This window comes from Hemicordylus capensis, chromosome 5 (genome assembly GCF_027244095.1).
Source record: "Hemicordylus capensis ecotype Gifberg chromosome 5, rHemCap1.1.pri, whole genome shotgun sequence".
Classification (NCBI taxonomy): Eukaryota; Metazoa; Chordata; class Lepidosauria; order Squamata; family Cordylidae; genus Hemicordylus; species Hemicordylus capensis.
Genome location: NC_069661.1, coordinates 259,104,677 through 259,240,580, shown reverse-complemented (window position 1 = coordinate 259,240,580; position 135,904 = coordinate 259,104,677). Strand labels below are relative to the sequence as shown.

The 135,904-nt window shown below is 59.6% G+C and overlaps 4 protein-coding genes across 16 annotated transcripts; 2 read left to right on the top strand and 2 right to left on the bottom strand.

The window, feature by feature from the left end:
- Positions 1–16,759: 16,759 nt before the first annotated feature.
- On the bottom strand, positions 16,760–38,398 carry RBM28 (RNA binding motif protein 28). Its single transcript, XM_053258097.1, has 19 exons — positions 38,154–38,398; positions 36,345–36,497; positions 35,379–35,473; positions 34,871–34,946; positions 27,659–27,751; positions 27,248–27,322; positions 26,632–26,722; positions 26,220–26,413; positions 25,547–25,643; positions 25,119–25,228; positions 22,269–22,342; positions 22,020–22,155; positions 21,598–21,662; positions 20,768–20,926; positions 19,483–19,632; positions 19,136–19,210; positions 18,332–18,690; positions 17,573–17,687; positions 16,760–17,453 (listed from the first exon to the last, which is right to left on the bottom strand). The coding sequence occupies exons 1-19, from the start codon at positions 38,281–38,283 to the stop codon at positions 17,307–17,309; spliced, it is 2,394 nt and encodes a 797-aa protein (XP_053114072.1). The 5' UTR covers positions 38,284–38,398; the 3' UTR covers positions 16,760–17,306.
- An 8,277-nt stretch (positions 38,399–46,675) lies between these two features.
- On the top strand, positions 46,676–74,678 carry PRRT4 (proline rich transmembrane protein 4). 5 transcript variants are annotated; one of them, XM_053258068.1, is made up of 4 exons: positions 46,676–46,872; positions 56,208–56,971; positions 57,679–57,798; positions 72,309–74,678. In XM_053258068.1, the coding sequence occupies exons 2-4, from the start codon at positions 56,251–56,253 to the stop codon at positions 74,150–74,152; spliced, it is 2,685 nt and encodes an 894-aa protein (XP_053114043.1). In that variant the 5' UTR covers positions 46,676–46,872; positions 56,208–56,250; the 3' UTR covers positions 74,153–74,678. The 5 variants fall into 5 exon arrangements, with proteins under 5 accessions (XP_053114043.1, XP_053114042.1, XP_053114045.1 ...); XM_053258067.1 differs by lacking the exon at positions 46,676–46,872 and adding an exon at positions 46,879–47,163; XM_053258070.1 differs by lacking the exons at positions 46,676–46,872; positions 72,309–74,678 and adding exons at positions 46,879–47,163; positions 59,523–61,116.
- An 11,511-nt stretch (positions 74,679–86,189) lies between these two features.
- LOC128325812 (transmembrane protein 53-A-like) lies at positions 86,190–92,874 on the top strand. 3 transcript variants are annotated; one of them, XM_053251633.1, is made up of 3 exons: positions 86,190–86,466; positions 89,359–89,910; positions 91,774–92,874. In XM_053251633.1, the coding sequence occupies exons 1-3, from the start codon at positions 86,400–86,402 to the stop codon at positions 92,145–92,147; spliced, it is 993 nt and encodes a 330-aa protein (XP_053107608.1). In that variant the 5' UTR covers positions 86,190–86,399; the 3' UTR covers positions 92,148–92,874. The 3 variants fall into 3 exon arrangements, with proteins under 3 accessions (XP_053107608.1, XP_053107609.1, XP_053107610.1); XM_053251634.1 differs by lacking the exon at positions 86,190–86,466 and adding an exon at positions 86,476–87,068; XM_053251635.1 differs by lacking the exon at positions 86,190–86,466 and adding an exon at positions 87,138–87,191.
- Positions 92,875–94,085: 1,211 nt separating this feature from the next.
- IMPDH1 (inosine monophosphate dehydrogenase 1) lies at positions 94,086–131,298 on the bottom strand. Of its 7 annotated transcripts, none has more exons than XM_053256699.1 (16): positions 131,158–131,298; positions 130,347–130,445; positions 122,083–122,131; positions 117,845–117,946; positions 117,289–117,363; positions 115,987–116,193; positions 115,530–115,617; positions 114,505–114,704; positions 113,788–113,876; positions 111,589–111,695; positions 108,513–108,656; positions 108,017–108,161; positions 104,853–104,996; positions 102,199–102,282; positions 97,268–97,284; positions 94,086–95,172 (listed from the first exon to the last, which is right to left on the bottom strand). In XM_053256699.1, exons 2-16 carry the CDS (start codon positions 130,442–130,444, stop codon positions 95,045–95,047), a joined length of 1,677 nt encoding a protein of 558 aa, XP_053112674.1. In that variant the 5' UTR covers position 130,445; positions 131,158–131,298; the 3' UTR covers positions 94,086–95,044. The 7 variants fall into 7 exon arrangements, with proteins under 7 accessions (XP_053112674.1, XP_053112673.1, XP_053112672.1 ...); XM_053256698.1 differs by lacking the exon at positions 131,158–131,298 and adding an exon at positions 130,799–130,991 and having other exon boundaries at positions 111,589–111,684; positions 113,786–113,876; XM_053256697.1 differs by lacking the exon at positions 131,158–131,298 and adding an exon at positions 130,799–130,991.
- Between the last annotated feature and the right edge of the window lie 4,606 nt (positions 131,299–135,904).

The window sequence follows — 135,904 nt, the reverse complement described above, 5'->3', positions numbered from 1 at the left end:
TTGGCTCAGCACCCTGCTCCTGCTCCTTCTGGGGCTCTCATTGCTGTGAGCCACATCCTGCAAACTGCCACTGAAGAGCAGCGTCCTGGAGAGACCAAGGGGTGTTGCTCCCTCAAACCCAGGACTGGCAGCAGCTCTCCAGGGTTTCAGGCCGGGCTCAGCCCCACTGCCAGAGATGCTGAGAAGGCAAAGCAGTGGGCGCTCCCCAAAGGAGGAGGTGGGCCACCCACCCGCCACCCAGACGTGCAGAAGGGGGTCAGCTCAGTCCGGCAAGTGGTGGGCTGTGTGGGATGCAACGGGACAGCGGGTCCATCACACAAGCATGGCTCGTGGGGTGGACGAGTGCGTCGTGCTTGGTTCCTGTTTTGTTCATGGGTCCCTGGGGGGGCCAGAGCTGCCTTTTGCAGAGCGTTAGATGACCTCAGAACGTGGAAGCTGCAGAAGGAGGGGGTGGGGAGAAAAGCACGGCAGAAGACAGAAAAGCCGCCGCCTCCACGTCCCGAAGGCAGCATCGGCCCTCCCGCCTGCACCGCCCATTCCTTGCTAGCCAGAGTTCCTGTCTGGGAGCTGCCTGCCAGTCCTTGGTGCTCCCCTTGCCCGAGCGGAACCCATCCTGTGGGCTTCCATCGCAAAGCCCGCCAGCGCCAGGATCCTGTACCCCTGTGGTGGGAATCACATGGCAATAGGACAAGCCAGCCGTGTACCACAGCAAGGAGAACCTCAACTCTTCTAGTAGTTTGCTGTGCCAGGGTCCTGGAGTGGTGGTATCCTGGGCGTCCGTTGTTCCTGCCACTGCAGATGCTGGAACAAATGTTTCAGTCATGCTAGCGTGGGTCTGGTCAGCACAGGTATACCTTCCGGGTCCCTCCCCAGCACCGTATGAGCACTCGCCCACCATCTTAGGCTCCCTCTAAAATGCTGGATGAGTGCCAGCCTCCTAATGGCACAGCGGGAAATGACCTGACTAGCAAGCCAGAGGTTGCCGGTTCAAATCCCCACTGCTACTATATCGGGCAGCAGCGATATAGGAAGGTGCTGAAAGGCATCATCTCATACTGTGCGGGAGGAGGCAATGGTAAACCCCTCCTGTATTCTAGCCAAGACAACCACAGGGCTCTCCGTGGTCGCCAGGAGTCGACACCGCCTCGATGGCAGGCTTGACCTTTATTGAACCTGGCTGGGAAGAAGGTCCTGGGGTCTCCATCAGCAAGCAAGCAAGAGTATTTCCTTTCCAGGACTCAGATGTGCTCTTCTAGAGCAATGGGCTCATTTGTAAGGTCTCGTGAGTCTCCTGGGCTTCCCTCGGCCTTCCTCTGCTTGGTCAAAGCGCAGCGGCCTCTCCGGGTCTGGTCTCTCCTGCTGCTCCCATCTTGCACGGCTCATATGAGCCTGAGTCGGGGCTCACTCACTCCAAAGGGGCTCTCAGAATCGGGGTTCGCTGCGGAGGCTCACCATCCCACACCACAGCTGGGAGAGTGTGCAGGAGGCTCTCCCCACAACCAGCCTCAGACATCTCTGGGATTAGGGGACGGGGAGAGTTTTACAACCAGCCAGCCAGAGACATGGAGCGATCAGGGCAGATCCTTCATTGGACCAATGTTCTGAACAACTGAAGCCCATGGAGTCAGGCAGAACTCTTCTTCGTACAGCAAGATTCAAACGACAGACAAAGCAAGAGACCCACGACTGACTACTGCCTGCCATCATATGCCCTCTTGCCCCACCCAGGTCTTGGCCCTCTTGCCCCCTCTCCCCTCTCCCCTCTGGCCCTCAAGCCTCGCCTCTTTGGCCCGCTGCCTTTTCATTCCCTTGGGACGGCCAGTGGCCTTCCTTCCCTCACACGGGCCCTTGACTTGCCCTGTCCCGCCCCTTTCGAGGATCTAGGCAGCTCCAACCATTGCCTGCCTGCCTGCCTGCCTGCCTGCCAGCCAGCCAGCACCCTGGAGACCCTCTCCCTCTGTGACATCAGAACAGCTCAGCCAATCACTGCCGGAGGCCTCACCCCAGCCACTACCTGACGCAGGTACACGTTGCCCTGGCAAGGCAGCATATTCTTTTCAAACAAAGGTCAGGAAGAGTTGAACAGACAAGCCGGGGCCCTGGCCCCTCCCTCTGGACGCATTAAGCTGCAGGAGGGCCCAGAAAAGGCCTGTGGCCACCCAGATGCCTTCCAGGCCAGACAGCTGCAGCAGACCTCAGCCAGAAACCCGCCCGAAGCCCAGTTTTGAAGGAGGGCAGCACTAGTCTCTCTCGGAGCTGGTCCCGTCCCCCCCCCCGCCCATGAGAGGAACTGCAGTACAGACTCGCCTAGAAGGGAGTCAGCTGCGAAACAGAAACGGAGGCCCAGCCCCAGATCAAGCTCAGCCTTAGCCCAGCAGCAGGCAGCTGGCTTGCCTCTCAGGCCACTTCAAGTTCTGGAAACTAGAACTTGAAACTAGACTGCAAGTTTCGAGAAGGGATACCTTCAGGCAGGACAGAAGCAAGCCTGACCTTTACACTCGGGGAGCTGGGGGTCAGTCTGCCCCAGCCTCCCTCCCCTCGCCACAACCGGACACCTTCTCATTAGCACCTGCTGCGGTCTGCTGCCTCTCCTGCTTCTAGGAGCAGTCTGCAGCCTCTCCTGCTTCTGGCCGGCCCTGAAATGGCGCCCCCACGCCGCCCCCTCGGCCCCCACATACCTGGCGGTGGCGCGGCGCCCCCAGGTGGCAGCGATCCGGCGGCGTGCGTGTGGCGGCATTGGCAAACGATGTCCTGTAGCGGGCCGAGCAGCGGCGCGGCGGGTCGCCCGCGGCGTTGGCATGGGCTGGCCAGCCTGTAGCGGGCTGAGCGGCGGCACGGCGGGCGGGCCAAGTGGCGGCGCGGCGGATCACCCGCTGAGGACTACTGCAGAGCAGCACCGAGCCTGCCTGCTGGCCCGGTGCCGCTTCCCAACTCAACTGTGCAGGCATTGAGTTGGGAAGCGGCACCGGGCCAGCAGGCAGGCTCGGCGCCGCTCTGCAGTAGTCCTTGGCGGGCGATCTGCTGCGCCGCCGCTCGGCCTGCTACAGGCTGGACAGCCCATGCCAATGCCGCCGGCGACCCGCCGCACCGCCGCCTGGCCCGCCACCGCCAAATCGCCGCCGTACGCCCGCTGCCACACTCGGCGGGCGATCCAGGGGGGTGCCGGGTGGGAAGCCACTTTTTGGCGCCCCCCACGTGACCCGCCGGGGTGGCGCCCAGGCCACGTGCCCCCCTGCCCCCCTATAGTTACACCACTGTCTAGGAGGCCCCCCTGTTCCAATTGGCCACAGGAGGAAATAGGGGAGGGAAGGTGGGAGAGCTGGCCATGGGTATACATGGAGGAGAGCTGGGTTGGGAGGGGTCCTTACAATGGAACGAGGGGAGGAGAGGTAGGGTTGCCATATTCAAGCTTCCCAAATCTGGGTGGCCTAATATGCATATTATGCAAATTATGTGGCAACTAATTTGCGTCCATTTATTTGGCAGATTTGTATACTTTCCCCTCCTTCTCTGCCCCCCCCCATGTGATCGGATCCAGAGTAATTTGGGCATCACATCTGAAATCCATGTAAATCCGGGTGGAATTTAGCAGCCGGGTGGAGGAGCCAAAATCCGGGGCTACCCTAAATTCCGGGGGACATGGCAACCCTAAGGAGAGGAGACCTGTCCCTGGCCCCTGGGTGGCAAGCGGGGGCAGACAGCAGAGCCCCATCTTCACTCTTCCATCTCGGGGCCCACGCCATCCTTGCTGCACCCCTAGAGCCAGTTTTGCCAGCACAAGGGAACTCCATGACCAGTAGCCAGGCATGCCAATGGCAGGTGTGAGCCGAGCAGGGCCTGAAGCCCCACCCCCTTGAAAGTAGCTCCCTCCCCGAATGAAGCTGAGCGGCCTCCAGCTAGTAAACAAGCCCTAAAAAGAGGGGAAGAAACCCAAGCCAGGCAGCTGGCAGGGCAGGGTGAGGGTGAGAAGCTGTGCTGTGGGGAAACACTGCTTAACACTGACCAACTGAGATGGGTTTCGAGGAGGGAAACCACCAGGATGGTGACGGAGGGGTCTTGCCTGGAAACCAAGTCCTGGGAGGAGAGCAGATGGAAGGAGCTGACTGTGCTTTGCCTGGCTTGATGACCTTCTTCAAATCCCTGAAGGGCAAAGACGGGTTCGCTGCTGCCACAGAGAGCAGGAAGGTGATGCTTAAGTTACAGGTCGGAGTCAGGCTGAATCTTAGGAGAATCTTCCTAAGGGCTCAGCTCAACACAACAAACCAATAAAACAATCCTTAAACTTCTTTTAAAATACCCTTTTATATCGTCGTTTTGGATAAGTTAATAAGAATCCAAAGTTTATCTTTCAGTTGATCTATGTAATTGATAATTGGAATTTAGCTGGATTTTCTTTGTTTGTTTTTTTAATTAACAAAAACAAAATACCCCCAAAATCAACAAACACAGCTACAACCAACTAAAAGGAAACTGGAGAACAGCTTCTCACTGGACCATGACCTGGAAAAAAGGGCAGTCTTCAATCTCCTCTGGAAGAGAGGACACCATGCAGATGTCATCTGAGGATGAGTTCCACAGCCCGCCTGGGGGCCATCCCCAAGAAGGCCCTGTCTTGGGAGCTTGACAAACAAGTTTTAGCAGTGGGTGGGGCAGAGCCTTTTTGGCTGACCTAGGTGGGTAGCTTCAGTCGGGAGCAGGGTGTCCTTAAGATGGTTTAAGGCTTTTAAAGATAATAGCCAGCACCTTGAATGAAACAAATGACTGGGTGCGGGGCATGGACTCTCCTTTGCTGGAGGTCTTAAGGTAGAGGCTAGTCAGCCATCTTTTGGGGATGTTCTTGCACAGACAACCTCCCCTGCATGAATCAGGGGGTTGAACTAGATGGCCTCCCCAATTATTGTATTTATTTATTTTATTTAACATATTTTTATACTGTCCTGTCTCTGGGAGGTTTACAACAAAGCAAAAACAGAAACAGTGAGACATTAGTTAAAACAACAGAACAACAAAGAAGTTAAAATGTTACAACAATTAAAAAAAATAAAATATTTTAAAACAGCATTAAAACTATTAAAATAGTATCTAATTCAAAGCCTGGGTGAATAGATGCATCCTTAGAGACTTTTTAAAAGCTGTCAGAGATGGAGGCTCTTATTTCAGCACTAGACACACCCGAGACACACACCCCAACTCTCTGTGTTGCCGACATCATGTATGGCCACCTGCCTGTTGGGCATAAGTCAGGGGTGCGCACTTGACGCAAGGAATCATGTCGGGAACAAGTTTGTTCCTTTAGAGCCGCAAGACGCAGCAGCGAGAGGCGGGGTGGAAGGACGAGACCTCCAGAGACACGGGAGGGGAGCCTGCTGGGGGCGGGGGAGGAGGGTCTCTGGGCTTCCCCACAGCAGAGGCAGCTGCAGCAAGGAGGAGGAGTGCTCAGCAAAGGGCGGAGCGCAGTGGGCCTAGCAAAGCTACGAGCGAGCACCCGCGTGGGGGCCTGGACTGTGCGCCCTTTGGGGACGAGGGCGCATCGTCTCAGAGCTGCGGCAGTCTCTGCTTATAGCTTTGAAAGCTGCTCGGAGCGGAGGGTCTCTCAGTATCTGGGGTGGGAGCAGGGCCCTTGGCCAGCTGCCCTCGGTGCGGCCTGGACGGGTCTCTCTGCCACCCTCCGCTGGTGCTCCCGCCGAGGCCCTCCGCAGCTGCTCGGGGAGGCAGGGCGCGCGGGAGGTTTGGTCCCCTTTGCCCGCCCCGTGCACGGAAGCCCCCTCCGAGTCCCAGCTCCTGCGCTGCAAGCTTCTCCCCGTCCAGGCTCCTCACTGAGGGGCGCCTTGGCGGCCGGCCAGCCAGAGGGACGAAGAGGCGGGGGAGGGTGCCCCAGCCGCCTCCGCCCTCCGCCGACTTGGAAGCGTGCAGGGGGCTTGGCCCGCCCGAGGAGGCCTCTGGCCCCCGCAGCCGGAGAGGGCTTCTCTCGCTCGCTCTCCCCAGCAGGGCCTCGGGCTTGACTTGCCGCCGCTCCCACCCGCGCGTCCTCCCGTGACCTTCCCACACGGCAGGAGCCAGGGAGGCATTGCGTGCGGCCGCCGCAAGGGGCCGGGCTGGGCTCTCCTCTTGCCCCTGCCAGGCCGAGCCTGCCTTCCCCAGCCAGAGCGTCCTGCGGCTCGCCAGCTCTACCGCCCGCCGCTCCGCTGGGGAGAAAGGGAGGAGGCGGAGGTGCCTCTAGGGAATTGGGGAGCCTGGACCCAAGGGCCTTTGGCGCCCCGCCCCCCCCCATTCCCGCAAGTTAGGCATCATCCCCCTGCACACACACGCGTATTTTTCTACACATGTCTTTTGAATACGTGGGTTCTCGAGGGCGTGAACTCACAAGAATTTAAGAATATCCAACAGGTCTATTTTTATGCAAATCTGCATTAGCAGAAACATTTCAACAGCAACTTAACATATTCTCATCCCACATAATTCTTCCCCCCCACCCTGTCTCTAAAGCACCCGGCCCAGGTCACAGTCACACTTGGCCACCTGGCACAGTGCAGGCCAGCAACAACCACACCACCCAGGACAGACTGAAGAGGATTGGGGGGGGGGGCAGGGGGGGGCCTGGACTTCTGCCCCCAAAGGCCTCAAAGCCACCCCATCACTGGCTGCCAAAGGCTCCAAGGGCATGACTAGGATGGGGGCCCAGCTGCATCCCCCTGCCCCGGCCTCTTAGGGGGCACGTGGCTGCCCTGTCCCACCCCAACACACGGGACTGCCAGGTGGGTTATTTATTATTATTATTATTATTATTATTATATTTTAATATTTATATCCTGCTCTTCCTCCAAGGAGCCCAGAGCGGTGTACTACATACTTGAGTTTCTCTTTCACAACAACCCTGTGAAGTAGGTTAGGCTGAGAGAGAAGTGACTGGCCCAGAGTCACCCAGCTAGTCTCCTGGCTGAATGGGGATTTGAACTCGGGTCTCCCAGGTTCTAGTCCAGCACTCTAACCACTACACCACGCTGGCTGGGTTGCTCATGCAGGCAGCTGGCCCAGCTCAAGGCTCTGTCTTCACTCCCGCTCCCTGCTCTCTCTGCCAGGGCCATCACCCTAGAGATGCTGCCCTGCTCTTGTAGTAGCAAACAGGACTTGTCCCCTTAGCTAAGCAGGGTCCACCCTGGTTGCATGTGAATGGGAGACTAGAAGTGTGAGCAGCACTGGAAGAGATTCCCCTCAGCGGGTGGAGCCTCTCTGAGAAGAGCATCAGAAGGTTCCCAGTTCCCTCCCTGGCAGCATCTCCAACATGGGTGTGAGAGAGACTTCTGCCTGCCACCTTGGAGAAACCGCTGCCAGTCTGTGTAGACAATACTGAGCTCGATAGACCAATGGTCTGACTCCGTATATGGCAGCTTCCTCTGTTCCTATGCCCCAGCCCGCAGCCAGAGGCCTCTGCAAAGGCACATGCCTCTCCCCACCATGATGACCCCTCAGCAAACCTGCGGTGCCTGTGCCCAAGGGTGGTTATCTGGCAGTCAAGTGCCAACCACATGCAGGGTGGGGGCCACCAAGATCTTGGCAGAGGGGCCCAAGATGGCTCACCTGCTGCTTTCCAAGGACAGCAGCCGCCCCCGCCTTGCTTCTGCGAAGCACCTCCCTTGCCAGGAGTTTTATTGGCAGCAAAGGGAGTGTTCCCTGTTGGGGTCTGTGTGGGGAGGGAGAGGCAGGCAGGCAGGCAGGCAGGCAGCCATGACTCCCACGCTTCCCAGCCCCTTGGCACAGGGGAGAGACCTCCTGGCCGCCACCGGAGCAGAAGATGTAGATGCTGATCCACGGAAAGCCAAGGCCAGGAGACAGAAATGCTGGGCGGGGGTGGGGTGGGGTGGCAGACTGAACTCCTGCCTCTGCTCTGCCTCCCTTACCCAGGTGGAGCTCCTGGTCCCTGGGAAAGGGGCCCTCAGGCACATCCTAACTTCCAACCTGGCCAGTCTAGGTGTGCTGAGGGGTCCTTGGGACGGAGGCCATGCAGGTGGGCAGCATATGGCCAGCTGCTTTGGCTCTGAGTCAAGCACCAGGGAGAACAATCTCTCTCTCTCTGTGTAGTAATCTTTAGAAACCAGGGCTGTCCTTAGAGAGCCCAGGCAGGGTGTGGGCCCAGGGCAAATCCACCAGTGCAGGCCCCCTTTTCTAATGGGGGTTCAGAGAGTGGGGCCCAGGGCAGTCGCCCTGCTAGAAACGCTCCTTTGTCCTGAGACCTCAGGACACTCAGTGGGGGATGGACCAGGCGGGATGGCATTAGGGGCCAGGCCAGGCATCCCTTTTGCATGCAGAAGGTTCCAGAAGGTTCAATCCCTGGCTGGCAGCATCTCCAGGTCAAGACAAGAAAATCCCTGCCTGAGGTCTGTAGGGGACACTGCCAGGCCAATGGTCTGGCCCTGTAGATGGCCGCTTCCTACGTCCCTAGGCTCAGAGCCCCACCAAGACCTCACCGACCTGCTGGTCCCCGGAAGAGGCTCCCCTCTGAATTCCTGACGGAACCACCTCCTGGCAGACAGTGGAGCCCCACCACGACCACCAGCCCATCCCCCCGGCAAGCAGGAGGACTCCTCCATGGTAGCCGCCAGGCACAATGCAAGGCACAAGGCTTGGTCCTGCTGCTGTAGGGAAGAGACCACCTCCCTCTAGAGGCTGCTCTGGCCTGGCCTCTCCCTTTTCCAATTGGGATTGTCAGCCATGGAAAGATCTGGAGCTGATTAAACACTTCCCTCGGAACCAACTCGTGGCATGCCAATAAATGTGAACCTGCCCCACGCCTTGCTCAGGAGTCTTGTGGAGACAGAGCAAGCAGTGCCAGTGTGGAGCTGGAGAAGATGGCCGTCTCCTCTCTGCATCCTGCCAGGAACCAGACACCATGGCTGCAATCCCAGGCAGGCAGCAAAAGGAGGCCGCTTGTGACGCTGCTGGTCAGCTGCGTTTCGCTTGGCAAGTCAGGGTTGTGGAGACCTGCTCTGGTGTCTAGCAGGACTGCAGTCCCTGCTATAGCTGAACGGTCTGAGAGCTCCTTGGGGCAGAGACCATGGCAGGCAGATGCTGCTGCCAGCCGCACGGCCTCTCCTCCCAAGGAAACGTCCCCACAGCTCGTCCTGAGGCTGCTGCCTGACTGCAGGGCATCTGGCCGCCCCAGGCCCGCTTCTGGGCTCCTTCCCAGCATGACATCAGGATTTTGCAGGCTTCGTGGCCCTGGGGAGCTTCTCTGGCAGACAGTGAAGGGCGATTTTAATGAGGCAAAGCACGAGGAATGAAATGGCCAACAGGCTTGACGTCAGCTGTGACGTAGGGCAGGAAATTGCCCCGCAAGGGAGCACTGGGGGAGTGGCCCCCACTTAACCCTAACTGGGCCATGTGTCAAGACAGAAGGCCTTTCCCCAAGGCCTGTGAGAAGCTTGGGCTGAAGCCAAGTACTCCACACAGGTCCCTGCTGCTGCTGCTACTGTGGCAGGAGGGGTGTCGCTATAATGGAGCAGATCATGGGCTGAAAGAACTCGGAGCCCCCCCCCCCCCGCTGAACCACCCCTCTCTCTTTTCTTCATTACCTCCCTCACTCCCAGGGGCCTCTGGGGAGAGGGGCAAACATGGGCCCCCTCTGCCCTGCCTACACCCCTGGATGACGGATAGATTATATGCTGCTTTTCAACAAAAGTTCCCAAAGTGGTTTACATAGATATCAATCAATCAATCAATCAATCAATCAATCAATCAATCTAGCTGAACCCGCACAAAGCATTAGTGCACTAGGGCTTTGCTGCTCTCCTTGCCCCCCAGCACAGCCCCTGCTTTATTGCTCAGTGTCGGCCACTCAGCTGCCTCCTCCTGTCCTGCTCACTCTCTCGCTCCCCGCCTCCCCGCTGCTCACTCTCTCGCTCACCGCCTCCCCGCTGCTCGCTCTCTCGCTCACCCCCTCCCCGCTGCTCGCTCTCTCGCTCACCGCCTCCCCGCTGCTCGCTCTCTCGCTCACCCCCTCCCCGCTGCTCGCTCACCCCCTCCCCGCTGCTCGCTCTCTCGCTCACCCCCTCCCCGCTGCTCGCTCACCCCCTCCCCGCTGCTCGCTCTCTCGCTCACCCCCACCCCGCTGCTCACTCTCTCGCTCACCCCTCCCCGCTGCTCACTCTCTCGCTCACCCCCTCCCCGCTGCTCGCTCTCTCGCTCACCCCCTCCCCGCGGCTCGCTCATTTGCTCACACCTTCACCGCTGCTCACTTGCTTGTTTGCCCCCTTCCCACTGCTCACCCATTCACTTGCCCCCTCCCTGCCTCTCGCTCACTCACCCCCACCCCACTGCTCACTCATTCACTCGCCCCCTCCCCACAGCTCACTCACTCGTCCCCCCACCCACTCTTCTTCCCTATCTGCATAAGGAATCCCCACTGCCCAATCACCACAGCGCTTCTGTTCTGTTACATCCAATTGGTAAAGAACTGTGTGGGCGGGGCTTGCCACGTAGGACCTTAGGGTATTATATAGATAGATGGCTCCCCACCCCCAAAGGGCTCACAATCTTAAAAAGAAATATAAGCTAGACACCAGCAACAGCCACAGGAGGGGGACTGTGCTGGGGCTAGATAGGGCCAGTTGCTCCTCTCCCCCTGCTCAATAAAGAGAATCACCACTTCAAAAAGGTGCCTCTGCTTTGTTCGCAGGGATGACTGTTCCCACCATGCAGTGCTGCCTGCCACACACAAAGCACCAGGCAGTGTCCTGACCAGCACTTTCCCCACAGAAGGACTAGGAAGGAGGACTCCCAGGGTGCTTGGCGCACCTTCCAAGATGGCGCTGGAGCTGAATGTGACTCAATTTATCTTAAGAGCCCCCCCACAGGCACTGGGCAAAGAAAGGGTAGCACTGTGCAGGGGCCAGCCTGGTGGGAAATCCCACCCCCACCCCGCTGAAAAGTAGTAAAAATCACTGCTGCTCCAGCATAAGGCAGGACAATCAAAATGAACCGATCCCCTCCCTCCCCGGTCGCAAGAATCCCGTTAAAACACTCTTTTGCCCATTTTGATGACTAATCTTCTCTGGCTGCGAGAATATTTGGAGAACAGGAACATAGGAAGCTGCCATGTACTGAGCCAGACCACTGGTCTAGCTAGCTCAGTACTGTCTTCACAGACTGGCAGCAGGGGCTTCTCCCAGGTGGCAGGCAGGAGTCTCTCAGCCCGATCTTGGAGATGCTGCCAGGGAGGGAACTGGGACCCTTCTGCTCTTCCCAGAGCAGCTCCATCCCCTAAGGGGGGGAATACCTTACAGTGCTCAAACTTCTAGTCTCCCTTTCTTATGCAACCAGGGTGGACCCTACTTAGCTAAGGGGACAAGTCATGCTTGCTAGCACCAGACCAGCTCTCCTCTGTACTGGGACTGGTGCTTTTTAATTTCTTCATAAATGATCTAGAAGCAGGGGTAAGCAGCGAGGTGTCCAAATTTGCAGATGATACCAAACTCTTCCGGGTAGTGAAATCCAAAACGGATTGTGAGAAGCTCCAAAAGGATCTCTCAGACTGGGGGTGGGCGACAAAGTGGCAAATGCGACTCAATGTTGGCAAGTGTCAAGTGAGGCACACTGGGACGAAAAACCCCAACTTCAAGTATATGCTGTTGGGATCTGAGCTGTCAGTGAATGACCAGGAGAGGGATCTTGGGGTTGTGGTGGACAGCTCGTTGAAAGTGTTGACTCAATGTGCGGCAGCTGTGAAAAAGGACAATTCCATGCTAGGAATCATTAGGAAAGGGACTGAAAATAAAACAGCTAATATTATAATGCCCTTATACAAAACTATGGTGCAACCACATTTGGAGTACTGCGCACAATTCTGGTCACCACATCTTAAAAAGGACATTGTTGAACTGGAGAAGGTGCAGAAGAGGGCAACCAAGATGATCAGGGGCCTGGAGCACCTTCCTTATGAGGCAAGGCTACAACACCTGGGGCTATTTAGTTTAGAAAAAAATACAACTGCGGGGAGACATGATAGAAGTCTATAAAATCATGCATGGTGTAGAGAAAGTGGAGAGAGAGAAATTCTTTTCCCCCTCACACAACACTAGAACCAGGGATCATCCCATGAAATTGATTGCCAGGAGGTCTAGGACCAACAAACGGAAGTACTTTTTCACACAACGCATGATCCACTTGTGGAACTCACTGCCACAGGATGTGGTGACAGCCAACAATCTGGATGGCTTAAAAAGGGGTTTGGATGACTTCATGGTCTATCAATGGCTACCAGTCAGAGGGCTGTGGGCCACCTCCAGCCTCAGGGGTGGGGTGCCTCTGGGTACCAGTCGTGGGGGAGTAACAGCAGGTGAGAGGGCATGCCCTCAACTCCTGCCTGTGGCATCTGGTGGGCCACTGTGCGAAATGGGATGCTGGACTGGATGGGCCTCCTTGTGGGGCCTGATCTCTTATGTTCTTCTGTTCTCTCTGCACCATCTCCCCACATCTGTATTTGGCAGCTCAAGATTCTGCAACATTTCATAGCGTCTGAGGGCTGGCAGGCAGGTCTCTTGTTCGGGGGCTGCTGGCACGTGTGTTCATTTCACAAGGGCCGGCGGAGGGCCTCAGAATGCTCGTGAATTATTTACCACTGTCCCCTCGCGGCGGCAGCAGCAGCAGTGACGCACGCCTCTCCCACGTCCCCTTTTGCCTGGTCCCAACGGGTCTTGCATCAGCCCCGCCTTGCCACGCCAGACTCGCTGCTCCGCAACTCGATGGAAGGAATGTCTCTCCTCCTCACCCAGCCCTGGGCTGAGCATGCCCCTTCCCAGAAGTTTGGCCGAGGTGGGAAGCCCTTGTGCGTAAGAGGCATCCGATTCATCCGCTTGCGTAGTCAGTGCCAGGGCCTCCGCCAGCCAGCCAGGGTGAGGGGCAGGCCTCTGGAATGGGGGAACGGCCTGTGCAGGAGCAGCACCTCCCCACCCCGCCTTCTCGGAAGGAGCGATGCTGAGAGGCCAGCCGGGCACGGCCAGAGGCACTCTTATTCCTGAACTTCCGGGCCGAAATCCAGGGCCTCCACCCCCCGGCCCCCCCCCCCAGTCCCTTTTGGTCTCTGCCAGGTGGTGTGGCCACATTAAAAATGTGTTTAAAATAGTGGGTGGGGAGAGCCTCCAGCAGCCTTTAGGTCCAGGCTGCAAAATGAGCTAGGTGCACCTCTGAGCAGTGGGCAGCATTGCCCGAGCAGTGGGGAGAGCCCCCCCCCCACCAGAGGAGAGCTGGCTGCCTGTGGCTGGGCTGCTGCCAGTTGCAAGGTGGCAGGAAAGCCCTTTGGGAGGGAGGGAGGGAGGGGGGGAGGGGGGTGCGGGCTGCACTGGTTGTGGCAGAGGTCCATCTGCCCCGGCAGCACGCCAGTCATCTCCACAAGGGCCTGGCGACTTGCCCCACCGAGGAGCATTGGGAGGGTTTGTTTCCACGCACACGTTTCACTTCAGCCCAGAATGGCACCCTCGCCCTTGGGCGCCACACCTCGGCACACTTTGGGCCGGCACATCCTCTACCTCCGCCTGGCATCCCAACACGCAGCAGGCACACCACTGAAGCAGACCCAAAGACAACCACACCTGAGAAACCCAAAGGCAGGAGTGGCGTATAGAATGGATGGAGAGCGGGGGGGGGGGACTCTGGCAGGTCAAGGGCAATGAGGGGGGAGGAGGAGGAGGGGCACACAACTGCCTCTCCCCCCTGGAGCCCCACTTCTCTCCCTCCCCGGCATGAATGGGAGCCATGCTGCCTGCCAGCTGGGCATTCATCAGGTGCAGCTGTGCAGTTAAATGCACCGCTCTACCTGACAACTGGCCAGCCTCTTGCTAAGCAAAGGGGACAATTCATGCTTGCTGCCACCAGCCCAGCTCTCTTTGGCAGATACCAGGTCATGTGACCAGAAAGGGCCCTGCTGCCTTGTCCTTCAAAACCCCACACCTCCCACGTGGAGGGTCAGGGTGCACACACACGCACACACACACACACGCACACAGGCATTCAGGGTCCTGAGAGGCGGGAGAGAGTGCCAGCAGAGGAGGGAGGAGGGAGGGCGGGTACCGCCACTTTGGCACTGAGCGGGTGGGTGCGCAGCGGGAGGCAGCGGGAGAGGGGGCCGTGTTGTCCACCCCGCTCTCTGGCAGCCCCTTGGAGCGAGGGAGGTCGTGGAGAGGAGAGGGCGGGGCGGCGCTCACCGGCTCTCTCTCCATCATAGCTACCCCCCTGGGTGGGATTGCCGGGCCGGACAAGCCTCCTGGGGAAGTCGGGTCAAGCTGGAGCACCCTGAGGAGGGCAAGCAGTGGGGGTGGGAGAAGCAGGGAGGCCAGCCAGGCAGAGGAGCAGCAGCAGCTGCCTCTGCAGACGGGGGATGCGCCTGGGGGGCAGCAGAGAGGTGGAGGGCAGGCCAAGCGCCGGGAGGGGGGGGGGAGAATGCAGGGCAGAGGGTGGGAGGCCAAAGGCCAAGGAGGATGGAGGGACATCGGAACAAAGGCAGCTGCCACATGCTGAGTCAGACCCTTGGCGCACCTAACTCAGTATTGTCTAGCCAGACTGGTAGCGGCTTCTCCCAGGTTGCAGGCAAGAATCTCTCTCAGCCCTCTCTCGGAGACGCTGCCAGGGAGGGAACTGGGCACCTTCTGCAAGCAAGCAAGCAAGCAAGCAAGCAGGCAGGGGCTCTTCCCAGAGCAGATTTCCCCATCCCCTAAGAGGAGTATCTTTCCATGCTCACACATGTCGTCTCCCATTCGAATGCAAGCCAGGGCAGCCCTGCTTAGCAAAGGGAGAATTCGTTACCCCAAGAAGGGCTTCCGCTTGCGAGGATCTCCACCTGCCGCCCCGCCCCCACTCTCTCTCGGCCCTACAGGTGTCCCCCGAGGGGCGTAGGGGGCGGGCGCAGGAGCATCGTGGCCGAAAGGAGGCGTGGCTGCGGAGGAGGCGTGTCGTCAGCAGCAGCAGCAGCAGCCACCGCCCGACTCCGAGGGGGCGTGTGGGCAGCAGCAGCAGTCCGGGAGGGGCGCCCCGTCGGCCAAGGGGATGCTGCTGCTGCTGCTGCACCCTGGCGGGGCCGCGATCTGGCCGGAAGGCGACTGCCCGGAGATTGTTCCGGGGCTGCTCCGGGAGGAGGCGAGGCGAGGCGAGGCGGCTGAGATGCTGCGCAGGTGGCGAGCAGGAGGAGGACGACGCGCGGGGAGAATGATGGGCGGAGGCTCCTCCTGGGAGGCGCGCAGCGGCTGGCGAAGCCTCCGTGGACGGGCGCGGCGCCCCTCTCCTTGCAGCGGACGGGCTTCCAGCGACTGCGAGGAGGAGGAGGAGGCGGCGGCGGCCTGAAAGCGGCGTTGCGGAGCCCGCCCGCACCCCAGGCCAGGCGGCGGCTGTCCTCCTCCCTCGGGAGAGCTCGAAAAGAGGGCGGGGAAGGGAGGGGAGGGGAGGCGAGGCTCGGAAGCCCCTCCAGCGAGTGGGTGGGCAGCAGCGGCCGACTAGTGGAGCCACCTCCGGCCATGGCTGGCCCTTGGGGAGTGCGCCGGTGACGGTGCTAGACAGACGGGCCGTAGATCGCGGCCGGGGGCAGAGCAGCTGCGTTGCACCCAGGAGGTGCCCGGTACAGCCAGTGCGAAGACGCCTTTGCTCCGCGGAGGCTGGGGAGGGGGCAAGGCCGCTGCAAGCCGGGCGAGTGGCTGGCGCCTGGGGTGGAAGCGACGCACCTCCCGGTGGAGCAACTAGGCCTGCGCTGCCTCTTCTTGAGTGATCGGATTTTTATACCCTCCCTCCGAGCGGCATTTATGATGTCAAGCAGGGCCATGGGCGGTGGGAACGCGCAGGGACGGCGTGCTGGTGCTTCTCTGGCCACGGAGAGCACCTCCTGCACTGGCAACTTCCTCACTGCTGTGCGCGAGGCCCCCCTACCCCAGGAGGATATAAGCCACGTTCGGCGTGGATCCAGGGGCCCCGTGGAGGGCCCAACACCGCCCAGGAGTCACAAACGGGAAGGGAGCCCTTCTAATCCATTGAGAGGAGTTGTGGCCGGCGCTCCTCCCCTTGACTGGGCAATAACCGTAGAGGCCAAGCTGGCTCAGATCGGAGAGACAAAGTTGTGAAAAGGCATCACAGCAGGATGCAGACTCCCAAGTTCAGAGAGGAGGGGACCTCGGTCATCCCCTCACAATTCGGAAAAACTCTGCTGGACGCGAATGGCTTCTTTGCTGCACTGACCACCGCCACAGCTCCAGCCCTGTGGGAGCTGCCTGGCACAGGCAGGCAGGCGGCAACGCAACTCCTGAGGAGCAGCTTTCTGACTGGTGATTGAAAACACACCGTCAGGAGGGGGAGCAAAGTCAGTGGGGCAAAGCTCAAGTCGGGGTCTCTTTTTAACGTCACAGTTTTAAGGGGCTCAAGATTCTTTACAGACCCCCGGGGGGGGGCTGGATGAGTGGCCCTCACCCCCCCCCCCGGACTGGCCTGAGAAGGAAGAAGTTTGTGAACTTCCCTGGGAGTTGCACAGTGGACCCTCTTGAAACTGCATCGACACAGCAAGGGCCTCTCACCTGCTGCAGAGCATGCTGAGCCGCAGGAGGTTTGCTTGCCCTCCAGCCGCTTACCCAGCCAGGCTGATGGCCCAAGTCCCCTCCCGCTGGCGGGCAAGAGAGGCACCTCAGGAGCCAAGGGAGAGAGTCCTGCAAGCGGATGTGGAGCTGCTGCTATGCTCTTGAAATGCACCACAAAGAGGGCAAGATGCCCCAAATACATTCTGTTCCATGAGAGGCAATTTTGAAAAATACTTTGATTGAAAATACATCTTAGCATATAAGACTGGCCATTTGGCCAGAAGACGGTCCAACGTTTAGAGCGCCCCCCCCCCGACCCGGTCTTGCTCCAGTAAGCGGGAGGGCGATGAGGGAGTCCGGGCTGTCCAGAGCAAGCTGCTCCCACACGCCCTAGAGGAGAGTGGGGAGCGGACAGGCCCAGGGGAACAGCCCAGGAAGAGGGTGGCAGCCACCCTGGTGGCCCAGGAGAGGGGCTCTCCACAATTCACTTGCGGCTCACAACCCGGCACCACCCCAGCCTCCACCCTAGTGCTGGACCAGCAGAGGCTTCTTTGGGGGCAGCCGCTGCCTCCTCCCCAAGAAGAGCTGCTCAACAGGCAACGGCTGCAAGAAGCTGGCCCTGGAAACAGCCCACTGCAGTCCCAGCAGCAGGCGGCTTGCAGAGGCACCCAGGCCAAGGCAGTGGGGTGGCGGCAGAGGAGCTGGCCAAGAACACCACCCCCCCGCCCCGCAACTGCACCAGCCACGTCCTGCCTCTGGAGCGGCTCAGCTCTCAAACCATTTGCTCTTCTTGGCAGGCAGAGCGTTCTTGCTGCCGCTGCCGCCCAGGAGCTTGCGCTTGTATTGTTCCACCAGCTGCTCAAAGTGGGCCTCTGCCCGGCTGCGTCCCGCCCGGCTGTTGCGCTTGGGCGCCTGCAGGAAGAAGGGCCCATATCAGCCCAGCCGCTCTGCAAGGCAACGGAGGGAAAGCCCCTGCCCCCCGGAGGGAAGGGGGCCCTGCCCACCCCTGGGGGAGGATCCCCCCAACTCACCTGCTTGGGGGCCCCAGGGAGCTTCTCCTGGCTCTGTGGCTTGCGGGGGGCCCCTCTGTGGCTCTGCGACTTCTTCTGGGCAGGAGGCAGCGGCCCTTTGACCTTGTTGCGCTGCCTGCCGGAAGAGAGGCCAGGGCCAGGCTGTCACTGGGAGGACAAGTGCCCCCCCCCCCGGAGAAGGGGAGGGAGCGGGGCCCTCCGGCCTGGAGGGTGTGGCGTCACTGGCCTTGGCGGGAGAGGAAAGGCAGGCGGAGAGCACCACATTCTCCAACCAGCCCTTGCAGCTCTTCTGCAGCAAAGGCGCCTCTGGCCCCGGGGCCCACTGCGGTCTGGCTCGGCCCCTGCCCCTTGCCCCAGCGAGGGATGCAAGCCCAGGTGCTGCGCTTTGCCAAGAGGCCCCGCCAGAAGCCTGCCCGCCCACCCCACCTCCACTGCTCCTCCAACTTCAGGCACACCAAGCCCCACCCCAGCCCACGCCTGTGCAGGTCCTGGACAGAAGCTGCTGGGGGCTGGGGGGGGGGGCAGCAGGGCACAAGTGGGGGGAAGAGGGGGAGGAAACAAAGCAGTGGCCAAGACACAAGGGGAAGCCAAGCCCGCTTCAGGCGAGAGCCGGTCCCTGGGTCCGGATGGTGCAACGTGTGTGCCTTTTAGAAGGTGAAGCTGGGCACAGGGCCACCCCACCCCCACCCCCCACGGGGCAGGCAGGAAGTGGACCAAAGGAAACCCCCTCCCCTTGCCCCCGCCCACTGCAGGAGGTACCTGATTTTGGGTCCCCGGTGAGAGGGCAGAGCCAGGACCTTGGGGCGCTTCTTGCCATCTGGCAACAGCACTTGCTCCACTTCTGCCCGCGTCTGGAAACCTGCCCAGGACACAGCAGCGCCGTCTGCAGACGGGGGGCCTGGAGGAGGAGGCCGCGGGGGTGCTGGGATGTCCCTGGGCCTCTTCCGGGGGGCCTTGTGCACCTTGGGGTCCAGCGGAGTCCCTTCTACTGCTTGCGGGGCCTGCTTCCGGCCCTGGACCTTCAGGGCCTGTTTCCCAGGGGCCTCCGCCTGCCTGGCGCTGGCCTTGAGCCCCCTGCCTGCTGGCCCCTCGGCTGCTTGCTTCTGCCTCAGCTTTTGCTGCACACGAGAGAGGAGCGGAGCGCTGGTCTCGGAGCGACAGGCCCAGGGGGACCACCATGCGTCACGCTGGGTCTGCGTCCCCAGATCCATAGAGAGCGGCTCCGAACGAGGCTCACAGGCAAGCGGGGCTGCGGAGGGACCCAAGCGCTCGGCTCACCGGGCAAGACGGTCCCGGAGAACAAGCCAGCGGAGCTCTGGTGCCCGCTCCGCACAGCGGTTTCCCTCCTCCGCGCTTCTCCCAGGACTTGCCAGGGCCTCTGCCCTCCCAGCCGGAGGATGCTGCTGCCCCTGTGGGGCCCGGGCTGGGAACGGCCCCCGCTCCTCCTCGGGCCCCCTCTCTCAGCCCAGGGCAGCAGGAGAGGGAGGCCCCCCCCCATCCCGGGCACGGACCGATTCGCCACGGATGCCCGGGCCCCACCGAGGGAGGGGAGGAGTTGCCTACCAGGCTGTGCTGGGCTCGCTGCTCTTTCAGCCTCAGCTTCCGCCGGTCCTCCAGAGAGAACTCCACGATGGGCCGCTGCGGGAAGGAAGCACAGCTGCGTCTCTGCAGCACCTTCCTGGCCTCCCAGCAACTGCCCTGGTCCCCGCCCGAGGCCGGCCGCTCCCTCCCCCCAGGAGGCAACTGGAGGCAGGGCTGCCTTGGGGGAAGAGCCCCGCCTCTCCCCTCTCCTAGGGCCTGGGGCAGGGCTGCCCTGGGGGAGAGGCTCTGGCCGCCCAGAGGAGCCCCCGAGCCCACTCAGCCCCTCCAGGTCCAGCTGCTCACCGGGAGGGGATTGGGGAGGGACCCACCTTCTGGTCCCCAAAGAGCTGGGGGTTGTTGTTGACGTGGCGCAAGGCCGCCAGCGCCTGCTCGTGCTCCGGGAACTCCACAAAGGCGTAGCCCAGGGACTGGCCCCGCCCCTTCCCAGCCGGCGCCTTCAGGTCCCGCATGACCCGGCACTGCAGAGGCGGAGAGGCAGGCCGAGGGTGAAGCCAGCCCCGCTGGAGGCCCCCGTGCCTGGGAGCCCAGAGCGGCGCTCTCCCCCCCCCCCCCGCCCCGGGCAGGCTCAGGACTGGGACTCCCAGACACAGGACACTTCGGACTGGGCGGCCTTCCGCAGCTGGAGCCCGGGGGTGATGCTGCAGCAGCCACTGCCGCCCAGCCCCTCCGGCGGATTTGCGGGAGGACGGAAGAGGCTCTGCCCAGCTGCCTGAGCGGTGGGAAGCCCAGCCTGGCTGGGGGACTCCGGAGCAGCAGGGCCGGAGGTCTTTGCCAGCTGCCTCCCAGGGCCGAGAAACGGCCAGGAATGGTGTGGACAGAGTCTGGGGAGCAGGGGACTCCCAGCTGCCGCAGAGGATGAACGGCCCACTCTGTGCCCAGCTCCCCAAGCCGGCCCCTGCCGTGCCCACGCCCTGGCCTCTCAAGCCCACCTCCTCCCGTCCAGCTTGAGGGGCACAGGGAGCGGCCTGCTGCAGAGTCAGACCCTTGGTCGACCTAGCTCAGGGTTGCCTACACTGACTGGCAGCAGCTCCTCACCGTTCCGGGCAAGGCTCTCTCTCCCAGCCCTACCTGGAGACGCTGCTGCCAGGACGGAGCCTGGGACTTTCTGCATGCCAAGCAGAGGCCCGAGGAGTGAGCGATGCCCCCGCCCGTCTAGTTCAGTGCCGTCTGCACTGACTGGCAGCAGCTCTCCAGGGTTTCTGGCAGCAGTTTCTCCCCGCCCTGCCTGGAGATGCTGCTGCCGCCGCCAGGGATGGAACCGGAGAGAGGTTCTGCCTGCGGCGCAGGGGCTCCAGCACTCAGCTACGGCCCCCTCCCACGCGGCCCCTTCTCCCCACCCCAGCCGATTCCAAAGAGCTTGGTCGGGGGAGCAGCAGTGCTGGGGGAGTGCCCTCCTCCCGGATTATTCCTCTGGGCTGCCTGGCCGGCAGCTCTCGTTGCAGCCACCAGGTGGCAGTGGTGGACCCCGCAGGCAGAGAAGTAGGGCTGGCCCTCTTCCTGGCCCTGGGCTGGGCGAGCTGCAAGGGGTGAGGGCCTGGCCCGGCCCCAGTGGGCAGCCAGCCAGCCCCCTGAGCCTGCCCAGGCCAGGCTCACCTCCTTGATCCGCACACGGGGCATGCTGGCAACCGCACGCAGCATCAGCTTCCGGAGCCGGGAGTCGTCGACGCTCTTGGGCAGGTTGTGGACGCAGAGCCTTGTGCGAGACACAAAGATGTTCTGGTCCTTCAGCTTCTGGTGCTTCAGCTCCTCAAACTGGGGGGGGGGGGAGGGGGCCGTCACTGCCTTGCAGGGCAGAGGGGGAGGGGGCACCAGCCCCTCCCTTCCGCCAAGAGCTTGCAGCTCAGCACAGCACGACTCCCCCCCCCCGCACTCTCGCAAGGCAGTGAGCCACCGAGCAGATCACGTGACATTTGAACTCGTGCCCCAGTGGGCAAGCCAGGCAGCTCACAGTCCCCTGGCTGGGGCACTTTGGCTGCAGGAGTTCATCCCCACAGGCCAGCCCTGGACACGCCACACTGCTGACACCACCTCAAGGCCCCAGCAGAAAAGCCAGCCTCAGCGGGATGGGCTCCCATGCCTAGCCCCAGACTCTGTGCTGCAGCACTGGCCCAATCCTGCCCAGCTGGGGCAGGGGCAAGGGGGCAGAGGGGAGAGCAAGCTTCCTCCTCAAGGTGACCCAGCGCCTTATCCAGGCTTCCCCATCGGAACTGAGATGCTTCCCAGCAGCTCAGGAAGGCAGAGGAGTTCCTCCGATGGGCCCCCCCTTCCCACCCCAGCTCAACCAAGGGCTCTGGGTCTGGCTGAGCACACGGACCCCCAGCCAGAGGGCCCACTGCCCCTGCTCAGGCTGGCCCCAAGCGCAGGCGCACACACACACACACACACACACACACACACACACACACACACACTCACTCACTCACCCGTGCCCTCTTGGCCAGGTCGGCAGCACTCAGACCTTCCGCAGCTTTGGTGCCGGCACGGATCACTGGCGCAGAAAAGGAGACATTGAGGCCGCCGCACCCAAGCTCCAGGCCCACAGAGAACGCCGCCCCACAAGAGCTGGGTGCTGGCCCGCCCTGGGCCTTGCCGGCCGTGTCGCCGCAAGGGCAGCCTCGAATCCGGCCTCGCAAGGCCAGCCTGACATCTCCACAGTGGTGCTGCTGCTGCTGCTGGCTGAGCCCCATGTCTGGATGTGCCCGCAGGCCCACCTCGACCCTCCTCCTGCCCTTTCATGCCGTGGCCAGCACAGCCGTCAGACTGGCCGCCACTGGGAGGCCCGTTCTGCCCCACAATTCCACCCCTGAGGCGGCCTCTGCTGCCAGCCCCCAGCCAGCTCACTCACAGCCTTCGCGGGCCAGGTAGAGATTCCGGGTGCCAGTGGGCTTCTCCACCTTCTTGCTCCGCAGCTGCTGGGCTTCCTCCCGGCTGACGGCCAGGTCCACTCGCAGGCGGCGGCCCTCCAGCTGCAGCCCTCCAGCCTTCCAGGGAGAGGGAAGAGGAGGAGGAGGAGGAAACACACACACACGTGAGCAGGAAGGCCAAGTTACAGCGGGGGGACGACTCCCCCCCCACCCCACCCCCGGACCCTCACCTCACTGTCATCCTGAGCCACCTGTAGACATTTCTGGGCAGCTTCCTGGGTCAGGAACTGGGCAAAGGCACAGCCTGGAGAGGGAGAAGTGCCGAGTTAGTGAGAGGAAAGGGCCGGGGGTGGGTGGGTGGGTGGGGGGCATTCGGCCAAGGGGCCAGAGGTGCAAAGCAAAGGGCCTGCAGGAGCAGGTCCAGCTTGCTCGGGGGCGTAAAGCAGTCCGGCCAAGGGGCTCTGCTCCGACACAGACTATCAGCCCTTGACAGTCACAGAGCAATTTTCTTTATTTTTTATTTGTTGTTAAATTTATAAACCGCCTTTCATTAAAACAATCCCAAGGCAGTTCACATAAAAATCAAAACAAGACTATTAAAAATAAACAATTAAAACATAAGCTAGAATAGAAAAAAAGAGATCTGACTACAAAGATTTAAAATACAAGCAGCAGTAGAGACAATCATATAAAAGCCTGGGCAAAAAGCCACGATTTGACATACTTTCTAAAAACTGTGATGGAGACTGATTAGCGCATACCCACCAGGAGAGGATTCCAGAGTCTGGGGGCAGCCACAGAGAAGGCCCTGTCCCACATGCACGACAACCGAGCCTCCCTCATTGTTGGCGCTTGGAGCAGAGCCCCCTCAGATGACCTCACCAAGCGGGCAGCCACCCTTGGGAGCAGGCGGTCCCTCAGATATCCCGGGCCCAAACCACTAAGGGCTTTCAAGGTCAAAACCAGCACCTTGAATTGGACCCGGAAACGAACTGGCAGCCAGTGTAGCTCTTTCAAAATGGGTGTGATGTGATCTCAGCGGGCAGCTCCAGATAAATCCTAGCTGCCACATTTGGCACTAGCTGCAGTTTCCAAATAGTCTTCAAGGGCAGCCCCACATAGAGCACATTACAGTAATCCAGCCATGACGTGACTAAGGCGTAGGTAACAGTGGCCAGATTTGCATTCTTGAGAAAGGGATGCAGTTCTATTCTACCACCCAGTGGGTTGCTACTGAGCAGCGGAGAGAGAAAGAAGGAATTGCCCACAGTAAAGCAGTGAGTCCATGGCAATGGTGAGGCTTGAAGCCAGGCCTCCCAGATCCAGCTGTGACGTATGGAGGACGTTTGACTAGAACGTGGCCATTTTATTCTTGCTTCTTGCTGCACAAAAAGATACAGCACAGATCTTTGCTCAGAGAGCCGCTACTTAGTGGTTGGTTCTTTGTGCTGCTGGGCAGGTGGGTTTTCGGCCCTCAGCACAAGAGTCAAAGTAAGTGGAGGACATGGACAGACAGTGGGAGCACAGCTGAACCCAGCAGCCAAACATTAGGTTTCGGCGACATGCGCGCCATGCAAAGGGAGGAGGGCCGGGAGACCCCCCCACAGCGCAGCGGAACCAGCAGCATGTTCAAGGGTGGACACAGAGCAGCCATCACTGCCACACAGAGGTAATTCAGGCTGTGCCTCGTTCTCTTGAACTATGGAAAGTTGTTATGTGGTGTTTTTTTTGGATGCCTCTAAAAAGAGGCAGAGAGCAAGAAAGAGAACTGGAATTTTAGAATGTGTTTCATGAGTACCTTTTTGCATGGAAGGATTCACAATGGAAAATCTCTGAATGGGATACCACAAACCTTTTTGTATATAAACCTCTGCAAAGTAACGTTATCTTGGCCTAACTTACATCCCAGTGCTTTTGAACTATGTCTTTGATCTTCTGAATTTTGTACAACTTTTAAGCAATCAAGGTAAGAGAAGGAAGAAGAGTCCACATCACTTTAATTTCTGTCTCTAGACAACCTTTGGGGGGAACACCAATGGGTTTATTTTGTTTTATAGGTAAATTCCCTCCCGCCACCACTTACAGTGTTGTCAGGTTCTGTGTGGCAGCAATTAAAATCTGGCTGATGATGACCTCTTGCTCGTGCCCAGCACCCAACTGCATGGTCTAACTCGAGCACACTTTGGGCCTGCTGCCTCTGAGCACTTCACGGATGCCCAGCCCTCCCACCGTTCTCCAGGCTCACCGCTGCTTGGCTTTTTATCTTGCCCTAAATTGATAAAACTCTTACTATGTCTACAGTTGCCCTTGTAGGATTTTATATGCTTTTTTATACCTCCACATTTTTCATATAATTTTTAATGCATTCTTGCTTCTCTCTTTTATGCCTTTTATAAACATTTGTACCCATTTTACCCATTCTTAACTACTGCTAACTGCAATTTTCAGATCTCGGCTATTAAGGGTCATTTAGTTTGCGGTCTTGCTTTGTTTTAGACAGCCATGGTTTTATTTTAAATCTTACTTCTATTTCTGATTTTTATTTTCTTTTATAATAGTCTTTCATTATATTGTGCACCCCTAGGCTTTTAACATCTACTTTTACTTTTAATATGTGCTGTGCAATCACCCCTTAAACTTTATGCTGGTCTATGACTGTAATAAAGACCGACTGATTGAGGTAAATTCCCTTGAGTCAAGATAACCTGTTCTTCTTGGCAGGCGCTACGGCCTTCGGACAGAAGGGATCTCGGCCTGTCACGTATCCTACTGCCTAGACAGAGTGTTGGGACAACGGGAGCATTGACGGGGAGCCGGAATGAAGTCTGTGTGCCTGACTCCCCACAATCTGGCCACATCGTGGGCCTTCTGAAGTCATCAGCCAGGCTTTCTGAAAACCGAAGCTATGGGGCCAGCCCCCCAGTCATGGGAGGATTGCCTACAGATTATGCCAACTCAACGGAAAGCCACAAGAAAAAAGCCCTGCTGGATCAGGCCAGAGTGCTAGGCACGTCAGGGAAGCCTGGGGCAAAAAGGGCCACCACCCTTTCCCCAGCCCACCCCGCCACCCACCGACTGACCTTTGGAGTGCTCTGTGCTGGGATACAAGACAATCCGCACGTATCTGAGATCCCCAAACTGCTCCAGCAGCTGTTCCAGTTCCTCCTCCTCAGTATCAAAGGACAGGTTCCTGGGTGCAAACGGAGGCTGTGAGGAAAGGCTCCGGCCCCACCAGGCTTGGGATGAGGGGGACGGCAGGCAGGCAGGCAGGCTCAGGGGATCCAGCCGGCACACGCGCAGCCTCGCTTCCTTGGCGCTTGTGCAGCCCGCCACCCCCGCAGCCAGCACTGACCTCACCCCCAGGCAGAGCAGCCGCTGACCTCGAGGGGCCACGGCGTGTGCCGACGTCATGGGGTGGGGGGAGGAATGGAGAGAATGAACCGTGCAGAGTCCTCTCCTGGGCCTGAGCTGAGCCCCCCGTGGCTTGAACTCGGGGCCTGCCACCCACCTGATGAAGAGAGTCCTTCCTTCAGTGACATCTGATGGGAGCTTTGCATCCTTCTTCTTCTTCGTCTTCTTCTTCTGCCTTGAGGGATCTCCAGCTTCTGAAAGAAGAAGGGGCCAGGAGGGGCCCTCTCATTAGTAGGCTCTTCATCAATGGCAGAAACGACAACTGGTGAGGCCACCGCTCCCCCTGCGCCCCCATCACAAACCCACCCAGCAAGAAAGAGGGGCTGCCTTTTGCCATCTCAGAAGATCCAGGCAGAAACCCAGTTCCAGGATAAGGCCCAGGCACTGGGGTGATTCCAGCTCCTCCCTTTCCGTCAGGAAATGCTATCAGAGAATTGGGGGTGGGGAGACCCCTCCCCACATCCCCTAAAAGCTGTTGCACACCAGCCACTCAAGAGGAGGTGGGCGCCAGGAGACTCCTTGGCTTTTCAAAGCAAGGAGTAGATAAGTTCATGGAGGAGGAGATCTAGCAATACTCGTGATGGCTATGCGGAACCTCCATGTGCAGAAGCAGCATACCACTGGATACCAGGGGCTGGGGATACAGCAAGGGAGGCCCTGGAAGCATCTGGCCAATGCTGGAAACTGGAGGCTGGAGGAAAGGAACCCCTTGGGCCTGACCCAGCAGGGCTCTTCAGATGCATCCCTTTTTACCCCAATGCCAAGCCCACCTCCTTCTCCCTCTTCCTCCTCGCTCTCTTCTGCGTCTTCATCAGAGCTGCCGGCCTGGCTGGGCTCCGGGTCTTCTTCCTCGCTGCTGTCCTTGGCCTGATCGCAGCTCCCTGTCTGGCCAGACTCCTCCACCTCCTCCTCCTCCTCCTCCTCCTCCTCCTCCTCCACAGCTGGGTTCTGGCATTCGAAGTACCTGCCAGGGAGACCACATCAGTGCCATTGCATTCAGAGCCTGAAGAGTGGCTTCCGCCCTGCAAAACCTTGAGGCCTGCACGATTGTGGCCAAGGGGGGAAGCCAGACACAGCCCCGCAGCTGCCCAGCGCAGGCAGTTCCCCGCACCCATCACACACTGGTCTTCCCAGCAGCGGTGGCGGCAGCAGCAAATGCCCCCCCTCCTCCTGGCAGCTCACCTGCCCTGCCTCGAGGGCTCAGCCAATGCCACGGCGGCCTCTTGGTCCTCACCGTCCTCCTGGGCCTGACTGAGCTGCTGCTTCTGGACTCCTGGCGGGTGGGAGCCACAGTGGGAGGCACGATGAGCAGGAGGGCTCCTCCACCCAGCCCCCACCCAAGGCAGCCCTCCGAACTGCCTCACCCCAAAGGGCGAGACCCCCCCCCAGCCTGGCGGCTCACAGGGTGTATGCAGTGCCAAGCGCAAAGGCCAAACACCAGGCCTCCAAACCAGCACTGGGCTGCAGCCACAGCCCCCGGCTGCATAGCTGGGCAGGGCCCACATCTCTGGGGCCTGGGCTCAGCCCCACAGCACCTCATGCACTTTGCACATCTGGCTACAGAGAGGCAGGAGAGGAAGCTGCCCCCCCCCCCCCGGCCAGCCTGGGCAGCAGGGCAAGTGGCCAAGGGAGCCTCCCGGGACGCCCAGCTGGCAGTCCTGCCACCGAGGAGTCGGCCGCCTCCTGCCACTCACAAAGGGCCGGGCCCAGCCAAGGAGACCCTGTCCGGGGCTGGGCCAACGCCAACCAGGATGTGCTCGGAGTCGGCCTCGGCTGCTCCAGAGGCAGAGCCACTCGCCTGGAAGAGCTGCTGCAGCCTGCATCGCTTGGTACTTGTCCCGGGCCACGGCCCAGTCCACGGCAACGGGGCGCTCTGTGGGAGGAAAGTGGAGCTCGTGGCTGGGTTGGAGACAGGGCAGACGTGAGCCCAGCAGGAAGGGGCGGGGGGGGGAGGGAGCGGGAGGAGAGGCCAGGATCCAGGCAGCTCGTCTGAGCCCGACACTCCCCAGAACTGGACTCACTCCTGCACCCACCCCAAGTTGTGAGGTTTTGCCACTGCCCCTGAAGACATCCCCACGGTGGGATTCTCAGACTTCCGAATGCAGCAGGGCGAGCTCCCAGCCCAACAGGAGCAGAGGGCCTGATGCCCGGCAGGGGCAGGACTCCCCAGCCTCCACTCTGCCCCGCCCCCCCCCGGCGCTCAGCTTACCTTTGATCTCCTTCATGTTCATCCCCTTCAGAGCCTTTGCTGCTTCCAGGACATTTTTGAACTGTACGAAGGCAAACCCACGCAGCTTCCCGTCTGAAAGGGAGACCACACTCAGGACACCACCTCTGCCAAGCCAACATCCATATCCTGAGCGCCCAGGACCTGGGAGGAGAGCTGGCCTTGTGGCCGCATGCACAAATGGTCCCCTGTGCTAAGCAGGGGGCATATCCCTGGTTGGCCTTCGGATGGCAGACTACATGTGAGCACCGTCCGACACGGGCATCTTCTGGGAAGAGCATCTTGCATTCCGCCTGAGTCAGCAATACCGAGCTAGAAGGACCAGTGCTCTGGTTCGGTAGAAGGCAGCTGCCTGTGCCCCTGTGACCGCCTGTCCTGGCCCTGGAACACCAACCGCTCACTGCCCCAATCTCTGGCCTGCTTCCGTGTGGGTGGAGCAAGCAGGAGGCTGAAGCGAGGCGAGAATCAACAACTTTGGCCAGACCAGCCATTTCCCATGATCCTCGCTTCCCATCTTGAAGCAGGCCAGAACGAAAACAAGCACAGAGTTTGCGGAAGTTGTAACAGAGACCTCGCCCTCACCGAGGGTGCAGCTCTGGCTCCTCCTCTGTCCTGAAGTTCTGTTCATTTCGCAAAAGCTGCCAGCCAAGCCTTGGATAGACCGCAAGTCTGCAGGGACTGGCTCGGCCCTGCTCCCAGGAGTGCCAGCTGCTGTGTCCCAGGGAAGTCTAACTCGGAGGAGGAGGAGGAGGAGGAGGAGGCAGTCAGCCCACCTAGAGAGTTGGAGACTCAACCAACAGGAGGACTTTCTACTCCTGGCGTAAGCCATTATTATTTATTTTCTTTATATACCACCTGACTCCAAAGGCTCTAGGCGGTTCACCAAAATAAACACAATAGAAACAGAATAAAATCAACGATTGGCTTGGTTGTGTGGTGGTGGTGGTAACCTCTCTATTCCCCTCCTAAATCCAGGCCCTTATCCCTTTGTCCAAATAAACCATCCTTTTGTTTGGTAATTGCTGGTCTGTGTCTAGTTTGCCTAATTCTAAAACTCCCCATGGCCTAGCTGCTCAAGGAACAGAAGAAGCTGCCATATAGCGAGTCAGACCCTTGGTTTATCTAGCTCAGTATTGTCTTCACAGACTGGCAGCGCCTTCTCCAAGGTTGCAGGCAGGAGTCTCTCTCAGCCCTATCTTGGAGATGCTGCCAGGGAGGGAACCTGGATGCTCTTCCCAGAGTAGCCCCAACCAGAGGGAAATATCTTACAGTGCTCACATATGTAGCCTCCCATTCAAATGCAAACCAGGATGGACCCTGCTTAGCAAAGGGGACAATTCATGCTTGCTACCACAAGACCAACGCTCCTCCCCCAAAATGGCTCAGCCATTCTTCATTTTTGTCCGAGAGATTGACTGGCCCAGAGTCACCCAGCAAGTTTCATGACTGAACAGGGATTGAACTCAGGTCTCTCCAGTCCTAGCCTGACACTCTAACCACTACACCATGCCAGCTTGGGGCATGTGGGCATAAGGAAGGGGGCAGCTCTAGGGCTCCCCTGTCAGGAGAGCGATTACAGAGCTCACCATTTCAAAGAAAAGTCACTTACCGGGAAGGCTTCTTTTTGCTGCTGGATCCGAGGACATCTCAGAGCGGGTTATCCTCTACACGTGGCTCAAAGGAGGGACTATGCTAATTAGTTAAGAAGCCTTTAAGAGCCTGGGGAGCAGTGTTCTCTCTAGCAGGGATTCCCAGATGTTGTTGATTACAACTCCCATAACCCCCAAGCAAAAGCCATTGCAGCTGGAGATTCTGGGAGTTGTTGTCAACAACATCTGGGAATCCCTGTTAGAGAGAACACTGTTGGGGGCGGATAACCCCGCCCAGTTCTTTTAGGCCAAGAAACAGCATAGGAACCTGAGAAAACACTGAGAAGGAACCGCAGATGAAAATAATGGCAGGGCAGAACAGCAACGCAGGCAGGGTCCATTGTCCCGAAAAGTAGGCGGGGGTGCCCACTGGATGGGCCGAGAGGTGCTCAGATCCAGCAGCAAGAAAAAGCCTTCATGATAAGTGACCAAAGCTGCGTTCTCTGCTGCTGGCTCCAAGAACATCTCAGAGTCCCACAGACCACAGCCCTGTCCCTCATTTCCAGGAGGGAGCAGCTACACCTATGCAGGAGGAAGAACCTGCTGGAGGACCCGTCTGCCAAAAGCTGAGGCATACGAGTCCATTTCATAGCATCTGGTAAACATAGAGGGAGCCCTCCAAGTGGCCACTCTCCATATTTTGTGGACTGGGACATTCGTGGAGAATGGAGCAGACATTGATGCCACTCTAGCAGAATGAGCAAGTAGGCATGTAGCAGAACGGAGGTTCTGAGATTTGCAAGCCAAAGAGATGCAGGCCTTGATCCACCTGGTGATGGTTGCTGGTGAGGCCGGTTGTCCCCTGGCGCAAGGTAGAAAGGAGACAAAGAGCGGTTCTGTGGGTCTGAAGCGCTCTGTGCATTATACACAGACCTTCAAGCATCCGAGTACGTCCAATCTGTGTCGTGTATTTTCTGTTGGGTGCACTTGCTTTGGACAGAATGAAGGTAACATGATGTCCTGTGATTGAAGAAAAGAAGTTGAAACTTTCAGATGAAAAAATGGGTCAGGAATGAGTCGGACCAAGTCTGTGGAGAACACACCAAGGTTTTTGTGAACGCAGAGCGCACAAAGCTCTGAGACTGCAAGCAGAAGTCACAGCCACCACGAAGGCCCGCTTAAATGAGAATAAATGGAGTGGGAGAAAATGAATCGGTTCGGAGGGAGGGGGATGGAGGGCTTTTCAGAGTGTGTGTAGATTCCATGGTGGGAAGTAGTGCACTGTGGGAGGCGAGAACAAAGCTGCTCCCTGAAGGAAGCGTCATAGATGTGGGTGATTGCTCGGGGATTTTCTAGAGAGACCCGATATCAGTCCCACCAGTGACGCGGCCTGGTGTTTTCACACATTAGCTTTTAGCCCCTGATCTCCCCCCTCCTGGAGGAATTGCAATAGGTGTTTCATGGTGGCCGTGCCCCGTGGAACTGAATTTTTCGCTGACCAGCGGAGGAATGCACTCCAGGTGTACGGAAATATTCTGCTGGTGGAGGCGCACCTGGATGCCTGCAGGGTGTTCAGGACCTGGATCAAACAGCCATGCTGCCAATGGCGGGGATTGTGGCAGAGGCACAAGAGGCATCTGCCGACGCTGCCTGAACAGCCTTTATTTCCCTTTGTCTCAGGAAATAAACACTGTTCAGGCAGCATCCGTGGCCTGAAAAGACAGGGGCAAAGGAGCTTGCTGGGCTTCGGAGGCAGAGCCCGAGAGAGCCAGGTGAAGCATGAGCCAGTTCCTGGAGGGCAGCGGGGCCGGAGTCAGGCCACCGCCGCTCCTGGCAGCATCTTAAAATGGTGCGCTAAAAGGAGGCCCTCTCCCCTCTTCACACCCCCCCTCCTGCAGCGGCGATGTTTTTTACAGTGAGAAGGGGGAGGTTTCCCCTCCCTCCCGCACAGCGGAACAATCATCTTTGCTCTGGGCAGCAAAGAGGTTAATCCACCCCCACATGCTGCTTTAACAGGCCCCATTCAGTTTCCAGGCAGCTAGCTCTACGCAGCCTGGCTCTAGATGATGATCTGGACCCTGCTGAAGGAGATCTTATGTGACTGGCAGGGGCAGGTGTTCTGAGGCTGCGAGGTTACAGAGTTCTGGGAACCAAGGCCTCCGTGGCCAAAATGGTGCTACAGTTATCACCTGAGCCTTGAGTAGTTATACCCTCCTGAGGACCCAGCTGAGTAGGGGTGTCAGCCCTGTGGAACCTGGTGAAGAACTGTGGGAGTTTTGCATTGTGCGGAGTCACGAAGAGGTCCACCAGTGGGGTGCTGAAGTGGTCTGTGATCAACTTGAAGGTGAAGAGTTTCAGCTCCCACTCCCTCAGGAGTCAGTCCTTGAGGCTGAGCCAGTCTGCAATCGCGTTCAAGTCGCCCTAGGCATGGTGTGTCATGATGGAGGCTAAGTGGACATGGAGTCCACCAGCCAATATCTGAACCATAAATTATGGTGTCCCATCACTGAAGATGCCGTGGCACGAGAGGCGAAGCAGATGGAATCCAAGATAGCATCTGATTCAAACACCTGTGCTTCCTGGAGTTTAACCAACTGTTGTCTGTCAGGCCATATCTATAAGTGGGGCTTGAGTCAGGTCATCCAGCTGGATCAGAGAGACCCTGGCTAGCAGTGATGATGCCACTGAGGATCTTATAGACAGTGAAGCGGCCTTACGTGAACGTCTCATGGTGGATTCGAGATATTTGTCAGTTGGATCCTTTAGCAATTCTCTATCCCAGGGTAGCAATGAGCCCAATAACAAAGCCACAACAGGAGCATCAGTGGGAGGAGTTTTAATTAGGTCAGAGGCTTTCTGCTGAAAGAAGTAAAAAAATTTTAGCCACCAGCAGGGATTTCCTGCTTGATGTGGGCAATTGCCATTTGAGTTTCATGGCCTCCACGAATGGTTCAAGGAAAGGTAGCAAAAAGTCATTGTATTTTGGTTTTGAAAACACCAATGTGCTTTTTGTAAGTGGTTGAGGTTCCATGCTAGGCAAAGGCTGTAGACCCAGGGTAGAAATGGCCTTGGTCATGAGGGGCTCAAAATCAGGAGGTTGGAATAGTCGGGGGGGGGAGGGGTCACATTGTCTGGGTCGTGGCCATCAGACCATCCACCTCCTTCTTGATCCAAGTGGATCAAGGTCCACAGTTCCCTGGATTTGTCATCAATAGGAATAATTTCGGCAACAGGCTCAAGCAGGGTGATGTGCCCGGGTTGGAGGGTGTCTTCTTCAGGGCTGCTGGGGGGAGGCCCTCTGGGATCAGGGGAGTCAGGACCAGACAAATTCAGAGGCTTGTATGCTGCCATTTTCCGGTCTGGATTCCTGGGATGTTTTTGATTTATTTTTCTTTGATCTTTTGTTGTCTTTGCGGTTTTTCTTTGACTTTTCGTGGGAAGGGCTCTTAGAAGAAAAGTTAGAAGAGGAGGTACATTCCCTCCTGGTTCTTTTACCTTTTTTTGATTTTATTTGGTCATAAAGATGAAAAGACTGTGCCAGTGAATTCTGGAACTAGGATTGCCAGGCTGAGGGCATTTCTGCTGGGAAATTCCGGGGTGGGGGAGGCCGCTAATTGCTGAGCTCACCGGTTGATGAGAGGTTGAAGTAGTAAGTGGGCGTTGGTGCCCCTCCTGAATTCACCCCCGTTCTCTCCTTTTGTACGGTGGAAGAGGCAGAGGCCTTGAGAGGCTCCAGTGCTGGTCGTTCCTTCCAAATCCCGCATCTGGATGGAGGTCCAGCATGTGCCCTTTTCCTGGCTCACCGCCCCACTTGTGGATGGAATAGCAGGTGAAGGGGTGGCGGCTGTTTTTGTTGCTGCTGCGGAAGCAACTACAGCACCCAATGGGGCTGGGAATGAGGCTGCAGCCTGCTTCCACATTGTGCTGCTCTGCTGCGGGTCTCGCATCCCAAGGACAGGAGTCTTCCCAGTGTGGCAAAGGCCCAACTGGGACTGCTGCAACTGGATTTCCATGGGAAGACTGGATAGGTTGAGGAAGGCCAGTCTGGTTCTTCCCTTTTTGGTATCAGCACGTGCCAAATTTGGTGAGACTGCTCCATGGCCAGGAGAGCCTGGAGTAAAAAGCACAAACAGAGCAGGAGCAAGCTAAGAGGGCAAAAGGGGGGGACAAGAAGGAAAACAAGCAGCAGGAGCCGGAGCAAGTGAAGAGAGAAGGAGAGAGAAAAAGTTCTGCCTGGAGCCAATGCAGGACTAAAGGAACTGGGCGGGGCTGTCCTCCCCAGGCTCTTCAAGGCTGCTTAACTAATTATCACAGTCCTGCCTTCAAGCCACATGGAGAAGACAACCCACTCCGAGATGTCCTCGGAGCCAGCAGCAAAGAATGATAATACCCTGATGCTGTATATCTTCATGGAGGAGAGGTCTATCAATGGCTACTAGTCGGAGGGCTGTGGGCCACCTCCAGCCTCAAAGGCAGGATGGCTCTGAGTACCAGTTGCAGGGGAGTAATGGCAGGAGAGAGGCATGCCCTCAACTCCTGTCTGTGGCTTCCAGCGGCATCTGGTGGGCCATGTGTGAAACAGGATGCTGGACTAGATGGGCTTCCTTGGGCCTGATCCAGCAGGGCTGTTCTTATGTTCTGATCTTGAGTATGGTTTTTAATATCATGGAATCATCAGGCCAGAAGGGTCCTTGTAGGCCAACCCTCCGCTTGAGGCAGGAAATCCAGAGCTAGGGTATCCTGCATAGATGGCTGGACAGCCTCTGCTTGAAGACCCCCAATGAAGGAGCACCCAGTGCCCTCAGGTCACTGGTCCCCTGGTCAAATGACTCTCACTGTTAAGAGTTTCCCCCTGAACATTCAACCCAACTCTACCCTCCTATAGCTCAAGCCCCCGAGATCTTGTCTCGCCCTGCGAGCAAGGCAGCAGAGAACAGGCCTTGGCCCTCTTCTTCCTGACAGCCCTCCTGTCATTGGCAGAGACATTCCCTGGTCCTCTCTCAGGCTTCTCATCTCCCAACATACTCAGGTCCTCCAACCTTTCCTCACAGGGCTTGTTTTCCAGACCCTGCTCATCCTCAAGGCCCTTCTCTGAATCTGTTTCAATTTTTCTACATCCTGCTTAAGTACAATGCCCAGAAGACAAAGTGCTCTAGATAAGGTCTGCCTAGTGTGGAATAAAAGAGTTATTTCTGGGGACTTGGGAGACTACAGTTCTGTTAATCCAACCTAAAACCTCCTTCACCTTCTCTTTTTTTTTGCAGCTGCATCACATGGCTGATTCATGCTCAGTTTATCACCAGTTTGAGTCCCACGTTCCTTTTACATGGACTACTGCCAAGCCAACTAACCCACCACATCTAGGCTGATGCACTCAATCCTTTTGGCTAAGTGCAGAACTTTGTATTTTCCTCTGGTCAGCTTCACATTGCTCATTTCAGCCCAGTTTCCCCTTCTATCCATGCCATTTTGAATGTTAGGCCTCTCTTCTGAACAGCTTCATCGTATTCCTTGGTCAGAAACACAACAGTTGCCATCTCAGGACAGGAAATGTGAACATGTACCAGAGCCTTCAGTGGCCTCGCTACAGCCCCCTCCCACCTACCTGGTTTCCTGGGGAGGGTTGCTTCCAGCACAGTGCCAAACGGAGCAAAGGCAGCCTTCAGGTCATCTTCTGTGCACTGAGGGGAGCACAAGGGAGAGCAGGATCAGAAGCAGCAGGATGCTTCCCCAACCAGTGTCCTTTAACCTGATCCGGATGAGCTGCTCTGATTGATTATGTCTCAAATGCCCCTTCCACCTTCACCCAGTGACACCACAGGATGATCCATGACGCCTATGAGGCTGTTGCATGCTTCCTGTTACTACTTCATTTTAAGCCTCTAAACAGAGCAATTTGTCACAATCCCCAATATAACCAGTGCAGAAACAGCACTCCACCAGAGACAAAGTGCAGAACATGAGGAATCTCAAACAGGACAGCCATGGATATTAATCCTGCTAGCTCCATTGCACACCAGCAAAGGGTGGGGGGGAGAAGACTGGGCCAGCTCCATTAGCCCCACCTGCTAGGAACCAGGAGACACACCCACCCACCCTGCCCTGGCACATACCTTGAAGCTCAGATTGCGAATGATCAGCCTGGCTTTTTTGGAGGCGCCTTTTGTCTTTGGGGGCTTCTGAGTGCCCTGGGGAGCCTTGGAGGCATCTGGAACCAAAATGCCAGGATGGCCAATCAAGCAGGGCACAGCAGAGGAAGTGAGATGCTAAGAGAACCACCACCCAGCTAAGGAAACAGCACTAAGTAAATAAGAGAAACTCCCATCAGAAGCCAGGAGAAGACAGTCCCTGCCAACAAGCCTGGAACCTGACTTACTGGTGAACAGAAGCAGAACAGTGATTAAATCAGATGAAGGCAAAAGGATGATATGGTTGGAAACAGGGCAGGGAATGGCTGGGTGGCCAGCCAGCTCCACTCCACCAGGCCCTCCCAGAAAACCTGTATCCCAGTCCAGGGCTGAACTGAAAGAAGACAGGAAGGAGACCAGCAGATCACCTGTTCCAACCCCCATCCCCCTAATCCCAAAGCATAATCTCCTGCCCATAACTCATGCCAGATAGCTGCACTGGATACCCCACAGCAGGCGATTCCATAACCTCTTTACGCAGGTTGGTCCAATCCTGAAATACTCTTATAATAAGAAAGATCTTCCAAAGGTTTGGTCCAAATCTATCTTCCAGCAGTTTGAACCTGCTGCTTCTTTCCTCAATGGGGAAGGTGAACAAATGCCATCCCTTTTTCCGATATTCATGAAATATTTTTTTTCCATTTCCCACATGTTGCAAGAGGAATCTAGGCCCACCCTCTAGACCACAAGCATCCACGGCAACAAGACAGGACACCAGGAGTCCACTAGAAACACCAAGGCAGTGTTGCTGTTGCCTCGGGACAAACGCCAGCCTGCAAGTTTTCCTGACTGACATCAAGCTCAGCAATGTCACTGCTCTAAAATGTCACTGACAGTACAGAGCGAATTCTTCTTTTCTTCCCACCCACACATCTAGACCCTCAGACTTACCTCCTTTCTTCTTCCCTTTGTTTCTGGGCTTTGGATTAGCAAGTGTTACATTGAGCTTGCGGTTCTCAAAGGTTGTGATCTCTTGGATGGCTCTCTGAGCATCCTCCGACAAGGAGAAAGTAACAAAGCCAAACCCACGGCATGTCTCATGGCCTGTCAAATGGATTTTCAGGTACAAATAAGAAAGATTAGCAACTCTGACAGAAAATGGACTTTGCCCTTGCACAGATCCAACTCTAAAGCATGGTTTAGCAGCATCACGTAAACAACAAAGAACAAGCCAGGAAATTTAACCACAGCTTGATATTTTAATTTGTTCCAACTATAATTAGTTAACAAACCAAAGTTCACCGAGTTCATATGCACTGTAGTTTATAAAAAGATAAATATGGAACTTAGAGGAGCAGAGCAGCTTCCAAGGAAAAGCTACCGCATTTTGAAAATACTACAGCAGTTTTAGAAAAAAGTTGATTAAGGAGGGAAATAATTGTGGTTTATAAAATTATGCATCATGTGAAGAGAGTGGCCAGTGATAAATTTCTCTCTCTCTCACTCTAGAACCAGGGGTCATCCCATAAAACTGCCTGCCAGGAAATTTAGGACCAGCAAAAGGAAGTACTTTTTCACACAGTGCATAATTAAGCTATGGAATTATTTGCCACGGGGATATGGTGATGTCCACCCACTTGGATGCCTTTAAAAGGGGCTTGGACAAATTCATGGAGAACAGGTCTATCAATGGCTACTAGTCTGGTAGCTGTGGACCATCTCCAGCCTCAGAGGCAAGATGCTTCTAAATACCTGTTGCAGAGGAGCAACAGCAGGAGAGAGGGCATGCCCTCAGCTCTTGCCTGTGGGCTTCCCAGAGGCACCTAGTGGGCCACTGTGTGAAACAGGGCCTGATCTCACAAGATTCTTCTTATGTTCTTATGTCAGGCAGGCAATTACCAACAGTCCCTTATTAGGATGTCCCTTATTTCAGCAACTGTCTGTGCCTTATGGAATCCCATTTGTCCCTTATTTTCAGCTAATAGGAAGAACCAGGGGTGGAACTATAATTGAGTGGATGCCCCAGCTCCTGAGGCTCCCCCAGCTCCACCCCTCTCCATTTTCTTCATTATCCAAGGGGCCACCAGGGAGAGCAAGGAACACGGGCCCCCTCTCCCCTAGCTACACCCCTGGGAAGGACCTATGGCTCAGATCAAACCAGTTATTTCCACCAATAGCAAAATAATGAATGAGCTCCAGCTCTCCAACTTGTCCCTCGCTAGCAGAGTATTCTGTGGCGGCGGCGGCGGGCTACACACTTAGGGTTGCCAAGAGTCCCATATTGGCGACATTAACAGCCCTCAATGATTGGCTAACTTAGCATTATCCCGGTATCAGGATCATGAAAATCAGGCAAGCAATAACTACTGGATGGTGCTCACGTGTGAAACCTGTTTTTACTGGCTAACACAGCCTCTTTTTCTAGAAAACAAAATTTACATCCCACCCAGTTTGGCTCGTCAAGACCATTTCAATAAGCAGAGGAGAAGCCACCGAAGCTGGAACTTCTGCCGCGGCTGACCTCGGAAGCGGTAAAACCGCACCGGCACTCGGGCTGCCCCCGACCCCCGCGGACTCCCTCCCGCCTCGTGCCCCTTCTTCGGGCAGGGGAGAGCGGGCCACCCGCGCTCCCCGCAGAAACCGGGCGATGAAGGGGGGGGCCGCCAGCGCCCCCTCCTCAGGCCAGCGCCCCCTGCGGTCCGTGCAGGAGACGCCGGGGGGACCCCAGCCCCGCCAGCCCCGCCCTGCACGACTTCTTACCGGGCTCCGTGACGGCCACCGCCCGCCGCACCGGCCCCACCCGGCTGAACTCGCGCTCCAGGTCCGGGGCGCGGGCCGAGGGGGGCAGGCCCTGCACCAGCACGGTCCGTCCGGGGCCCGCCGTCGCCATGGCCACCGTCCCGGCCAAAGCCGCGCCAGGAACGCTCCGCTCTTCTCCAGAACACGTTACGCAGCTCTGGGCGGCGCCATCTTGGTCCGCCGCGAAGGGGTCCGGCTGGAAACGCAGGCGGCGCTCTCGAGTTCCTGCCGGCCCGGGAAAGAGGAACGGAGAACGCGGCGCGGCCGCCCCCTGGCGGCCAGGAGGACCGGGATGCCCAGAGCACGTGGGGTGGGAGAAGAAAACCGCGCAGTCGGTGCCTTGCGGCCAGAAATAAGAAAGAACTCGGGGCGGGGGGCGAAAGAAGCGCAGGGGTGTGTCCCTCCTTCCCGGAGCGCCACTTGCTCCTCTCTCCGCCCCACCCCCACCCGCTGTCTGCAGGGCAGAGCATCATTCGTTAGGTAGAGCTCTGCGCGGCTGGCTAACCAGGTTAGCTCTACCTGACGAATGGCCAGCCGTCGTCGCCCACAGAGCCCTGTGGTGGTCTTGGGTAGGATCCAGGAGGGGCTGGCCATGGCCTCCTCCTCCTCCCGTGCAGTCGGAGATGATGGTGCCTTCCAGCATCTTCCTAGATCGCTGCTGCCCGATAGAGGGGTTTCCCCTAGTCTGGGAAACAGACCAGCGGGGATTCGGACCGGCAACTTCCGGCTGGCTAGTCAAGCCATTTCCCCTCTGCACCATTCGGTGGCTGCAGGCCAAAGACGTCGCCCCATATCACTCTCATCATCATGATGGGGCTCTTGGAAGGATAAAAGGGAGGGAAGGGCCCTCTACCTGGGAACGGGGTGATGGCGAAGGGATCAGCGGCAGCGAAGCCAGACCATGGCGCGGCCTCCCTGCTCCCGCGTGGGCTGCAGCAGGTGAGAAGGAGCAGGAGACCTTCTCTTGCCCTTGGCCACACTGTCTCCAGAAGTGGCCCGCTGTGGGAGCGGAGGAGGCGTTGCCAAAAGAGGGAAGCACTTGGGGGCCCCAGACTCCTGCGGCTATCAGGCTGCCCCATTGATTCTCTCTGCAGGGGTGCAGGGTGTGTGCGCTCGCCTTCTTAACGTTTTGCAAGCCCGGGCGGCTGCACGGCGGGGGGGGGTAAGGCAGTGGGCCCCCAGACAACTGTCTCCCCTGACCCTGTTATAGATACGCCCCTGGCGGCTGTTCTCTCTTGGGGTCCGGAGCAATTCTCTCTCTACTGCGTGCCGCTCCCCCCGCCCAGCTGCTGAGCTGAGGTGTAGGCTGAGGGGTCTGCAGGGGGAACCCGCCTCCCGCAGCGGGCAAGGGAGGCTCAGGCAGGCAGCCCTCTTGGGGGGGGAGGGAGTGACAAGAAGAGGGCCCCTCAGCCCTAATGTCTTCCACAGAGTGGGGGGAGGACTCCTTCCCCCCAAAACAATGCGGGAGGGGGGCCATCCTTCTCAGCCATGGTGCGGCCACTGCCAGTCCTGGCTCAGAATCCAGCGGCTTCCTCACCTGCAGCACGTGGCCTCTCCTAGGACAGCATCTGCCAGCCAGAAGCCCCCCCCCCGGAGATTGATGGGGAGGGAAAGGGGGCTCCCCACTGACCACTCACCCCACTCAGGCAGGTTCCAACCCTTTCCCCTCACAGCCCCTACCTAGCGCCCCCCCACACTGCCTCCCAGAGCCCCCCAGGGCATCACCTCTAGAAGAACTGCAGCAGCAGCAGCAGTAGTGGGGAAGTCTAGGCCCAGACCAGGGGGGTGGCTGCTGCTGCTGCTGCTGCCCCCCCATGGAAGGCAGTGCCTGGAGCTGAGCTCTCACTGTACACAGAATCCCAGCCTTGGGGAGCAAACGTGGAACCTCCGCGAGTCAGAGGTGGCTTTTGGGTGGGTTGGTTTGGAAGGCAGCAGGTGAACTTCTGAGTGGACCAATGTCCCCTTTTGCAGCAGGTGCTCAGCTCCTCTGGAGGGGGGGGAGGCGATGGGTGCAGGGGTTTGTGGGGGAACCATGGCTAAGCCAGCACACCGCGGAAGTGGCCCTACACCGCCACAAGAGCAAGGGCGCAGGAGAGCGCCTCCTCTGCACACCCGGAGAGAAGAGAAAGGGGCTCTTGTTGCAGCCTTGCTTCACCCCGGCAGCTGGCAGCTGTGCGAGAGACACATTCCCAGGCGGGCAGGTCCTTCTCCAGGTCCCGGGAGCTGGAGGCGGGGCTGGCCTTCTGAGATGCCAGGAGGAGGCCGGCTGGAGATGCTGGCAGGCTCTGGAAGTTGGCCTGGGGGGGGGGGGCACGCTGAGTAATAATAATAATAATAGCAGCAGGGCCAGCATAATAAAATAATACTAATAAAAGCAGCAGGGCCAGCAGCCTCCCAGAAACCTCCTTCGCCTCTGCTGGTTGCCCCAGGCTGTGGCTGCTGCGGCTGAGCCTGCCCTCCAGCCCTGGGGTGTAGCTAGGATGGAGCAGATGGGTTCAAAGAACCCAGGCTCCCTAGCTCCTGGGGGCCCAACAGCTCCACATACCCCCTGTTTCCTTTATTCTCTCCCTCCTTCTGAGGGGCGGCCAGAGAGAGGGGCAAACACAGCCCCCCCTTGCCTAGCTACACCCCTACTCCAACCTCTCCCCAGAGAAGAGGTTCCTTTTCCAGGTCCCTGGTCATCCTCCCAAATTGCTCACATCTTTCTTAAAGTGCAGAGCCCACAGGAGTCCAGGCAGGAGGCCTGAGGGGAGCAGAATAGAATGGCATTGGCATTTTTTGCAGCTGCACCACACCGCTGCCTCCGTGCTCCACTTCAGGGACAGGATCCTTCTGGTGATATGGTGCCAGCAGGCAACCCTACACGGGAGGGCTGTCCACATCACTCCCCACCTGTGTGCACTTCGGAAGAGGCAATTGACTGGCCCCCCCAGAGACGACAGAATGCTAGGCTGGAGAGGGACCCTGGGGCTCCTCCATCATTGTGGTGGACATTCTTTTGTGGGACAAGAGAAAAGGAATTCCCTCACCCATCTCAGGCTTGGCTGCCTGCCCACTCCTCTCCGCTGCTGGGTCCCCTCCCAAGCAATCCCTGGGCATTGTTCCTGTCTGTCTGTCTCTCTCCCTTCCTCTCTCCTCGGGAAGAGGCTGCCACGTGCTGCCTGCAGTGAGCCGGGGGCAGGGACAGGACCCAGGAGGCCCCGGGCAGGCGGGCGGCACAGGCGGCAGCAGCAGGGACCAGCCCGTCCCCTTCCTCATAGGTGCAAAAGGACAGCAGCCTCTGCTTGGGGCGGAGAGAGCCAGCGAGTGGCCTGGTTGGTTCTAGACACACGGGGTGGCGGCGACAAGGTGAGATTTTCAAAAACCTCCAAGCAAGCTGGCTGGGTCCTCGGGAGAAACACTCCCAGCCTCATGAAGCTAGAGCCAGACAGTGAGCCCAAAGAATCTGTGCCGGAACCAGAAGCAGGTTCAGAAGGGGCTGTGCAGCCTGGCCTGGAACGGAGGCGCTCACAGAGGCCCAAGAAAGGGACTCGGGGACTTGTGGAGGAGCTACCCTCTGGGAGAAAGACTGTGGGGTGCAAGTGGGTCTTCCAAGCCAAGCAGGATGCACAGAGGTGCTCTTAGGTATTTTTGGAGCCTGGACCTCAAGGCCTCCCCCCCCCACCTGCAAATTAAGCATCATCCTGCTTGGCCAGGTGACCACACCACCTGGGACAGACGAAAGAGGGTTTGGGAGCCCCCAGGGGTTGTGGAGGCGGCCCTAGACTTACCCCAAAAGTCCAGGGGTGAGAGCGCCGCCTCTGAGGATGCAGAAGGGGATGTACTGGGCCAGACTAGTCGCCAAAGGGCACTGCCCCAGAGCTATGGTGAGGACTACAATGAGACCTTTGCACCAGTTGTGAAACACACTTCCATTAGGACACGGCTCTGCCTTCCTTCATGGGGAAATCCAGGAAGACGTCTACATGCAGCAGCCACCAGGCTTTGAGGCAGCTGGAAAGGAGAAGCTGGTGTGCAAACTACAAAAGAGCATCTCTGTCTTAAAGCAAGCAGCCAGAGCGTGGAACGAGACATCGCATCAACTGCTGCTTCACTTCAGGAGGGATTCACGCAAGGAAGAGCTGACCACTGCCTATACTCAAGATTCAGAGAAAATAGATGGGCTTGCATCCTGACATACATGGAGGACCTGATTATTACATATGAGGAAAAACAGCCATGAGATTGTTCAGCACCTGAACAAGGAAATAGAAGTGAAGGAACCCGGAAGCATCTCCTATCACCTTGGCATCCAAGCAGAAAGAGAAGGGGATGGGACATTCCTTCTTAGCCAGAAGCAGAAGATAAAGGACCTTCTAGAATGCCTGGGACTGACAGATGCCAACGAAGTCAGTACACCAATGGATGCAAATTTCTGGAAGCAAAATGGAGACAGCGAGCCTTTACCAGCCAATGATCCATACAGGAAGGCAACTGGAAAACTTATATATATCGCCACAGTAACGAGGCCAGATATTGCTTCAGCAGTGGGAATCCTGAGCAGACAAGTAAGTGCACCAACCAACAATGATTGGATTGCAGTCAAAAGACTGGGAAGATACCTAAAGGGTACTGCACACTACATGTTGGAGATTCCAGCAAGCAGCCATCCCAGACTAATGGGATACATAGATGCAGACTGGGGCAAAGACAGAACAGACCGCAAGCCCACAAGTGGACACTGGTTCTTGTATGGAGATGGAGCCATAAGTTGGGCTAGTCACAAGCAGTCACTTGTTGCACCCTCATCCACATTAGCAGAATACATTTCTGCAGCTGAAGCATGCAAGAAAGTGGTGTGGATACACCAGCTACTATCGGACTTTGGAATTGAAGAACCAAAGCCCACAGTAATGTTTAAGGATAACCAAAGTTGTGTCCTGATCTTCCAGATGGAGAAGATGAAGCCTAGAACTAAGCACATTCCCATAAAGTATCACTATGTTCAAGACATGAAAAAAAAAGGGGTAGTCCAGTTGGAGCACTGCCCAACAGAAGAGATGGTGGCAGATGGATTGACTGACCCACTGCCCAGAGAAAGATGCCATAAGAACATCAGAACAGCCCTGCTGGGTCAGGCCCAAGGAGGCCCATCTAGTCCAGCATCCTGTTTCTCACAGTGGCCCACCAGATGCTGCCGGAAGCCACAGGCAGGAGTTGAGGGCCTGCCCTCCCTCCTGCCATTACTCCCCTGCAACTGGTTCTCAGAGCCATCCTGCCTTTGAGACATAGTTTCCAGATGCTTCATGAGAAGATGGGAGTCATGAGCTGGTGTGACAGGAGATGAGAAGGGCTGTTGGAGCTGGAGTTCCAGTGCATCGGCCTTCCTGCACCAACTATCCTAATGACCACTAAGGGAATTGTAAATAGAGGTGGTTAGTGAGGGTCTCCCGACCTGTCCCTGCTTGCCTCTACTCTATGACCCCTGCCTTGACTCCTCAGGTCCTTCCTGTAGTGAGTCAGTCCTCTTCCTTTCCTCCTAGAGAGAACATAAGAGCAGCCCTGTTGGATCAGGCCCAAGGAGGCCATCTAGTCCAGCCTCCTGTTTCACACAGTGGCCCACCAGATTCCTCTGGGGAGCACACAGGCAAGAGGTGGGAGCATGCCCTCTCTCCTGCTGTGGCTCCCCTGCAACTCCCCTGCATCCTGCCTCTGAGGCTGGGGGTGGCCCACAGCCCTCCGACTAGTAGCCATTGATAGACCTGTCCTCCATGAATCTGTCTAAGCCCCTTTTCAAGCCGTCCAAGCTGGTGGCCATCACTACATCCCATGGCAAAGAATTCCATAGATTAATTATGCGCTGGGTGAAAAAGTGAACCCCTGCTAACTTGGCAAAGAGGCACCTTTTAACGTGGCGATTCTCTTTGTTTAGCAGGGGGAGAGTAACTGGCCCTCTCCACCCCCAGCACAGTACCTCCAGTGACTGTTGCTGGTGTCTATCTTCTGTTTCTTTTTAGACTGTGAGCCCTTTGGGGACAGGAATCCATCTTATTTGTTTTATTTCTCTTTGTAAACCGCCCTGAGCTATTTTTGGAAGGGCGGTATAGAAATTGAATGAATGAATAATAAAAAGTACTTCCTCTTGTTGGTCCTAAATTTCCCGACCTTCAGTTTCATGGGGTGACCCCTAGTTCTAGTGTGGCGAGGGAGGGAGAAAAAGGGAGAGGGAGAAGATGGAGACACCTCTCTCTCCCTACCTATTCATTATGCAGCTGATAGATAGGGCAGGTCTTTCCTACCTCAATGTAATTCACCAATAAATCAATTCAGTTGAGACTCTGCAGTGATCTCCATGCGTGTCCTTTAAATAGCTGTGACAACTAAACTCCACACTCTGGAACTGGAGTGGAAGCTTCCTTGGCGCTTAGCTAAATGACCACAGACCCCAACAGAAAGTCCCTGAATCACTCACACAACAAAGCAAAAGCCAGCCTGACCCCCAGGTCCTCCCGTAGCCCGGAGGTGCCAGTGGGAAGGGAAGGCTGCTCCCCTCTGTGGGGCTGGGCGAGGCCTGGCATTTGAAAGGAGACTCCAGAGCTGGGCCCCGGCTCAGATTCAGCCCCACTTGGCAGTTTCCAGAGGCCAGGCAGCTCCTGTTTATGCTTCGGCATCCACAGGCGACAGCGGCCAGCTCCATCCCACCCCAACAGGTGGGCGGCATGCATGCCAGCTGTGGTGTGGGCAAAGCCAACTCCCAGGGCGAAGGCCCATTCCAGAAGGCAGTCCTGGACTGGGCACACTGGGGGACTGGGCCACCTGGCACTCACGGCGGCCAGTTGTCACAGCTTCCACCAATCCACATTTTGCCATTTGGGGCATGTTGGTGACCTGCCATTTGAGCCCCAGGTCAGGAGATTCTGCTTGCATGAATCACATGCAGGGCGAGGCGTGGAAGCCACAGATGCGGTTGATCCATGACATTTAGCTGCCCCAGGAAGTGCCTGCAGCACCCCATGACCCAAGAGGACCCCTCGGATCTCTTGCTGCGTCATCCAAGGGCTGCACCCCGGCATCTGCAGCATCCTGCAACAGGGGATCTGGGGGCGTGGCTTGCAGGTGGCAGGCGGCAGCTTCACTGGTGCCCCTAAACCTGGGTCCGCTGCCCTGTCCGCCTCCATTGGGATCTCGGCTCTGAGCGCCCACCTGGGGAGGGCACCATCTTCCTCTCTACCTGTGAGGTCGCTTTCTGCCCAGAGAGGGAGTCTGCCTAAGGTCCCCCCCCCCCCCGCCCTGCACTGAGCGTCAGGCCTGGGCAGGGACTGGAAGCCGGGCCTCCAGCATCCAAGCCCAGCCTCCCAGAACTGGCTTTCCTTGCATCAGAACTCACACAGCCTGTGCAGCAGGGATGGAGGAAAGCTGGACTGCAACCCTACAGACGCAAGTGAGGCCCTGCAGGCAGGATCAGGCTGGGCGAGGGGGGTCCCTCTAGTAGTCCTTCGCTGCCTCTCACACTGACTGACCAGATGCCTCTGGGAAGCCCACAAGCAGGACACCCCTGCTGTCACTCTCCTCAGCAACTGGTATCTGCAGGTGTACTGCCTCTAAACATGGAGGCTCTTCGATGGCCATCTTGAATAGTAGCCACAGAATTGGTCTAATCCCCTTTTAAAGTCATCTCAGTCAGTGGTCATCACATCGCAGTCGTGGCTTGTCCTAAGGAGAGGGGGGCCAAAGGAGGCCGCCCTGGTTACTCCTCTCTCTTTCTCCCACTCCACAGCAGGGCCCAGCGGGGGAGAGAGGAGCAATCCGAGCGGCCTCACTGGGCACCCCCCTGGCCAGTTAGCAGGAGCGGCTGAATCTTGTGTCAGTGAGTTCCATCGTCACTTAATTCTACAATGGATGAAGCAGGGCTTCTTTTCGGCCTTGAATCTTTCTCTCGACCATCGGAGTTCTGGATCTGAGAGAGAGGGGGAGGAAAATCCAGAAGCCCACCAGCCGGTTCCTGACGCCCGGCCTAACGAGCTCGCGCCGGCTGGCTGCGCGGATCCTTGCCAAGGCGGCTGCTCCACCAAGCCGTCCGGGCCGCCGCCCCCTTTCTGTACAGCGGCGGGCACAGTCGTGCCGCCGGCGCCGGGTTCTAGGGAGACTGGCTCGCAAACACCCTGAGTCCCTCCCTCCCTCCCTCCCTCTCGTTGATCCCAGCGGCGGCTGGCGGCCAGGTAGGCGGAGGCGAAGGCCCCCCTGGGCAGAGGGCTCTGGGTCTGGCCTTCGGAAGGGCCCTGCGCGGCGGGGCAGTCGGGCGCTCGCTCGCTGCGCTTCGGCGCACGGACGGACCCTTCGGCCGCCCCACTGCTGCTCTCCCCCGCCCGCCGCCACCTCCCAGCCCGGAGCAGCGCCGCGCTCCGGGTATCTGGTGCGGCGGCGGGTTGAGGTGTCTGCGCGTCCGCCTCAGCAGCGGGTGGATGCGGGGAATTCGGGGGTGGGGGGCGGAGCCCTGCCGCCTGCCTTTGCTGCACACAAGCGGGGGCGTCCGTCCGCCTGCAGCCCCTGCGGGTGCCTTCAGTCGCCGCCGCGCGTCTCTCTAGCGAGCGGAGGAGGAGCCGCCGCCCTCCCCTCCCTCGAGCCGCTGCCGATCCGAATCCAGCCGGCTGCGGAGGCGGCGGCGGCGGCAGCAGGACCCAGTCCCTGCCTCCGAGGCCAGGTGAGCAGCCGCAGCCGACGGGCGCTGCTGCGGGACTGGCTGGCTCGCGCGCGTGGCGGCACTTTGGTGCAGGCTGCGCGGGGGCGGGCGTCACGTCTGGACGTGGCTTCGGGGCGGAGGGCGAGCGGCAACGTGAGCAGGCGTCCTGCTCGCCACCGGCCGCCAGCCCCAGCCTTGCCTCGCCTCGCCTGGTGGCGCGTCCACACGTGTGGCGGCGGCGGCGGCGGCGGCGGTGGCGGCGTGTCGGGGAGCCGAGGGAGGAGCGCGTCGCTGGGAGCTTCCAGTGTGAAGGTGGGTGACTCTGGGCGGCGGCGCTGGGCTGCGGGCCCCGGGGTCTGGAGCGCGGCGGCCGAGCGGTGGCTTTGCGCGTGTGAGCGGCGAGCAGCCGAGACCTGATGCCCCCACCCCCGGAGCTCACGGGGGTCTGCCGCCGCCGCCGCCGCCTTCTGCGGGGCCCGCTGGCAGCCCTCTGGGGCTTCCTCGGCGAGATGCGGGGTGGGGCTGGGCTGGGGGCACCTTCCACACACCACCGGGCCCCTCTGCTGCTGGAGCTGCTGCCTCCCAGTGCCAAGCAGGCTGGGGACAGCCAGGGCAGTGGTGGGCTTCAGGTCGGCCGGCACAGGCACCCCGGGCGGCAGGGCCCCCCTGGGCGGAATCGGGGTTGGGAGAGCAACAGATCTGCGGGTAGGGAGATGCCGACCTCTCCCCGCTCCTCTGCCGCCCCACACGCACGTCTGACTCTGGGATCTGCGGCAGGTCGGTGGGGGAGAGAAGGCACCGGGATTCCCTCCTGTCTGAGGAGCAGCAGAGCTGGCTGACCTGCTTGGACAGAGAGTCCTCCTCGCCCGCTGCTTGCGCCTGTTCGGCTTTGCTGGGGCGGGCGGGGGGGGGCAGCTGGCTCTTCCGTGGCATGTGCAGTGCTGGCAGTCTCTGTAGAGCAAGGATGGTGGCTGCGCTGCGCATAAGCACACCTGCGTCGCATGGTGGTGAGCTCTCTCTCCCTTGTGGGTGTTACAACTCATGCACAAAATGGTATGCTTCGTAGGGCAAGCAGATGAGGAGAGTGAGTACAAGGCTGCCGTTCTCCCAGGAGCCCCCCAATGCCATCCGTGGGAAGAAAATGGCCTCAGTAGACTTCCTCCAGGGCTGTGTCCCCCCCCCCCCGCCCCAGGCATCACTCACAGTAGGGGGCCCCGGCTTCCCAGAGGGCCGTCCGGCCAGAGGCTGCCAAGATCTCCCAAGGCCCTGGGGTGCTGCCAGGTCTGTGTGGGGTGCACTTTCACCCCCCAGGGCATAGTACTGGGAGAGGGAGCGCCTTCAATGCCGGGGGGGGGGAAACTCTGCCTATCTGGGATGTGCCTGCCTCCTCCAGGCCTGCATGTGCTGCAGAGGAGCAGAAGAAGCTGCCTTCTGAGTCCAGCCATTGGTCCATCTGCTTCAGTGTTGCCTACACTGACTGGCAGAGGCTCTCCAAGGTTTCAGGGCTTTCCCAGCCCTACCCGGAGATGCTGCCGGGCAGTGAACCTGGGGCCTCCTCCACGCAAAGCAGATGCTCTCCCCCATCCCCTCCGAGGAGTATTGTACAGCACTCACACGTGGCCACCCACCCAAATGCAAACCAAGGCAGACCCTGCTGAGCAGAAGGGACTGTTCATGCCTGCTGCCACAAGACCAGCAGAGGAGGCACGGGGCTGCAAGCAATGCCTCCTCATCTCATGGCCAGGAGAATCTCATATGGTTGGGGGCTGGTTGTGAGGAGGGAAAGGCCATCTGCGCCTACAATACAATGCCACGGATATTTATATGCTGCTTTCCAAAAAAAAAGCTCCCAAAGTGGTTTACACACACAAGCCACCTCATGGCGTAGCAGGAGGTTGCCGGTTCGAATGCCTGCTGGTCTGTTTCCCAGACTAGGGGAAGCACCTCTGTCGGGCAGCAGCGATCTAGGAAGGTGCTGGAAGGCCCCACCTCATACTGCGCGGGAGATGGCAGTGGTGATCCCAAGGAGTTGACACACGCTTCACTATCTCTCTGTCTGTCAATCGGAATTCAAATGGCAGGCACAAAGGTCCCAGTCACTGAGCCATCCTTGCCTCTGGGCTAGCCCAGTGCTGGCTCAGTGTCTTCTTTGGCTGAGGCCACACCTGAGAGGCTGGTGATCTTCTCCTGTCTGGGACGCAGGGGCAGGAGGAAGCCCCTCTGCCTGCCTCGCAGACGGGTGCTTTCTCTGGTGAGAGCCAGCGCCCACTTTGCCCGTCTTCTGGTTGTCGCTCAGTCTGGAAAGCGAGTGAGCAGGGCTGGGCCGGAGGGGGGCAGAGCTGTGAGCTTTCAGCACAGCCCGCCCCCCCGCCAGGGGGCAGAGTGGTGGGGGCCTGCTCCCAGAGCCAGAAGTCTCTGCAGGCGGGGCCCTTGTTCCGGGCCAAGCTTCTCTGCAGCCACAGGGCGGGTGAGCAGCCCAGCAGCGCCCTCCTGGGCTCTCCTCGGGACATGGCTGCCTGCCTGTCCTTCCCTCCACCCCCCCATCCTTTCCTGGGGACCTGGTGGGCCTCCTCTGCGCCTCTTCCTTCTCTCACAGCAGCTCAGCAAGGTGGGTTGGCTGAGGGAGAGTGACTGGCTCAGGGTCCGCTGCTGAGCTTCCTGGCTGCTGCAGGAGGATTTGAACCCCCGTCTCCCTGGCCCTAGTCTGCCCACTACACCACGCTGCCTTCCCTGGGGGAGGGGGCGAGGGTTGTCGTGCACAGAAGGCTTTTCAGTTCCTAAGTGCTGGTTATAGTCTTTGCGCCCCAGATAGCTTGGGACCAGGGTGGCCCAGAGGAGCATCTCCTCTGGCCAGGAGGTCACTGGGGGAGGGGCTTTTGTGCTACAGGGAATTGGCCTCAAGAGCATGAGGGCCGCCTCAGGGGTGGGCCAACAGCCTGTGGAACTCCCTGCCAGGGCGACTGGCCTGTCCTCTTCTCCCCCTCCGGCTGGCTGGGCCTCTTGTGGTGGCTTTGCCTCCCTCCCGCCTGTTTTGCCTGGCCTTGTCTTCTGAGCATGCCAGCTGCCTGGGCTGGATCCGGCCGGTGGGCTGGATGTCTTTGAAACCGAGAATGGCCGCCCCTGGCTCTGAGGCGGGCAGCGGGCGGGCGGCGGCGGGGGGGGGGGCAGGCTTCTCTTCTCACTCCAGTTGGCAGAGGCGGGGGGGGGCGGCTTGAGAGGACTGCTGAACTGGGGCCCAGTGGAGAAGCAGGGAAGGCGGGGGGGGCAGCGGGGGCAGAAGAGCAAAGGCTTGCCTGGGGGAAGAGGCAGGCAGGCATGCCGGGGAAGGGAACCCGGGGTCCGGGCAAGCCCAGGCTCTGCCTCGCTGCTGCTGCTGCTGCTGCTGCTGCTGCTGCTGCTCCCCCTCCTGCTCCAGCAGGCCCCCCTTCTTTCCCACAAGGCCTTGGGCTCAACCCCTTCTTCTCCTTCTCCCCCCCTCCCAGCTGTTACTCCACTGGCCGCTGCTCACCTTCGGTCCTTCCTCTCCTCGCCTTTTCCTCCCCACTGGCTGCCACCTGCTCCATTGCCTGCTTTAGACTGTAAGCTGCTGGGAGGCAGAGACCTGACTGTTTTTGCTTATGAAACTCTGTCACATGCCAGGCGTGCTGATGGTGCCGCAGCAGCAAGAGATGCTGTCCCAGAGAGAGGTGCGCTTCTGTCGAAAGCTGGAATGGGCCAGCAAGGAGGATGAGGACTAGCCTCTTAACTGGTGCTGAGCCAGTGTAAAGAGAATCGTGTGTTACCAGAGTCCCTGTGGAGAGATTGGAGCTCGGCAGGGGACTTTTGCCTCATGGGGGGCGGGGGCATTCCAAGGGCAGACGCAGCAGCCTTCTACTGAGTCGGACCAGCACCACCGGTCTGTCCAGCCCAGGACTGCCTCCTTTCCCTCTCCGAGGCCTTGGCCAGAGGAAGACTCTTCCCCAGCCTGTCGCCTGAGGTCCTCTTTAACTGGGGCTTGAACCGGGGACCTTCCACGGATTGCAGCAGAAGGTCAAGGGCTTGGCTGGGGAGCCTCATTTCCAAAAGTGAGCGGACTGGACTGTCTTTCCCACCCCAGCAGTGGGGAGGGGGTCTTTCCTGGTTTGGGCCCCGACCCCTCTCAGTCTGGCCAAATGTCACCTAGAGTGAAGGACATGTGTGCGTGTGGCGGGTCAGGGAAGGCCAGAGCTGGCAGCAGCTTCTCCAAGGTCTCTCTCAGCCCTGCCTTGGAGATGCTGCTGCTAGGGAGGGAACTGGGAACCTCCTGCCTGCAGGCAGGCAGGCAGGCAGGCAGGCAGGCAGGGGCTCTTCCCAGAGTAGCCCTCTCTCTTCCAGTGCTCACCCATTCCAAGGCAAACCAGGGCAGACCTGCTTCGCCAAGGGGATAAGGCAGGCTTGCAGACTGGTGCCCACCACTGCCCTGTCTGGGTGCCACGGCACAATGGCGCTCTCCGTGGGAAGGGCCACGTGCTGCAGGAGCAGCCAGGCGCCCCCCCGGCCCCTCCCTCGTGTGAGAGCTCCGTCCTCAGCAGGCTCCGATGCGCTGGGCACGGGGCTGTCAGTCCGATTGGCCTCCCGTCTCCACACCTGTCAGCCCAGCAGCCGCCCGCGGGGAGGTGCCAGGCTGCATTGGGACCTGTCGCTTCACATCCCTGCCTGCCTGGGCCCAGGACGGGCAGCCCATCTGCACTGATGTGACACTCCGGGGAGCCAGCCGGGCAGGACAGGAGTGCCCGGGGCGGGGGGGGGGCGGGCAGAGCGGTGACCCGCTTCTCCGAAGGAGCTGGCAGGCGGGTGGGCCAGGAGCTGCTGCTGGGGTCCGGCTCCCCCCTCTTGCGATGCTGCTTCCACACACGCACCCCACACACCCCAGATGTGGACCGAAAAGTGGGGCGCCCCCTCCCAGTTGGCAGTGAGGCCGCCGGGCCCTTTCCTGGGGCAGGTTCCCACAGCCAGAGGGAGGGGCTGAAGCCCTCCAAGGTCAGGCATGGGGGGGCTGAGCTGACCGGGGCAAGGCTCGGCCTCTCTTCCCGAGGCATCCCAGGAGGTTCTGCTGGAGCCCCCTCCTCACCCGGCCCCAGCAAAGACCGCGGAGTGCATTTCGGGGGGGGGTTGCTGCTGCGCTGGCCGGGGAAGCCACCCTGGGGGGCACTGTCACCTCCGCCTTGCTGGGGCAGCATGGGGGCGCTCCCCTGACTGCGCCCCCATCACACGGGAGGGGGCTTCCGTGGGGGGGATCCACGTGGGGGCAGAGCTGCTGTCCCCCAGGCGTGGATGATGTGGCCTGAAAAGGGCTCCCTTGAGTCTGCCGACTTGCAGGATTCCTGGCTGGGCATGGCTGGAGGCCACAAGGGGAGTTTGCCAGCCCACCCCATTTGCCCACAAATTAGGGGGTCAGCCCCTTCGCAAGAGAGGGGGCATTGGGGAGGGGGAGGCAGCCCGCCCATCAGAGGCCTCTCAGAGGGGCTGGGAGCACCAGGAGTGCCCCACACTCCTGCCAGCCAGGAGCCAGAATTTGCCTCTCCTGGGGGAGAGAAGCGGGGCAGGGCTTTCCCCGGATGTGGGCCCTTCTGCGCCTCTCTCTCTCTGCCAGCACGGCTCTTTCTGGCTGCTGCAGGGCTCCACTTCTGGAAAGGCTTGCCTGGGTGTGTGCCAGCTTGCAAACCCTCCTGCTGCCTTCTGCTCCCAGATGTGTGAGACGGGCCTGCCTGCCGGGGAGGACTCTGTGCTGGCAGAAATGGCCTTTGCACGTGCTCAGAGGCCCTGTCTCCACATTGCTTGATGTGGTCCAGGGCTGAGCCATGGCACCAAAGCAGATGTGGGGAGGGGCACCCAGGACCCTCTGCTTCCAGGGCCAAGACGCTGCCTGCACTGTGTGCGTTTCTGAGCCTGCGTTTCGGCCGCTGAATGTGGTTTTCTTTTTACATGGATGTCCTGCGCTTCCTCCAAGGAGCCCAGAGCCGTACTGCACAGGGCTATATTTGTCCTCCCACAACCTTGGTGAGGCTGAGAGAAGAGTGACTGGCCCAGGGTCCCCCAGCGAGTTGCATAGCTGGATGGAGTTTTGAACTCGGGTCTCCCCAGTCCCAGACCAAGCCTCTAACCACCAGCTTATGCTGGTCATTGTGTAGGCCTGCTCTCTTGCAGGGAGAGAGATTGCCTCCTGGGGCACAGTTGGGGTGTGTGTGTGTGTGTGTGTTGGGGGGGGATGCTGGCCTGTTTTCTGCCCACATGGGGAAGGCATTTCCCCTGGAGACGAGGCGGGTGAAGGTCCGCGCCTCTCCTCCATGGCGGACTTGCTGGGCCTGGGTTCCGCTAGTTCCACTGGCCACTCTATGGACCCAGGGTGAGGAGCCAGTGGAGGAGGGCTTGCTCTTGCTGGGGCCCAGCGGGGAGGTCTTGGCCCTGCCCGCAACACCCAGCCCAGTGCCTGCCTCCCTGCTGAAGAAGGTGCCTCCTCCTGCAGCCTGAGTCTTGCCTGCTCCCTTCAGCCCCCAGTCAGGCGCACGGGGTGGGGGGTGGGTATTCATTAGCTGGTAGCCCCGGTTGTCTGTCGAGGGCAAAGAAGGGAGCACTTTGAGCTAGGAAAGGGTGAGGCCAGAGCTGGAGAGGAGGTCACGGGCACGCTGGCAGCGGCAGCCTTGGGATGTGCGCCCCACCCCACCTTCTCCCCAGTGGTGAGAAGTTCCAGGAGCCCTGCTGCCCACTCCCCGGGGCTTGGAGGAGAGGGAGCCAACTGGTGGCCAGGCACCAGGAGAGGCAGGCAGCCAGGGATTGGCCTGCTGGGGGCCAGAGAGGAGCAGCCCCCTGCCTGCACCTCCAGGGGCTTCACCTCTCCCCCCTCCCCCACCTTAGTCAGAGGGGGCGATCTCTCGGTGGGGGGCGCGCATCTAGGACCATTTCCAGGCATCTCCCTGACAAAGAGCCGGCTAGCCCACTGTGGCCGGTTACATGGAGCCTCCTTTGCAGGGAAGCGCCCCCCCCCCCCCCCGGACGTGTCTCTCTGGCATTGTCTGCCCTCCCAGCAGTGGGGAGTGGCCAGGGGTCTTTGGTGGCTGACCAGTGGCTTCTGAAGGTGCCACCCCCCTCTCCGGACTGTCCCAAGCCGAAAGGGCCAGAGGAGAAGGAGAAGGGTCAACACAGCAGTAGCAGCTGGTCCTAATGATTGGCGGGGGAGGGGCACCCCCCAGGCAGCTCTCCCACCCCACCCTGCCCAAAGGTCAGGCGGCCTGCAGGCTGCCTGTGCATCAAGTCGAACTGCACGCGGAACTGCGCAGCTCTACCTGACGAATGGCCAGCCTGCAGGTAACATGGCTCTCGGGCGGGGGGGGTCACCTGAGCTGCCTCCTTTGGCGCCCCCCAGCTCTTTGGGACCAGCCGCTACTGCCCCAAAGAGGCGGTATCGGCTGCTACGTGGAAGGAGCGTTGCGAGTCCACCTGTGGAACAGCAGCGGCTGGCCCGTCAGGGCTCCCCCCAGGAGATGGGGCAGCAGAGGCCTCTCCTTGCTCCGAGGCGACCTGAGCCGGGCCGGCGGGCAGCGGAGAGAGTGTCTTTCTCCTTGGCGCGCAGGATCGCCGGAGGGCCGGCTTGTCCCGCCTGGCTTCCCCGGGGACCGCGAGCCCCGCTTGTCGCCTCGCGCGTCTCTCTCTCGCTCGCCTTGTCACATCGATTGCGCCGCGTCCTCCTGCCGATGGAGCTCGGAGTGAGCGCGGAGCCTGGCAGGAGGCGCCTTCCGGGGCGGGGCGGGGGGAGAGGGAGGGGGGGCCGGCCCGGTCCTTGCCGTGGGGGCCGGCAGAGCCCAGCCCGTGGGAGGTGCGCTGGCTGCTCCCGGTTGGTTCTCAAGTCCGAAGCAGAAAGACGGCCTCGCCGGCCAGCCGCGCACAGAACCGGCCACTGCTGCTGGTGACGGACTCACCCCCCAGCTTCGGGCGGAGGAACGAATGAGCCTGTGGCCACTGGCTGAGATGGCTGTAAAAGGGAAGGACGCAGCTGCATGGAGGGGGGGGCAGGAATGGCTCATTAGAGGGGGGGGGCACAAGCAGGTCCACCAGCTAGCTGCCTCTCCTTCTGGGAACTCCATTCGCTCCTCTCCCCTCCTGCCCCAGCATGAGTGAGAACTGTGCTGCCTGCAGGCAGGCCATTCCTCAGGTAGAGCTGCATGGTTTACCAGACAGCTTCCAGGCAGCATGGGCAGGAGAGGCAGCTGAGCTGTACCCCCTTTGGCGCCTCCCTGCTGGGGAGCAAAGTCTTTCAACAGCCAGGAGGCTTGCATAGAGCCCTCCCTGGTCAGGAGCAGTCTACCTCTCAGGACCAGCTGGTGGGCCCAAACAGCGGGAGAGGGCTTTCCCCTCCGGGTGCTGCTTGCAGGCTGCCTGGCTGCAGGTGGGAAACAGGAGGCTGGACCTGAAGCCCCCCCCCCGTCTGATCCAGCAACTCTCCTCCTTCGTCGTGAATCTGTTTTAAATAGCTTTAAAAAGGGAGGAGGGAGAGAGAATCCTCCTGGCACCCCAATCGCTAACGTTTGGTTTCTCCGAGACGTCACCCCAGTTTTGCATCCCACGTCTTGGGGTGCCTTCTCGGGGTGTGCTAAGCGAAGCTACCGTCTGTGCTGGGAATGGATTTCCAGGGCTGTTGCCCTGGATGACATTTCCGTCTAGGGAGCTGCCTGGGACGGAGGCAGAGGTGGGCTCTCCCTGTGTGCCTGTGCTGGAGGAAGCCCAGATCCATGGCAAGGCTGCTCCGCCAGGCGTCCCTTGGCTCCTAGCCACTTCCAGGCCGGGATCCTGCCTTGTGTCAGGCAGAGCTGCCTCTGGAGGTCCGGCAGAAGCCTCCGCTGGTGCAGAATGCAGCTTCGGTTCCCAGGCTCCGCTCCCAGGGCTGGTTCAGCAAAGCAGCCTGAAGGGGACTGCGGCCCAGGAATCCCTAGCTGGAGCGGCAGCTGGTCCTAGCCAGTGGGGGGGGGGCAAAGGAGGTCCAGCTGCAACTTGGGTGGCTCCTGCCTCCCCCGCCCCACCCAGCAGCCATGCTGCCTGCAGGCTGGCCATTCTTCAGGCGGAGCTGCACAGTTAACCACACAGCTCTACCTGACAAACGCCAGCCTGCAGGCAGCATGGAGGAGAGAGGAGAGGAGCAATCCCATCTGCCCCCTTTGGTGCCCCCCCCCCGCTCTGTGGGAAGGCTTGCTCTGCCATTGGGCGTCACTGCCACTGCCCTAGCCTGGGCTATTGGGGTCCGCTGTGGCCCCTGGGCTCGGCCCAGGCCGCCAGGCAAAGCGGCCTTCCCAGCTGCCAGCCGCCCCCCGCCCCCGCTCTGACCCCTCCTCCTCTTCTCTCCGCAGGTGTTTCCTTCCCGCCAGCTGCTGAGCCTGCAGACGGGACCCCATGTGGAGGCTCCTGGCCCTGCTGTGCCTGCCCCCCCTGGGCTCTGGGACAGCCCCCAACACGCTCCAGCCTGGGGCCCTCACCGAGGAGCAGGACGACTCCCAGCGCTGGCTCCAGACCCCGGGCTCGTCCCGGGCCCCTCTGGGGACTCCCACTGGGCTGCCCGACCCCCCCGACCCCCCCGCCTTGTCCCTGAACCTGGGGCTCAACTTCAAGATCAAAGTGCGGAGTCAGGGCAAGGGCTGGCCGGGGGAGGGGCCAGGGGGGGCCAGTGCCAAGCCCGGGCTGCCCCCCACCCAGCCAGCTGCCCCCACCCACTCCCAGGCACCAGTCGGTCGCTTCTGGGCCGAGGCCCCGGGGGGCTCCGGTTGGCTGGGGGGCGGCCCTGCTGACGAGCTCCCCCCCGGCCCTGGCGGGTGGGCCTGGGATGCCTCTCCGGGACAGGCGGACCCCGACCTCCAGGCCCCCGCCCCCACCCCCCAGCAGCCCCTCACCCTCTGGCCGAGGCTCGCCGAGAAGGGCCTGGCCGGGCCCCCTGGGGAGGAGAGCAAGGAGCTGGAGTTCAAGATTGACATTGACCTGATGGCCGGGCTGGGCAAGGAGGGCCGCCTGGCAGCCAACAGCAGCGGCGGCGGCGGCGGCACCAACGGCAGGCAGTACCAGCTGCTGCCTGGCCTCCGGCTGGGGATTTCGGAGATCGCCAGCAGGCTGGGCGCCCCCGGTGAGTGTCTGCTGCAGGAGCCGAGGGCCTTGGCTGAGCTCCCAAGCGGGGGTCCAGGCCATGGAGGAGGCCGGCGGCAAGGGCACTCTCCCGCTGACCAGGCGGGGAGGGGCTACGTGGCACTGGTGTCTCCTCCGGGGCTCGTTTCTGGGGGTCCCCCCCCGGCTCGCTAAGAGATGCCGAGGGCTCTCTCTGTCGGGCCCTGCGGGTGGCTTCTCAGAGGCCTCCTCCGGCCGGCCGGCCACTGAAGGAGGCCAATGGCTGCCCTTGGACCACCCTGGCTGTGATCCAGACAGAAGCAGCAGCAGTGCTGTCCTTTCACCACAGGGGAGGTCTGCAAGTGTGGGGCAGGGGGAGGAGACAGATCCCAGGGAAGAAGAGGAGCATTTGGAAGGGGGCATCTTCAGCCTCAAGCCAGGAAAAGGCTACGCCGGGGGTCTGAGTGGGGCAGGTGCTGACACTTCCTCAGGCAGATTCCAGAGGGGAGAGGAGGACCCACCACCAAGCAGGCCCCGCTCCCGGGCAGAAGCAGGGCGGGGAAGGGGGGCTGCTGCCAGCCTTGACACGAGGGGAGGGTGGGGGAGGAGAGGGGGAGCAGGGCAAGCGGTGCTTGGTGGGGATCCAGCTGCTGGGGCGGGGCGAGTGGGGGCCCAGATGTGGCTGAGCTGCCTCCGTGAGCCCCCCTTGTGCTTCTTGGACCCTGCCAGGCCTCCTCGGATCCACTCTGCCCCCAGAGGTGTGGGGGCCGCCAGAGGGAAATGCCACCGGCGGTGCCAGGCAGCAACCCGGGGACTCCCGACCGACCCCGGTGGGGGCCTTGGAGCCAGGTGAGCCTGCTGGAGGGTCGGCTATGGGGCCCTTCTCTCCGGGAGAGAAGGAGTCAGCCAGGCGGCTGTCTTCTGGGAAGGGGGGCTGGGAGGAACAGGCTTGGCCAGTCCAGGGAGGGCCGGGGATGTGGCAGGACCTGGCTGGCCGAGTGGCAGGGGCAGGCCCCCCAAGTTCCCAGCCTCCCTGCTTGAGCTGGGGAGGAGGCGAAGAGACCCTCCCCCAGCACTTCCCCCTTCTTGCTGCTGCTGCTAAGGCCTGCCCCCTCCCTCTCCCCCCCCAGCATGACTTTGGCCCTTGCTGTGATCAGTGTGGCCAGCAGGGCAGTGGTGGGAGCGGGGGGGGGGACATTTCCTGAGCTGCCATCTGCGTTCCTGGGAGCCTGGAGCTGAGCTTCCCAAATACAAGCTGCCCCATTGCAAGGGGCACCTCCCAAACCTGCCTGGTGCCCAGTCGACTGTCTCCGGCTGAAGGAAGCTTCTTTGCTGACTGCCTCTGGTTGCAGCAAGGCAAGCGGGAAGCACCCACTTGAGAAGTCCCCAGCTGGAGAAGAGTTTCTGGAGGGCTTTGGTCTAGAGGTGCCCTTTTGAGTGGGGAAAGAGTAGCCTTTGCAGCACATTCCCAGGATGGGTCCCCTGCAGCATGGCGAGCAATGCTGCCCCCCCCCGCTCTTGGGCCACATGTAGCTGCAGCGTGGGCGCCCTGCGTGGCGGCATCAGTTGGCACCCCAAGGCCCCCAGCCCCCTTGCGCCACGCACCTCCTGACTGCTGAGATCGAGGGGAGACCCAGCAGGTCTCCCCCACCCTTCAGAGGAGCTGCCTGGGCTGCTGCCGGCCGGCCGTGCCTCTGGCGGAGCCCTGCCCATCCTGGCCGAGGGGCGTCCAGTGGCGTTTCCATCCCGGTCTCCGACTGCTGCCATTCCAAGGACCCAGAGCCTGGCAGAGCCGTGCCCCCAGGTGACCCTGCCACTCCAGCTCCTCAGAGGCATCACCCAGAGCAGCCTGAGGGGCTGGGGCCCGGACAAGGACAAGGACAGACCCCCCTCCCTCCCTCGGGGCCCCCCAGCTCACCCCAGCCGCCTCTCGCAAGCATCCTCTCTGGAGGCTCAGCAGGGCTGAGGGCTTCGCAAGCTAGGGCGGTGCCCGAGGGGTGGGTGGCAGGCAGGACCTCCCCCATGGAGCCAGAGACCCATCACTAGCCCCGCCCGCTTCCCAAGGAAGCCCCGCCTCCTCCTGCTCTCCGCTTGTGGCGTGGGGTGGGTTGGACTGGAGGTCCAAAATGTGGCAGCTTCACAGATCTCTCACTGAGCTGCTCCAAATGGCCCGTTCACCCCATAACTAGCTGAGCGAGAAAATGCGTTTATTTCAAAAGCAAAGATGGTGTTGTGTTGGACTGACAGGGGTGGCGAGGGTTTTGTGGGAAATGACCCCAAGATGTGCTTTCTAACTCCAGCGAAAGGCTCCCTCTTCGAGCCACCGGCCCGTCGGTGCTGGTGAGGCATTGCCCTCCCCACACCGGGCTCTGTCATTTTGGAGCTAGGCCGTGCTTGGGAGGGTGCGCGGTGCTTCTTTGTGGCAGCTCCACAGAGGCCCAGCTCAGCTCAGCTCACTACAGGTGGCCACCGCGGCCCTGGGACATGTGGGCAGTCAGGGGTTGTCTGCATCCATCCCATGGCTGGCACAACGCTCCAAGAGTTGGGAGCAAGGGTGTGCATTCCGTGCACAGTGTCCGTGGATAGTGACATCACAGGCGCTGCTGGGACACCTTGGAATGCGAGTTCTGCTTCGGAATCTGGCCAGGGCAGGCAGCCGCCGGGAGAGATGGATGCCACGGGCAAGCCCCACACGGCCCCTCCTGCAATGGCGCTGTATGCCGAGAAGCACCAGATCTTCCAGCTCATGCAGAGCTTGATGGAGGCTCTGTTGATGCACCAGCCTTTGGACCCCGTGGGCTTCATGATCAGCCACCTGAAGAAGGATGATGCCGAGGTGCCCAGGGTCTTCCTGGTGGGGCCACCTGCCTCTGGTAAGACCACCATTGCCCGCTGGCTCTGCAAACACCTCCGTGCTGCCTACCTTTGTCCGCAGGACCTGGTGCAGAACAAGCAGCTCAAGCGGTCCGAGGAGGCCATGGCCTACCAGGCCCGCAAGGAGAGGGTCCCTGACGAGCTGTGGGCTGCCCTCCTGGAGGACCAGTTGAACGAAGCGGAGTGTGTGAAGACGGGGTGGGTGCTGGACGGGTTTCCCGAGACCAGGGAGCAGGGCCTGCTTCTCCAGACCAGGGGCATCGCCCCCCGGCATGTGGTGGTGCTCTTTGCCCCGGACACGGTGCTGGTCGAGAGGAACCTGGGCAAGCTGCTGGACCCCATCACCCAGGAGGTCTACCACACCACCTTTGACTGGCCCGTTGACTTTGCCGTGCAGAAGCGCTTGGTGGTGCCGGAAGGCATCTCGGAGCAGGCCACCACCAGACGCCTGCTGGAGAGCCACCGCAACCTCCCTGGGATTCTCCGGACGTACCCAGGGACCCACAAGGCCATCAACGCCGACCAGCCCTGCGCGGACGTCTTTGCCCAAGCCTTGAGCTTCGTGCAGAGCCGCCCGCGCTCCAATGCCCCCTTCACCCCCCGCGTCGTGCTCCTGGGCCCCCCCGCCAGTGGCAAGCGCTTGCAGGCGGCGCTGCTGGCCCAGAAGTACGAGCTGGTCAGCGTCTGCTTTGGGGAGCTGCTGCGGGAGAAGGTGGCCGACCAGACGGCGGTGGGGGAGCTGGTCCGGCCCTTCCTGGAGCAGGACTTCCCCGTGCGCGACAGCATCGCCCTGCAGGTCCTCAAGCAGCGGCTCACCCAGAAGGACTGCCTGGCCCTCGGCTGGGTGCTGCACGGCTTCCCCCGCGACGTGGACCAGGCCGACCTCATGAAGCGCTCCGGCCTGGAGCCCAGCCGGGTCTTCTTCCTCCACCTGCCCCTGGAGGTGGCCATGCAGCGCGTCTGCCAGCGCACCACCGACCCGGTCTCGGGGGAGAGGTACCACAGCATCTTCAAGCCGCCCACCGAGGAGGAGGTGCACCGCCGCCTGCGCCGCAACCCCCGGGACGCCCCCCAGCGCCTGGAGCTGAAGACCGACTTCTACAACCGGCAGGCCGGGGAGCTGGAGGAGTACTACGAGGACGCCTTCTTCATCAACGCCGACCAGGACCCCTACACCATCTTCGAGTACATCGAGAGCTGCCTGCTCCAGCCGCTGCCAGTCCGGAAGGCATGAGCTCCGGGGGCTGCCCAGGGCCAAGTGGCCACTGCTGGCTTTCCGCTGGGAGGGGTGCTCCAGAAATCGGGGGGGGCGGGGGGCGAGGCAGGGGGTGTCGCCTTGGAGAGTAAAAAGCATTTTGGCTTTAGCCCAGACTCCATGGCTGCTCCTTCCTTTCCGTGTCCTGCTGCGTTTTCCAGGGCTCTGGGGTCCTGTGCAGCGGCTACCCTCCGGAAAAAGAGAGCACGGTGCTCACACGTGTGGTCTTCCATTCAGATGCAAACCAGGGTGGACCCTGCTTAGCAAAGAGGACAATTCATGATTGTGACCACAAGACCAGCTCTCCGTTCTCAGAACTCAATCTGCCTTGGTGCCCGGCAGTCAGCGCTCAGAGTGGGGAGGAGTTGAGAGAGGAACCAGCCGCGTGCCCAGAGGTGACCGGCGGCCCCCTGCCTGCCCCAGGGGGAGGTGAGAGGAGGTGGGGCACTACCACCTGAGTGCCCCTGGGGGTGATGCAGCAGCTGCCCCCTGGCCAGCTCACTCCCCGGGCTTGACGGTCATGGCCACGTTTGCTACACCCCTGTGCAGAGGGCTGGCCGGCCGGCCGGCTGGGAGGATGCCTTCAGTCTGGAGAGCGTACAGAAGAGGCCAGGGCACCCAGCAAGCCGCTGCGACCTGCCTGGGCCAAAGAGCCTGGTGGTTTTGTCTCCCGGAGAAGAACTCTGGGGCTCAAGAGGGAGCTGGCTGGCTCTCTCTCTCTAACTAGAAGATTACTATCCAACCTTGCTTTAAAAAAATCCGAGGCAGCATGCATGCATAATCAAAACCAGTAGAAAGTATTCAAATACAACAATATATTGCAGTATATTGCAATGAATTGCTGTATATATACTTAATATTAGCAGCCAGCAATAAAATGAACATACGTGTGTAAATCACAGCAAGATCCTCAGTCAGTTGGGGCAAGGGAACAAAAGCCTGCTTAAAAAACCATGGCCATCGGTTGCTTAACAGAACCGAAGAAGAGCCCTGCTGCAGGATCAGGCCCCTCAAGGAGGCCCCTCCAGTCCAGCCTCCTGTTTCCCACAGTGGCTCCCACCAGATGCCGCCTCTGGGGAGCCCCCAGGCAGGGAGGGGTTGAGGGCTTGCCGTCTGGGATGTAGCAGCGGCATCTTGCCTCGGAGGCTGGAGGGGGCCCACAGCCACCAGCCCAGTAGCCCTTGACAGACTAGAGGTGACCTTGCCTGGCGGAAGGGCTGCCTGCCTTGGTGATGCCCCCTCCCTCTTCCTCAAGGGGTGGCTGAAGGGGTTTCTTCTTCCAGCGACTGGCAAGGGGCTGCCCGCCACAAGCAACACAGATTCTGGCTCAGCCACCAGAACCTCTGGCTGGGATGCTGAAGTTCAACATGTAGCTGGGCTTTTGGGGGGGGGATTTCCTCCCTCCTCCTTCGGGGGGCCTCACCCCCACCCAGTGCCTTGTCTACCTCGGCTGGTGGCAAGAGAAGAGAGGAGAGCTTGCCCCTGAGGCGTACAGGCCTCTCTTGCTGGGCTGGCAGCCAGGGGCGGGGGGAGGCGACAGCAGCTTGTGTCTGTGTGTGCCTTGTCTGGAGCGGTGTTTGCCCTGGTTCCTGGCCCCTGGGGGGGGGGCGCTCTGCAAACAGGGCCAGGCAGAGCTCATCCTTGCCGCAGACAGGGCTCTCTGCCTGCCCCGCCCGCCACTGACCTCCCTGCTCAGCTGGATGGAAACAGAGATGCCTGCAAGGAGATGCGGGCCTCCTTCCGGGCCAGGGATGGCGGGGACCAGCCCCCCCCCGCCCCGCCCCGCCCCGGCTGGTGGTGGCTTGGTGGCAGCCCAGCTGGGAGCTCTTCTGGGCCACCAGCAGCAGCAGCCAGGAGTCAGGGTCCCTTTTTCTTTTCTCCGCCTCCCCCTCTTCTGCTGTTTTATTGGCAGTTTTGGGTTTTTTTAAGGGCATTTCACAGCATTCCCATTGAAGGAATTGACAGCCGCGCCTCTTCTTCTTTTCTCTACATGCTCATCAAAAGGAGCCATCAGAACTGGTGGCAAGGGCAGGTGGGAGAGGCCGGGGGCTGCATCAGCCCCCTGGAGAGAGAGGCAGAGAGTCCGTGGGGTGGGGGGACTGTAGAGCCAGTGAGTCCCTTCAAGAGGTGCAAGGGGCAGGCGGCCACAGGAAGCTTACTACGCTGGGGAAAGGAGGAGCCCCAGAGTTGGAAGAAGGTCTTGAGGCGCTTCAGTCCCGGCTGCCTCGGCCATCGGGGCGGGGCTGGAGCTCAGTGGTAGAGGAGCCTTTGCTTGCTGGGCACACAGAAGCTCCCCGGTTCCCTCCCTGGCTGCATCTCCAGGTAGGGCTGCCAGCGACCCCGGATGCTGCAACCTGGGAGAGCCGCTGCCAGTCAGTGGGGACAGTGCTGAGCTAGAGGTGTGTCAATCAATGGGGCAGCAGTCAGGAACAGGAACACAGCAACACAACACAAGGGGGGCATAGGAACACAGGGAGTCAGGCCTTTGGTCCATCTAACTCAGTATTGTCTACCCAGACGGGCAGCAGCTCCTCCAAGGTTGCAGGCAGGAAGCTCGCTCCGCCCTATCTTGGAGATGCTGCCAGGGAGGGAACCGGGAACCTGGATGCTCTTCCCAGAGCGGCAGCTCCATCCCCTGCTGAGGGGGATCTCTTGCAGTGCTGCTCACACTTCTAGTCTCCCTTTCATATGCAACCAGGGTGGTCCCTGCTGAGCTTAAGGGGACAAGTCCTGCTGGCGACCACCAGACCAGCTCTCCTTCTGGCAGGTACAGACTTAGGGAACAACAGCTGCTGGGAAGTGCTTGTTATTACCGAATGAAGTAGGAACAGCAGGAGGGACTCGGATGGCTGTTTATTTCAAATATTTATATCCCGCGTGCCTCCAGCACACTGCGGCTCAGGGCGGCTTACAGTAAAGGCGTCAAAACATAATATCCGCAATAAAACAAGTGGGCTTCTCTCATAAAAGTCTGTGGTTATACAGTCGTGCCTTGCCAGCCGTGAGGGTTCTGTTCCTGGAAACCCTGGCAGTTGGCGAATTCACGGTTGGAGAGCGATTGATTTCAAAACAGGAGGTTGGGGGTGGGGCATCATGGTCGCACAGCAGCCGGAAAAAGGTACAAAATGGAAAGAATCCCCCCTGACCACCAGAAATGACCCCCCAATCCCCCCCCATCCCCCCGTGCCCCTGGAAATGACCTCCCAAAATTACCCCCCCCCCCGGAATTTCAAAAGAAAACTGCCAAACCGCTGATACTCGGGTGAGCGCAGTCACAATTTCCCAGTCGCGGATACTCAAATCCACGATTGGGAAAACCGTAATAGGCTCGGGACGACGGTATACTCCTGCTTGACCCTCTAATGAGTGCCAACCCCACTAGGAACTTGGTGGCAGCACTTTAGGAAGGTCACCCAGCAGAGTCAGTGCGGCAGGAACAAACAGAACAGCAAGAAGGGCGTTTGCAGCAAGGAGTGAGGCCTGAAACCTCCATAGCAATAGCAATAGCACTTACATTTATATACCGCTTTATAGCTGGAGCTCTCTAAGCGGTTTACAATGATTTAGCATATTGCCCCCCCCAACATTCTGGGTACTCATTTTACCGACCTCGGAAGGATGGAAGGCTGAGTCAACCTTGTCCATGTCCCCTGGACTTTGCTGCCCAGGCATGGAAGCGCTGGGGAGAGAAGTCTGGACTGTGTCTGGACCTAGCTAGCCTTACGGGGAGAGGAAGAGTGAAGCTGCTATCCTGCCTTATAGGCGGGAACCAGAATGTCCCACTGCTTCCTTCTGGCTTGGAATGCAATAGCCACTGGAGTGACTGTTCTAAAGCAGAGCCCGTGCAAATCTCTCTCCCCTTTTCTCCTCCAAGGTCGTATAGTCCATGCAGAAGCCTTAAACAATCTCAGAGCCTAGGAGTGAAGGCAGTGCAGGATGGTGGTGAATCTGACGGCGGTGAGGATGTCCTAAGCCTGACCTTGGGACCGCCGAATCTTGGCGTGTGTGGAGTGGGGGGGCTGGCTCGGGGACAGGGCCTGCACCACCCCTGGCTGGCCCTTGCGCTGCTAAGCAAATCCACTGCATTGTGGAGCCGCCTGCAACGGGCTGCCAGGGTCACTGGCGGAGAAACAGGCGGAGACTGGACCCGGCGGCCGGTTGCTTGTTCTGTACAACAGGAGTACCCTGAAGCCGGCAGGCAAGGGTGGAAGTAAGGTTTGCAAGCCAAAGAAGAGTAAGCTCTGTCCCTTAGCATGTGTTGTTATGAAAGAAGAGGCCTACAAACCTCGGCTGCCTGGGGGGTGAAGCTGTGCCAGCCATGCAGCCGGTTCCAGCACAACAAGGTCAGCCTCCTTTGAATGCAGTGCAGACCAGTGAGCAAAGCCTTGACCGTGGAGCCGATACTGCCTCTGTGTGTGTGTGTGTGTGTGTGCGCGCGCACGCGTACTTGTTGCCAGAACCTAAGGGGTATACTCGTGGGTCAAATGGGCCGTAACCCAGAATTTGGCTTTAAAAAGCCAAATCTGGCAACAAATCAGGGTGAAAGATGCTTGGCAGGAAACTGAGGTAGGTCCCAGGGTAGAACTAGCGAGGAGGACCCCAAAGTGAAGGGTTCCTCTAGCACCGGCAGAATCACTGGAGCAGGAACTTGCCAGCCTACAAGTGAGAGGCATCATTGCCCCAGTAGACACCAGCACAGCATGGATCTGGTCACATTGTAAAACCCTCAGGAAAAGTGCAGATGGTGGGTCTTGACCCTAAACTGAACGCGAAAGTACAGCCATTACCCACTGCCTACCATTGAAGATGATGTATGGTCCTGAGCGAAAAGTGTCCTCCGTATTTGATGTGTAAAAAAATGGATTCTGGCATATCGAGCTGGACTCGGATTCAAGTTCTGTGACCACTTTTGCAGCTCCTTTTGGCAGACCCCGTTGGCTCGGGATGCCAGGGGGCGAAGGCCCTGCTCCAGAAGTGTGCCAGCACAGGCTGAACCAGGAGCCAGAGAATATATATCCCAGGCCTAAAGATCATTGTGGAGGACATCCTAACTGTGGGAGAAGGAGATGGAGAAATAGATGCAGCAAGGGATCATGACCCAAAATGGAGCCTCTTTTTGGAGCAATGCAGGGAAAGCAATATTAGACTGAACCCAGACAAGGTCAGACTAAGAATCAAGGAAGTGCCTTACACGGGACATCTGTTGACAGCAGAAAACTGATCCCAGAAAAGCTGAACAGTTCAGCAGATGCCAGGACCCGTGGATGTGAACGGAGTCTCCAGATCCTTAGGAGTGGCAAAGTACCTAGCAAAGTTTTGCAAAGGGCTAGCTGGTCACTGTGACCGGGCAGACTGAGCATGTCCAACCGGACCATAAGCCACTGGAAACCATTGTGCAGAAGCCATTACTGAGTGCCCCAAAGAGGCTTCAGAGAATGCTCATACGGCTTCAGAACTATGATGTGCATCTCCAGTACCACCAGGCCAATTTCTTTTACTGGCAGACACATTAAGCAGAGCTTACCTCAGAAAGGCCAGTGCAGTGAGTTCAGTAGAGAAGGACATAGAATCAATAAATACGTTGCAGTATCTACCCATTTCTCATCCCCATTTGCAGGCAATACAGGAAGGCACAGCCCAGGAAAAGAGCCTACAGATAGTCAAGCATGTTATCTTTGAGGGTTGGCCAGAGCAAAAGAATGAACTACCAGCAGGCTTGACAGACAGGGCTTCTACCCCGAATCTCCTTCGGGAGAGAGAGTGTGTGTTCACACACCAGCCAGACTTACTCCAAAGTCCCTTCACGATCCTTGGACCAACTCCACACACATGTCGGGCTTTGTCTTGCGAATTCTAGCTTATCTTGGCATATTTCCTGGTTTTTAAAATGCTGGTTTTAAGCTACTTTTTCTGAAAACCCAGCAAATAAGCAAATAAGGAGAGGTACTGAAGTAGAATCATTAGCATGATAAGAGGGATACTCTCTTTAGAAATGCAGATATAGCTCTTTAGAAAGCTCTCTCCCCTCCCATTGGCTAGAAGGAAAACACTTATGTGAACTTGCATCAAAAGCAACCCCAAGAGCAGCAGGGAGGGGCTGCTTCCCTCCATGCTGCGAGTGTCCTTCGAAGTGGCTTAGCTCAACATTTACCCCGCAGCATGAAGCCCTGTGCCAATAACTCCCTGGAGAGGCAGTACCTTACTCGGCAATGAGGGAGGAGCTCAGTGTTCACGATGGGATTCTTTTCTGGGGTAACACAGAGCTATCATCTCTGCAATATTACACTAGTAGACTATTACTCCAGTTTGGGGGAGATAGATCCACTACCACATCTCAGACAATAATAGAGCAACTAAAGTGCCATTTTGCTTGCTAAGTAATAGCAGATACTCTGTTCTCAGATAATGGACCACAATTTGCGTTGGCAGAATTCAGAGCATTTCAGACTCAATGGGAATTTGATCACCAGACAACTTTACCTGCTTATCCCAAGAGTAATGGGAATCCGCTGTCAAAATGGCTAAGAGAATTCTGACTAAAGCCAAGGAACCTGGGACTGATGCATATCTAGCCATCCTGGACCACCAAAACAACCATTCACAAAGATTGAACAGGAGCCCAACACAGGGTCTGATGGGTCTATGGACAGAATTTTTACTGCCTGTGCAAAGCGACTTACTATAGCCAGAGGGCCGCAGCAGATGAGTTGAACTTTGAACAGAACAGAAATAAGGACCAGCCCCTTATTACAAGAAGTCACCCAAGGACTGACCCAAACTCCAAATGGGTGAGCAAGTTCGGATCCCACCAATGGGCCAACAGAATAAAGAGTGGCAGAAAGCTGAGGTCCAAAGACAAGTGAACACACGATCCTTTGAGGTGATGCCTCCGGACTGCCACATCTTGAGAAGAAATTGAAGACACTTGTGGAGCAGCAGCCAGCCTAGAGTGGAAGCAGCTGGAGAGAGTGAGGGGAGGCCACTCCAGGAGGGAAAGGACTCCACTCCACGATTTGAATCTCCAGCTGGAGTCAATCCGGATACCCCTGCCCAGGTGCACAAGAGGATGGCAGGCTCATCTTGGTCTCCTTCAGACGCCAGCCCTCGCCTGGAAGGAATGACCTCTCCTCCTCTAGCTAAACGGATCAGGACTCAGGTAGGTAGACAGGTTCAGAGACCACACCGCCTAAGAGATGATAAGCCTATTTACACAAGCAGCCCAACCCAAGCTAGGGCAGCCCGGCCTGGGTGCTTGGACTGCTCCTGTGCAGCATGGGGAGCGAGCCCCATCCCAGTGCTGCTCTCCCACCCAACCCAACCTTTAACCCCAACCTTTAGCTGAGGTAAAACGGACCTGAGGTTCATTTAACCTTGGCAGGCAATCACAGGAACCATCACTGCTGGGTTAAAAGGCTTCTCTCCAGCCTGCTGACATTCCTAGCAGTGGCTGCGCCGAGCGCGGCAAATGCTCTAATGCGAGCATCTGGGAGTGGGAGGGGGTGCGTGGCACAGCAAAGACAACCATGGCTGCTGCTCATCTGCCAGGGAAGGCAGGTGCGTTACTGCCTTCCCTGCAGCCCTATGTCAATGTTATAACAGATGCAGAATGATATCAGTATGCTGATGACACCCAAATCTATTTCTCCTTATCTTCATCATCATCATCAGGAAATGGCATTCACTCCCTAAATGCCTGCCTACAGGCAGTAATGGGCTGGATGAGGGACAACAAATTGAAGCGGAATCCAAGCAAGACCGAGGTGCTCATTGTGGGGGATCGGAATTTGAGGGATGAGTTAGATCTTCCTGTGCTGGATGGGGCTACACTCCCCCGGAAGGAACAGGTACGCAGCTTGGGAGTGCTCTTGAATCCAGGCCTCACTCTGGTATCCCAGGTGGAGGCTGTGGCCAGGAGCACTTTCCAAAAACTTCGGTTGATTCAACAGCTGTGTCCATTCCTTGAAGAGAACAATCTCAAAATGGTGCATCAGCTGGTAGCCTCCCATTACAATGCTCTCTATGTGGGGCTGCCTTTGTACGTTGTTTGGAAACTTCCATTACTTCAAAATGAGGCAGGCAGACTGGTCTCTTGGGTGACCCGGATAGACCATATTATTACACCTGTTTTCAAAAAGTTGCTTTGGCTGCCAATATGCTTCTGGGCAAAACTACAAAGTGCTGGTTATCACCTTGACAGCCCTGAACTACCTTAGAGAGCGCCTTCTTCTGCATGATCCCCAGGTCCATCTCCAGTTACCACCGGCATGTCTGGTGGCAACTCGGACCCGGGCCCTCTCTGTGGCTGCCTTGGGCCTGTGCAATCCACTCCTGGCAGATCTCCTTAGTTTGGGCTCATTGTTGGCCTTCAAGAGAGCCCTGAAGACTTTCTTGTTTGGCCTGGTCTTCCAAGGTTTATAAATTGTTCTTAAGTATTCTTGATTGGTTTTAAATGGCTCTGAATGGTTTTAAATTTGTTTTTACATTGTTTTAAGCAGTTTGTTTTAAATGGTGTCTATTTCTGATTTTTACCGGTTGCGCACTGCCCAGAGCTCTTGGATGGGGTGGTATAGAGATGAAATAAATAAATAAATAAATGATAGCTATAAAAAGGAAAGGTGGATCCATGTATATGGAATTAAGTAGGAGAGGAGGGGCTGCAGTCAGGAGCAATAACACAGCAGCGTGGGCAGGGTGGGGGAGAGCCAGCCAGAGGGAAGAGCTGTTAGGAAGTGCTTGTCCTTCCAGGCCTCAGGGACTCGGGTGGATGTTGAAGCCGACTGGTGTGGAGTGCTCCTGCTTGGTCCTGTCAGGAGGGCCAACCCCACTGGGAACAAGAGGGGCCAAGGAAGGCTCTGACTCGGCACAGGGCAGCTTCCTTGGTCGAGAAGAGACCAGCTTGGCTACTGATTCCAGCTCCACGGCTGCAAGGCCCAGCTGGTGGCCCTGCCCTCCCTGGGCTGCATGACCCCTGCCTTCGGTCATGTGGTCCTTTGGGCCACCAGCAGCCCGGCACCTCCGGCTAAGGACGAAGGCTGCCCCCGCCCCCCCCCCCCGGAGTTGCTTTTGCGTCCGCCTGTCTGTTTCGTCATTCTGCAAACCTTCTGCGCTTTGCTGAAGCCCCCCTTTGGCTGGAAGTAGATGAGAGACCGAGATGAACCCTGGCTTCTCCCCACGTCCGTCCCTGAGTAAAGAAGCATCGCCGTTTTGCTTCTGGATGTGCGGGAACTCGGCAGGCTGTGACGAGCGGCCGGCCCCCCTTGGCCTAGTTGGGCATTGCAGAGCGGGTTGCTCTCAGTGCCTGCATCCAGACCGGGGGGGGGGGGCAGCATTCTGGCCTGGCCAGGCTGAGGCGTGTGCCCTGCTGAGGTGGGAGCCAGCATCATGAAAGGGATGAGGGAGGGCTCTCTCTTATTCATCTGTCCCATGCAGACACCGGCATTCAAGGCGGTTTACAAATTAAGATATGAAAACAGCAAAAGGCTGCATCAGATAAAAGGAGGATTCTCTCTGGCCAGAGCTGGTGGCCCCTCCAGGGCGGTTCCCACACAGGGCTTTGAATCTGAAAGCCCTTTAGCTGGCCTCTCCTCCGGAATGGAGCTGGGGCTGCAGTGGGTTCACGTATCCGGCAGATTTTCCTGCGCACGATGGAGGGGAGCCCTTCACACGCAATTCGGGGGTTTCATTGCGCGTCGGACTGTAGCCCAATTGATATCTGGGGTTTAAAAAGTCCACTTTGGGGGGGCAACTTGGAGTTTGCAGTAAAGCCTGGTGGTTAAGCCTGCTGTGTGTTTGTGAAGGACGGACGCCCAGGAGCGGAAGTGCTGAGCTCCCCCCACCGGTGGGTCCTGCTTCTTCCTTCCCTTCCAGGCAAGTGGACCAGGGAAGGGGGAGAGAAATGGCCCTTTGCCCCAGGACACTTCCCGGCAGGGCCAAAGCCCAGGAGGGCACAAAGCTGGCACCTGCCCAGGCAAACCTTTGGGGTGGGGCTCAGATCCTTTAGTCATGGAAACAAATGGGATTCACACTAGCCATGACTCACTTGCCGATGCCCGTGGTGTGTGATCGTGACTCATTTCGCCATGACTAAGGAGCGGCCTTCTACACAGCCACGCTTCTCCCCTCCGGCCTCTCTCCCATGACCCTCCCCACCCCACGAGGCTGCTCTTTCCCTGCCTACCTGGAGCCCCTGAAGAAGGATTAGCTGGTATTTGCTGAGCCATATCCGCTGAAGAGGAGATAACAAGGACAGGCTCTGCCTGGCTGGCTGCAGGTTCAGGTAGTGTTTGCCGAGGGGGAAGATGCACATCCCAGGAGGTAGTGTTTACGTGGGCCAACTCACATTTGAACTGTATGGTGCAACTTTGGAGATACCCAGAACTCTTTCTTAGGCTGCTGAATGCTCAAGGAAGGGGGCAGAGAAGGGAAAATAGCTCTTTGGGGCATTTGTCTGGTTACTCTAGTGTGTCATGGAAAAGGAGCCCTGATCTCACAGATGTCCACCCCACCCCACCCCTCCCCTCCCTGCAATTGCACAACTCAAACAGACCCTTCTGGCCTGCACTTGATTTGCAGCAAGAGTGTTGTCTGAACTAGCTCTGAGAAGGCAAAAGACAGAAGAGCGAGAAGTTGCCTCCTGCAGAGTCAGGCCATTGGTCCAGCTAGCTCAGGGTTGTCTACACTGGCTGGCAGTGTCTGCTCTGCAGGGTTTCATGTAGAGGGAGGAGAGCTAGTCTTGTAGTAAAGTTGTGCCCTCGAGTTGGTGTTGACTCCTGGTGACCACAGAGCCCTGTGGTTTTCCTGGTAGAATACAGGAGGGGTTGACCATGGCCTCCTCCGGCGCAGTATGAGATAATGATGCCTTCCAGCACCTTCCTCTATCGCTGCTGCCTGAGATAGGTGTTTCTCTAGTCTGGGAAACAGACCAACGGGGACTCGAACCAGCAACCTCTTGCTTGCTCGGCAAGTCATTTCCAACAGCATGCTGGCCCTGCAAATGGCGTCTGCAAGCAGATTCTGATTCCCCAGGGACTGGAGGTTTTCTCTTCTGGATCAGGCTTTATAAAACTGCTTCTCCGAAGCGAGTGAGCAGAATGGCCAGCTTTGGAGTCTTCTCCTTTCACCGTGGGTGGGGGTGTGTGGGGGGTGTGTGCCTCCCGTGGGCCTTCTGAGGTCTCCAAAGTGTCAGTGCCAGCCCCAAACTGAGGCTCCCTCTCTTCTTCTGTCCCTGCAGGGCCGGAGTCCATCAGCCTGCCTGCCTCGCCCGGGGGCAGTGGGGGCACCTTGGTCGCTCTGCCAGGCTGCTTGCTGGACCACCCAGAAGACTGCAGCTCCCCCCTGCCCGAGCAGCCCGGCTCGCCCCTGCTGCCAGCCCAGCCTCTCTCTGTGCCTCTGCATGCCGACTGGAACACCGCTCTGGCCGAGTGGGGCCCGGCGTGGGAGGCCCACCTCTTTGGGGCCGGCGCCCTCTTTGCCCTGCTGGCCCTGCTCTCTCTGCTGGCCCTGCTGGCCCTGCCTTGCTGCTGCCCGGCCGGCTGCACCCTCTTGGCCCTGCTGCACCTGCTGCTGCTGGGGGCCGGGGGGGCCCGGGCCGTGCTGCTCTTCGGGGAGGCCTGTGGGCAGCTGGAGCTCTTCCCGGCCCTGGCCGTGCGGCTGCTGCATGAGCTGGCGCTGCCCTGCCTGACCTCGGCCTTGGCCGCCACCCTCCTGCTGCTCTCGCGGCGCCCCTGCCTCAAGCTCTCCCGCTCCGGCGGCCGGCGGCACTCCTGCCTGCTGGGGGCCCTGCTGCTGCTGCACTTCTCTGTGGCCACGGGGGCCGCCTTGGCTGCCGACCTGCTGCCCCACTTCCCCTTCCTGCTCTTGGCCTCCCGGGGGCTGTTTGCCCTCCTGGCCGCCGTCCTCTCCGCCTCCTTCCTGGTCTTCTTCTGCCTGGCGCGGGGGGAGACCGCCCAGGCCTACGACCTCAAGAGCAGCACGCTGCCGGCCTGCCGCTGCCCCTTGGCCAGTGCCCGCCAGTGGCGCCGCGCCGCCTGCACAGCCCTGCCGGCAGCCTCCTTTGGGCTGCTGAGCGCGGCCCTCCACACCTACGCCATCCTGCACGCCCTGGGCTATGGCTTGCGCCCCCAGCTCTTTGGGCCCTGGGCCTGGTGGGGGCTGCAGCTGGCGGGCCGGCTCTGTGAGGCGGGCCTGGGCCTGCCGCTGGCTCTGCTGGGCCTCTGCCCGGCCTTCTGCTCCCCCCGGGAGGCTGGCTGCCGGTGCTGCGGCCAGCTCCTCTGCCTCTCTCCGGGCCACGCCGTGGCCAAGAGCCACATCCTGCCCGGCAACTGCCAGTGGGCCCTGAACCAGCACGAGAAGCTCGTGGTCTGCGACACCATCACCCGCAGCGAGTCGGACTACCTGCCGCTCTACGGCCTGCCCGCCGGAGACCCCCGAGGGGGGCAGCTTGGCTGGGGCCGTCCCGAGGCCCGAGCCCCGTCCCTGCCCAGCATTGCCCTGGACGCCAACGACCCCACGGCCGACTTCCGCCCCCCTTCGCCCATTGATCTGCGGCGCAGCATCGACGAGGCCCTGTGCAGCGAGGGCCTCTTCCCGGGGGGCAGCGGCAGCGGCGCCCTCTATGCCTCCAGCCCCCTCTCCCTCCGCCTGGCCAGGGGGCCGTGGCTGGAGAGTGACTTCTGCCGCACCGCCTCCTGCCTGGAGTTGGCCCCTGCCTCCTCGTCCCAGGCGGAGGGGGGGCCCTCTCTGGGGGACACCAGCGGGCCCCACACCAGCCCCGGCCACTGGAGGGGCAGCAGCTGCTCCAGCTCTCCTGGCCGGCACTCCGCCACCGAAGCCTCCACCCTGGCGCTCGGCTCCAGCCCCGGGCAAGGCACCTCCACGGCCGGCAGCAGCCCCCCTCGCTCCCCCCCACCCCCAGGCCGCCAGTACTGGGCTCGGGGCCCCGTCTCCCAGGAGTCCCTGGCTTCTTCCCTGGGGCCGCAGCCCGGAGCAGACACCGCGCTCCTGCAGGAGGAATTCATGGATGTTTGCCGGCAGATTGACGCCCTCAGTGTCAGCAGCGACACCATCGACTTGTAGGGGCTGCCGGCTGGACCTCAGTGGAGGGGAGACCCCCACCCCCCACGGCCCAGGCAGACCATGGCCAGGGCACTGCAGGGGGGCACTGCTCGCGGCTGTGAGGAGGGGGGACGCCTTTGGTCTTGGCTCTGGGGCAACTCCCCGTGGGCCTTCCTGAACACCTGCAGAGCCCCAGGGATCTGCTTCCAGCAGGAAGGGGGGGGATGAGATGCCTGCCCTGCCCAGCTCCACAGGAAGGCCAGGCCCCGCTGCTGCCGCCCACGCCCCTCCCTCCCCCCCCGGCTCTGCTGAGGTCTCTGCTAGGAAGGGGGTGGCTGCTCCCCCCCACTCACCCCCCCCGCTTGTCTGCAACAAGATTTTGCCCCTGTTAGTAGCAACGGAAGTGAATACCCCCCCAGTTCTGTGTCACTGAATCCCAAGCGAAGGGTGGTGGTTCCCCCCCCCCCCCCGCAGCCAGGGCCGGGAGGGAGGAAAGGCGAGGGGCAGAGTTTGAACCCTTAAGTTATGAATAAAGATATTTTATGGACCGCGGCCTCTGGGATTCCTCCTTGGGAAGGGCCGCTGGGGGGGGGGGCAGGAGGAGCCTTCCAGTCCCAGCAACCTCCAAGGCTTCGGGGGGGGGGGGGCTCCAGACCCAGCGGGGAAACAGCCACGTCCTTTGGCACCCGCTTTGGGCAGGCTTGGCCGGGTGGGCCACGGAGGACCCCCACCGGCAAACATCACTACACTCTAGCCCCCGAGTTGCATTAGCCAGAAGTGGCCCGTCCGAACCAGTGGGGGGCACAGCCAAAGGAGGCCCAGCTGCCTCTCGCTCCCGGAACCCCACCTGCTCCTCTCCCCCCCCCCCGCCCATGCTGCCTGCAGGTTGGCTGTTCGGCTCAGGCAGAGATGTGTGGTTAACCATGCAGCTCTACCTGATGAATGGCTCTGAGCAGCACAGAACGGGGAGGGGGACGCCTGCTGGCCTGGCTGGGCTCCTTGGCGGCTTCTCTGTCCCCGCCAGTCATTGTTTAGAAGGCAGAATGAAAGGCCCACTCTCCAAAACGCCCCCCCTGCCCCCACCCCCACCCCTCAGGGCCATACAACAGGGCAGAGGATTCTTCAGACATGATCTGCTGAAAGCCAAAGGCAGGAGGAGCCTCCCTGAATGAGGAGCCAACGGAGGAGGAGGAGGAGGAAGAGGAAAGGGGCCCCCAGGAGTGGGGCCTCCAGCAGAAGCCCCCTTCCAGCATGCAGCTCTTCCAAGGGCCAGGAGAAGCAGCAGCAGCAGCAGCAGCAGCAGCATCCCCCTGGACTGGCAAGCAACCGGCTTCCCCGCCCTGCTGCTCCCCTCCCCCCCCCTGCAGGCCGCCCACTCTCCAGCCCCTGATTGAGGGCATTGATCTGGCTGGAAGACCCAGTTTCCCCACTGGGGGCTCAGGGGAGGAGGGCCTCTTTCCTCCAGGCTGTGGAGAATTAGGTGGTTCTGTCTGCTCTGCTGAGCAAGTGGAACTGGGGCCAGGCTGCCTGGCAGTGCTGAGCGTGTGCGGCAGAGGGAGGGAGGGAGGGAGGGAGAATCCCGGCCAGGAAGAGCCTGGGGACCCTTTCTGGATGTGAGCTAAATGTGGTGTCCGCCACGAAAAGGAGGGTTCCTCTGGTCATGCGCAGAGGGCACCTTCCTCCCACAGGTCTCCCAAGGACATCTGGGGTCAGGGAGGAGAGGCTCTGGTTCAGAAGGCTTAGCTTGCAGGCACCCTGGAGCCCCCATGCTGACCTTGTGAGATGGACATGGAGGGGGCCTGCAAGGGAAGGAGCACCCTTGGGATTCAGCAGGGGCCCAAGGCACCTCCTCCTCTGCCGCCACAACCGGCACCCCCAGCAGCTCCTGCCCACCCCCAGCAGCACCAAAGGCCACCCCCGACCTGGCCTTTGCTTCCCGTTTTGCTCCTGGCGCTGGGGAAGAGATGGGCCCATGATCTGCACCCCTTTGGGCCGCGCCTTGCGCCACTATTCGCGTTCTACCGGGCGCTTTCCAGATTGCCCGCTACCACAGGGGTGAAACGCTTCTGCTTGGCAGGATTGTCTTGAAAACGACCCCAGAATCTCCAACTCCTGCAGTGGGAAAATACAGCTCTTTTTCTGCAATGGACTTGCAATGCTGTAGCACTAGATCGCAAAGAGAAAGCCCGAAAGGAGGCCTCGGAAACACAGACGGCCCCTTGCTGGCAGCAGCAGCACCACAAGGACTGTGGAGTCACAACGCAGGCAGCGCGGAAGCACACCTGGCAGATCCGTAGTAGTGAGCCTGTGGTAGGGGCTCATCTTCCCTGGCCCTGGAGAGGACCCAAGAGTCCTGCCCAGGCCGGAGCAGATTGCAAGCCGGCCTGCAGGGACCCACCCAGCCCCTCAACAGGGGAGCTTTCGCCAAGGGTGAGAGACCGAGACCTTTTTGGAACAAGGAGTGCCCGGGATGCAGAGCTAGAGAGGAATCCTGGGAGGCAGGCTGGGAGGGACAGAAGCACTTGCACGGCCCCCTGAGTCCGCCTGGGGCGAGGGCTGCTGTCCAGGCTGGGCTTTCCAGTCCCCTCAGCCGGCGGCCAGGATTTGCATGCCTGGCTGCCTCTGAAAGTGAGTGTGTGGAAGCTGGCGCCAAAGGGCTAGCCGGGCACAACAGCTGGGCCTCTGTGGCTGGCCAGTGGCTCTGAAGCTCTGCCGGTGGCCAGCTGGAAGCAGGCCAGCCAGGGAGGCCGCAATGCCCAGCTCCATGCCAGGAGGCAGCCCATCAGAGCCGACCCCCTCCCAAGTGGTGCCCAGTGAAGGGGAAATCGCCGGCAGAGGGGCAGCAAGGAGGGGCTCGCGCCTGAAGGGAAGGCCACACCAGCCCACGGCCCTGAGCTGGCTCCCCGAGGAGCCAGGCTGAGCAGGACAGGATTGGCCAGAGGCCCCTTCTGCTGGCCTATCTTGAAGAGATGCCTTCGTGGGCACCACTAGCCAGCCCAAGGACACGGAGAGGCTGGTGGAAGGAATGACACCACTGGATTGCCTGGCCCACACACGGTTTCGTTGGCCCGATCCTGGGGCCACGTCTGTGGGTGAGCATGTGCGAATCGAACCATTGTGCCACCTGCACCCCTTCCCTTCGCCAGCTGCTCCTTCGCCAGGAGAAGGGGTGCAAAATCAGGGCGGGGGGCAATATGGGAAAGCCGCTAGAGAGATCAGCAGACAGACCAGTTTGCAAGGATCAGTTCGTCCAGGGATGGATGGATGGATGGTTTACGTGCCATCCAGTCGGTGTCGACTCTTAGCGACCACATAGATAGATTCTCCCCAGGATGATCCGTCTTCAGCTTGGCCTTTCAGGTCTCTCAGTGGTGTATTCATTGTTGTTGTAATTGAGTCCATCCACCTTGCTGCTGGTCGTCCTCTTCTTCTCTTTCCTTTGACTTTTCCTAGCATTACGGACTTCTCAAGGGAGCTGGATCTTTGCATAATGTGTCCAAAGTAAGATAGTTTTATCCTGGCCATTTGTGCCTCGAGTGAAAATTCTGGATTGATTTGTTCTAGGATCCATTGCTAATTTTCCTGGCTGTCCATGGTATCCTCAGAAGTCTTCTCCAGCACCAAAGTTCAAAAGTATCAATACATTTTCTATCTTGCTTCTTCAAAGTCCAGCTTTCACATCCATAGAGTGTCATAGGAAAAACCATGGTCTGAACGATTCTAATCTTTGTAGGTATAGACACGTCACGGCATCTAAATATCCTTTCCAAGGCCTTCATTGCAACCCTACCAAGTGCTAGTCTGCGGTGTATTTCTTGACTGCTGGGTCTTTTACTGTTGATGGTCGATCCTAAAAGGCAGAAGCTATCCACCACTGATAATGTCTTCATTGTCAATTCTGAGGCTGGTTGCTGTACCCACTGCCATTAGTTTAGTCTTCTTGACATTTAGTCGTAGTCCCATTTTCCCCCTGTGCTCCTTGACTTTCATTACTAGAGCTTGCAAATCATCCACATTCTCAGCTCTCAGAGTGTCCAGTATCCAGGGATACTGTAGGTGTAATGCAGACTGGGCAGACAAAGTCAGGCTCTCCACCCTAAGAACATAAGAACAGCCCTGCTGGATCAGGCCCAAGGAGGCCCATCTAGTCCAGCATCCTGTTTCACATAGTGGCCCACCAGATGCTGCTGGAAGCCACGGGCCAGAGTTGAGGGTAGGCCCTCCCTCCTGCTGTTACTCCCTGGCAACTGGGACTCAGAGGCATCCTGCCTTTGAGGCTGGAGGTGGCCTATAGCCCTCTGACTAGTAGCCGATGATAGACCTCTACTCCATGAAGTTATCCAAACCCTTCTTAAAGCCATCCAGGTTGCTGGCCATCACCACATCTTGTGGCAGAGAATTCCACAAGTTGATTATGTGTTGGGTGAAAAAATACTCCCATTTGCTGGTCCTAAATTTTCTGGCAATCAATTTCATGGGATGACCCCTGGTTCTAGTGTGATGTGAGAGAGAAGATTTTCTCTCTCTCCACTTTCTCCACCCGATGCATGATTTTATAGACCTCTATCATGTCACTCCGCAGTTATCTTTTTTCTAAACTAAAAAGCCCCAGGTGGTGTAGCCTTGCCTCATAAGGAAGGTGCTCCAGGCCCTTGATCATCTGGGTTGCCCTCTTCTGCACCTTTTCCAGTTCTACAATGTCCTTTTTGAGATGTGGTGACCAGAATTGTACGCAGTACTCCAGGTGTGGCTGCACCATCGTTTTGTATAAGGGCATTATAATAATATTAACTGTTTTATTTTCAGTCCCCTTCCTAATGATCCCTAGCATGGAATTGGCCTTTTTCACAGCTGCCGCACATTGAGTCCACACTTTCAACGAGCTGTCCACCACCACCCCAAGATCCCTCTCCTGGTCATTCACCGACAGCTTAAATCCCATCAGTGTATATTTGAAGTTAGAGTTTTTTGTCCCAATGTGCATCACTTCACACTTGCCAACACTGAACTGCATTTGTCATTTTGTCTCCCTCTCCCCCAGTTTGGAGAGATCCCTTTGGAGCTCTTCACAATCTGTTTTGGATTTCACTACCCGGAAGAGTTTGGTAACATCTGCAAATTTGGCCACCTCGCTGCTTACCCCTGCTTCTAGAACATTTACGAATAAATTTAAAAGCACAAGTCCCAGTACAGATCCCTGGGGGACCCCACTTCTTACTTCCCTCCATTGTGAAAACTCTCCATTTATACCTACCCTCTGTTTTCTGTCTTTCAACCAGTTATCAATGGCCGCTAAAGAACTGAGCCAAATAGAAGTTACAAGAGATGATGTTCTAAACTGTCTGGAAAAATAGAAAACTAGGAAATCACCAGGGCCAGACGGAATCCATCCAAGAGTCCTTAAAGAACTTACTTCCCTCCATTGTGAAAACTCTCCGTTTATCCCTACCCTCTGTTTTTTGTCTTTCCTATCACCCTCTGGTGATGCTCCAGATGCCTGAGACATGCTGCAGGGAGGGGCTCACCTGAGAGAGGACAAACAGACCCCCCCCTCCAAGGAGCTCTTCGCTCTCGTGCAGCCCCAGCCGGGCAAGGGCAGCTCAGCACTGCGGCATGGCTGTAGCCTTTCTCGGCAGCTCCTCTAGGCCAGCCTTGCCATTGTGGGCGAATGGCCCGAAAGGACCTGCTGCACCCTGGCTGACAGCACAGCTGCTTGCTCGGCCACTCTGGCTTACCAGGCACAAAGCAGGGCCTGCAGTGGTGCCACAGAGGTCGGAGGAAGCTGGAACCCAGAGCACACGGGCCCGCCTGGGGCACTCAGACCCTCCGCACTGCTAGAGCAGCAGGCATGTCCTCCTTAACGAGCATCCCCCAGTCACTGAAATGGCCAGTTTGGGCAGCCTTAGCATGAGAGCATCTGGATTCAAACTGAGCTTCCCTCCGAGTTCGAATCCTGCACTTCAGCCTTGTTGGCATCTCTTGGTTGTATTTCTGGCAGCAAAGACGAGCTCACTGAAGCTGCTGCCAAGAACAAATGACCGACCGTTGCACGTTGTCTTTCTCGAATGAGGTCCCCTCCCCCAAATGCCTCTGGACTGTGCAGCCAGAGGCGGGGGTGGGGTTGCTTCCGCTCAGGTCCTCGGTTCACCTCGGACAATGGCGAGGAGGCCCCAGAGCACTCCATGCGCCCGGCTTCCTGGGCAGAGCTCCCTGGAAGCAGCGAGGCTGCAGGACACCCGGGCAGACCCACCCCCAGAACTGCCCCCCAGGCCAAAGCATCGGGACAGGCCACTGCTCAAATACTGCCCTCAACTTTCCAGGGTCAACTTTCAGCAGCAAAGGTCGCTGGGAGTGAAATAGGAACATCCAACATGCAGGCAAGAGTTGAGCATTGGGAGAATATTCGGCATCCATAGTCACAAATAGAGGTGGATTTAGCCACGGTCCTTGGAGATCAGGTCTGTGTCCTCTTCTTTCGGGGGGGGAGGCTCGGAGGGGCCTCCCCAGAGCCCCTCCGCTGCGCTGTGCCTTCCCCGGCCCCACCACGATTTGTCATCCTCACTGCTGGGGTGGGTGTGGGGTGAGTGGCCAAGCAGAGCAGGCCTCCCCCTGGTGGTGGTGGCGGCGGCGGCGGGGGCGGGCCGTGGTCACAGTGGCTGGTTGGCCTGTTGGCGGGTGCGCCTGGGCAGTGGGTATTGAGTGCCACATGCCCATGAGGCCGCTGGCACGCGAGGCTCCTCACTGTGCAGGAGTGCCCGCCGACAGGCCGACCAGCCGCTGCGTCCACGGCCTGCCACTGCCACCACCGGGGAGAAGGCCTGCTCCGCTCAGCCGCTCACCCCCCCCCCCGGGCAGCGAGAGTGACAGACATCGGTGGGGCAGTGGTGGGGCTCTGGGGAGGCCCCCCCGATCATTTGGAGCCCCCCCCCCGTGACAGGAGCAGCAGTGGCGGTGGCCACAGGTCAAGAAATCGTCATGGTGGGGCCTCGTGGGGTGGGGGGTGGGGGGAGGGCGCCCCGGAGCCCTTCTGGTCCAGGCTCCCTTTTGCCCTCGGTGGGGGAAATGGGTGGGAAACTCCTTTCAGCTTGTGAGGGACCAGCTGGGCTCAGAGGCACCGCTGTACTGAGGGCAGAGCCCAGGCCAGCCGCTCCAAGCCGGAGCCTGAGGCCTGCTGGGCTTCCGGCTGCCCAGGCCCTGCATGCCTCCGTGGTGATCAGGGCAGAGGGAGGGGGCACACCAGCCGCCCCCCAGCAGCAGCTTGCTTTCCCACGGGGTGGGGCGCCACCTAGCGAGCCACCTCTGGAAGTGCTCCAGGCCACCTGCTGCAGGCACTCCCCAGGCTTGGAAGGACAGCCAGCGGGGCCGCCCCCTCCCCGCCCCCTCCCGCCCGGAGCAGCCCCTCCTAATGCGCCGGGGTGGGGTGGGGGCCAAGGAGGTGCCGCCCGCAGCGGCCTCAGCTCCGGGTGCTCCTCTCTGCCCCGCCCCGTCCAAGAGGGCCGGTCAGTCTGCAGGCAGCGGGCTCTTGGGCGGGGCAGGGCAGAGGGGAGCAACCGCGGGGCCCCTGGCTGGTCCCACGCCCTGCCCGTCTGAGGAGGCACACGCCAGTCCATGGGCTGCCAGAAGCCCCAGATGGCACCCTCCTCGGCATGAAGCTGCCGCCTGTGGAGCAACTCCGAGCCTGGCACAGGCAGGTGGGTGCGCTTGGCATGGCTGCCCCCCCAGCCCCGGCTCCCTTCGAGTGCCCACCATGGCAAAGGGGCCCGAAGACCACCGGCCGCCACCTGCTTACCACGGAAGTGCAGCATCCAGGGCACCGCGCCCCCCCCCCCGGCTGCCTTTGCCTCTCGGAGGCTATCCCAGTGCGCCAGGCACTGCCCCTCGCCAGTCTCGAGGGTGAGGCCCCCACGGAACCGGGAGAAACCCTGCTGCAGGCCTGTGTGCGCAGCCATGCCTGACTTGGGGGACTGGGAGAGGGTCTCCATGGGGGGAAAGCGGGCGGTAGGGCCCTGCAGGCTCAGCACCGCTTCAGAAGGCACTTCAGGGGCTGTGGGAAGGGGCTGGCCGTGGGTGTGGACTGGATCCTCTGGTGGCAGTTGCTGCTGGTGGTGCTACTGTTGTGGGCTGGCAAATGCCTGCTGCCCGCTTGCCCACCTCTCCGATAAGTTGCAAATGGCTTGTGCACCTTCCTGGCCTCCCCCCCCCTTGGAAATCCAGACCCAGGAGGAGGACAAGCTGCCCCCCCTTTGCCCTCTGCCCGGGACCTCCCACAGCCCCCCCCTCCCCGCTCATCAGCTGACAAGCCAGGAGAAGCCGCTTAGCAATCGGCTGAGCTGAGCTCTCCCAGCAACTTAACTCTTTCCTGCCCCAGACATCTGATAGCCGGATATACAGTATCTCCAGGCCTAAGCTCCAGGGAGGGGGGCTGCACCCTCTTTGTGGTTCCTTCTGGGCCCGGGTCCAGCTGGGGCCTGGTGGATCTTGCTCCCCAAAGAGGCTGCTGCTGCTGCTGCTGGTCTTCCTGGGTGAGAGTGCGTGGGAAGCAGATGTGGTGGAGAAGTGCCCAGGCCAGAGAAGGAGGAGCAGGCGGAACTCCCTGTCTCGTGCCGGGCCTGTGCACCTGGCAGCAGAGCGTGGGCGTGGGGGGTCTTGTAGAGTTGCCAGATTCAAGCTTCCCGAAGCCGGTGGCCTAATTTGCATATTATGAAAATTCTGCAGCAACTACTTTGCATTTTATTTATTTATTTATTTGGCAGATTTGTATACCTTCCCCTCCTTCTCTGCCCCTCCCCCAGTGATCGGCTCCAGAGTAAAATCCGAGCAATTTGGGCATCACATTTGAAATCCATGTAAATCCGGGTGGAATTTAGCAGCGGGTGGAGGAGCCAAAATCCGGGGGCTACCCTAAATTCCAGGGCACGTGGCAACCCTAGTCCCTCGCCGCCTTCATCGTGCACAACCTCGCGATGGTCCTCCTGGGCAGCAGGCCCACCGATGCAGGCCTGAGGCTGAGAGAAAGGCCCCTCCAGGAAGACCACCCGTCCTAGGAGGAAGCAAGTGCTTGCAAGACCCATCTGAGGCCTCAGCCTTGAGAGTCAGCTTGTGATCCGCGTAAGGGAAGCAGATGAAGTCCTCGCTTCCCTTGGCAGTATCAGGATTGTACACAGGTTTCTTCTGAAGTCCTCAAACCCAACAGCTCCAGACCTTGGAATATTCGGAGCAAAAGGGCCCCAGTCAGCCATAATCTGCAGCGGCTCCTGCTAATGAGTGGCGGGGGGGCGGGGGGGGGCGGCCCAGGAGGTGTAGCTGCCTCTGCTTGCCAGCAGCAGCTCCAGTTGCTCTGCCCTCTCTTGCCCTGCCCGAGAGCCATCTTGCCTGCAGGCTGGCCATTTGTCAGGTAGAGCTGCACAGTTAATCTGACAAATGGCCAGCCTGCAGGCAGCATGGCTCTTGGGAGGGGGGAGGAGAGGTGCAACTGGAGCTGCCTTTTAGGGTAAAAAACCCCCCCCCCGATCTTTAGGATGAGATGCTCCTGAAGGCTATAATCTCCTTTTTGGAACATGTTTAGGGAATTAGAGGAGGAGGCGGTAGTGGCAATTCCTGTGCCTGCCCTTTAGACTTAGGGCCGTGTTGTGGCCCTGACCTGGTTCCCCTGAATTTCAATGGGGGGCTTCCTGCTGCCCTCCCTGGCCTGTGGGGCCAATATAAGTCACACACAACCCACTTGAATATTGATCTGGGAGGAGAGAGGGAGTGGAGCCAAAAACAAACCCTGCAGCTGCAGACAGCTTTTATCAAAAGAGGAGAGCTGGTCTTGTGGTAGCCAGCAGGACTTGTCCCCATAGCTAAGCAGGGTCTGCCCTGGTTGCATCTGAATGGGAGACTTGATGTGTGAGCACTGGAAGGGATTCCCCTCAGGGAATGATGGAGCCGCCCTGGGAAGAGCATCTAGGTTCCAAATTCCCTCCCTGGCAGCATCTCCAAGATAGGACAAGATTTTTTTATTGAACCAACAAACTACCAAAGCATACAGTACGTTGCCAAAGCACTGTTATATACAAAGTGGTTGTTTGTACATGATATAGGGCTGAGAGAGACTCCAGCCTGCAACCTTGGAGAAGCCGCTGCCAGTCTGGGTAGACCATACTGAGCTAGATAGAGCAAAGGTCTGACTCGGTCTATGGCAGCTTCCTATGCTCATAGAGGAATAACAGTGAATAACAGCAAACACCTCAAACAACCAACCCTGTGCTCATTTTCTTCCTCGCTTTCCAAGGTGCTACAGAAGGCATGTCCTGTTAGCTGCTGTTGCAGACACAACACTTGTAATTAAGAGATATACAAGCCTGCCAAGAAGGTATCTATGATCTCAAGTTAAGCTTTTCCTCTCGAAGCAAAATGAACACCTGTGGCGTTAGGCTAGCCTAATCCAAGGAGAGTCCAGCCAATTAAAGAAGGAAGATGGCGTTCCTGTCTCCTCTAATCTCTCTTTATTTGTCAATTAACAAACAACGTAACATTGGCATTAGGCCAAGGCCTAATTACTTAAGGAAGAAGACAAAACTCACACATTGATGGGGTGTCAAAGTACATCGCTTCATTAGAGCAGGGGCCTAGCAAGGTGGGAGTGGACCCAGAGACAAGATTTTAAAATGCCCCCCCCCCCGCCCCCGAAGCTCAGCTCATGAAGTAAAGAAATCTGAAATGAGGCTAAACAAGTCATTGAACGGTCCTGGAGAAAGACCGGCTGTTCTGGTGGCTCCAGGTCTCAGCACTCACATCCATTTCGGAGGATGAATACAACGGAAGGAAGCCCGGGCGGGGGAGCGGCTGGGGGAGTCAGTCAGGCGACTTGCCTCGGGGGGGCCCCCAAGGCAGTGGGCCCCCAGACACCTGTCTCCCTGTTATAGTTACGCCCCTGCGTTAGAGCTTTTCCGTTTCAGAAAGGCAGTAGCAACAGTAAAGGGCAGCCCAGAAGCAAGCTTCAGAATGAAAGGCGCTCTCTTTGACTTCTTCCTCCCAGATGTCTCCAAACCCAGAGGCGCTCTCTGACCCCCGACTTCCGGGCCAAAGTCCAGGGCCTCCACATCCGGGGGGGGCCCTCCCAAGTCCTCTGTGAGCCTGACCTCTGCTTTAGAGATGGGGGTGGGGAAAGAAATAAGTGGGATGGGAATATGTTGTGTGTTGAAATGTATATGCTGTCTATACAGATATGCAAACATGCTGCTTATGCATATTTGCATCTCTCTCTCTGTTATAGTCTTACCTTCTTGTGAGTTCAGTTGCTGTTTGTGCCCTTAAGAGCCCCCCCCCCCGTCTTTCAAATACTGCGTGTGTCTCTGGGTTTGTGTGTGGCGGGGATGATGCTCCACTTGCAGCAGGGTGGGGGGGGGGCTCCCAAGGCCTTGAGGTCCACCAGGCTCCCGAATCACCCAGGAGGTGCACCTCTGTCCAAACCTGCTCCCAGAGGTTTCCCTTCTCTGCCCACCACCACGGCAGACCTCAGTCAAAGGATCTCTGGCTCACCTCAAAGTGATCTCCTGCTTTTGACTGGGGGGGGCGCAGGCCGAGCAGCCCCGAGGCAGGAGGAGGAGCTCTTCCCACCCAGACTGGGCCGCCCCATCTCCTCAGGGGAAGATCACGGAGTGCCCACGTGCATCCCATCTGGGCAGGCCCTGAGGGGGCGGCGGCGGGGGGGGGCGATGCCTGCAGCCTGCTTGTTGCTACCCCACAAGACCACCGGTCCTCCTCGCCCTCCTGGGCCAGCTCCTTCCCCACCTCCCAGCCGCCGGCCACGGCCCGCCTCGCCACGAAGGATGCAGCCTGGCTCGGCACTGGCAGACTCACTTGGAGAGCCGCAGCCCGCCCTGCGCCGGTTGAACAGCTGCCTGCCGGCCCGCGCTTTTCGGGCGGAGAGGGGGCGGCAGTGCTGGCAGCCTGAGTCTTGCGAGGCCGCCGCCGCCGCCGCCGCCTTCCCCGCCGCCGCCACCCAGGCCCCGGCGACAGCAGCAGCAGCAGCAGCAGCAGCAGGAGGAGGAGACCAGCGGGCAGGCGCCACCGGCGGGGAGAGGCGCTGCGTGCGGAGCGAGCGAGCGAACGAGGGAGGCGCTGCAGGCAGCCCGGGCCTGGCGGAGGAGAAGGCGGCGGGCGCCGCGCGGAAGCCAGCAACGGCCGCGGCGGGTCGCGACGCCCAGCCGGGGCGGCGGCGGAGACACAGCAGGGCGCGGCCGGAGGCGTCGGCGCCGCTCGCTCACGAGGAGGGACTCCAGACATGCTCAGAGGCCCTCTTCTGCGCAGCCCGCTAGATGCGGCTTGCCGGGGCTCGCTCGTCCCGGAAGGTTAGGAAGGCCCGCGGGGCGGGGTTGGGCCACGCCTCCCCCCTCCCCACCCCGGGTGCAGGCTGGCGAGCTGGCTTGTCTGATGGGCTGGATCGAGCCCTCCTGGGAGGCAGCAAGGCCGGATGGAGTCGGGCCTCAGCAGCAGCAGCAGCAGCAGCAGCGCCCGTCCGATGCCCACCTGGGCAGGGATCTCGTGGGCGAGAGCAGCCGCTGAGCCGGCCCCAAAGCTCGGGGAAGCTCCACAGCGCCGTGGCCTTTGGCAGCCTGAGCCGGCGCCCCTGTTTCTTCCCCACCACACGACCTGGCTTCTTGATCAACGCCACTTTTTGTGAACAGCTTGGATCTTGCAGAGGGAGGGAATAAGAGAGTCTTTGCCAATTTGCCTCCAAAATCAGAGGGTTTTTTTTTGACCAAAATACATCCCTGGGGCCGAGACCATCTGCCAGTGGTGACTTTTCCTTAGCGACTGTTCGGGGTCCGAGCTGTGCGGTCCTCAGTTGATTCGGAGGAGGGGGAGGAGGCCTCCGTAGTCACTGGCTCAGCCGCGGGAGGAGGTGGTACGGAATGTCTACGAACATTCCAGAGATGCAGCCCCTTAAAAGGTGTGTGAGGCTGCCGCGTGCTGATGGTCAGGCGGAGGGTGCGGCCAAGAAGGGGCTGGCAGGCGGCCGGCCCGGCTGTGGGGGTGTAACCGCCTGCCTGCCTGTAGAGCTGGCGGCTAAGAGGTGTGTGAGTTGCTGGGGGGGGGGGGTGACATGAAGCCCAGATTCTGGGGCCTCGATAGAGATCCCATCTGGGGGGAAATGGGGCTCAGTGCATGAGCAGGGGAGGGGGCAGTGCTCTAGCCCTGGAGCTGGGGGGCAGTGGTCGCTCTCATTTCCCCCCATCTCTGTGCGGAATGAGTGTTGTTCTGGGCGGCAGGATCAAGGCACTGTGTGCGCATCATGTGCATTCAGAGTGGGGCCTTTCTAATTCAACCTGAGCGGGATCTAAAATTAACTGAGCGGACATTGAAAAACTTGTGAGCAAACGCATGTGCACAGGCCTTAGAGGGAATAGTGTGCGGGGGGGGCTCTTTTCCTCCCTGCCAGTCAGAACTTGGCTCCTTGCCTGCTTTCTGGAGGGATTAGAGCCGCCAAGGTCAGCAAGGGGGCAGGGAGGGGGGCCTTGTTCTCTGCCCCAGTTCCCATGGAAGCCCAGGGAACCTGTCCCCTGCAGGCGCCCCAGTGTGGCCTCTCCCCACCGCCCCCAGCCCCACCCTCTCTACCAAAGGTGGCGCAAAAGACCATCCTGGTAACGGGCCATGTTAGAGTTTGCAGGTTTCCTCTCCATTGCCTGGTCTCCTGTTCCTGTGGCTGGTGCAGCTATTTTTCTGGCTCTCTTGCTTGTTTGTATCAGTTTTGTTTGGATTTAGTTTTTAGTTCACATCCACACAGTGGTTTGGGATTGTGAACGGCCTCACGTGTTCCTAGGCCAAAAGGCAGTGGTCTGCGGCTCTTAATAACGAAAACAGAGTCTTTTCCCAGTCTTTGGGAAAGTGAGGTCTAGCTGCTGCTGGTCTAGTGTGGTGCTTGGAACTGGGGCCTGGGAAGTTCCCGGGTTGGATCCTGCCTCTGCTGTGCACATGCGCCATCGCTTTAGGCAAGCTGCAGCCTCTCTCAGCCTTGTCCCTGCCCTCCCCTGTCTGCTGTGGGGTGGGGAGGGAGGGGGCTGGTCAACATTACAGGGCTGCTGCCCAGGAAGCACTGGAGATGCCGAGATGCCTCTGATGGCTTACGGAAGCTTCAGCAGAACCCTGGTGGGTTACAGGGAGAGGAGGGCGGGGTGGGGGAGTGTGAGGGCAGGGGGCGCCTAGTCACAGGTGCGGAGGAGGGCCGTGTGTGAATGGCCCACATGTCCTCCCTGCTGCCCTTCCTTGGGCATTGATCCCTTCAGCAGAGCCCCACACCTTAAATGGATGCTCCTCAACTACAGCAAGGGTACCAATCCATTCCTGCTCTTAAAGGCAAGCAGAGGCTGGCCTTCATCCGGAATGCAAGTCCATGGCTAGCAACTGGGCTGGCTCGAAGGCCTGTTCCAAGAAGTTGGAGCGTTGCCTCTGGCATGGCTTCATCCTCCAGCCGCACAGACCGTGGCTCTCCCATTTTGGCCACAGGCTGCCCCACAGCCTGGTGGCCATCTCAGATTTTCTTGCAAGCCACCCCCCCCCAGGGCAGAGGCTGTGCTGCTCACCCGCGGGCGGGCAGCCTGCCAGCGCTGGGAGGGAGAGGCTCTGTGAGACGGTGCGTGGCTGGGGCTAGATTGCCTCCCCCCCCCGCAGCTCCCCTTTTGGCAAGGGACTTTGCGAAGCATTCCTTCCTAACCCCTGCTAACTGGGCCAAGAGGCACCTTTTACCGTGGTGATTCTCTTTATTTAGCAGGGGGAGAGTAACTGTCCCTATCCACTCCCAGCACAGCATCTCTCCAGTGGCTGTTTCTGGTGTTTGTCTTGTGTTTCTACTTAGATTGTGAGCCCTTTGGGGACAGGGAGCCATCTTATTTCTTATTTCTCTTTGTAAACCGCCCTGAGCCATTTTTGGAAGGGCGGCATAGAAATCGAATTATTTATTTATTTTTATTTATTATTATTATTATTATTATTATTATTATTATTATTATTATTATTTATTATTATTATTCAGTCCTGAGCAACAAGTGGCAGCCCCTTCTGGTGGTGCTGGAGGGAGGTGGGTGTTTGGCTGCAGCTTCTGCAAAAGGGCCGGCAACCTCACTTGGGAAGGGGCTGGCCGAAGTGTTTTGTGGGGGGGGGGAGTGGGCAGCAGCCGCTGCTTCAGCGGGTAGGAAGCCACGCAGGAGCCGCCCACCAAGCCCCTCCCCTTTCCTCCTTTCCAGGAGCCGCCGGAGAAGAAGTGCCAGCCATGCCGCCCGGCGGCCCCACAGCAGCCTCTCCCCTGGAGCAGCTCTCTGTCGCCGGCCCCCCTGCAGCACCTGGCGAGGAGGACCCCGAGGACCCCGAGGCGGCGGTGACGGCCCTTTCCCGCACCATCCGCCTGTACCGGCCTCCTGGCGGCCTCCTGGGCTCCCAGCCGCTGGTCTTGCTGCTGCCCTGGCTGGGGGCCCAGCCCCGCGCCCTGGCCAAGTACCTCGCTCTCTACCTGGCGCATCGCTGGGCCGTGCTGGTGGTGGAGAGCAGCCTGGGCCACTTCCTCTGGCCCCGCTGGGGGCTGGCCTACGCGGCGCAGGTGCTGGGGCTCCTCAGGGAGGGGCGGGCCTTGGGCACCCAGCCGCTGCTCATCCACGCCTTCTCCATTGGGGGCTACACGTTCGCCCAGATGATGGTGCATCTGGCCGGCCACCCTGAGCAGCACACTGGCGTCCAGCAGCGCATCCGTGGCCTCATCTACGACAGCCTGGTTGCAGGCAGCGTGGCTGACATGGCACTGGGTGAGTGGGCGGGCTGGGGCGGGGGGAGCAGGAGGATTGCCCGCCCTTCCTACAACCAGCATGCTGTGGGGATTCGGTGTGGGGAGGAGGAGGGCAGGACGCGGGCCCCTGAGCGGAGCAGACGTGGCCAAGGGGCCCTTCCCCAGGCACTTGGCGCCCCAGTCCCCGCTCTGCGGCTGCGCGTTAGGTTGGCCTTGACCGTGCCACCAGGGCAGCTCTGAAAAGAGCAAGGAAGAACCCGGCAGGCGGGCAGCCATCCTGACCCCACTGGTTTCAGCGGCCTCCCACGTGCCAGACGCCCTTAAGCCTTCGGGACCAGCGGTGTCTGTTCCCTGGTTCAGCTGGGATGCTGTTGGCCTTCTCTGCCAAGCCGGGGGTCTCCAGCTGCTCCGTGCCCTGGGCCCCCTTTCCTGGCACCGCCAGCTCAACATTTCTTCTTGCTGGTGGGGGCCTGCCCTCTTCCCTCTCTGGCCCCCGGGGGCAAAAGAGGGGCCACATTCTTGGGCCTTCCCCACCTGGGCCGAAGAGGGGAACTGTGGGTGGTGGAGCTTTTCCTGGAGGGGAGACCTCCTGGAGTCCCCTCTGCCCCCAAGTGGCTGCCCTCCTTGGCATCCTCCGGCCACCCCCTCTCCCCTCCCGCCCCTCGCGAGAGCGTGGCCACCGTGGGGCAGTTGGGACCAGTGTTCTCATCCCCTCCCCTTGTGTCCTGCTGGGACCTCTACCTGGAGCTGGGCCACTTGCCTTCCCACCCCCGAGCACAGAGGCGGCCCCCTGCCTCAAGGCGCCGTGGGATGCTCACAGCCAGCCCAGGGCTGCCCCCAAGCCTGCCCCAGGCCCAGCAAGGAGCCGGGGCTGTGCGCCCCACGTGTTTATTTACTTATATCTGTCATCCTTTTATGCCGCCTGCTTTGTAAATCTCTAGGCAGTGTGTGCTTGGAGACACCACAACCCCCCCACAGCCAGGGGGCTCTCCCCCCTGCGTGGCCCTTGTGCAGGGTGCCTGGCCCAGGGCTCGCTCTCTGTGCAAGGGTCTGCCCCACGCAGCAGCGTCCTGGGGGGCCCCCCTTCCCATTCCTTATTCAGCTCTGCCAGCAGTTCTTGGCGGGGGGGGGGGGGGGGGGCAGCCAACTTGCTGCAAAGGCCGGCAGGAGCAGAGCAGAACTGCCAGCGGGTGGCAACTCCCCCGACCCTCTGGCCTCCTTTCGGAGGCAGTAGCCCGTCCTGGCCACGGAGCGCAGTCCAGTAGGAGGCCCTTGGCAGGGCTGCTGCCATTTCCCAGGCCTGGGGCGGCGTCTTGGGCATCCCAGCGTTGGTGTCATCCCAAAGCGAGTCTGTCGTGGCAAAAGTGCAGGGAGGGCCGGAGGAGAGCTCTGCTTGCTTCTGCCCCCCCCGGGGGGGGGAGGCCAGTCTCCCTCCCCATCGCAAGCAGCAGCAGTGAAGAGACGTGGACGCACCCGTGGTGGCATGCATGCCGCTGCCTGCTTAATCGAGGGCAGTCATGGCCAAGTGAGAGAGTGGGGCTCCATGGCCACTAGCTGAGATAAAGGCTTGCATAAAGCGGAGACAAGTCCAGGGACAGGCCCACTGGCAACTACAGCTCCTGAGTGAAGCGGAGCCTCCATGATCAGGTCTAGTCTACCTCAGAGTGAGCCTGGCCACTGGGTCGGACCACGGTGGGTCCATCTAGCCCCCCAGCATCCTGTTTTCTTGGGGGATGCCCACAACCCAGGTCTCAAGGCAGAGGACCTCCCAGGACACTTCCGGGGCTCTGCTCAGCCTGGGATGGGTGGAGCTGATGAGGGAGGGTGCAGCTCTCCCCCTGGTGAGCAGAGGGTGCTCAAGCGACCTCCTTTCCCCCCTCAGGTGTGGCCCGCATCAGCAGCTCCTCCGCCCTCCTCCGCCCGCTCATCCACCGAGGGACCCTCCTGTACTTCCGCCTCTTCCGCCGCTGCACCGTGGCCCACTACGCGGCGGCCCTGGAGGTCTTCCACCGCCCGCCCCTCCGCTGCCCCGTGCTGGTCTTCTACTGCCACAACGACCCGCTGAGCGATGCCCGCCTGGTGCAGCAGCTCCTGGGCAGCTGGCAGGCGGCAGGCATCCCGGTGCAGGTGCAGGGATGGGCGGTCTCGGGGCACGCCCAGCACCTGCGCCTCCACCCCCAGGAGTACAGCCAGGCCCTGGCCACCTTCCTCCAGCAGCTGGACTTGCCCCCTCTCAGACTCCAGGCTAAACTTTAGCAAGCGGATGTGCGCGGGGTGGGGGTGGGGGGTGGAGGAAGGGTTCTGTGTTGCCTCGAGGAACTCCCCACCAGGGCTGGCTGGAAAGAGCGGGGGTGGGGGCGCGGGTTGGCCATCACAGCGGGAGGAGCAGACTCCTTTGGGAGGAGGGGTGACCCCCACCCTGCTCCCTGGAGGACCACGCAGTGGCGGGGGCCACGTGCAAGAGCTAAGCAGAGTCCAGCAGCACAGGAGTGGGGCAGCTGGGGGTGGGGCAGATTTGGGTCAGGAGGACCATGGTGCTGGGGGAGGGTTGCTCACCCTCCCTCCCCCATTCCCTCCCCTAAAACCAGCCTACAAGCTGCTTCTGGCCCAGGGCTCGGCCCAGGTCCACCAGCAGCGTCTCCTGCTCAGAGGGCTGCTCCTCCTCCTCCTGAGCAGGGTTGGGCCCAAGGCAGAGCCCTCCTCGCACCAGCACCTAGTTTCCCCCAATCCCCCGAAGCGGGCAGCTGCTGGCCTGGCCGCTAGGCGGAGCGCATAGCAACCACAGGGCTCCTGCTCACCTGGGAGGGGGGATCTGGCCCCTCCTGCCACCACAGCCTAGACCAGCCTTTCTCAGCCACCAGTCCAGGAGGCATCACTAACAACGCCCCCTCCTCAAAAACAGAGTTTTGGGCCGGCGGAGGCCACTGGGAGCTCGGTTAGTAAGGGGGTCGCCCACCTCCAGGCACCCCCCCTGCAAACAAACCCCCCCCCATTTTGGGCAGCTCTCCAGAGCTCATTTCCAGGCAGCTCTTGCGGCTGGACAACGTTCATTTCACTTCCTCGACATGGACATTATCCAGCAACGAGGGCTGCTGGAAATGAGCTCCGGAGAGCTGCCCCAAATTGGTTGTTTTTGCGGGAGGGGGGGTGCCTGGGGGTGGGCGACCCCCTTACTAACTGCTAGTCCAGGGAGCTGTGCATGACTAATGCACCAGCCCACGACTCCAAGACCGTTGAGAAGCACCGGCCTAGACAGGGCCGCAGCTAGAGGCGAGGAGGACCCAGCCCTCTCTCTGGTGACACACCAATCTCGCCCGTAACCCGCCCAGAGAACGCACCAAAGAGCCGCCCAGCCCTGAGCGCCCTCCTCTCAAGTTGCTGGAGGGGGGGCTCCGCGGTGGGGAAAAGCCACCTTGGCAAGGAGAAGGCCGTCCCACATCCACGGCGGCCAGAGACCCTCTCGGCTGGGCATCGGCCACTGCTGCCTGCCGGCCCTTCCCGTCCCACGTTGCCCAAACCACCGTCCTAGGCCAAGAACGTCCCCGGGGCTCCCCAGCGAGCCAAGGGCTTCCCCAAGAGCTCCTCGAAGAGCCGGATTAGCCAAGATGCAGAGTGTGCGGCAGCCCCCAGTTCTATGGGGCTGCCCACTGAACTTCCCCCAACCCAGGAGTGTAGAGGAGGGAACTTGCTGCTCTGAGGAAAGAGGACAGCTGGGGGCTCCGGCCACTGAAGGCTGGCACTGGCCCCACCCTTCAAGGTGACCCTCTCTGGGGCAATGGGCTGGGGGGGCCGGGGGGCTGCCATTTCAGCACCATCCCGCATCGCAACTCCGGAGGGGATGCTTTCCCACTGGGGCCCCAATTCAAGGCCAAGCTGCAACCAGAGCCTTTCTCGGCCTCCCGGAGACAGAACGCCACCCCACTCCTTGCCGGCCCCCGTTCCAGCCACAGGCGCTTGAGAAGATGCAGGTTCCCAGGACAACTCGGAAGCAGCCTCCGCTTGAAACCCAGGAGAGAGACCAGCAAGCCCAGCTGGGCACTGGACTCTTTCAGGCCACGGCAATCCTGACCCTCCTTGCGGTGGGGTGCTTTGGGAGCCAACCCTTCCAAAAAGCTGGACTGACCACCGGCCTCTCTCCCCTCCTCCCTGATGCACGAGGAGAGCTGCTGTGCCCGCCTGCTAACGATGCTGCTGTAGCTTTATTCTTCTTTATTAATAATAATAATAATAATAATAATAATAATAATAATAATACACAGTGACACAACGTTGGACCCCAACATGCGCAAAAGTTACAGCTGAGGGGGAGGGCCTAGAAGTGGGGATGCAACGCTGAGATCGGTAAGGTGTAGCAGAGCTCTGGCTGAACCCAGCAGGAGAAGCTGAACTCCCCCCGCCGGCCCCCCCCCAATGCAAGAGGAGAGAGAGCAGGAAGGAGACCTAGAAACACGGCGTGCAGAGAGGCTAGACCCCTACAGCCCCAGCATCGGTCCCGGGAGGAGGTGGAGGAGATGGCTCCCACCCTGAGCATCTCAGCAGTATGCCTGCCCCCCCCCACGCCCCCCCCGGGATCTGACGAGGGATGGCACAGCCCCTGGAGAACCTGCTCCCACGGAGACATTCTTCACCCCCCCCCCCAGCTAACATGGCTAGAAAGCAGTTCCTCAGCAGGCCTGAGAGGCAGGGGGCGGCCACCCTGCCAAGAAAAGGACCCCAAACAAAAACTGACCAAAAAAATTAAATTGGGATTGGGGGGGGGAGTGGAGGAGGAGAGACTCCTTTCCCTTCCCAGCACCATGGGGGGGGGGCTTGCTAAGAGGGAGGGAGGGCACCTCCCCCTCCAACAGCCACAGGAAACAGACAAGGTCCAATGGTCAGGTATGCAGGGGGTGGGGCTGGAGTGGGCCAGGAAGGTGGGCAACACGGCCGCCGCCCCCCGCCAGTCATCAAGAGGCGAAGCCCCCTCCCCGCAGCAAAGAACCAGGAGGGGGCCCCGGGGCTCCCTGCAGGCCCTGCCGGTGGAGGGGAGTTTGCCGGCCCCCGTGCAGCAGCGTCCCTTGCAGGGGGTGGCAGAGCTGGGGTCTCCCGGGGGGTGCCGGCCGGCGGGTCCATAGTGCAAGTCTTTGGCCCAGCTTCTGGGACAGGCGGGCAGGTCAGGTGCGGCGGCAACTGGAAGTGGTGGCGGCGGCGGCAACGGGAGCGGGAACGTTGGGAGCCGAAGATCGCAGGCCGCTGCTGCCCCGGAGGGAGGAGCCGTCCTCAGTACAGCCGCTTCTCGTAACTGCAGCGGGGAGAGAGCAGCGGAGGGCTCAGCCCCAGAGGGCGGCAAGGAAGGGCGGGGGGGGGGGGGGCGGAAGCCAGGCTGCCTCCTCTCGTCCAAAAGCAGAGCCGGGATTGCCCAGAGCAGGAGAGGCACTGCTCGCCCTCCCACCCTGAGAGAGATCAAGGCGGGGGGGGGGGGGTCTCCGGGTCCCCAGTTGCTGTGGGACTACAACTCCCATCACCCCCAGCCCCCATGGACAGAGGCACCGACCGCAGTGCGGCATCTGGGCACCCAAGTCTGAGAAGCCCTGGAAGTCCCACCTATGGAGAGCAGGCCCAGCGCCCGCCTGCCTGGATCCGAGTGCGGAGCAGGGCAGGGAATCCCACCCCCCAGCCGGCCCACCCCAAGGGCTGTCCTCCTCACCACTCACGGGCTGAAGACCCAGAGAGAGACGGGGGAGGAGCCCCCCCCAGTCCACTGTGACCGATCACCAGGAGGCGTCGGCCTGCCAAGGCCCCCACCAGGCTGCTTGCCACATGCAGCTTGAGCTGCTCCTCCCTCTCTCACGCCACACTGCCTGCAGGCTGGCCATTCCTCAGGTAGAGCCCTGCAGTTAATGGCCGGCTTGCAGGCAGTGTGGCTTTGTGGCGGGGTTAGGGTGGCCATGTTGGCATCCCCAGCCCCACAGCTCTTGGCACGCTCAGGGGAGCCCCCACCCCGCCACCCACCAGAGTCCTCCAACCGCGCCTGCCTCTCCTGAGGGGGCTGCTGCCCCAGCCCTGGGCCACCCACGGAGAGCACCCACGCCCAGCTGCTAGGGGGAAACCAGCCCACCGTGGGGCGAAGGCATGTGGCGGGCAGCAGTGGGGGGAGGCGGGGAGGGGCTGAGGGCGGACTTGCCTTCGGATGTGCAGGGTGTGCGTGTGAGAGCCGGACACAGGAACAGCCGTGGGGGGGGGGGGGAGGTCTGCCCTGGAAGACCCAGCACACGGAGGCCCAGCTGCAAGCCCCGGAGGGGAGAAAATGGCTGCAGGGACCCCAGCTGGCTACCCTGGAGCCGAGCTGGGCTCCCAGGCCTAACAGAACGCTCCGCTGCCAGGATCTCCTCCACCCCACCCGCTACTCAGCCACATGGGATTTTCTGCCCCCCCCCCACGCGCATGCGCAAGAGGCCCAGCCCCCTCTCCAAGGTCCCCCAGCAGCGCTCCCCCCCCGCCCCAGGCTCAAGCGGATGCCACCCTGCCCACAAGGCAGGGCAGCCCAGTGGGCTTCTGCGGGAGGCCCCTCCGCGCAGACCGAAACGCTGGTCCCAAACATAGGGCTTCTTCCATGGAGAGGCCAACAAGGCTCTCTTACTGCAGTGGGGTGGTGTGTCTTATTGGGGAGGGGAGGAACCACTGGACTGCTCACTTGCAGGAGACGCACCTCTGTTGAAAAGCACCTTCCAAACTCACCTGCAGAGCCCCTGCGCTAAAAGGCAACCAGCTTTAAGGGAGACCCCTGAGCCCAAAGCACACACAGGGCCTAGGCGTGGGCCATGCAAGGAAGACCCCACGGCCTTCCCCACTGGACACACGCACGCCCATGGCCTCCAGCCTCCTCTCAGCCCTTGCAATCCACCCCTGCTGCAAAGCAGCTTCACATCGTTCCCCCCCAAACCAAAGGATGGGGGGCAAAAGTGCCCCCCCATTCCCTTGCTTGTGGGGAGAGCCTGCTTCAGTTGCTGCCCTCAGACCTCAACCCAGGAAAAAACAGACGGCAGCTGCTGGATGCAACTCTGGGTTCTGAAAGGAGAGGCCCCCTTTGCAGGGGCTTAGCCAGATGCCCAGGGCACCAGCCCCACGGAGGACCGCAGATGGGGCCCCTCCTGGCCACACACCCGTCCTGGAAATCTGGGGAGAGTGGAGTTGTGGGGAGAGTTTGCAAAAGCAGGGGGTGTGGGGGGGGAGAGAGGTGGAAGGGGCTCTGTGCCAAGGAGAACGATGCCTCCAGCGGCCACCCCCCGTCCTAGACACTGGGGGGAAGGGGCAGAGGGAAGGCGGCAGCAGCTGACCCACATCTGATACACATGGGAGGGAGGGGCGGATTTGATCCGTGGATTCCAGTTACTTACATGGCAGAAACGTAAAGCTACAGGAAGAAGGCCGAGGCGTGGGCAGGAGAGAGAGAGAAGGTTACAAGGTCAACGCGTCGCTGTCTCGGAGAGCCAGGCAACTCCGCCGCCACCAGCCCCGCCACCAGCAGCAGGACGGTCTTGTGGGGAGCGCCCACCACCAAGCGCGGCAGCCAGCCAGCCCCACCACCAAGGCCAGCCCTTTTCGCCAGACTATCAGCACAGCTGGCCGCCCTCTGCCCGTGCTGCTCCTGAGGCAGACACACAAGCAGGGGGTGGCACCAATGTGCCCCCCCCCAAGAAAGAGCTGCCTCTTTGGGGCATGCCCCATTTCCAGAACGCCCCCAAAGGCCTCTCTGACAGAGAAGCCAAACCCAAGAGGGCTGGAAAGGGCTGGGGGTCTCTTGCCCCGTTTGACTGCTAAGAGGCCGCCCAGTCCACTGGTCCAACGAGGCGCAACTTCAACCAGTAGAGGCTCCTCAATGATCTGGGGGTGGGGGTGGCCCAAGGAGGCACAGCGGCCTCTCCTTCCTTTGGGTGGCTTCTCTCGCTCTCTCTTCCCACCCCACCCCACCGGAGCTTGCAGCTCTACCAGATGAATGGCCAGCCTGCAGGCACCACAGGTGGGAGAGGAGCCACCCCAGTTGAAGCAGCTGCATCTCCTTTGGCATGCACGCAAACACACCCCGGCTTGTTAGGACCAGCCAACTACAATCTCCATTTTGGGGGATGACTAGAGTGCTGGTTGTAGCAAAACAGCAAATCCCACTCCTGAGGGTTGGTGGGAGAGCTGGACTGTCACAGGGTGAAGGGTGAAACCCCCTCCCTCCTCCACACCATGGTTCCAACTCAACACAAAGGGCCAAACCATGTCTGTATGGTCACGCTTTGGTTGGCCCGCCCATCGCTGGATCAGGACGAGCTTTTCTCTCCCAGCTACTCCCAAGAGCTGCCTGAACTATCCTGACCGAGGGAATCCCGCCTCAGGCACACATTGAGGACGTAAGTGGGCCCTGGCCAAGCCCCCAACATGGAAGCTCTTCATGGAGTGGGGAGGAAGAACTGTCCGTGCAAGCAGCCTCTCGCTGTCCAGGTCCACACAGCCACAGTAGCTGCCACTGGACAGTTGCCCCAGGGGACATGGCCACGACTCCCACCCACTGGTCTTTTGCTGCACCTTAGCAAGGCCCGTCCCAACCACACCCTTGATTTGGTCTTTCACTCTGATCAGGGTGGTGTTCTGTGGGTGGGGACTCCAGTGATCTCCCCATTGTCATGGACGGACCACCATCTGGTCAAGGTTAGACTTACAACCACTTCCCACCTCCGCAGGGCTGAGGGGCCTATTAGAATGGTCCACCCGAAGAGGTTATTGGACCCAATGGGATTCCAAAAAACCTTAGAGGGATTTAATGTTGGCTCTGCCAGTGATCCTGTTGATGCCCAGGTGGAGAACTGGAACAAGAAGCTCACCAGGGCAGTAGACATGATTGCTCCTAAGCGTACCCTCTGACCCGCTTCAAAATTGGCCCCTTGGTATACAGAAGATATACAGGTGCAGAAGCGGCAAGGTAGGTAACTGGAGCACAAGTGGAGAAAGACTCGACTCTGACAGATTACGACACAGAGCATATTTAAAGATCTATGCTCAGGCCATATGTGCGGCAAAGCAGCGGTTCTTTTCTGCCCATATTGCATCTGTGAGATCACGTCCAGCGGAGTTGTCCAGGGTTGTGAGGGGGCTAGTATGTGCCCCCACTTCCTTGAATCAAAATTTGGAGCCATCGGTCACCTGCTGTGATGTGCTTGATGAGTTTTTTTGCAGATAAAATATCTTTTATTCAGGCCGACTTAGATGGAGACTCCACAATTGCTGCGTTGTCTGAACTGGAGGTGTCGATGAGGCCTACCACTTGTTCTCTTGACCCCTGTCCAACATGGCTTGTTCAATATAGCAGGGGAGGCTGCTGTAGGCAGCCTGGTGGAAATCATAAATGTTTCTCTGAGGGAGGGCAGGATACCTCCTTGTCTTAAGGAGGCAATTATTAGACCTCTTCTAAAGAAGCCTGCATTAGATCCCTCAGAGTTGAGCAACTATAGGCCTGTCTCCAACCTCCTATGGCTGGGCAAGGTAATTGGGTGGATGGTGGCCTCTCAGCTCCAGATGGTCTTGGAGGAAACTGATTATCTAGACCAGGGATTCTTAACGTTGGTCCCCAGATGTTATTGGACTTCAACTGCCATAATCCCCAGCGGCCTTTGGTTAGGGATTATGGGAGTTGAATTCCAATAACATCTGGGGACCCAAGGTTGAGAATCCCTGATCTAGACCCATTTCAAACTGGCTTTCAGGCGGGCTATGGGGTGGAGACTGCTTTGGTTGGCCTGATGGATGATCTCCAACTGGGAATGAACAGAGGAAGTCTGACTCTGTTGGTCCTTTTGGATCTCTCAGAGGCTTTTGATGCTATCAGCCATAGTATCCTTCTGGAATGCCAGTGTTAGGGGTGGGAGGCACTGTCTTACAGTGGTTCCGCTCCTACCTCTCGGACAGATTCCAGATAGTGTCGATTGGAGACTGTTGCTTTTTGAAATCTAAGCTGGGAGAGATCATCAGAGTGGGGTGTTACCAGTATGCTGATGACCCCTGGATCTACTTCTCCATGTCAGCATCATCAGGGGATGGTATATCCTCCCTAAATGCCTGCCTGGAAACAGTAATGGGCTGGATGAGGAAGAATAAACTGAGACTGAATCCAGAAAAGACGGAGGTACTTATTGTGCGGGGTCAGAACTCCAGAGACAATTTTGATCTCCCTGTTCTAGATGGGGTCACACTTCCCAAAAAAGAACAGGTGTGCACTCTGGGAGTACTTCCCTGGTATCTCCGGTTGAGGCGGTGCCCAGAGGGGCTTTCTATCAGCTCCAGCTGATACGCCAGCTGCATCCGTTTCTTGAGATGAACGACCTCAAAACAGTACCACATCTGCTGGTAACCTCCAGACTAGATTACTGCAATGCACTCTGTGTGGGGCTGCCCTTGTATGTAGTCCGGAAACTACATTTGGTTCAGAATGCGGCGGCCAGGAGGGTCTCCGAGTCATCTTGGAGAGACCACATCACTCCTTTGCTGATAGAGCTACACGGGCTACCAATAGGTTTCTGGGCAAAATACCAAGTGCTAGTTATAACCTATAAAGCCCTAAACGGCGTGGGCCCTGGGTATTTAAGGGAACGTCCTCATCATTGTGACCCCCACCGCCCCTTGAGATCATCCAGAGAGGTTCGTCTCCAGTTGCCACCCGCTCGGCTGGTGGCCACACGGGGACGGGCCTTCTCCCTTCTCGGTTGCTGCCCCAAGATTGTGGAATGCACTCCCTACTGAAATACGATCCTCCCCATCTCTGACAATCTTTAAAAAGCATTTGAAAACCCACCTCTTCACCCAAGATTTTTCAGCTTTTTTAATTTTTAGGTTTTAATCTGTTTTTGATTTTAAATTATCTGAATTGTTTTAAGGTTTTGTGTATGTTTTAAACTTGTTTTTATGTTCTTGTTAACTGCTCAGAGACAAAAGTTTGGGGCGGTGTACAAATCTGACAGATAGATTGATAGATAGGAGGCACCTTAAGACTCTGGCCTTCCTGATTCTGCTGCTGCTTTTAGGGACCTCCTCCAACTTCAACCACCTCCATCATCAAAGTTAAACCTTTTGCTATTACCGAAATTAGTTTCCCAAAAAGATGCCCTTGCCACAAGATCAGGGTTTTCTGTCCCCAGAACGGTGGCCCTTGATTGACTGCAGGAACTAAAATATGTAAGCAGCAGGCAGGGGCGTGGGTGTTATGCTGAAAGCAGACCTTTCTCTGGGTTCCCTTTCTGGGCCAGCCTGCAGTTTCAGAAGAACTGGCACAAGGAAGCAGGTGAGCCCACTCCACCCCCGCCCCAAGTCCACGCCCCACCCTGTCCAATTCCCCTCTCTGCTAAGAAGCAAACAGGAAGCCTGCTCTCGCCCAAGGGGGGGGGGCGGACCCCAGGCTGCCCCCTCAGCCCCGCTGGGCCTCTGCCTGCCTCTCCTCTCGGAGTCCAGCCAAGATGGGCAGTGGACTTTCCACACCGGCTTCGAGTTCCAGGCACGGTTGCGCTCCAGCTGGCCTTTCTGCCAGCAGCCCCTCGGCTGGGCTGGCCTGCAGATCTAGCCGGACCCAGCAGCGCCCAAGAGGTCCCCTCCTTCCCTGCTTGACCCGCCGGCACAAGGGCAGGCACAGGCCACACCGCACTGGGAGCTGCACCCGGCACGCCCCACTCCTCAAGACTGGCAGGGGGCCCCTCTGCAGCTGCCCACCATCCACGGAAGTGCTCGGGCCTCCGCCTGCCCAAGCCACTCCTGGCAGGCATCCCTCAGCCCAGGCCAGGTGGGGAGAAGGCTCCTCCTTGGACCCCACCCCGGAGGACTGTGCAGCAGCAGCAGCAGCAGGAGCAGGGATCCCTTCTGAGAGCAGCCGAGCAGCCGGGCAACCTCCACTGGGGGAGAACCCAGCGTCCTCCGACAGAAAGGAAGCTCCTGGGGGCTGCCGCTCTTTCCCCAGAACAGGCTGGGAAGGACACTGCGGAGGAAGCCTCCCTTGCACCTGTGCCAAGAGCGTGCACGTCCAGACACCCCCCTGGCCCGTCTTGTGCGCCGCCTGCTCGCCTGTCAGTGCGAAGAAGAGGAGAGTGGGAGGGGGACACAGCGCCACCCTCCAGAGCCGGGGAGAGAGAGGGTCCGTCTCCAAACTGGCCTATTCACTCCCCACAGACACACTGCCCCCCACCCTGCTGCCCCGAAGGGTAAGGAGTCTGGAGCCGGGCAAAGGGGGGGGAGGAGGAGGGGGGATGGAGGGGGGGGAGGGAGGAGGAATCAGGCCTGCAGAAGCTGGCAAGACACTCACGAGTGGAGACCGTGGACTCCCCCCTCGATCTGGGCCGACATCGTCCGTTTCTCAAACTTCAGTTCACCGGAGTACATCATCGATCTGGCCAGAGAAAACCCAAGAGGCACTCAGGACCTTGCCCTCCCCAGGCTAAGCAGAGCCCTGGCTCCGTCCCACCCCCACCCGCCGCTCTCAGTGGCTGGTGACGTCTCTGCCCGCAACCTGAAGCAACCCCCCCCTCTCCGCAGGACGGATATTCTGGCACTGGCCGCGGGGCACCTGCCGATGGCTGCCATCTGTCCCAAGTCCTCGTTCTAATGAAGCCACCGAGGACCGGCTTGGCCTCAGAGGAGCCCTCGCCGTGGCCGCGCCCTCCCGGTTCCGGCCAGGAGGCCTCCGAGGGACAGAGGCTGCCAGCTCCTTCAGCCAGCAGAGTCCGTTGCTGTGGCCTGCTGGTGCCCATGAGCCGAGCCAAGGCCCTGCCAGCCTCCCTGCCCGGGGCTGTCGGCCCTGGAAGACCAGCTGGCACAAGGCTACCAGCAGCGGGAGCCGGCAGCCTGGCCAGTGAGCTTCCCCAAGCCGGGCGCTGGCCAGGGTCGTGAGCTCCCGCCCAGGACAGACCCCGCAGGGCTGCTCCTCTGACACCCTGGGGGCCCAAGAGCAGCAGCAGCCGCCGCCACACCCTGCTTGCAGAAAGGCACCCTGGGGGCCCCTGCGCTGGGCACATGGAGGGAGCGGAAACTAAGAGGGACCCCCAAGTCATAGGAACATAAGAAGCTGCCATCTACTGAGTCAGACCCTTGGTCTATCTAGCTCAGTGTTGTCTTCACAGACTGGCAGCAGCTTCTCCAGGGTGGCAGGCAGGAATCTCTCTCAGCCCTCTCTTGGAGATGCTGCCGCCAGGGAGGGAACTGGGAACCTTCTTCTGCTCTTCCCAGAGCGGCCCCATCCCGAGGGGGTGAATATCTTGCAGGGCTCACACAGCAAGTCTCCCCTTCATTTGCAACCAGGGCAGACCCTGCTTAGCTAAGGGGACAAGGCCTGCTTGCTCCCACCAGGCCAGCTCTCCTCTCCTCTTGAGTCCAATTCTCAAGGCAGACGAAGGGGGCAGGGAGGGCTCAGCCCCCCACCCGACCACTGCCTGGACCAGCAAGTGAGGGGGCTGCAGGGAGGGTTTTTGGGTACCAACAGGCAGCCTCCATGCCCGCCTCTAGACTGCTCAGGCTGGAGGGGCCGACTGGAGAGGAGGAGAGGAGAGCTGGTCTGGGGGCAGCCAGCACGGACGGCCCCTTTGGCTACGCAGGGTCTACACGGGCTGCATCTCCCCTGCGCCAGATCCGGCAGGGCTGTTCTGATGGGGGAGCCCGGTAAGAGATCCCCCTTAACGGGGACGGGGCCCTCGCTCAGTGGAAGAGCCCCTGCCTGCCTGCTTGTGCGCAGCAGGGGCCCAGTTCCCTCCCTGGCGGCAGCATCTCCAGATAGGGCCGAGAGAGACTCCTGCCTGCCGCCTTGGAGAAGCTGCTGCCAGCCCGTGGAGGCAAGGCTGAGGGAGACGGGCTGTATGGAGGCCCGGGTCCCATGGCAGCAGTCGCTCAGGGAGCCAATGCCCCCCCCACACACACAGAGGGGGCAGAACGTGAGGGGTGAGGCAGGAGGGCCAGAGCCAAAGGGTCTGGGGGACAAAGACCTTTGAACACACATCTGCAGAAGGAAACAAGACCTTCCCACAGTCGGGTCAGGAGCTCACTAGACTCCTCGCTGCAGAGGCCACTGAATGCATTCCACTCGCCCTGCCACTTCTAGGAACGCTGCCTTTTGGTCGACTCATTCTGATGTTATTTTACATCAGGAGCGGCTGGTGCTGAAGGGGGGGGGCACTGAAGGAGGCCCAGCTGCCTCTGCCTTCCAGAGCCCCATTTGCTCCTCTCTCTCCCGCCCTGCGCTGCCTGCAGGCTGGCCATTGGTCAGGTAGAGCTGCGCCGTTAACCGTGCAGCTCTACCTGACCAATGGCCAGCCTGCAGGCAGCTCAGCTCTCCCGCATGCTGGGGTGGGATGGGCACGAGGAGGAGCCAAGGGAGCTCGGGGGGGGGGGGGGAGGCAGCAGCAGCAGCAGCAGGGCCTCCTCTGACACCCCCACCGGGGCCAGCTGCTCCCGCTTGACATCGGCTGAGTCACCGAGAGGTTTGGTGCTGGAGCCCACCCGGCATCCTGGCTCCGCTCCCCGCCCCCACCTTCCAGAGAGAGAGAGAGAGAGAGAGAGAGATTCTCCAGCCAGCTGACATCCAAGAGCTCCTTTCGAGAGCCCCCCCTCCGCAAGGCGGGCACCATGGCAACAGGAAGGAGAATGCCCGCTCTTGACAGGGCAACCTGGCCAGCCGCCCAGGCCCTGGCCCTCTGCGGCAGAGCTGCACCTGACAGCAGCAGCCTTGGCCCGCAACAGGCATCCCTCGGAGGCCCCTGCAAGCAGCAAGCCCTGGACGGGGAACCCCACCAGCCCAACAACACACGGGCCGGGCGGGGCAGGAGGAGGCCCCAGCCAGTGTGCCACACGCCAACTATGCCAAGACCGGACATCAGCCACGGCCAGCAAGACCCCAAACACCTGGGGAGAAAGGAGGGGGCGGGGCCCACCTCCTCAGGAGCAGGGCAGCCCCCCCACCCCCCAACTCACCGTAAGATGGAGAGGCTTTTGGCGCCAATGTCCTGGCAGCCATGCTGGATGCCAGCAATCAGGTAGGGCACAAACTTCTGGATGGAGCCCTTGTCCTGGATGGAGCCGGAGACGCCCTGCGCCACCTTCACTTTGTCCCCCTCACTGCGGGGCAGGAAGAGAGGCCAGAGGGTTAGCTGACATGCCCAGCACGGGGGCACAGGATGGCCCCGCGAGGCCCTTTGGCAGGAGGAGGCCCCCGTCTGAAGGGCTCCTCTGCCACCCGTTCGCCAGGCAGGTGGGCACCCTCACTCTCTCTGCCCCCCACCTCCCCAGTTTCTAAGCCCTTCACGTCCCTAATGACCCAAGTGCCCATTGCTAGGAGGCCTCCCTGCCCCCACCCCCAGAGGAGTCTTCTCCATCCCGGAGAATATGGGCGCCTGGTCCAAGGAGGGGGCCCCTCCAAGGGAGCATCTCTCTCCTCCTCCTCGGATATCCCCCCAGCCGCCAACCTGGGAGTGGGGGGCCTCCGCTGCTTCTCCAAGGGTCCTTCCCCACCCCCACCCCTCAGCCAGCTTCTCCAGGCCATTCTCTGAGAGCCAGGAGCTCTTTGCCCCGAGCACCACCACCCCCGCCCCACGATTCCTGCCCGATGAGCAGCTAGTCATACATGCAATACTCAGTGCAGTACAGTGGGGGGGGGGCACCCCTCCCCTGCTGGCTGCCCCCCAAAGTAGCCCTTTGCTGGAGGATGAGCTGCAGGGCAGGACTCTCTTCCTCCAGATACCTGCCGGGGCTCCTCCTCCTCCTGTTTAAGAAGGCTTTTCTGTCTGATGTCCACCTGACTTCTCCCTGCCACTCCCTTCCTTTAAAGGAGATGCTTGAAAATGCACACATTCAAACCTTATCGAGCTTTGCATTGTCCCCTCCAGGGCCCACCTACCCACCCCTGTCCAGCTCACTCATCCAAGCAAGCCCTGGAACCATCGCCATCTCTGGTTTTTGGCCATGACTCGCGTGGGAAGAAAGTGGACACAGCACAAGGCATGTGTGAGAAAAGGCGCAGAAGAGGGCAACCCAGATGATCAGGGGCCTGGAGCACCTTCCTTACGAGGCAAGGCTACAACACCGGGGGCTATTTAGTTTAGAAAAAAGACGATTGCGGGGAGACATGATGGAGGTCTTTAAATCATGCATGGTGTGGAGAAAATGGAGAGAGAGAGATTCTTCTCCCTCTCACACAACACTACAACCAGGGGTCACTCCATGAAATGGATTGCCAGGAGGTCTAGGACCAACAAAGGGAAGTACTTTTTCACACAATGCATAACCCACTTGTGGAATTCTCTGCCACAAGATGTGGTGACAGCCAACAGAGTCAGAGGACTATAGGCCACCTCCAGCCTCAAAGGCAGGATGCCTGTGAGTACCAGCTGCAGGGGAGTAACAGCAGGAGGGAGGGCATGCCCTCAACTCCTGCCTGTGGGCTCCCAGAGGCATCTGGTGGGCCACTGTGTGAAGCAGGATGCTGGACTAGATGGGCTTCCTTGGGCCCGATCCAGCAGGGCTGTTCTGATGTTCTTATGTGAGGAGTCTCCCATGATTCCCTTGTTGACAAGTTGGTAAGTTTTGGGCCAGGTGAGGCTGCTGCTGTGGATTCACAGCTGGGTGAACCACCGTACCCAGCAAGCCCTCACCAGTGGCTCCATGTCCTCGTGACCTGGAAGGAGGTGTGGAACAGAGTGTCACTGGAGAGCGGGATGGAGCTCTGTCCTGGGCCTCACTCTGCTGGTCAACAGCCTTATCAATGACTGAGATGAGGAACCAGAAGAGATGGTTTCCTACTCTCTCAGAGGACAGGATCAGGAGCCGCAGCAGTCTAGACGGGCTTGGTCATTGGGCCCAAACGAACAAAATGAAGCTCCACAGACTTTAACATCAAGGCACGCATTTGGGTTAGAAACTTCAAAAGCACAAGTACAGGATGTGGGAGACCCAGGTTTGTTAGACAGAGCGGTCAGCTGTAAGTGCGACTTGGGAAGTCGCGTGTTGTTATATTGTCAGTTCTACCGACACATTTGTTCTCTTTTTAGAACTCCAATTTTAAGGAAATTCCCAGGAAGGTCAGATAAATTTTATGCCTCTCTTCTTCTTTCAGACTCCAAGACATATATACCATTACTTCTAATACTGCAAAATTCTGTTCCAGGGCCTGCTCCAATAGGAGTCAGATGATTAGATCGGCAATTTGATTCCATGGAAAGTGTTGGTTTCTGAGCACTTTTTTAGTGTATCCATAAGATTGTAAATGGATGTACAGCAGAACCTCAGTATTCGCGGGGGTTCCATTCCGGGCTGCAGTGGCAGATATGGAAACCGTAAATATCGAGTCATTGGGGCTATGGGATCATGGGGGTTGGGATCCCAGTTGGCCAAAAATCAGCCAAATTTCACGGGGGGAGAGCTTCTTACTCTGCTCTGCTGCTCCCCCCCCCCGAGTTGTGCTGTGCCCTGCCCCCAAATCGGCCAAAATTGGTGTTCCTTCCATTCCATTTAAAAAACAAAAACAAAGATGAGAGCCATTTTGTAGCTCTGTCAAAGAACATGGCGGCCAGAAATGACCTCCGTGGTCATTTCTGGCCTCCTCCGACCCATGGATATGCAAGATCGGCATGTCCTCCCCCCGCTTTTCTCCACGTATGCCGAGGTCAGGAGTCTTTCTTTCCGACTGCAGATACGCAAATCCGAAGATAACAAGGTCCATCTGTAATGTGCATTATTGGAAGTTGTTTTCGTTTCCCTGTAACTTTGTATTTCCCCCTTTGATTTTGCTTGTGTTTGTTTTCTGGTCTCGGACTGTAATAAAGTCAACTGAATCTGACTTGGAAACCTACAGAGCAAAAGGGGACGGATTCCTGGCCAAGATATGGTTTTCTGCCTCACACGCAGTAGGGGAGGGGGCTCTCCTCCACAGGAGAGTTTCAAGGAGCGGCTGGGCGGTGGGCCACACCATGGCAGAGTCCGCCTGCAGTAACTGGCAAGGACTGGAGTTGGCCTAGAAGACCTGTGATGGCCCTTGGCACACGGACATGGGATGGTTCTCTGGCCTCCTCTGGTGCCAGGAGAGCAGGCCGCCCCTTGGGCAGACACGCCGCCTCCCTCCCCTGCCCGAAACACACACACACCTGAAGTAGCGCTTCTGGCTGCTGCTGTTCTTCTCCATGGCGTCCAGCGAGCCCATCCCCCGGTACTTCTTCAGGCGCACCCCGTCCGAGAAGAAGTATTCGCCCGGAGCCTCCGTGGTGGCAGCCAGCAAGGAACCCATCATAACTGGGAGGAGGGGGGCGGGAGGAGAGAAGGGTCAGTCCCACAGCAGAAGCCGCGGGGCATGCACCCACCCCAGCCCGGAAGCCCAGCTCCCTCACCCAGCCTGCCAAGCAAAGCCCCTCTGCATGCAGCAACTGCAGGGGTGAGAAGGCCAGGGGGTGGGGCGCCAGAATGACTAAAATAAGCACGTAGGGAAGGACGAAAGAAGCCGGCACATGACAAAAGTGGAGGAAGATGCAAAAGGCTGGTTTTGAAAATTGAATTCTATAAAGTAGACTTATAACTGATCAAAACACTATTTTATGACAATCTAGTACGTACAGAGAAACATGCCTGCAACTTCTTGGCACTCACCTGTGGAGGCTCCCAAGGAGAGTGCCTTGACCACGTGGCCCACAGTCTGAATCCCACCATCAGCAATCACCGGCACGCCAAACCTGCGGGCATACTCTGCAACTTTGTAGACTGCTGTGCCTTGGGGCCGGCCACACGCCATCACTGAGAGTGAGCGAGAGCGAGAGCGCGCACGCATGCGCAAGAAAGAAGCCGTTACCAAGGCAGCTACAAGGACGAGGCCCAGACAGAGCCAGCCACACCGCCAGCCCCTCCCAAGAGTCTCTCCTCATGGCTCTGCTGGGATAGCAAATGCAGCTCCCGTTTCAGATACCAAAGAGAGAGAAATAGCAATAGCACTAGCAACAGCACTTACATTTATATACCGCTCTATAGCCGGAGCTCTCTAAGCGGTTTACAATGATTTAGCATATTGCCCCCCAACATTTCTGGGTACTCATTTTACCGACCTCGGAAGGATGGAAGGCTGAGTCAACCTTGAGCCCCTGGTCAGGATCGAACTGGCAACCTTCTGGTTACAGGGCGGCAGTTTTACCACTGCGCCACCAGGGGCTGACTGATGATGACTGATCAGAGCTGTGCAGAAGAACATGCAAGCTTTCAAGTCACACAGAAACCACCACCACGAGTTTGCACCCAGTTTCTACAGTTTTACGGTCATGAAGACTGGATGTACTAACAGGTCAGAAATCAAACGTCTGCCAAGTGGCTTCCAAGAGGTCACAAAACTCCACTTCACTCTGCCTCAACTCCTGTTTTGCCAGTAAATGCATTAATACACACTTGCTACCAAAGGAAAGGACATCAACTGGATTAATATGACAACGCATAAAACACACACATCACAAGAAGTGGGGTTTCTAGTGGCAGAACTGGGTTGTTTTAAAGCAAGGTCCAGAATCTGGTGTGACCTTGCATTTCCAGATGGCTGGGAGGCAGAAAGAGACAACAGAACAGGCCATAACAACTGTCTCCTTGGAGGCAGTCAAGGGGCAGAACAACACACTTCCCCACCCCGCCCCTCTCCCCACTAGCCACTCAACTGCTGCAACCACGTGGCTGTGAAGGCAGACTTCCTGGTGGCCGGACTTGATCTGCCCCTGCTTCATTCCTGCCCCCACTCCATTCCTCACCAACTCAATTCTCAAGAAAGCAGATCAGGATTCTGTAAGATTTTCAAGGATCAACTAGGTTCTATGTTAGAAAAGCTTTTCTTAGAATGCTGTTCTGATACTGATGTGCTCAGATCGTGGTTAGAGGCTACAGTTATTCTGATTTCAAAGCCAGCTTAATTCACACACCCCTATTCCCTTTAGTAAACGTGGACTGCAAAATTCCGGTAACTCTTCTGACTACCAGGTCATATGGTGTCGTGGGCAACTAAACCCACAGAGATCCGGCAGGTTTTCTTACGGGAAGACAGCTGGAAAGCAACGTCAGGCAGCTCGTGACTATAATACACTTTACCACAGTGGAAAAGAAAAAGGCTCCGATATTCTTGGCAGATGCGGAAAAAGCATCCAACAGGATCGAATGGAAATGGACGAAGGCTATGGTGGACACGTTGGGCACAGGGGAGTCTAAGAGCAGACGGACTGATGTATTCTGTCGTCACTGTGGCCAAGTCCAGCAACAACAGAACAGATCTGCACGGAGAGGGCAGGCGGGGGGGGGGGCTGCTCACCCGCCCCCCCCTCCAGTTTTCAATGTGTGTCCACTGAAACCCTAGTGGGGCCTGCAAGGAGCCAAGGCCAGCATGCCTGGCAGAGGTCAACTGAGCAGCAGAGCCCAAACTGGCTTTCTTTACAGATGGGTGGGGGGGGGAGGCCTTCTTACTAATCCCCAAGAATCACTAATCAGGCTTAAGGAAGTATCAGAGGAAGTTGGTCAGGTGTCTAGATACCAAAGCTGGAGGTAAGGGAGAGCGAGACTGACGAGGACGCACAGTCAGAGGCTAGCAGGCAGAGATCCTCTAAGCAGAAAAAGAGGGGGGGGGAGAGAGGGGGGGGAGTCGCCACTTCTCAATAGACATGGAAGGCCTGAGCAGAGGAGACACACACCTGTTAATTACATGGCAAGCGAAACGGCAGCGGTGGGACAAGCGCAACTTATCAGGGGCCGGCAGAACTGTGGCAGTTCGCATGGACATTCCGGCATTTCTACGCTTTGCTCTTTTTCTAAGGGGACCACTGAAGATTCCCTTACATATATTTTAGAGCGCTCACCCACATACACCCCTCCATTTCTATGGCGGGGACGGGGGGAGCCTCCAAGGATTAAACCCCACGTCTGACGCAGCAGCAGAGCGGCGACCCGCAGCGGGGTCCAATGCTGTCATACGCAGCGCCGCCCCACCCCCCGGCCTGCAGATCTGCTGCTTGCGGCCCTACAGGCCTGTGACAGAGTCCAGAGGTTGCTCTGCCCAAGGAGGCTGCTCGGGTGGCTCCCCTCTGCCCGGCCTCAGTGTCCACGAGAGCCGCACTGCTTGCAGGCTGGCCATCCATCTGGTAGAGCCGTGCGGTTAACGGCGCAGCTCCACCTGATGAATGGCCAGCCTGCAGACAATGCCGCTCTCGGGTGGGGCGGGAGAGGGGAACAGCCCCTGCTGCTGCCCTCTGCTGCCCCCACCCCACCCCGCCCCGCCCTCATTAGGATGAGCCACTATGGACAGCCTGTCTACGCAAGCAAGGCCACACTCCGATAACAGCACACCAGTACTCTCTTCTGGCGGTGTCCCTGCGACAGCCATGCCATGCAGAAGGGGTGGGGGTTATGAGCGGGCGGGCGGAGGGGTTGAGCACAGGCCGTGGGGCCCCCACCAAGCCTGACCTAGACCCGCCCCCCTCCACCAACCAGAGACACGAGGGGCTGCTGCTGAGTGCATGAGCCTCTGCTTTGCCCGCAGAAGCTTGCGGCTGGAGCCCCTGGCGGCAGCATCCCCAAGCAGGGCTGGGGAAGGCCCTCCTTTGCCCAAGACCCCGCAAGGCCTCTGCCGGCCAGTCAGTCCTGGGCCAGACGGACCCAGGGTGGGACTCGGTACAGGGCAGCTCAGAGGTTTCTCCCGCAAGGGGCTTACCTTCCTGCGTGATACAGATGGAGCCACAGCCCATGCCCACACGCAAGGCATCCACGCCAGCGTCGATGAGGTTCTTGGCCTGGGCCGCTGTCACCACTGTGCATCCAATAGGAAAGAATACAGAGGCACCTATGAAATACCTGGCCAGGGGAGAGCTGCACCCAGCCTCTGGGCAAGCTCAGAGTTCACTGCAGGGAGCTCCCGGCCACGCCCCTCCCACTTCTGAGCTTTCTGAACTCTAAACTCACAACGGTGTAGGACCGGTAGGGCTGAGCACAAAAGATGCAGAGGCCACAGAAAAGAAGTGCCTCTCCCCTTCGGGGATGGGGCCTCTCTGGGGAGAGCACCTGTCTGCCTGCTTGCATGCAAAAGGTCCCAAGTTCCCTCCCTGGCAGCATCTCCAAGATAGGGCTGAGAGAGGCTCCTGCCTGCAGCCTTGGAAAAGCTGCTGCCAGTCTGTGAAGACACAATAATACTGAGCTAGGTGGACCAAGGGTCTGACTCAGTAGATGGCAGCTTCCTATGTTCCCCAACAAGGCCCACTACGTGGGGCAGGGGGGCATGGAAACCATGCAGGCTGAATTATGATGGCAGAGAATGACTTTCAAACGAAGAACATCTTTTAAGTACTGATCCAGTATTTGTGGACATCTGCCCTGCTTCTGTCGCATGATGGCAGCCTGAGCCCCTCGGCTTTCACCTGCAGCAGATTATTCTGTATCATTCACAAGAGGAAGGCCGATGTTTGGGAAGACACAGACACAGACACAACTAACATATGGAAGAGCTGATCTTTCTGTTTCCACTCATGCAAACCTCTCGCTTTGCAACATCTATGGAGACCAACATGGAACTACCCACAGTTAACCTTTCAGACACCAATTTTAGCTTGAGAAAGAGCACGACGTCATGGCAGTACTTTCAGTAATATATTATTAGTACCTGAGTACACAAATGTCTGGTTTTCTGTGTGCTGCCTTCAGTGGCAGAACCAACCAGCCCAGACCTTTAAGCTCTGACATCAGATCCTCCAAAACCATTCGCTGGGCCCAAAAAGATTATCAAATGGTATTCTACTGATTCAGAGCAGCTAGTTTTATAGCAACCCTGGAAGAGGGAGAGGATATAGATGGCTTCTAGCGTTTGGCTGAATTTCCAACCCCCCCCCCCAATAGCCTTTCCTAATTTGATCAGATAACTACATGATATAGAGGTTCATTTTCTCTAGAAAACACAAGTTCTTCTGTTTCTGCATGATTATAGTTGCACATGATTTCTAAGAACTAGCTTTGTGTTTGTCATGACACTTGTCACTAAAAGGGGCTAAACAAATCTGCAGAGGATGAGGAAGACGACCACTGTCAGCAGCTATTACAGCCGTGACTGGTCAATTAAACCTCCAGGCTCAGAAGCAGTCTATCTCAGAGTACCAGTTGCTGGGTACAGAGAGGGATAAGGGCATTGCCTTCCTGCCCTGCTGGTGGGCTTCCCAGGACCCCCGGCAGGTCACCTTTGGGACCCTCTTTAGCCAACGGGCAACGAGAGGGTTCAGGGTCATCTCAGTCACCCACCAGGGCCTCGTGGACACTGCCTGTATTTGCAACTACCCCTGGACTACAAACAAGACACACAACACACAAACATTTTTTTAGTTTCCCCTTCCTGCTCTTCTAGTTGATGTTAACGTCTTGCTCCCCAATTGTCCCAAAGAGGAAGGCAGGGGGGTTTCTGGGCCAGAAGAGGACCCTGTCGGAGGAGGTCCCGCTTTCCTGGGGCAGTCCGAAGCGCCCTCCAGTGCTGAACTGGGAAGGGGCAGAGCCGCTCCCGGGATGAGCACTCGGAGACCGAGACTGCCTAAGCAGCACCCAGAGGAGCGGGCTCCGGCCAGGCCGCTCTCACCGACTGCTGGCCCCAAAGCAGACCGGAAGCAGGCCCACAACGCCCGAGGAGGCGGGCGCAAGCACAGTGGCTGCTCTGTGGCTGAACTGGCCACCAACACCCCCACCAAGGCCTCTGCCCAGGAGTGGGGCAGTCAGGCTGGACGGCCCCTGTGGGCAGGGACAAGACAGCGGCCCGTCCCCAAGGGCCAAGCTATGGGCAGAGGCACTGGGTGTGCCATTTCACCCCCACCCCACCCCACCCGTAGGGAGCCCCCGTCACCCTCAGTGGCCCCCCCCCAGGCCCTCCAGGTGCTCACCATTGCCACCAATCACTTGCAGCTCCGGATATTTGTGCTTGATGTAGTGGATCATGCTGATCTGGTACACGGAGTTACCCTGAGAGGAGTCCTGGGGGCAGGGGGGTGGGGGGAGAGCGGCCCATCAGCACAGAAGGCGATGCCGGCGAGGAAGAGGAGCACTGGAGCCCGCCTCTTCGCCTCAGAGGGCCAGGCCAGAAGTGCGGCCCCCGATCCCTAACCCAGCAGCAGCAGCAACGGACCCCCCCCCCCCGCAACAACATCACCCACCCATCATCCGGAGCGCAAAGCGGGGATACGGCACAAGCAGCAGAATCCAGCCTCTCCATTTCCTTCTCTCTCAAGTTTATGATGATTATTTTTAAAAAGCACACTCCCAAGGCTGCAGAGACATGCTTGATGGGGGCGGGGGCGGGGGGCTGTCAAGCTAAAAATATTGCTCCGCGCTTGCTGCCCTTCGATGAGAGGATTTAGAAACGAAAGCAAAACCACCCAAGCCTAGCAAGATGGGGCTGAACTGCACCACGGACCCAGCAGGTGCCCTCTTCCCCAGCCCGGCAGCCACCCTGGCCGGCCGGCTGGCGGGGCTCCCCCTGGGGGCTGAGCCTCTCGCCCGAGGGGCCGGTGCAGAAGGGCCCGGCCCAGACGGCTCCTCCGCCTCCCTGGGAGCCACGGCAGAGCAAGCGGGACCACCCAGCCTCCTCCAGGGCAGGACCCACCAGCACGACCACGTCGACGCCCGCCTGCATCAGCAGGTCGAGCCGGTATTTGTCGTCCTCGCGGGTGCCGATGGCCGCCCCGCAGAGCAGCTGCTTGCGCGAGTCCTTGGAGGCCAGTGGGTAGTCGCGGTTCTTCTTCAGGTCGGTGCGGGCAATGATGGCCACCAGCTCGTCCACCTCGTTCACAATGGGCAGCTTGCCTGCAGGGGCAGGAAACAGCTGGTGAGGGGGGAGCAGGGCGGCCCGAGGCCGGCAAGCCCCGACCAGGCCCCTAAGTCGCATCTTCTGCACGCTGGCTTGAAAATGACTTCTGAGCAGAAGAGCGGCGGCATGTCTTGCTCCAGAACTCCGCTTCTGCAAGGCGAAGCCTGATGATGATGATGATGATTAATAATAATGAAAGCTGAGATCTGGGTGGGCTAAGCAAGCTGGGTGAGATGCTTAAAATCCGGGTCAAACCCGGAACTCTGGGAGGCAGGGCCACTCTAGACAGGAGGCTGCTGGGCAGGCAGCGGGGGTGGGGGGGGGAGGAGGAGGGGGGGCTCTTTCGGGCACACGAGAGGGCAGACCCTGCACTCCAGACCCCGGACCTCCTGGCCTGCCCACAGCCCCCCCCCGCCCCCACCCCAGGCCGTGCCGTCTCCTACGCAGTGGATGCTGGAGAAGGGAGGGAAGAACGGCCTCCCACGACGGACACCCCCAGCAGCTGCTCATCATGTGGGCCCATGGCAAAGCCACCCCAACAGCCCACGGCAGCTGCTCCCCAGGGCCCGAGGGAGGGAGGGAGGGAGGGGCCATTCCCACCCCTCCCTGGAGATGCTGTCAGAGATTGAAGCTGGGCCCTTCGCAGGCACACCAGGGGCTCGGTCAGCAGAGCCAGGCCTGGCTGCCATGGCTTTTCCGAGCCCTCTTCTCACTAGCCACGCAAGTGGCTGGCCCTGGCCTCGGACCGGCCTGGACAGCTGCCACCTAGACGCGCCACCTTCTGCTCCCCTCACCTTGACACCCCCCTCCCCACCACGTACCTTTCTTGCTTCGCTGCAGAATTTCGTTGGCCTCTTTTAGGGTGACCCCCGCTGGAGCCACCACCAGCTCATTGCGCTTCGTCATCACCTGGGGGGTGGGGGGGGAGAGGAATGGCAGCCTGGGGTGAGCGGAGCCCACCTGACCCCCCCTGGTCTCTCCTCTGCCCCTTCGCCAGTCCCAAGAGAGGTCAAGGCACTCAACAGGAAGCTGCCACCAGGGAGGGACGAGGGGCTTCCAGACACCCCCCCCACCAAGCCCTCCAATCCCACTCTCCCCACCCTTTGCGGCTGGTTGCAGGGGGACCCACTGCCCCCCACCTGCTCCTGAATCAATGGGCCAGCAGCCCTCAGACTTGGGACGGGCTGCATCTCACCCCGGGGGCTCTGCAGGCCACGGAAGGGGATTTCCGTCCTGGGGTGTGTGTGTGTGTGTGTCAAGGTCTCCCGCCCCACATACCTCGCTGAGAGGGATGCCGTAGTCCTTCTCGGAAAGGAAGTCGATGTCTCGGGAGGTGACGATGCCTTCCAGTTTGCTGCCCATCTTCCCTGTCTCGGTGACCGGGATGCCCGAGAAGCCATGCCGGATCTTGGCCTCAAAAACGTCCCCCACGGTGTGGGTCGGGCTCAGGACCACGGGGTCCGTGATGAAGCCCTGCTCGAATTTCTGCAGCGGGAGGAAGGGCAGAGCCGCTGACTGACGGGCAGGACCCAAACCGCCACCACGAGGGCCAGCCTCGCCCCGATCCTGCCCCACATCACAGCCCTTCCAGAGCCACCCCCAGCCCCTGGCGGGGCAGACGCAGCGCGGGTCTGGAGAGGGGCCTCTGGGCCTTGCAGCAACCTGACCCCCTAGGAAGTAACTGCCCCCCCCCCACAGGAGAGAAGGGGCCTCTCACCCCAGATCGGCCCCATGCCTGCACCATCCCAGACATCTTGGGCTTGAGAACGTGAGCAGGCTTCTGTCCAGCTCTTTGGCCAGCCTGGGCCCTGCCAAGCCGGAGGGAGGGGGTGGCGGGGAGGGCCCCGGCTTGGAGGGCTTGCCGCATGGCTTGCCTCGCAGGCCCCCAACCCTGGGCTTTCCCAACGGCTGCCCCAAGTGCCTTCTGAGCCAAGGCCTGACACCACACGGTCCAGACGCAAAGGCCCAGGGACCGCGCGGCAGGCCCCGCTAGCAGCCCTGGGCTTCCCACGAGAAGCGCGCGGGCCACTCCTCCCCCTTGCTGCGGAGCTGGGCTCTGGAAGGAAGAGGCGCCACCTCTGGGGGGAGGAGCTGCAGCCATGGATGTGTGCCTCGGGCTTCCTAGAGGGGCACCCAGAGGCCACCTTGCCCAACCCTGTGAGGAGTACAGTCAGTAAGGCGCACCGAGGGCACCGGGGCTCCAGCCCCTGCGGTAAAGCACCCTGCAGATCCCCCCCCCCAGCCCCCAGACCGCAGCCAGCAGCCATGCCAAGCCGGCCTGGGGCCATTTCTACCCTGGCAGACTCTCGGCCCCCTCCTCTCCCCCGGCCCACGGGGGTGGGATCAGAGGGCCAGGTGGCTGCCGCCCAGCTATGGGCCTCCTGGGGGCCAGGACAGCTCCAGAGGCCAACTGCCTGCACTGCAGCCCATGCAAGAGACCAGCGGCCAAGGCAGCCCAGAGACGGGGCTCTCCAAGAGCATGCGGCCAGCCGGCCAGCGAGGGGGGGGGGGTGGCAGCTGTCTGCAGCCTGGGGGCTCTGGGCTCCCTCCCTCCCACCACACCCCAGAGACCCTCCTCACCTTGACCTTCCGGACCTCGTTGGCCTGGAACTCGGGAGTGCAGTTGTGGTGGATGATCCCAATCCCACCCATGAGCTGCAGGGGGCAGAGAAGGGAGGTCAGGCGGCACGGAGGGGGCCCCAAGAAGCGCCATGGAGCCAGAAGGCCAACTCATCCATTGCCACAGGCAGGTAAAAGAGCCCCTCCAGGTCACTGCCTGACCCGGGGAGGCTTCTGCCCTGACCATAAGCAACACCCCTCCGCTTACCCAGATTCACACCCGCCACCACCACTGAACTGGGTGCAGCCAACCACCCTCTCCTATCTAGCTGGGGGTGGGGGGCAGGTTCTGCCCCAATGGGCTACGACTCAGACTGTTCTGCCCCAAGTGTTCTGAAGCACAAGTAGCCCCATCTCTGGAAGACAGGACACCCCCAAACTCAACAGTGCTGTATGTTAACATAGCCAGGAAGGATGCAGCACAGGCCTTATGGGGGAGGGAAGGAACTTGAAAGGAGGCGGGTGGAGGCCCCCCTCCGCAGCAGCCCTCCCTCCCTCCCTCCGGACAGACGCTCACCGCCATTGCGATGGCCATGTCCGATTCCGTGACCGTGTCCATCGGGGAGGAGATGAGAGGCGTCTTCAGGGTGATCTTGCGGGTCAGTGCCGAAGTCAAGTCCTGTGGAGGAGAGAGGAGCGCACAGCCGTCAGCTCCGGAGGCTGCTGCCCCGCCGGACCACGTGGGGCAGGCGATGCCGCATGTTAAGGGAGCTGCGAAGGAAGGACGGACAAAAAGTAGTTAAACATGTCGAAGAACAGGCCTTGCTGAAGAAGGAGAACCAGCCTGGCTTCTGCAAGGGCAAGCCTTGCCTCACCAACCTTGTGGAGTTCTTTGAGTGTGTCAAGAGGCATGCAGATGAAGGTGACTAAGTTAACCAAGTTTCCCACCAAAAGCTCTTGAGTAAACTTAGCAGTCATGGGATAACGGGACAGGATCAGTAACTGGTTGAAGGACAGGAAACTGAGGGTGAGGATAAATGGAAAGTTCTCATAAAGGAGGGGAGTAAGAAGTGGGGTCCCCCAGGGATCGGTACTGGGACCAGTACTCTTTGACTTGTTCATAAATGATCTAGAAGTTGGGGTAAGCAGCAAAGTGGCCAGATTCGCAGATGACACTAAACTACTGAAGGTAGCGAAGGTGATTGTGAGGAGCTCCAAAAAGATCTCTCCAAACTGGGTGAATGGTTGACAAAAATGGCAAATGCGGTTCAGTGTGGATGAGTGTAAAGTGATGCACGTTGAGATTGTCACAGCCCCGTCTCCACCAGTCCTGTGATTTGAAGCTTCACCGCTGCCAGCAAGTAGACCTTGATACGTTCTCTGGCTGAGTCTACTGAAACAGCCTTCCACACCTCTGGTTCATTCAAAGTGAGGCAGTGTGGAAAGGCTTCTAAGCATGAGGTGGGGAAAAACAGACAGTAGCTACAGTAGTTCTTTTGGAAAAAGTAGTAACAAGGAAGAGCAGCCATATGAGCAAAAAGGAACAAAGAGAGCAGGAGACAAACACATCCAGTCTAACCTGCTCCTAAGAACTGTGCTTTGACCCAGAGTCCTTACCAGGAGTTCTCTTATGATCACCTCTCATCAACTTCTGCAGTGAGCCTGGCTTTCCCCCTTGCTCAGCTTCAGGCCTGGCTCTTCCTTTCCAGACTGCTCCTTCAGCTGCTTTGAGGGCGATTCAGTCCTCAGGACAGTTTTCAGCCTAATTCTCCCAGTGATTTCTCAGCTCTAATTCCAGCAGCTCTTCTCAGCTCTTCTCTCCTGGCTCTCCAAGACTCCAACTGTCTTGAACTAACTCTCAGCTGCAGGCAAGTCTCCTTTTATTCTCTTTTTGCCCTCCAATTTTTTTCTAAACAAACCAATTAGGACAACTCAAGTTCCCTCCATTATTTTAAAACACACCCAATCAAACCAAACCCTCCAGAGGTGAACCAGAAAAACTCTTTCCCCTCCCAAACCAAACCGTGGAAAAAAAGCTGTGTACTTTTGACCCCCACACAGCTTTTAAACACAGAACAAAGGGAATAAGCAAGGACACAAAAGGAGGAGTTTTAGGCCTCATTCCTTCACAGGGGCAAACCCCCCCCCCAACTTCATATATACACTGAAAGGGTCTGAGCTGTCAGTGACTGACCAGGGATGAGTTCTTGGGGTCTCATTTAAAGTGTCAACTCAGTGTGCAGCAGCAGCTGTGAAAAAGGCAAATTCCAGGCTAGAGAACATTAGGAAGGGGGTTGAAAATAAAAAAATGCTAATACTATAATGCCCTTATACAAATCTATGATGCAGCCACATTTAGAGTACTGCACGCTGTTCTGGTCACTATATCTTAAGAAGGATCTTGAACTGGAAAAGGCTCAGAAAAGCGTGACCAAGATGACCAGGGGTCTGGAGCACCTTCCTTAGGAGGCAAGGCTACAACACCTGGGGCTTTTTAGTTTGGAAAAGAGGTGATTGCATGTGGAGTAGAGAGAGTGGACAGAAAGAATTTTTTCTCCCTCTCTCACAACAGTAGAACCAGGAGTCAGCCCATGAAACTAAAGGTCGGGACGTTTAGGACCGACAAAAGGAAGCACTTTGCCACACGGTGTATATGGAATTCTCTGCCACGGGATGTGGCGATGGCCACCAGCTTGGATGGCTTGAAAAGGGGCTGAGACTAATTCATGGAGGACACAGGTCTTTCAAGGGCTACTAGTCCGAGGGCTATAGGCCACCTCCAGCCTCAGAGGCAAGATGCCTCTGAGTACCAGTTGCAGGGGAGGAACAGCAGGAGGGAGGGCATGCCCGCCCCTCTTACCTGTGAGCCTCCCAGGGGCATCTGGTGGGCCACTGCGTGAAACAGGGTGCTGGACTAGATGGGCCTCCTTGGGGCCTGATCCAGCAGGGCTGTCCTTCTGAAGGGGCTGAGGGTCATGGCGGTGGGTGGGTGCACACACAAACATGGCTGTAGGCACCGCACAGCAGGGAGCACAGCCAAATCCTGACTGCTTGTTCAGAGGAAACATTAGCCAGTGAACTGTGCACCTTCCTGAATCCCTGCCAGAGCTCCGGTCTGCATCAGAGCCAACAAGGCTGGCCTGGGGCAAAGTGATCCAGCCAAGGCCAAACAGGGCAGATGTGGCAGAGTCAGAAAGCCTCCCCAGCTCACCCGAGTCCTGCTCACCGGGGTCCTCACCCTTGCTCCAAGGGGAAGCTGCCGGCTAGGGCCGCGAAGGAGACCTCCTCACTTGCAGCCGTCTGCCTGCCCAAGCTCACTGCCATCCCAGCTGGGGTTGCTTCTCCCCCCCCCCCGCCCGCCCGCCCGCCCGCCCTCTTTCCCGGCCTGACCTTCACTGGCCCAGCTGGCAGATTAGCCAACTAGTCACCTGGGCCTAATCAGCTCCGCCTCGCTCACTGCCAGCAAGTCTCAAAACACACAGAGCTGCTCCCGTTGCTATCGTGTGTTTTGGACGACTGTTCAGTGGCTGCAACACGCAGCTTTTCATAGGCGAGCCCAGTTGATTTTTTTAAAAAAATGATTTTGAGAACAGCCGCCGCCTCCTCCTCCTCCGTCTCTCCTCCCAGGCTGTGCCCAGGCAAGTCGTGGGAAAGAGCCGAGCCTGTGGGTGAGCCGGCTGCAGAGGAAGCAGCAGCAGCAGCAGCTGAGGGAGCCTGGAGTCAAGCAGGGCCCCCCGCCCCGCTCGAGACCCCCCCTTGGGTGCCCTTGGGCCAGTCGCTTCTCCTCTGCCTCCGGCTCCATCTGAGTGGCCCACCTCCAAGGAGGACACCGTGTGGAGGGAAACACAGCAAAGGCTGCCAAGCGGCCTGTACATTCATGGGAGCTGGAAGCCGGAGGCCAAGGGACTGAGGCTGGCCGGGACTAGCCCCATCCAACCGGCCAGCAGGGCAAGGCCCCTCCTCAGGCGCTCACGAAGACAGCGATGGGGTGGAGGCAAAGGGCTGCCCCCCCCCCTTCACAGCCCTGACAGCTTCCACCGTGCCCCAGGTAGCCCGCTTGGGGCAGCAACGTCCGGCCACCGAGAGGCCTGCCCAAGGACCGGCGCGCTTCCCTCTCTCAGCCAAGCAGGATGGAGGCCCAAAGGGAGAGCTCAGCTCCCAGTGACCCCGAACAGCCCCTCTCCACCCACCATCCAGCCCCAGATGCCCCAGGCTCCCCAGCTCCGACTCAAGACACAAGCGAGGGGTCAGAGGGGCCGGGGCAGCCGATGCCGAGACCAAGGAGAGGGCTGGACGAGAGGGCTTTCCAAGGCCAAGATTCTCCGATGCCCTCCAGGCTGGTTCCTGGGGGGCAGAGGCAGGTCCCAGAGGGCCAGGCTGCAGCCGCTCCCCACGCCCCAGAGGCCCGCTGCCCCCCAACGGCCTCCTGCTTGCAAGACCACCCTCAGCGCAGCCCAGCCTCCCCACCCCACCCCACCCCACCCCCACAGCTAAGGAGGCCCAAGTCCTGGCTACTGGGCGAGCTGGGCAAGCCAGCCACTCCCAGGCCTGCTGCACGTGTCTACGGGGCCCCTCGGAGGAAGGATGGGGTGCCAGTGGGACCGATGTGGGCAGGGGAGCCCTCCCCAGGTGGCAGGCAGGCAGGCAGGCAAAAGGGCCCACGCTCACACTCCGGGGGGGGGGCAGCCGCAGCACTGCTGGGAAAGAGACACCCCCCCACCCCCCGTCCAAGCAGACCCCACGGAGCTAAGAGAAGGCGGCTGGTGGCAGCAGAGCAAGGCCAACGTCAGGGACAGGCAGAGGACTGGAACTCACCACCTCGTCCGCAGTGAAGTCAATGAAGCCCGGAAGGATCAGGAAGTCGCTGGGGAAAGAGAGAGAGAAGCGCCCGTTAGCTGTGCCCCCCCCCTTCCATGGCTCCAGCACCATCCGGCAGGATCCTGCCTGCAGCAGGAAGGAAGGAAGGAATCTGCCCTAGCCACCCCAAGATCGGAACCCTGCCCACCTGGCACCTCTCGGGGATGGCTTCAAGCACCAGGCCCCAACCCCCGCCCCAACCCCCCCCCAAAAAAAGAAACAAGGGTTCTCCCCACAATCTGGCCTGCAGGCACCCAAGCAGGGCAGCAGAAGAGGGGGGAGAGAGAAGCCCCGTCTCCCCAGCACGGACCTGCAGGGCCGACGCAAGCCGGGGCCCAGAAAGGGGAGGCCGGGGCCTCTGCTGCTGACGCAGGGGAACGAGCAGCGGGCCCAAGCCTGGCTGAACCGCCACGCAAGGCTCTTTGTGGAGGGCCTGCCGGCTGGGCTGGGCTGGGCTGGGCTGGGCAGGGGGCACGCTTCACCCCCCTCCCTAACTGCACACGCACACACACACACAAAGGACAGGATCAAGAGCAAGCCCAAAAGCGGGCGGGCGATGACTGCGGAAGGGCCCCGCAGGGGAAAGCACGCTCGGCATGGACAGGGGCCTCGACCTCCTCCCTGGCCCCCAACATGGCAGCCAGCCGCAGGGAGGGGCAACCTGGCCCGGCCCCCCTAAGCTGTGGTAGCCAAGCAGAGCAGCCTGGAGCCCAGCCCAGCCAAACAAAGGGGGCGGGGGGGGGGGGGCGGGAGCCTGTGGACAAGCAGAGGGCATTCATGTGCGCCAGCCATGGGTAATGGGGCTTAGAGGGGCCTGGGCAGCCCTGTGGTGAAGCTGGGGCAGAGGACAGCACAGCAAGCGGGGGGGGGGGGGCGGGGGCAGAGGAATGAGCCCCACCTTCCCCATGAGATCCCTGCCAAGCCAGGCCAGGCCAGGCCACTGGAGGAGGCCAGCAGGGAGTCTGCTGTGCACACGGCGGCGGCTACCAAGGAGGCGGGAGGGGTGCCAGCTACAAGCCCCCAGCCCAACCCTAGCCGCTGTGCAGATCCGGCCGGGCTGGAGGGGAGCTCAGCACTCGCGCCCCCCCCCCCGCCCCCCGGCAGCAAGCACAGAAGGACCCAAGCAGCCAGGTGGGAGCCTGCCAAGGGGCCCAAGTGCACGGCCCCCTCTCCGGTGGGCATGCGCTCACATGGTTCCGGATGCCCGCTCAGTGGGCTCCCGCTCTGGCCGCACCAGGAAGGCCCCCTCGGCATGCCCAGGGTGCGCACACAGGGCCCTGCCCGGGTACTGCTGCTGCCCAGAAGCACACGCATTCCGCCCGGAGAGGAAGGAGAGGAGAGGGGCCGCTGCCCAAGTGCCACCCAAAAAGCACGCGGGTGCAAGGCGGCCAAGAAGCCCCTGCCAAGGCTGGACAGGCAAGACGGAGGCAAAGTGGGAAGGAAGCAGGCAATGCCCCTGGGGAACTCACTGCCCAGCTGCTTAGAGGAGGAGGGGAGGGGAGGGCCAGGCCACCAACCCACAGCACCGTCTCCTTTGTACCACCACAAGCCAGAAACAGGGATTCTTGGGTGGGGGGGGTGTCCCTCCTGGCTGGCCATTCCAGGAAGCAGCAGGCTCAGCTAAGCAGGCTCCGGTCCTGATCCGTCCTTGCTCCCCCCCCCCTTGCTTAGAGAGGCCCCAAATGCTGCACAGGCAGACACCAAGGCCTTCCTCACACACGTGCACACCTCGAGCCTTCCGGCAGACCACAAACACCCCATCTCCCAAATCTCCCCGCCCAGCACCCGATGCCACCTGCAACAGGCACTGCCTCCTGCCCAGCTGACCTTGCATCCCTTCCCACACACCTGCTTTCTCCCCCCCACCCAATCCATGGCATCCAGCCCCCCCAAGAAGAGGCGTTCTCTCTCCCATCTCTCCTGCACAGGCGGGGATGCCTCTCCTAGAGGGGCTATTAAGGGGTCTGCCTGTCCCCATTGTACAAACCACGTGCAGGAGCCCCCCTGGCCACCTCTGTACTCTGCAGGACTGGTGAATGCACCGGGAGGGAGCAGCGCTCTGCCTCTTCGGGACGACTCTCTCTCTCTCTCTCCTCCTCAGTCTCTGGCAGAAGAGGCATCGCCACACCCAGGAGCAGGAGGAGAGGAGGCCGAGCGGCCCGCAAAGCCAAGAGGCAACGGGAGGAAGCCAGAGCCCAGAACAGCGAGGGGCAGAGGATGCTCTGAACCATGCCCCCAAGCGCAGCCCACGCCAGAGGGCATCGGCTGAACGGCCGTCTTGGGCTGGGCAACCCCAGCCCTCCATTCAAGCGCCACGTTCAAGAGAGAACAAGACCCGTCAGCTGTAAGAGTGAACATCCGTTCCGAGGTATTTAGGACATTTCTACCCCCACCTCTCCACAGCTGGCATGGAGCTGCCTCCGACAAAGAGTCAGACGATCCGTCTGTCGAGTCCAACCTGCACTGACTGGCAGCAGCAACAGGCCGGTGTTCCCTGCCCGGCTCCCCACGAGGCTTTTAACTACTACAACTACAAATATTTATACAGCACTTTTCAACAAGAGTTCCCAAAGTGGTTTACACAGATATAAATAAATAAAGAGGGCTCCCTGTCCCCAGTTAGGGCTCGGGATGTGCACGGAACCGGTTTGGAGACCCTTTATGGGCCTCCAGACCGGTCCGAAAGGCGGCCGGTTCCGCTGGTTCAATGGCAGGGTGTGTGTGTGCAGCTTTAAGAGCGGGGGAGGGTGCAATTACCCCTCCCTCTTCCTGGCACTCCTTCCCCCCACCAAAGTTCATGCCGCCAGTATCCGACACACCGGCACTGGCGCGTGTGGTGTGCATGCGCCCGTGTGTGCAGGCGAGCTGGATTCTTCTGGCTGTATCCAGTCAACAGGGTGGCATGCTGCCGCCCAAATGAACTTTGGGGGAAAGGAGCGCGGGGGGGGGGGGGAGAGCGGAGGGAGGGGTAAGTGCACCCTCCCCCGCTCTTAAAGCACCACCACCACCCCACCGCCATCAAGCCACCCCCGCCTGGCTCTGTGCACATCCCTAGTGAGGGCTCACAATCTGAAAAAGAAACCTAAGGCAGACCCCAGCAACACGGTGGGGTGCAGTGGTGGGGCTGGATAGGACCAGTTGCTCCCTCCCTGCTCAATAAAGAAAATTGCCCCTTCAAAAAGCTGCCTCTCTGCTCAACCAGCAGGGGTACTGAGATCTTACCTGGAAAGCTTGCAACTGGAGGTCTTTGCAGCGAGCAGGTGATCGCCCACTGCACCACCACCACCACCCCGCCCCCACGAAGCTCAAAAAAGCTTACACAAAAGGAGGTCAGTTTACATTTTGAAACCAAGCGCCTCCCAATATCGCCCCCACACTAAAGCAAGCACGCACACTCACCCAGGGTCTCCTGCTGCTGCTGGACTACAACTCCCATCATCCCCATCTGCAATTCAGGCTGGCCACTCCTGCACTAACCAAGCAGCAGAAAGGAAGCCCCTGGCTAAACTCCAAAGCAGCCAAAGGCCTTGCAGAGCAGTTGCGACGGGCAGGCAGAAGCTCACAAATGGAAGAGGAGCCGTTCTGGATGCCCACCAAGGGCAGCAAGCTGGGCAGACTCTCTGGAGAAACAGGGATGTTGCCACGAGACAGAAGCTGCCTGTTTCAGTCACCAGACCGCGGTCATCCTCTCAGCTGGCCAGGCCTCTGCTGGAATCCCGTGTCCCAGGCACCCACATTTTCAAGGGGTGTGTGTGTGTGTGTGAATACACTGGAGTGGGGAGGGGTCTGGAAACCAAGCCCTACAAGCAGCAAGCAGGTGGAGGAGCTGGGCATGGTCAGCCGCGGGAGAGGAGAGCCAGTACCCTCCTGCTCTCCATCACCGTTTTCAGAAAGCGTGTTAAATCTTGGCTTTTTACTCAGGCTTTTATAGGACTATCTCTACTGCTGCTGCTTTGTATTTTGCACAGTTCTTATGCTGGTATTTTAATTTTTTAGTCTGATTTCTTTTTGTATTTTAGCTTAATATTTTAATTGTGTCATTTTTATAGTCTTGATTTTCATTTTTGTGTGAACCGCCTTGGGATTGTTTTAATGAAAGGCGGTATACAAATTTAACTATAAAATAAAATAAATCTGAAGGGCTGCCACACAGAAGGAGCAGCAACAGTAGCAGCAGCAGGCTTATTCACTCTTGCTCCAGAGAGCAGGAGTGGAACCGGAGGGCTGCAGTGACAAGGAAGCCGGTTCTCAGTGCCGCACCCCAGTGGAACAGCCCGCCTTGGGCCACAGCAGGGGCAGGCCTTCCCTGGCGTTCTCCAAGGAGAGGCTGGACGGAGAGGCTTCTGGCAGGGATGCTGGTCGCCGTTTTCTGCACTGAGCAGCGGGTTGGACTCGAAGACCGGCGAGGTCCCTCCCGGCTCTATGATTTTACATGGAAAGAGGCTGTGAAGTTGGCATTAAGCAGTCCAGCCCCCATTATGAAAGAGGCCACTTGGCTCCAGGACATCCACAGGGGGCATTCGTCAGAATGGAGTCCCCACTTTGGGTCCTCGGACGTGGTCAGAACTACCTCTTCCCAGCCACCAAGGCCCTAAGGCTAGGAGTGCTGCCGGGGGGTGGGGGGGAGAGATTCCATTGAACTCGCCCCCCCCCCCCGCAAGAGGAAGACAGGATAGAGGTTTTAGCATTATGCATGGGAGAGAGTGGCGGGGAAAGCTGGAGATTCATTTTCCCTCCCACTCTCCCAATGAAGCTAACCGGTACTAGATTCAGGGGATGGGGACACACACAGAGATGTTTTTGCCAAGTGCAAAGTTAACCTATGGAATTCACCACCACCACACGTGGCGACACCCACTACCCCACTTACAGCTTTCAAAGGGAATGTGGTCTCCTCCAGAGATTCCTCATCTGTGTGCAGAATGAGTTTGGTTCTGGGTGGCAGGATCAAGGCAGGGTGTGCACACCGTGTGCATTCAGAGGGGGGCCTTCCTGATCCAACCTGAGTGGGGTCTAACATTAACTGAGCGACATAAAAAACCTTGTGCACACGCGCTTTAGAGGGAACACTGATCTCCTCCACAAATATGTCAATGGCCATTAGCCACAGTAGCCAGATGGAGCCTTCAGGTTAACAACAACAACAACAACGTTATCCCCTTGTTTTTACATGTGTGTTATTGAATTTTGTTAACAACCGCCCTGAGGTCTTAGGATGAAGGGTGGTATATATTATAAATATATAAACTTTATTTATCGGCCACCCCATTGGGATTGCTCTCTGCGTGGCTCACAAATAAGAAAGAAAACAGCCAAACATACAATTAAAGCCACATTAAAAGAAAAACTACAAGAAAATCAGAGGCAGTACTGCAGAGCACTAAGCAGCAGCTGCTGGGGAACAAACCGGGGGGGGGGGCTGCTTTGCTGAGCGCGGGGGGGGGGGGGGCGGGGGGCTTCTGGCTGACTACTGTAGGGAGCCAGGAGCAAAATGGGCCAAACGAACCCTTGATCCAGCCGAGCCAGCTCTGTGGAGACAGGTTTTTAACCAATCCCTGGAGAACAGGCCCACCAGTGGCCCAGGCCCGGAGGCTTGGTATGCCTTTGAATACTTGCGAGGGGGGGGGGGTAAGAGGGAGGGGACTGCTGCCTTCCTGCCCTGCTCCTTGAGGCACCCACCTTGGGCTCTTTGGATTTTAAAACGGGAGCTGCACAAGGGTCTTTGCAAAGCTCCCACAACTGAGCCCTGGATCGTGGGTCATGCTCTGGGGTTTGGGTCTGCCTGCTGAAATGTGTCACGGTCCTCAATACCAGTTGGCCCTGGGTGCTGCCAAGCCAGAGAATGAGCGACATTCAACAGAAGAACGTGGCTTGTCAAGCTATTTTCCTCCACAAATTCTGCTCAGCCTTTGGAGGGCTGATTCAGAGCAGAAGAAGTCGAAGCCATGCAGCAAGAGGCCCCACGTGGGGAGAGGCCCTGGCAGGCAGCATCTCCAGAGAAGAGGGCTAGGAGAGAACCCTCCCCCTTCTCGGCTCGAAACCTCTGGAGCGCTGCTGCCGGTCAGTGAGAACGTGCTGGGCTGGGTGGGCCAAGCGCCTGGCTCAGTACAAGCCAGCTCCACCACGTGGCCCTTTTTTCGGGGGGGGGGGGCGGTGGTTCATAACTCAGTGGCAGAGCATCTGCTTGGCATGCAGAAGGTGACAGGTCCAATCCCTGGTGGCGGCATCTCCAGATGGGCTGAGACAGACTGCTCTCTGTCTGAAGCTCTAGCTGCTGCCAGTCAGTGGGGATGATGCAGATCTACAAAGGCCAAGGTTCTGACTCAGTAGGAAGCAGCTTCATATGGTGATACGGCCATGATAGTCTGGGTTAGTGGATCATCTCCCACATCAACACCCCGGTGGGCTGGAACCAACCATGCCTCGGTGTGTGCGGGGCCGAGGCCAATGTTCAGCATGCTCTTACATTAAAATGGTTAAAAATCTTCATGGAAATCAGGGGATGGAGGATTGGGGTCGGTGGGGGGGGGGCACAAGGGGGGGCATCAGCAGGCTCTGGTCCAGGGGTGGGGAGCATCTGGCCTCAAGCAGGCCACCGCACTGAGCCGCCACGGCCGCTCCTCCTCCACGGGAGAGGCCAAGCGCTCCGCAGGGCTGCTGCTGCGGCAGGATTCGTCCTGCCAAAGGGTCAGCAGAAGAGACCCCCGTGGACCAAGGCCCACCCCCAGACCTTAGGTTGTGCAGGCCTGATCTACCCTATGGAGGAAGGCTGGGCCTTTTCAGATTGTGTGCCGGGGAGAGAAAGTCAGCCAAGCCAGACCACGAAAAAAAGCGAGAAGAGAACAAGACGGAATGAACAGGGTAGTCCATTTAGTCCCCCTGCCGGTAAACTTAAGTTTAGGATTATCTGCTGAAATCACTACCTTTTAGATCGTACTTCTCCACACATCGTTAATTTGTGGAACTCCTTGCCACAGGATGATGCAATTATGGCTACCACGAACTCAGTTTTGACCAGGTCACATACATCCTCCACGGGAAACAAGGTGCTGGCAGGCAAACCGTCAGCCTCCAGCTTCAGGGAGACGACCATCTGACACGGAGGACTCCCAACAGGGGAAGAGGCTATCTTTCGCTCTGCTTATCTGCGCTACTGAGCCAAGCAGCTGCCCACTCAGAGAGAGTCCCGAACGCATTGGTTCAGTTCTGGACAGATGCCAGCATCTCAAAGTGCCAGATAACAGAATCTGCAATCATCAGTACTGGTTCCCTGACATTTTTCTAAAACCAAAAGCAGTCTCTCCGCTTGACCAGCTGCAGGGAGAGGGGCAGTTCTGAAGAGGGCATTTGCTTGCAGAGAAAGAATTAGGCAACACCCCTCCCCATCCCTCTACCCAAACTTGCAGACAGCAAAACAGGTTTTTGGTTAAGCAGGTGGAAAATGTCGGGAGGAAAGATGCAGGCAAGACAAATCTGGACCCCACAAAGTACAGCCCAGCCACTCGGCAGGCAGATTCATGCCCTGGCCCCAGCCCCATAACCCAGGGGGGCCAAGCACTCATCCTGGCCAGTAAGCAGCACTCCTCATCCAGGAACGAGGAGAGCGCAAGTGCACAAGAATGAGGCTCTGAGCTGCAGGCTAGCCTGGGAGGGGGCCAGATTCTCAGCTGAGGGATGCAGGGAAGGCACTGCTGGGAGGTCTTTCGGTCCCATCCCGCCGCGCCCCCCCCCCCCCGCCCCTCCGCTTTTGCATCCCATTAAGCTGCTCATGCAGCAGTTCCATTTCGGAGATCTGCTCTGGGTCCTCCCTCACCAATTCCCTGCTCAGCAGGCAAGCCCAAGCAGGCAGCAGAATTTAAAAGGCTGCAAGAACCAGCAGGAACACACTGGCCGTTGGGCCCCACTTCAAAAGGGGGAGATGGACTCCGCTCTGCATCAGCCGCCCTGCGGCAGGTAGACTGCCCCTGAAGGCGAAGGCTCCACATGGCCAGCCTGACTAGAAGCCACTGACACTCCCTCCGTGATGCTGCAAGAGGTGGGCGGGCGTGCCTCTGGACCAAGGCGGCAGCCCGGGCCAGGGAGGGAGGAAGGGAGGAGGAGGACCTCCGTCAGGAGAGCGGCGGCCCCACGGAGACGGGCGGCGGCCGAGCCCTGCTGCTGGCCCTCCCTGCTCGCTCAGGATGTCTCCGCCCGCCCCTCGCGCCCCCGAGGCCGCCCCTTACTTGTAGGTGAGGCCGTCGGCGATGGCGAAGAGCTGCTGCGCCGTCAGGCCATCCTCCGGGACGTAGCCGGTGCCGCCGCTGATCAGGTAGTCGGCCATGCTGGGGAGAAAGGGAGGAGCGGGGAGGGGGCGTCAGCGGGCAGGAGCAGCACGTGGCGGCCCCGGCCAGCCGAGGCCCTCCACACATGCTCAGAGGCGCGGCGCTGCTGGGGCCGACTCGTGGCCAAGCGAGCTCCCTCCGCTCCCACGGCGGCCAGGAGGAGGAGCAGGCGCTGGCCCGGCTGCGCGCCGCCCGGCCTCCCCGCCCGGCCGCAGCTCTGCGCAGCGCTCGCTCCGCCCGCGCCCGCCGCCGCGCCCTGCCCTGCCCTGCCCTGCCCCGGGCGCCTCTCCTGCAGCGCCGCCTTCCCCTTCGCCCCAGCCCGGGGTGCTCCTGCGCAGCGCCCAGCCGCCTACCTCAGCGGCTCTCCCTCGCCCATGGCGCAGCCAGGCCGGGCTGCGGGCTCCCGCCTGCCTGCCTGCCTGCCTGCCGGGGCTGCCTCCTTTGCAGCCGCCGCCGCCGCCTCTTCCTGCTTCCCCCGCTCCGAGGCTGCCCAGCCTGTGCGTGGCGCGTCGCTCGCTCCAGCCGCCGCCGCCGCCTCCGAGTCTTTCTCGTGCGCCACGCAGCGGAGCCGAGGGCGGAGCAGAGGAGGAGGAGGCGGAGGGCATCGGAGGCAGCAGCCGCGCCACGCCACGCCCGGCCACGGGGGGGGAGGAGGAGGGGGAGGCCAACCGCCTCCCGGGCTGGCTCGGTGGTCGGGTCGGCAGCAGCTCACCCTTCGCCGCCTCCAGGAGGGGGCTGCTCCCAACGCGGGGAGGGTGCCAAGGCGGGCACAGCTGCCTCTTCTTCCCGCCGGGCCTCTGGCGGCACCACAACGACTGAGAGGGGGCCAAGTGCATCGGTGGGCGGGCGGGCGAGCGGTGCCCCCCCCCCGCCCCGCCATCAGATGCGCTGAAGTGGGTTCCTCCTCAGGCCCAGCTCCTTCTTCCTCGCAGACTCGGGCAAAGAGCGGCCTGAGCAGCCTGCCGGAGGGAGGAGGGACGCGCGGCCCGGCCCAGCCAGCACAAGCCCTGCTCTTGCTCCGGTGTGTGGACAGGCACCGGAGGCCTGCAGGCAACAAGGCTGCAGAGATGGAGCCGGGGCTTTGACGCTCGCCCATAAGCCGCCTTGGCCAGCCCAACACAGACATCCCGTCCAGGAGACGCCTCTTCCTCATAGGAACCTAGGAAGCTGCCATCTACTGAGTCAGACCCTTGGTCCATCTAGCTCAGTATTGTCTTCACAGACTGGCAGCGGCTTCTCCGAGGTTGCAGGCAGGAATCTCTCTCAGCCCTATACTGGAGAAGCCAGGGAGGGAACTTGAAACCTGCGCTTCCCAGAGCGGCTCCATCCCCTGAGGGGGTGAATCTCTTGCAGTGCTCACACTTCTAGTCTCCCATTCAGATGCAACCAGGACAGACCCTGCTTAGCTATGGGGACAAGTCATGCTTGCTACCCCCAGACCAGCTCTCCTCCCCTACCAGATGCCCCAGGATTGTGTCCAGCCCACTGCACAGGATCTTGTCTGCATGTCCCAGCTCAGCAGTGTTCAAAAGATGGATGGAACCACAAGGAGCTGGTGCTGTGCATCCCCAAATATGTTTTGCACCGCCATAGCGGATCTCCTCCTCATGAGCAGGAGGGAGTCGTCCCCCCCGCTGAGGTGCACCAGCATCGGGCCCAACAGCTGAGTGCTTTTTGCCCTCTGCCTTCCAAGGCCTCTTGGGCACGCCAGCCACCATTGCCTTAGGCATCTGTCCATCACCCTGACAAGCTGGGATCTGGGGTGGGGGGGGGTTGCAAAGGAGGCACAGCTGCCTCCGCTTCCCAGCGCTCTGTCCCCTCCTCCGCCTCCTCTCTCTCTGCTGCCCTGCGGGCTGCCTGCAGGCTGGCCATTCGTCAGGTAGGGGGCAGAGAGAGGAGCCCACGGAGCCCTGGGAAGGATTGGAGCGGGCTGGCCGCACGTCCGGCCCTGTCTTGGGCAGAAGGCAAGCCTGGCCCGGACACCGTGTGGGGCGTCACGTCAGGGACCCTCTCTCGATGTGTCTGGTTTGGGGTGGCCCGCTGCTTCTTTCGGGTGCGCGCCAGTCTCTTCTGTAGGCAGGCATCATTCGAGGGGGCAGTGCATTGGGGTGCTGCTTCCTCATTCAGAAGCGCTGCCTGGGGGCATCCCAGGGCAAAGTGTTTGGCACAGAAGGCAAGTTTTGGCCTGGGCTTCTGCCTCTCTCTCAGCCTTCTGGCCATGAAGCGCGGGGGGGGAGTTTTTTTGGGGGGGGGCTGATGGGATGAAAGCCTGGCTTCTTCTTCCGGCTGCTCGTGCAGCTCTTGGTTAAAGGAGGCGCTGGGGCCGAGGAGCCAGCCTCAGCATTCTGCTTGTGCTTGGAGAGGGGGCGAGCTCTCCACATCTGCTTCCCTGGCACTTGCCCATCCAGGCACTGGCCAGGCCTGGGCCTGCTTAGTGCTGGTGAGGGGGCTGCATCAGGTGCCTGCAGACCGTGCCCTGGTAGGCCTCCTCCTGATGGTCGGGCAGCGGCAGGTCCTCACCTGGCAGCGCGGCTGGGCTGGGCTGGGCTCAGGCTCTTCCTCACCAAATCTGAAAGGTCCCAGCCCCAAAGAGGAGGGCAGCCAGCCGGAGGCAGGAGGAAGTAAAGAGGTGTGTGTGGGGAGGGGGGGGAGCAAGGCCTGCCAAGCACCCTTGTGGAGTCCTGGGACTCTTTCCAGTGGCATTTGCACTGATGCCATGTTGAGAGAGGACAGTCTGAATGTAATGGAATCCTCTGCCCATGTACCGACTGCCTTTCACTCTCCGAGAGTGGAAGCCACGTTCCACCAAGATCTCTTGGGAAAGGGCAGGCAGGCCTCGCTTAGAACACTGGTGCCTCTCTTTTCAACCACTAGCTGCCACGTGACGTGGCATCTTGAGGGGAAACGTGTGTTCTGATCGCTTCCGCAAGCATCTGTCTCAGCGGGTTGCACCTGACTCCTCGGGCTCCATCAGCTTCCGGAGATTCCCCTTCTGAGCCAGAGCGTTTCTCCTCGCGGCTTCCTCCCCATTCCTGGGCTGTGGCACCTGGGGGGTGGAGTGGGGTGGGGCCCGGTGTGCGCACCCCGTGGTTGCCTCAAGGTGAGGCCAGCCCCAACTGCAGGCGCCAGGCAGTCTGGGAGAAGGCTGGGATGGTGCCGTCCACAAGAGAAGGAGCCGCACACGTCTCCACCGTCCAGTGTGGCACTTTCTCTTCTTGCAGGTCCGTCTTGCAGGCCCCCCCCGGGAAACTCCGGGTTTTCCTGTGCTCGGATCATGTGCTTGTGGGGAGGCCAGCGGCTCAGTCCAGCTAATGGGCCGTGCTGCTGCCCACGAGATGCCCAGTTATCTGGGTCCACCCTGTGCCTCCCTCCTTCCTCCTTCCGCGCGCCTTCCTCACATGACTGTTTAGAACAGAGTCCAGCCTGCCCTTGAGGAACTCCGGTTACTCGGGTCCCTGCAAAAAAGGCAACGCGCCTTTGGATCAGTTTGGGGCAGACATTTCTCCAAAGCGGAACTCCAAGAGAGGAATTGGAGGGCTCCCAAAGCCCCCACCCACGGAGAAGCCTCGGAGCAGCGTTTCCTCCGATGGCTTCTCCACACCTTGCCTACTCAGGTTCAGAGGCAGAATCCACACACACACACACACACACACACACACACACACACACCCGCTGCCCCAAGCACCTCACGGGTGCAGCTGCTGCCAGGACTGAGTCAGACCTTCTGCCATGACGGCCCCCACTGTCCGGCAGCAGCTGCTCCCCAGGTCTCGAGGCTTGTGACCCAAGGAAGCCGCCAAGGGCCAGGCCAGAGGGGACAAGAGAACTGGCTTCTCGTCCTGGTGCAGGGCATGAGGCAGCAGAAAAACATGGGATGGATTATGGATTGGCGTCTTAGATGAGATCTGCAAGGCAGAGTGGGACGCCGGTGGTGCATCCTGTCCCTAAAGGAGCATTTGCTGTGTGTGCAAAACACTCACTGGCGGATCAAGCCACAGGAGCGTCCTCCAGATGGGGAGCTCTGCACCTCGCGTGTTTCCACGGCCTTTGCTGCCGGGACTTCGCCCTGTGGACTTCTGGGAGCTGTAGTTCCATGAAGAGGCTGAGCCAGCAGCAGCTGGGGCTTTGCTCGGTCATAAACAGACCTGGGCCCACTGCCGCCCCCTCCAATTTGATAATTTCCATGCGCTCTACAGAAATCCAAGACACTCTTCCGGGTTTTGAAGCCATGGATCACCAGCGCATCCAGCAACGCCAGTCAGTGAGGAGGTCCGGGGTGCGTGCCCAGGTGGCCCAGTGCGGTCAAAGGTCCCCCTCCCCGGCCAGAAGTTTCTCCCCCAACCTACAATTTCCGTGTGTTGTCTGCACCGTTTGCATGCCGCCCTTCCTCCAAAGAGCCCAGAGCAGCCTTCTAGCATCACAACAACCCTGTGGGGTAGGGCAGGTTCCAGGCGAGTGACTTCTGCCAGGCCCCCCACCCCAGGTTTCATGGTTGCAAGAGGCTTTGAAGCTGGGCTGCTTCTGGTTCTAGCAGGCACCCTTGACAGAAGCAGTGACCTTGACACCTCTCCAGACAAGAGCAATGTCACAGCCTTCAGGGAAAGCCTCCGCGGTGAGGTGCAGAGCAGCGAAGGGGCTTGGCTGAGCCTGTGAGACTCAGCGGCTGGCCCAGACTGCCCCCCCCCAGCAGAGACCTCCTTCCTGCCTTCCTCCTTTCAGCAAGACCAGCCCCCTCCCTGCCAGAGTCCCGGAGGCAGCACCGCAGGCATATTTGGAAGGGGCGGCTGTAGGCTCTGCCCCTGGATTCTTTGGGGGCCCGGGTACCCTGCACGTGCTCAGAGGCACTGGTGTCCTTGCTGCTGTTTCGCGTCCTGGCCTGGGGCCTAAGCAGAAGGCTCAGACCTCGCCATCCTTCTCAGATGCCCAGAGCAGGCCAAGAGGCCTCTGTGCCCACTGCAGGCTGCATTGCACATCAAGGGGGCCCCTCCCGGTTGCCCCCAAGAAGCCACTGAGGGAGGCAGCGGTGCAGGGAGGTCTCCGTCTGGTCGGCTGAAGCCTCCCGGGAGCACCTCCTGCAGACGCATGGCCTGGCGCATCCAGTTCTGCAGCAGATGTGACTCCCGTGCGCAGCCATGGCCCCCGAGACTCCCAAGGGGCAAGGAGGCCTGTGGGCTGTCGGGACCCCATTAAGAGCCTTGAGTTGGGTGGGACCCAAACGGGGAGCCAGAATCCCTGCCGAAACCTGCTTCCGCCAGTCTATCTGCCGAATGAAAGGTGGGTCAAACCCAGTCGCAGCTCATCCACAGGAGCCGGGGGGGGAGGCACCCCAGGAGGTGCGGCCGCTGCCTCTGCTTCCCGGCAGCTTGGGTTACCCAGTGGCCCCCCTTGCCCTGCGCTGCCTGCAGGCAGAGTGGGGGGTCGGGGGGAAAGGAGCCGCCAGGTCTGCAGTCTGCAGCGGG

Excerpts from the sequence above, each read along its gene's own strand:
- LOC128325812 (XM_053251633.1), top strand. The coding sequence starts at position 86,400 with ATGCTCAGAGGCCCTCTTCTGCGCAGCCCGCTAGATGCGGCTTGCCGG. Across the intron at positions 86,467-89,358 it reads GGGCTCGCTCGTCCCGGAAG|GAGCCGCCGGAGAAGAAGTG; the intron begins GTTAGGAAGGCC and ends CCTCCTTTCCAG. Across the intron at positions 89,911-91,773 it reads CGTGGCTGACATGGCACTGG|GTGTGGCCCGCATCAGCAGC; the intron begins GTGAGTGGGCGG and ends TTCCCCCCTCAG.
- PRRT4 (XM_053258068.1), top strand. The coding sequence starts at position 56,251 with ATGTGGAGGCTCCTGGCCCTGCTGTGCCTGCCCCCCCTGGGCTCTGGG. Across the intron at positions 56,972-57,678 it reads CAGCAGGCTGGGCGCCCCCG|GCCTCCTCGGATCCACTCTG; the intron begins GTGAGTGTCTGC and ends GGACCCTGCCAG. Across the intron at positions 57,799-72,308 it reads GGTGGGGGCCTTGGAGCCAG|GGCCGGAGTCCATCAGCCTG; the intron begins GTGAGCCTGCTG and ends CTGTCCCTGCAG.
- IMPDH1 (XM_053256697.1), bottom strand. The coding sequence starts at position 130,821 with ATGGGCGAGGGAGAGCCGCTGAG. Across the intron at positions 130,446-130,798 it reads GGCGAGGGAGAGCCGCTGAG|CATGGCCGACTACCTGATCA; the intron begins GTAGGCGGCTGG and ends CTTTCTCCCCAG. Across the intron at positions 117,364-117,844 it reads ACATGGCCATCGCAATGGCG|CTCATGGGTGGGATTGGGAT; the intron begins GTGAGCGTCTGT and ends TGCCCCCTGCAG.
- RBM28 (XM_053258097.1), bottom strand. The coding sequence starts at position 38,283 with ATGGCGACGGCGGGCCCCGGACGGACCGTGCTGGTGCAGGGCCTGCCC. Across the intron at positions 35,474-36,344 it reads CAAAGGGAAGAAGAAAGGAG|ATGCCTCCAAGGCTCCCCAG; the intron begins GTAAGTCTGAGG and ends TTTTGGTTCCAG. Across the intron at positions 20,927-21,597 it reads ACCTGGCCAAGAGGGCACGG|TTTGAGGAGCTGAAGCACCA; the intron begins GTGAGTGAGTGA and ends CCCCCCCCCCAG.